Source organism: Electrophorus electricus, chromosome 5 (assembly GCF_013358815.1).
Source record: "Electrophorus electricus isolate fEleEle1 chromosome 5, fEleEle1.pri, whole genome shotgun sequence".
Lineage (NCBI taxonomy): Eukaryota > Metazoa > Chordata > Actinopteri > Gymnotiformes > Gymnotidae > Electrophorus > Electrophorus electricus.
The window spans coordinates 7,590,243-7,700,957 of NC_049539.1; the positions used below are offsets into that span (position 1 = coordinate 7,590,243).

Genomic DNA, 110,715 nt, shown 5'->3' on the forward strand with positions numbered 1-110,715 from the left:
TGTGGGTAATTGACAACATCCGTAAGTAACTCAGAGTGTGCTCCAAGGCAGGTGGCCTGGTTTATTTCATTTAAAATTCTGAAAGTGCCAGTATTATTATTATGATTTTTATTATTACTTATTATTTATTATTATTTATTAAGTGATAGTATTATTATTGTGTTATTTGTCTATTGTCTATCTGGAGCAAAACGTAAGATAAAATTGATAACAATGAAAAGCAATAGCGTAACACATGATGCTCATCATAAAGGGAAAATGTCTCAGTGCTCCATGAGTATTATTATATTATTATGATGTTAAATAACACCCATCCCCCATTAGCCTTTCCCCTAACACTGACTGTCTACAGAGGAAGAGATCCATCAGCTCTCGGCAGGCTCTGACTACTGTGTGAGCGTGGGGGGTTGGGGGTGGGGTATTTCCACTCCTCTCTGTCCATCTGTCCACTCACCTCTTTAGGGGGCGTGCAAGTGCCTTGTTCCTGCTGTTCGACTTCGCAGGTTGGACCCTGGAGGTTAACTGAGGGGCACACGGTGATTTAGGAGGGGAGAGCCCCCTCTCTTTACCCCTCAACTCTGGAGCTCCACATCTCACAAGAGGCCTGCAGAGGGGTGTAGGTTTATTGAGGGTATGGCGAAAGCTTGGCTTCCCTGGTCTTGATTTCGGGGCTTATTTCGAGTCCCAGTCTGAAGCAAGAAGAGACATATGACGATTGAAGGATTTGTGTTATAACTGCCTCATTTGTGTGGATTATAGTTGTGTTAATATGATGAGAAGCATTTTGAGGCCGTGCACGCATGATCCTCTTAGTCCCTTTGTGAGCACTGAGGTTTGATAACTCCATTTGCTAATGTTACATTGCTTTTCATTGTTTTTTCCCAGAACAAACAAGAACAAGTCAGATTTTGAACATCTTAATCCTGTTGAAATGAAAATCAAATTCATCTTAAATCTCAGATGTAAATTTATCTCTTTTAACACCATATTCCTCTTCAAATGTGGGTAAATGAAGCCCCTGAAAATTTGTGGGTTTCCTATTAAACTTTCAAAGCAGCATCACTGTTTCCATGTCCATTTAACTCGTCCATGTCCACATTTATGCCCTATATACCAGCGCAAAATAAATTTATTTCTCCTTCCTGAAGAGTCTGAGAGCCGATCGGTGTGAAATCCACGCCGTGACAGTTGCAGGCCCATCCCCTCAGCATTTCTTTCCCATCTTCCCCATGCTTATCAGAATTAGCCTCGCTGCACCGAGCCCGACGCTTAATCGGGCCTCCGTTACCAGGAAACAATAAATCTCAGCCTAAGTGCTGGCTAAGTGGGAATTAGTCTCTTTTAAGGCTGTCTCACCCTCCGACGTTCCTATTTGCAGTCAGAGCAGCTGGGGAGCATTAAAAAGGAGGGAAGGGGGTCCGAGTTTCCTTCCTTAGGAAGACGCTGTCTGCAGCAAAGCCCCAGGGCACGGCTATTTTGGCTCTCTGGCAGACCACTCACATGTGGTGGTTTACATGTGACTACTGTGGTTCATTAATAATGCACTGCCTCACTGCCAGCTGTTGGTCTACTATGGTGAAGAGGGCTGCACTGAGAAACTTGAACGAGAAGATGTTTGGGTGCGGCAATCAGGAGGAGCTACTGCTCTGCAGCTCACCAGTGTAGAAAATGCAGACTTGAGCCTTTTCAAACAGATTCCACCATTTTTAAGATGAAAATGGCGAGATTAATATGCTGACTGGTATAAGCAAGGATACTTAACTAATAGGCTGCAAAAACAAACTGCCATTTTGTATACGGCATATGCTTCTACAGTATGTGAAGGAAAGCCTTCACTGAGAAATAAAAGATACTTTTGCTGAATATGCAATTCAACATCAAAGTAAAAAAAACAAATGTGGAAGTGTATTGAGCCCTAAAATTATCAAATTACAATTACCTTTCTAAATTTCCCTTGCAGTTTTCAACCATGAAATGTATTTTTGGAAGTGTTTTTGTATGGTAATCTACAAAGCTTTTAATATGTAATATTTCACAAACCCAGCATGCCTGCCTGTTGATATGGTTTTCACATAGAGACGTAGAATCGGTGATTGATCTGCTATTCTCTAACATTTTGTAACTGTTCTGCTGTAAGTAAAAAATTCACTAACACTTGGTAGCAAATGGGCATCTACTATCAGACATTTGAATAGGTAGAAAAACAGACACCCCACAACAACATTCTAAGAAATCTATTTCTAATGTTGTAAACAGCCTTTGCGATCTTGTGGTCATTGCAAGCAGCAGCGACCTTTTAATTTGGCCAGCAGATATAGACCCCATGCAAGCTTTAAACAGTGCATTGGTTTATTGGTCTGGCTGTAATGCAGTTCAGTTAGTGTGCAGTTGACCTTTTATGCATTTCTGAACTGGCGTGGTCTGAGTGGAAAATATATTCTGGTTCTCATGTCTTTATAGTTATGATGTCACATACTGCGCCCCCAGCACTTCACCTCCCACCTCCCAAAGGTTAGGAAGTGTTAGGGACTGGAACAGCTGGAACAACAGTATTACTTTAAGTGTCAGATTCTCATAAATAATTGATAGAAATTGTGGACAACCATGACCAATTTTGTTAGGTTTCTTATGAAAGAAAGTGTAAGAAAGATTGTGACTGCTAAACCTGACTGTAGCTAAAACGTGAAACATTCATCAAAGTTGACTTGAGCAGATTTGTATGAATTTGCACTTGGGAGGCAGTGTTGGTTTGTCAGTCTCTTTATGTGGTTCAAAACATGAAATGCAGGTCAGTTGAACAGTTCATCCTAACTCCCAATGTTTTAGCACCATATTTGGGAACAAATGTGTGTTTTGGAATAGAGAATTACTGACATAATGTGTGAAATGGTCCAAGTCCTTTAAAAAGGAATTTCTGAGAGGAATTATGCTTTTTGGAGACCAAAACGTTATCAACTACCACTGCCCCTGCAAGTCAGCAGATTAGATAATGGAAATGTTTGGTTGTATAAGAGGGACAGAAAGCTGTTCAAACGAAAGTGCTTTTCTAGAGGAAAATGTCATTGATGTGAGATTTCAGATATCGCTTGGCTTCAAGACAGACAGTTTAGGCAGGTTTATCTGTTTTATTATGTCTCCTGTCATAAATCTTTGAGAAAATGAGGCCCAGAATTGAACTTGCAGAATTTAACAGGATTTAACTAATTTTAGGTTATTAGCTATGGAGCTTTTTCATGTAGGTTAGTGTGCTTAGTCTGTGGTAATATGTGATTTGTGTCAAATCACTTTTTTATAATTTGTGCCTTCAAGTGCATGGTCCTTTAAATGACCCACTTAGGTAAAATGCTCTCAAGGTCAGCCAGAATTCATATCCATAAAAAAAGGCTATGGTTCAGGCCAGGTTCTCAACTGTTGTAGGCCTTCTGTGATGTCAGTCTGTTCTCGTCATGGAATTACTTAGGTCTTCTGCCTAAGTACGCTCCACATAAGCACATATCACCTGGTTTCTAGGGCAACAGAACCACGGTGGCTGCTTCCTTCCTGTGTGCGTTTTCATGTTACATGTCACGCGTGTCTCACTGCATTTGCTCCAGAGTGAGCCACTGCAGTTTTGAAAAGTCACGGATTCAAATGCTACAGTTAAAAGGAAAGTTATGATTAAAGATGGAAGTTTGGTATGAATTCATTTATAGAGAGATTCTCATGCTTTTGTTTTACTCGTCATGTGCCACTAACAAAGGCCCTGTGGTCCAGATCCAAACCAGTAGCAGAAATTGGTCCATTTACCAAATATGCCATTGGGTTGAGAAAGACCTGTTACTTCAAGAGGTTATTGCTTGTATCCCTAGAAGAGAAAAATTGAGTAAAAAATATATGACGAAACCTTTGTATTTATTTAAAGAAATATTACTATTATGAGATACCCAGTTGGCAGCATCAGTAATATTCCTCTCTGCTAAATTATATTGTTTATTTAACTGACAATAATAGCTTATGAGAAACATAGAACCCTTTGCTTACATAGAATTTTTGAAGTAATGCTCAATCAGTTCCAGAAATCCTTTAAAACACACACACACACACACACACACACACACACACACATGCACGTGCTCTAAACCACTTGTAAGACTTGGCTGTGATTTTAGAACAGCTGGTTAGGGCCGTTTATGGACTGGCGGCTTGGCTGAGGGTGTAGGTCATCTCTTTCTTACTGAGCCAGTAGTGGAAAAAGCTGAAAAACACACTGCGGTGGGGGCAGTGGCCTTGGCCCCGTGCTCCACCAAACACACACACACCTCTGCTCTCTCCACATATGTACACAAACATGTACACATATACAGACAGACACATGCATATTCAACATGAATGTGAACAGTCACACACCTGTTCTGAAAACAGCAAGAAATCAAATACACACATGTAGAAACACCTGTACCCTGCAACACACTTTCATATATAAAAATCCAAACCAACTGACACTCACTCACACGTTGTCGTGGCGATGTGCCAGACCTTATGCCCAACCAAGCTTGAGTGAGTATCTCCATGGCAACAGAAACGCCGGTGTTGCCAAGGGAGCAGCTGGTGCATGGTGGCAGATTAGCCACCAAACAGATTTACTGGCAGAGAGAAAGAGAGAGAGAGGGGAATAGAGGAATAAAGAATCATTTAACTAAAAACAAAGAATTTTCACTCACAAATAAAAACTTGTATTGTCAGTCCATCTGCTTGTGAAATTGAATTTTGTTCTTGACTGTGTGTACCAAGAATACTTGTAATATTAATAACAGGAAGTTAGAATCTAATAAAAATGTTTTTGCTTGGGGCAGGGGGTGGGGTCTGGGGGGAGCTCAATGAATGAATTATTCTATGAGGCCCTAGTAGGGTATCTTGATCAGGGATGTTCTGTTTGCTATTATGACTCACTGCAAAATGAACTTGAAATGAATTCATACTCAGCCTATTTTCCACTCACGGTGACGTCTCTAGTGCACCCATGACGTCCATGGCCAGATAACAGCATGATCCTGGCTGTCTGCTTTCGTCTTCCCTCACATCAGGGATGCAATGCATCACCAAGGACAAAATCCATGGCCAATGATCGACGCTCCAGGCACATGGGCTAAGAAACTCATCTCCTGCCCTGCATGGGTCTGGTCAGTGAATGTGAAGATGCCATATAACAGGCCCACGTTAATTATTTCATTATGGGTCTTGGAGTTATGTTCACACTAGCGGCATGGCCGGATCGACAAGCGGAGGAGAGGAGTAGCCTACTTTCACTCGTACATCCCTGGCCGTCTATCCACTGGTCGACACAGACAGCAAAAATAATGCAGCACTACTATGAATGTGTGAATAAATCAATTAGATGACACATTGACAATTACATGAAAACCACAAAAATTCTTGCATGTGCAGAACAAGCTGAGCATTTTGTTTTGCATTCAAACTGACTCCTGTCACAAAAAGACTGGAAGGGCATGAAATCCGTCTGTATGTCCCAGCTGAAAGATGAAATTCCCATCCAAAAATATGCTCTTGTTTAAGCTCACGTATGATCACATACTGCATGTTAATGGTAAACCACTTTTGTCACCTGCAGAGGCTTCCTCTCTCATGAAATGTTCTGTCTCTATGAACAATGGGAACGATTTCTGAGATTTACTTGAGTTTTATAGCACACTAAAACAAACAAAGCAAATTATGGATGTGCATTCTTTTCATTGCCAGTAACAGACACACATGCTGCTATAGGAGCTGATGACATCAATGGGTAGGCGTGAAGACAAGGGGTTTGTCTGCACTTTAAAAACCCTCCTTAATTCAGTTTACACAAATGGTTTGCAGCAAATGAGTATTATGGCTTGTTTGAGTTGTCTTATTTAATTGACTATAACCTTATAAGTAACAAATACACAATTAGACAGTGAAGCTGAGCTGAGCACTTGCTGTCTAAATGATTCAATGCGCTTAAAACATTTTAGTAAACACAACAACTGCATAAAACGAATGTTTGTTTTTTTTTCAGCCAAGGAACGTCTTGATCATGTCTGGAATGTCCTCAGACGTATATTTAGCCAGTGCACTTTTGTGTTATGGGCTTTTTAAGTGCCTGCAGTTAAATCACTTTAGTAGTTCACCGCTGGACGGAAAACTGCAGGAACACTCAGATGCTTTTTTCATTGCACTGTTACCTTAGTTAAGAAAGTAATAAAGGCAAGTCAGATTATATTTGGTAAACAGGGAGGTCTATAAAAAGTAAGGATTAGTTTCTTCCATTTTGTCCTAATGCAGGATAGCCATGTTCCTATGCAATCACATTATTCAGATATGCTGCATCTCTGAGACTGAAAAGCATTGTTTTACAGTCATTTTCTCACAGCAGATAAAACTCACGACAAAGCTGAATGTAAAACTGAGCCACACATACTTTTATCTGGAATGCTGCATGTAACCAATCAAGATATGGTTCTTTCAATCATGCTTAGTTGCATGGGCCAAGCCTACACCGAATGCAGATGTCATGAAGACTAGCTGTAGGAAGCACATGGCGGGGCATGGCTAGAGACTGACCTGTGTGAACTCCCACCAAAGGCACACAACCAAGAGAGAGCACAGCTGGGAATCCTGTGTCTGTGCACATGTGCGTGCAAGTGTGTGCACGTGTGCACCATTCATTCATATTCATGAAGCCCATAGATGCTGAGTATAGACAACAAACTGATTTATGTGTCAGGCAGAAGCTTCGTTTTGTGTGATGTTAAGCACTGAGTTAATGAAGCTTCTCAAGCAGTATATATATATATATATATATATATATATATATATATATATATATATGAAAAGCTGCTTTAGAAATGGAAGCTGCAGTAATAAATGTTGTTTGGTGGTACTCTTGCAATGATTTCAGTTAATTTGCTGCAAGCTTTTCATGCTTTTTTTGGACATAAAAACCCCTCCCCCTGCACCTTTAACCTCTCTCTAAACAACTCTGTGACCTGTTTGCCACTAATGACTGTTGCTGGCTTTACATCCTTAATTTCATTGACTACTTCAATCTGTTTCCATGGCCAAAGGCTAACATAATTGCACTTTGATTGCTACATTTATCACCCCTAAGGAATGACTTGCTTCGCCTTTGCATGAAGTAGCCAAAAAAAAAACAAAAACAAAAACCATTTCGCTCTATATGAATAGTTGTATCGTTTGTTATTTTCAATCAAAACCACTAACACAGTCACATAATTGCATGAAAGGCAGTTAAGAAAACAGTGAGGGGCCACACGGATTCTCTTTTAATACAATATACTGCAGCCAGCTACCTAGTAGCTAGCTACCTGCCAATACCATTAGCCATACATGTGTATTCCATACTTGGCATGAGTAATAACCCGTATTTTTACAGTTTTGCATATGCTTATCTCCCCATTTCAGGGGACCATGTGTAATTAGAAAACATGTCGTAGGTTCTTGTCCAGATGTGTCATTGTATCATTCATTCATACCCACCTAAGCTAACAGGGAAGCTGTAGTAGTTATTCTAGAAGTGGCATTGGCACTGCACTTCTCCGTCAATATGAGGAGCAAAGGAGAGTCGGTCCACTAAAGGAGGCTGCATAAGACCAAAAAAATCTGGCTAAATCAAACAAAACATATGCTGAACTTTCAGTGGGTTAGAGTCAGTTGTCTGATAATAAGGACTCAGCTTGCCCAGTGACATGTGATCCCCTGAAGTGGGAGAACTTTGTTTAAAAAGGGCTGTGATTGATGTATGGCTCACCCAGTGGGCTATGATAAATTATAGTTTTATACCAAAATCCCCTACTGTCCTTTTTGCTTACAGGCTGCTATGTAAAACCTAGGCTAGAACTGGGGCAGAGTCTGACATCACAGGATAACCTTTGACCCTATGTCCTGCTATCAGTGTCTCCTCCTTGTCCCCCCTGGGATGGCTCACAGCTGTTGCTGCCATGTTGACTGTAGAGGTGCCATCATCTCGGGTGGAAAGCAATTAACCTGTGCACTAACCTTTCAGTGGCAACCACGTCATATAGCTCTTACCCAGACTCTTGGCTTTTGTTTTACTGGTTCCTTCCTCTGTCTGTGACAAAGATTGCTCTGCCACGTCCACGTCCCTGACATGACTTCTGAGGTCAGACAAAAGCACCGTCCGCCATCTCTGGTGCATGTCCAGGCTTTATGATTGATTAATATTGACCCTGATGGGCAGGAAGCGCATCTGTCAGGTCCGACAGGTTCACGTGAGTTCATGGAGCAGCATTCATGCCGAAATGTCTGGAAGCAATGAGTGGTAATGAGCAGGGCCAGCTTCTTGGATGTCATCGCTGTTATTTTCTAAGTTAGTGCAAAGCCTTAATCAGCTTTACGAAATATCATGTAGACGCCAGCTTAACACAGCATGGCATTTCTGAGCGAAATAAAAGACAAAAAAAAAGTCAATCTCATGTCTGGTGTGCTTGTAAAGATGGCGACTCCGACCCCGACTGGTTGGTGCCCCGCTGCGGCTGCCTCTCCCCTACCATGCAGTGATGGTGGTGATTTAGAGGCCTGCTTAGTGAAAGGAAGCTTTCTTCCCAGCGTGCTGGCCACGCGAGCAGGCTCTTTATCGGTCATATGTGTCAGGCTGAGGGGATAGGAACGCACTGCTGGCATACCACACCTACATTTCCAGGCCACATCTCCCTTCCCTGATGACTGGGCTTTGGCACACTGTGCCATTTATCAACAGCCCTAAAACATTGGAGAGTGAGGACTGCATGTGTCAGAATGGAAGAGACGTGCTCCTGATGCATATCTAGCCATCTGGGTACCAAGACAGGGGGTGTCTTTTGTATGAGGTCAAAAATAGCTTGAGGCTTCCTCAGAGACTATTAAGATTTTATTGTGGTCGCAAGTACGCCGTATTTGTATAACAGCACAAGGTACTTCCTTTTCGTGTGCCACATTAAAATGTATCACAGAAGATGCATCCTCTTTTCAGAATGCTGTCCATATACTCTCCATTTTAAAGCGGCCGTTTCCTTTCCTAAAGGGCACAGTAGTAGGAGTTATGTTCTTTTTAATTTTTTTACAGTTCCTCGGGGTTGTGTGGTTTTTGCCCAAAACAGCGGTGGGATTTCTGGAAGCGCATGGCCTGTGCTGTGCTGAGTGCTGTGGCCTCCTCTGTTCAAGCGGCACCGTGTTATATAATCGCGGTGGGGGCTTCGGCTGCCTCTTGGCACACGGCCCTGGGCAGAGGTGGGTACACCTGGCGCCGCTCCAGGCCAGACTGAAAACCCTCTGTTCTCCAGGCCTACTCTTGGCACCAGCTGTTCGGCCTGACGCCTCAGCAGCTGACACCTTTGTTACGCTAGCGGGTTTTTCCCGCATTTTTCCTTTTCTTGTATTCTTTGCCTTAGGTTCTCATTATGAACTTACAATGACTTAACCAGTTTTTGTTTTTTCTCTTCACTCTGCTTGTTTTGACTTTATTTTCCTTTGTAGTTATCTTAAATTATTATGTAGGTTTTTTTTAAAACAAATTCGTTTTTAATGTTCTTAACTTTCTAGTAATCCACCCCTCACCCCCACCCTGTCGCTCTCTCGCTCCTCTCCCCTCCTCCCTCTCTCTTTCTCTTTGGCGGCTGTTAGGGAAGTTGATCAATGTATTGCAGCTGACATGCACCTGCTCTCTTCAGTTTGTGTGTGTTTGTGTGTGTGTGTCTTACTATAGCCTTTCTACTGATTCACTGAAACTCTCCCACCTGTTCCATCTTGCCAGCACCCGTTATTGAATCCTCTTCTCTCTTTCTCTCTCTCTCTCTCTCTCTCTCTCTCTCTCTCTCTCTCTCTCTCTCTCTCTCTCTCCCCCCCTCCCCTTCTCTCTGACCCTCTCACACGATCTATTTCCCTGTTCTTATGTGGGCCGCTCTCCTTATGTCAACAGATGACGTAAATCCATAAGGGCTGCTGTTCTGGCTTAATGGCCCTCGTGCAAAACCTCTGGTCTTTTGTGAGTTTTGTTTTGAGCGCTATCTTTGTGTTTAACAGGCCTTGCTGTAAGATTTGTAGTAATCAACCAGTTAATAAGGAATTAAGTCATGATTAACTGATTAATGAACAAAATCTGTATACAGTGTTTAAATATCACAAATCCAAAGTCTGAAGGACCTCCGTCATTGTGTGGATAATGAACTATAGATGGTGCCAACAATTTATCACTGGCCAAGTTCATGCTGATTAATGTGTATTACACTGTAATTATAATAAGGTCCTTGTACAAGTGGTGCCATCTGTGGTGTGGAAAAATCTAAACTCAAAATATGCAAAGCCTACACAACTTAACATGGAAACATAAACAGTATAGTCATATGTTGCAAAATAATTGCATATTTGTTTTATAAATTATGCCTTAAATAACATCCCAAATACACTAATAAATTTACACCAATTGTAACAACAAAATAGACATTAAATAGATCAACGGTAAAGTTACAGTAAAAACTTTCATGAACGCAGTGTTAATTCTGCTCCCCAACTCTCTCTCTCTCTCTCTCTCTCTCTCTCTCTCTCTCTCTCTCTCTCGCACACACACACACACACACACACACACACACACAAACATCCATTACACCTTTTCCATGAAGTTCACTACACAGAGGAGACATGCACTCATTCTCTCCACAGCTGACTTTCATGTGCCCATGTCTCACTTTATTTTTCCTTTTTCTTTTTCCGCTCAATTTCTGTTATCTAAATTTTTTTTTTCTTACAGTCTCTACTTCCCTTTTCTCTTTGTCCAGCTTTTAAAAATGGTCTCTACTTTGTCTCTGTGCATCACATCAGGTCAGTTCAATTCAGTTTAGTTCAACTCAACTCATCTGAACTCAGATGAACTTAAATGTAATAATATAGCACTTTTTACAATCACAGCATTACACAAATCCCCATCTAGACCGCTAATGAAAAAAGCTCCCTTGAAGAAGAAACCTTGAGACTCTAAAGGGGAATCAAAACTCTTCAGGGCAGCACTGGATCACCAAGTTGTTATAACAGATGAACTTTACTTAAGCAGGATTAAAGCAAAGGAAAAGAACCTTGAGCTAATCCAGTGTGCACACAGTGAAATCCCCAGTGCTGAATGAAGGCTTACAGTGTTCATTTGTACACAGCAGGACTTAATTGAATGTTTTTATAATGTTTTCTTATTAATTACATCATTCAACACTGTGGGTGTTAATTGAATGCAAGTAATCTTGCTGTTGAAGGGAAATGCCTGCTATGTGTCAGGGACTACAGACTGTGTTGGGTGTATGTACTGAGATGTGAGAACTTGGTAGGTAGGCTATAGTAGACACACACCTTTCCTTTCCCAACCTCATCCTCTCTCTCTGTTTGTGAAGAATAAAGGAAGATGCTTCAGAGAAGCCCCATTATCACAACTGTACAAAACTGTGATAGTCAACGACAACTTTAAACGTTTCCTTTTGTCTTAATATCACATAATCGCTAGATGTGTTTAACTTCCAGAATATAGTGGTAAATTATGGTACAGGCATAGTCCACAGAGTTCATTTAGCAATGCAGGTCGCTTTGTTTATGCCAGCTAGTGTTCACTTTTAGCACCAAGGAAGGAATTAATACATGATGGTTCCTGACATGTTGTCTTGCCCTCAGAAGAAGAGGCTCTGCGCCTCTGCGACTCAGGTGACCTGTGAAGCGAGATGTTCTGCATCTTAAGACTGCTTTCGTGGTGAATCAGGGTGGGGTATAGATCAATATGTCTCTGTTCTACAGGGCTCCCACGAACCATCGTCCGACCCGCAGAACTATCTATCAATAATGCACATGGGCACATTGCCACTAGCTGCTAAGCTTGACCTTGGTGCATAATGTTGATGGGCTAGCACTGCGGCAGGAGAATAAGCCCCGCCCTCTCTGCAGGTGGGGCCCTGCTATTCTTTCTCATCGCATTTATATCACAGTAAAGGAGGGAGAGATATTAATGGGCCTAATTGCCATGGTTACAGTCCAGCCAGACATAGAAGCAGCTTTATGCTCTTGATGTGCAGCAGTGTATTCACTCTGAACTTTTTAATAAGCAGCAGTGTTTGCTGAATCAGGTCCGGGCGCGGGACGGAGCAATGCTAGGAATGAAGCGTGGCGTACCCATCCTGAGCGGAGGGCGGAGCAGGCCATGAGGCTGACCAGCTGGGCTGCAATGACACTTCCAGCCAAGAGATAATTACGGAGTGGCTGAGGGTTTGAAGAATTCAGCTGACATTTGTCACACAAAACTCCAAGCCGGAAACCTAAAAGACTTCAGTTAAGTTCAGTTTTATTTGATATTTTTAATTATAAAAAATGCATACATTCAAAACAATAGAATTCATTTCAGTGCAGTGGAACTCACTTAGAAACTAGAAATTTTTAAGAGAAACAGACAACCACACATACAACAGGACACTAATCTCACACTAGGAAAATAGCTATGTCTGTCTCATTGTTCTTGATGCAACAGACATATATCATCTACCATCTAAGGGTAGAAGATTAAGATTTTCCTTTGCTGGATGGTATCTATCTCCAACAGTGTTTAGCACAAGCAAAAGGATGCAGTCTGTACAGAGATTCTGAATAAGGAAGAGCACCACATATAATCCTCTCCGGTGAGCATACAACCAGAACAATTCAAAAAGCCATACCAAACTGATAGATGTTAAAATATAAGTATTATAAAAGCATGTGTTAAAATACTTTATATAATACAACTGCATTAGTATATGAAATTAAGTATCAATTTAAATTTTGATCAATTTAAATCTCTCTAAAGATTTTTTGGTATGTATTATTTTTCTATTTCTACTTTGTCAGACTCACTTGGACACGAGTCTGAGTGAGTGGTCAGCTGTGCTCCGATCTCTCGCTCTATCTCTCCTTCTCTTTTTTATTTTATTTATTTTTTATTACAAAATGCACCCTTTAATATAAAATGCAACTTTTATTTGAAAAACTTTGTGTGCTGATCAACTGATCAAACACAGAAATAGATGCCCTCCCACACATTTATGTTAACACAAAGCGTTTTTGTGAATCAGAGATTTTATCCTCCTCAGCTTCACAGAATGCCACGTGTGCACCCAACAAATACTCAGAAGCATCTAGCATCCTCCTCTCCTTTCTCAGGAAGAGAGGGTCAGCTCCCTGCCCTGGCGTGAGCAGCACCTGCTTGTTGGCAACGCTTAGTGGACCAGATGACTCATTCTTTCCCTTCCGTACTCCATATCAGTTACCGAGGAAACCAGTACCCATCTACACCCAAAAACAGCTGGCTGACCCAGGCCGAGATGGATGGCGCAGTGACGTGAGGTGACTCAGAACATACCGTGGATGGCGGGCAACGAGCAGAAGATCGGTCAAGCCTCTTGACAACATTAGATCCCTGGACACCTAATCATTTGCCACACATAGTGACCTTTAGTGACATTTTACCCTCCATTGAACGCTATCTAGCCTTTTTGGTTGATGGAAGTGGAGCGTTCATGCCCATGAACACAGGGCTCATGAAGGGTGCTTGTTTAGGCTAAAAGTCACATCAGATTCTGCATGGGGACTCATTTCTGAGAAGGCAGTATCATATCTCCCTGATTTGCATTTATACAACTTTCTGTTATAACGCTTTCCAGTCTTTAGGTACACCTCCTCCAGACAGGAAGTAGCATCTATGCTTCTTAGGCCAGCTTGTCTCAGAACAAATCTGATTCTGGTTTAAACGTCGACTCCATTAATTTAATTCATAAATAACGTGTGAAGTTATATACATTGACTGAGTTCACTGATTTCTTAGAAACACCTTGGAAGCATACAGCATACAGTCCATGTAACACATGTGTTGCCATGCACAATCTGCCTCAAGCTCTTAAACTATTTCATCTATTTCTGACCACAGGACCTCTGCTGGCTGGATATTTTTAGCTGGAGGGCAAAGCTTAATACAACAGTGGTGGTGAACCTTGTAAAAACTGCAGCAACGCTACTATGCCTAATAAAGTTGTCCCAGTTTAACACCCATGACGAGGTCACATGTGGCAGTGTTATTGATAAATTGAGAATGGTTCACCACTCAGTAATATCCAGTGCTTTGCTCAGAAACTGACTAGACATGAACGAAACAGAAGACAGCTGACAAATAGTGCATACCAGCAGCAGTTGGTAATTTTGCAATTATGAAATGCATGTACAAGAGAGGGGCTTCTAGTAGCATAGCTGGTGAGTCTATATTATAAATTATATTTTTTGTGTGTGTGTGTGTGTGTGTGTGTGTGTGTATGTGTGTGTGTGTGTGTGTGTGTGTGTGTGTATGTGTGTGTGTGTGTGTGTGTGCGTATGTGTGCGTGTGTGTGTGTGTATGTGTTTGTGTGTGTGTGTGTGTGTGTGAGTGTGTGAGTGTATGTGTGAGTGTATGTGTGTGTGTGTGTGTGTGTGTGTGTGTGTGTGTGTGTGTGTGTGTGTGTGTATGTATTGGGCAGTCTTTCTCCCTCAAGCCCAGGTCCTCTACTTGAGGCCTGGGAGCTTGAGAGTGCTGTGTAGTATTTTAGCCGTTCCCAGGACTGCACTCTTCTGGACTGAGATCTCGGATGTTGTTCCTGGGATCTGTTGGATCCATTCTGCCAGTTTGGGGGTTACAGCCCCTAGTGCTCCAATTACCATGGGAACCACAGTTGCCTTCACCCTCCACATCTTTTCGAGCTCTTCCTTCAGCTCTTGGTATTTCTCTAATTTTTCATCTTCCTTTTTCCTGATGTTGTTATCATTTGCGATTGCCACATCTATCACACTTCTTCTGCTGTATATCTACCACTACTATGTCCGGTTGGTTAGCTGTTACCATCTTGTTTATCTGTATCGGAAAGTCCCATAGTATCTTAGCACATGTATATAAATGTATATATATTCTGCATTCCATATGCGTGTGTGTGTGTGTGTGTGTGTGTGTGTGTGTGTGTGTGTGTGTGTGTGAGTATACAATATTGTATAGTCTAATAAAAACCCTATTACAGCAGAACATTTGTAGCATCACCCTCTCTAATTTGATGTGCTTTCTTATAAACATATAAACTCATTTTCAGTGGTGTACAGTATTTAACTCCTTTCCAGACAGCTGAATCAGGGTAAGGTGTCTTAAAGTAGCTGAACTGTTTGGCTACTTTTCAAGCCTATGTTTGAACCTGAGCTCTGCTGACATAGTAGGAAACTGTACTGATGTAATCTACTTTAAAAAGCCACTTGCTATCTCAGTGTTTCTGCTTCTCTTGCTTTTCAATGTGGTGTGCATTCACATGAGCTTTACTGTCTGAGCCTTGGCAAATTTCCAGAACACTTACAAGAAACCTCCGCCACTTGATTGTAAAGCTATGCTAGAGTATAGCATATAGAGTACATATATATATATTTCTATTCTAACTTGTCAGATTGTCATTAGTACCCCATTGCAGTTCTGCATTTAACTTCCAAATTGCTGAGGGTGGCAGTGATGTATCTGTACATGTGGTGGGTTGGTTTAGGCTCTATAAACAAAGACAGGTGGTAAATGGTTGCCAGCTGTCACTGAATGTCCACAGATGAAAATTCAAATGGTGTCTCCATTAATAAGAACTGTTCATATTTTCATTAGTGAGATATTTCAACCACACTGAAGCAGAAAAAGGAGAAGACAAACAACGTAACTTGTGACAGAATTAAATAATCCATCATTAAAAAACAATCTTGATAAAGACGGGGCTTCCTGTCCATATGTCTGTGTCACTTCAGATACACTCATGTCACTGCAAATGGTCAGAATCCTTTATGTTCTGACATGCATATATCTAAATCATAAAACTGTGATGGACCCTAGTGTTAACCGCAGGGTTTTGTCATCACACCCTCTCTCTTCTTCCCAGACAGGTTAGCTCTCCCTGACAGATTTTTTAACAGCTGCAATAAAAAGGTTCTGATGCACTGGGGGAGCTTGACTGGCGAGAATGACTTCTTTTATGATTGATTCCAGAGGGCTCCTAGTCTAATGAAGGTGAGAAATAAGGCGAGCATAACGGCTCGGCATGAGACATTCTCTTTTGTGCAGTTGCTGAGGAGGTTTGTCTTTAAGGTAAAAGTAAAACTAAGAGTAGGTCAACAGAGTTGAGATCTGCAGAGAATTGCTTTATGACAGGAAATATATATGTGTGTGTGTCTCTGTCAAAGGAAGTTTAATGTGATAAATAGGGGACATATCTTGGTAAATGGAAACGGGCTAGAAAATCATTAGAAGCTTGTCAGAAGCTTAATCACTGAGCCATGTAGAATTAGTGCTGCTGTCAAGCAAGATCAATGTTCAACAAACAGATAAACAAAATAGTTACATGATATATGTCAGCTAGAATACCTCTGACAAAACCCAAACAACCTGACAACCGCTCAGCACCACTCAGATGCCTGTCTGAGTCTCTAAAGAAACAGCTCCCAGCAAAAATTACTTCCCGATGTCAAGTAAAAAACAATTATGAATAAAGAGGAAGTTGGTGCACAAAGTTCACTGTAAAGTCACACACACAAAAAAAAACCATTCACTATATTCAGAATAGGCAGACACATAACTGAAATACAGAGATGTCAGAATTGGCTGATAATGCCAAGACTGCTCAAAGAAGCTAGGCATTGTTTAGTAGCAGCACATTACCCACAGCAAAACTATCAGAGATGACAAATATGCCATTTATAATGATTGATCATCCTGAATATATCAGGAATACATATAGCGAACAACATATGTAGTTTATATGTGCAGTCATCAACACCATTCCCTGGGCTTTGAGTTCTAGGGAGGTCAGCATTTCTGTCTGGCAACTCAAAGGTGATTGTGCACATTGTGCACGTTTTATTTACTGGTTATACACCGATTTGTCTCAAGGTGTTGCATCTGTGCATTGTGGTATCTGTGTTGTGTTTTTCTATTTGTTCTCGTCTCTGAGGGTGCTTGCTCCAAAGCATGGATATATATATATATATATATATATATATATATATATATATATATATATATATATATACACACACATACACCTCCAGAGATCTGAAAGCAGTCCTACTTACCGGTATTTCCTATTATCCATTTCAGGCCACACTTACACATGGCAAAGTAACCAAACTGTGATCAATATCACATTTCATGTATGGATTTTTAGCTCAAGTTTAATTGAGCAGTGAATGCAGGTACCCAGTGACCAAATTCACTGACCTTCATATGTGACACACCAAGTTTAAGGTTAGTTTTGGCCTTGGTCAAATATTTGCCAACCTTTGACCCCATTTAGTCTGCCTGTTTACAGTGGGCCCCTGGCGCAGGCTGATGACACGTGTGTCCCTGACTAGACGGGCATCTGATAGGCACCTTGTGGAAGAAAGGCCTCATGGGATAAGAGCAAGAGGTGAAGGAGGGGGCAACGGCAACAGATTGAATGTTCTCACACACACACACACACACACACACACACACACACACACACACACACACACACACACACAAACACACACATGCGTGCGCACACACACACACATGCGTGCCTGCACACACACACACACACATGTGCGCGCACACACACACACACACACACACACACACACGTGCGTGCGCGCACACACACACACACACACACACACACACACACACAAACACACACATGCGTGCGCACACACACACATGCGTGCCTGCACACACACACACACACACACACACACACACACACACACACACACACACACACATACACAGAGCTTCCTGCCTGCTGGTTCTGACCTTCAGTCAGGCTGTTATTTCTTCTTTTATCTTTTACAGACTTTGTGATTAAAGCGTGTTCACGGCATGTCATTTAGAAAGTATTATAGAAATGAAAGTGAAATTAAGTGTTACTTTCAGTACTACACACTGTATGTATGGTAGAAAACTCTATTATGTCCTCATCTTTATTTCTACCTTTAGTCCATAATAATCCAACCATAATAATTCATAATTAAACCATAATCCCTAATTGTGTGGTTATTACTGATTATGCTGTGGAATTATTGTGGTATTGTGGTATTATTATTGTATGCTGTAATATTACTTATTACAGCACACAAGCCAGAACAAACTGGCTGATAAACCGTTCATACCCTCTGGCTATGCGGCTCTTAAACAGAATGTGAAGCAGCTACTCCAGTATCAGTTCACTGTGGCACTTTATTACTATTACTATTACTATATTGCAGCAGACCACAACTTGAACATTTTCACTTAGTCACTATTAATAATAATATCCAATATATAGTTTCCTTTTTTTATCCTTGTCTAATGACTACTTACTACTTTACTAGTTACATTTATATAGCGCCTTTCTCGAGCTCAATGACACTTTACGGACAGATATCAGCTTTTACAATCGCTCACACACACCGATGAGAAGCAGCAGCCAATTTGCAGACAGCGTACTCTCAGTTGGAAACCACAGGCCCCTGGGTGAATGCACAGGAAAGGGATGAGGTGAAGACCAGGACAGGGCACTGGACATGCATGCACACACATCTATACATATCTATGTATATTTACACACAGGTTGCATTCAGATATTCAAATAGCAGAAAGCTCTTCCTTAGGACCTTTCTGAAGTCATATGGTTTATTTTGTCTACTTGCTGTTGTATATTATTTATATTCTGTGTATATTTAGTTTATTGTTGTCATCTCATTATTAGTTATGTGTAACAATGCCATTACTGCTGCAGAGGAGTTACCTTTTCAATGTATGAATGTGCTTTTTATTTATGCAAATGACCAATAAACTTGACTTGGCATGATATGAACCGTGAAAATGTGATATCTGAAAGTTTCTATAAGGGAATTTATTTGGGGACATTTAATGCTATTTCCTGGATTTATAAAAATGTAGATGAAATCCCCCAACAGAATTAACTATATTCCTATCTCGATCTAAGAATGAGAAATGAAATATCAGTTTGCCTATTCAGATTAGGAATTGTTGTGCTCCTAGTAACTCATAAACACAAACGTACAAATTTTGATACCAGACAGTTGTACCTCATATTACCAAAACTGACTCATCTTCATCTTCTTATGGCAGTGTGTGTATATTCTCTCGCTTCAAACCATCTTTAAGTCGCTGGCACTCATTGTACACGTGGTACAATATTTCACAGTTCAAAAACACAGACATGTACAGTGGGTGTCTTGAGCCTTCGTTGCATGTTCTGGTGCCCATCCCATATGAGGCCTGTGGTCGGCTTTCCGAGGCAGGAGCCGGGACCGCTGCTCCAAGGTTCACAAGCAGGACCCACTCGGCTCAGAGCAGCGCCCACCACCCGGTGTTCTGAGTGAGCAGGTGCACCATGAGCCTGTTGCTCCTCCTTGGGAAGGCACCACATGTTTCCCATGGAGACTCCTGAGCAGAGTTAACTCTGTAGGCTGTTTCCACCAGGGCTCTGTGCCAATTTCTAATTTGTTGATCTGTAGATTGAGGCAACATCTTTACTCGTACTGGTGATGCCAGTAAAGCCAATGAGTGACTTACAATAACAGAAATGAAGACCCACATTAGTTGTATCATCATATGATCTTTAATGCATCTTAGGGAACTTGACTGTCTCAGTGTATGACTGTGTAAGTGTTAACTCTTTGTATTACATGATATTTAACTATTATTATAATTTGAGGACCACTGCATTTTGTTTTATGCAGTGCAAATAAATATTCTAGGACCTTTGTGTGTCCTCCTTATATGTATTTCCAAATAAATATAGATTGTATATTATTTGTGTGTGAGTGTGTGTGTGTGTGTGTGTGTGTGTGTGTGTGTGTGTATGTGTGTGTGACAGAATGCTCCCCCCCCTACGAGTCACGTGGTATGGCCCACCACATGCAGGGGACTTTATGTTTGTTGCCACGCCCTGCACGGGGTTAACGTTGATTGTATGTCTGTTTATTTAAACCTCCGTCAGTGTGAGCCTCATTGTTGGTCATTGTTAGTGTTAGTGTAATGTTAGTGTCAATGAGTGTGTAGCCACTGTTAATATAACCTGTTTATACTGTTTGTGTGTTCCTGTCTATTAGTGTTATTATGTGTGAGTGCCACGAGTGTCCTTTATGTTTTCTGTCATTAAATGTTTCATATCGTCAAGGGAGTCTGTGTGTCCTGCTCAACGCCCTGCAGCACTCGGGCCGAGACAGTGTGTGTGTGTGTGTGTGTGTGTGTGTGTGTGTGTGTGTGTGTGTGTGTGTGTGTGTGTGTGTGTGTAGTTTTCCAGCCTGACTGAAGGTGGTAGGCATGTGTGGGTTTTCTGGATAAAATTGTTTTGAACACCATGCTCTGGTGTTGGTGCTCTGAGCCTTTGTTGGCATGACCCCAAATGCACTTTTGTGAGAACTGCCTAAAAACAGGCAAGCTCAAACAGCCTGCCAACCGCATGGCTAGTCTCTCTATTCTCTTAAAGGCAGGTAACCAGTGGGAGGTAGAAAGGGCACCTGAGTTCACAAACATAAATAAGAACTCACACAGCAATCTAGATAGCCTCAGAGTCTATGTGCCAACATCACCTGAATAAGGTTTGTTCAGGCCAAAAATGATTTTAGAATAGTTGTTATTAATGATTTTCACCTCCATTGTATCATAGTAGGCCTGTTTTACTGATAAATGCTAAAAGTGATCAGATTTCACATACAGAAAATGTATGTATAAAAAGTACTGACTGTAGCTTTACAAGAGCAGAGGACAGAGAAACAATGAAATATGGGATTTTTCTGCTGTAACCTGAAAAACATCCATCCTGTCCTTCAGGACCCTGTGTTAGTCACTGAAGAAGTCATGCTAAATTAAAGCCAACATGTGCTGCACATTTCAGCTCTAAAGCTCTTCTGTCTTATTCTAATCATAAAAAGGTGATGTAAATGAATTGTGGTGGATGGTTATATTTTTATTTACCTCTGCTTTATGCTAGCATGTGCCATATGGTAGGTGAGCTAGGGGCAAATGCGGAGAAGTCATTTGTCATTGCATTACATGTCTTCTTGCAGATGACAGCAGTAAAAGAGAGATCAAGGCATGGGGTGGTCATAAATGTAACATATCCCAAAGTACAGAGGCACAGTAAAGCCAGTGTAATAATGCTACTGCTGTGGTCGAGAGCAGGCATTCAAGAGGAACGTATGGATGATATATTGCAATGCATCTTCAACATATTGAATTGTCATTGTCTGATTCAGATGTTCATAAAGATCCACCTTCAGCACCAACACATAAAAGAAAGGTTCATCTACATTATACACCAATTTATAAGAGGTTAGTTAATGTATAAAATTATGTTCATGGATATGACATGATGCATGTCTTTTTATATTATCTTATCTCTCTCTGCGTCTCTTTGTTTCTCTTTCTCATAAGCTAATAATCCTTAGCAATTTTAAGATTTGCTAATTTTAAAATTTTAATTACTAGTTAAATTAACTTAACTAACATAAGTTAGTTGACCCACTTGAGCCAGACAGTACGATTAGTTCTGTACTCTATATAGCTGTGTTTTCTCTTAACAAAGGGTTTTTTCTTCAGCTTGTCAGCTCTCCTTCCTCCTTCAGTCATGTTGCTCCTGCAACGGCATGGTAGCAGGTGCACTCTGGGCTGCACGCATGTGAGAGAATTACTGCAGACACTGTGATGGCTTTTGGGGGGGTCATTAAAATATCGAGGAGGTGTTGTAGACACAGGTGTGTTAGATTAGGGTGAGAGCAGTAGACCAGGACGAGGCCTGCGCTCTCCCACATTTAAATAGTGGGCAATGTAATGCTTTACCTTGCATCCAGAAACTGACAGGATCAAGTTTGATTGTATCAGTCATTAAAACGCATCATTCCACAACAGTCAAAATCCAACAGCATATACACTAAACCCCGTTGTATCCAAATATCTGAGGCCGTTGTTCTTCGAAAATGGTCCCAACGGTGATATTCGAGATGGCTCTAGAACACAGGGATGGCCATATGGGCCTGGGTAAGGTGGCACGTGAAGCTGAGATGCCATTTGGGACAGGCGAGAGGCAGATGGCCTGGTCTGCGCCAGGCCGCCGAAAGCGGCCATCTTGAATGACATTCACGCTCACCACGGAAGCCATTGTCACGATCAGATGCTCACTAAAGCAGGACAGCTCAGATGGACACCATAGCCCTAAGAGACTCCAACCAGTTCTCACGGAACTCAGTACCCTTTACACTTTCTGTTAGGGTGTTATTTCTATTTTTTTTTTTTCTATTAACATAACCCTGAATAATGCACAACACTTTGATTTTATGCAGTGTGCCAAAACTCAAGCATTTTACATCTGGGCTTATTTGAACTGTAGTTTTATTTACAACTTTTCTGTTATCAAAAAGTCTTCAAAGGTCCTCAAGTTCAAAATAAGAGATGGTTTAAATACCCAGAATGCAGCTCTCTCAGTTGGGATCTGACACTGGGTATGTGTCAGTCAGCCACCTCCTCACACAAGACTCACACCTGCCATTAATCCCCATTAGTTAATAACCAACCTCTGGTTAAATCTCCTCTAAGCTCTCCAGCCTCCACAGTGGAGGAGGTCCATGCCTCCAGCTATTGCACTCTAGGCTAATGTACAAATCTACTATAGATTCATATAATCTAACTATCTGGGAGCTAATATGCTGGACCCATTGATGGATTTCAGGATCAGTGTGGTCCTATATGCTCCAACATCTGCTGCTGCGCATCATGCCACTGGAGGCTCATGCTAACAGATGGCAGCTATGCTGGCAAATACATTAACACATTGTGCATTGTTTAGGCAATTTCACAGTTAATGGGTGCAGAAGCCCATGCCAGGTTTGTGGGAAAGCAGTTTAAGGGGAACTGAATTTCCTCATTTCATTGAACGATGTGAGCTGAATAAGGAAGAGTTATTCTTCTTCTAACGAAAAGACCAAAAGAAAAAAACAAGAAAAAATAAAATTTGACCTGGACTTGCCCACAGAAACTACATATCTATCTAACTATATATATATATATATATATATATATATATATATATATATATATATATATATATATATATATATATATATAAAATCGATCACCAAATCTATGCTAACTTGGGACTTTATCTAATTTAACCTATCCTAAGTCTATATCAAAGCTCTCAATTGTGGGGCATTGTGACCAAGAACAAACAGCTTTGCTGGAAGCTGAACACAGAATAAACAGAAGAAAGGTCAGAGGTCATTAAGCCTCATTATTCCATTGTCATTTGTATTGATTTCTCATTAGCTAATGTTTACTCTCACATGTTTAAAAAGGAGGGTTAAAGTGAAGTGATGGGATCAGATCCAAGGACACAATGTATCTGAAAAGATGTGAGATATGATGGAAATGTTATATATTTGCCATAAGCAATGATATGTCATTGCAAAGTTCAGTGCTACCGTGTTTGTATAGTCTACCCAGAATTCTCTGGGTATGATTAATAGGATGAGCATTTTTGAAATGTTTTTATTTATGTATTTATATATATGTGTGTGTGTGTGTGTTGGGGTGTGTGTGTGTGATGGGGTGTGTGTGTGTGTGTCTGTGAGTGTGTGTGTGTGTGTGCGTGTGGTCTTTGTACCAGATGTCTTGAGTTCCAATGAATGTTTAGTTACTAGTAACATTTTTCTTTGGAATATAATATGGTGTTATCTGGTTGGTGTTTGATATCTTTGGTCTTTCAGCAGAAAGAGCGGCCTAACTGCCCAGATAACCCACTGACACAACCCCCCTTCCACCCCTGATTTTTACTATCACCCTAACCCCCCCAAAAAATCTTGTTGCAAGCAGTGTTAGCAAATCAGTTATATAGCCAAGCATTTAGCAGTGAATGTGCATTTTAAAGTTGCTAATGGCACTGAACATTAAAGAGTGAATTTAATTTTCTCAATAAAGGACATAAAAGACATATTTAGGATTCCTCACTTCCAAAAGAGACAAATGTTACAACCGACTAGCTGTACAGTGAGTAACCATTTACAAAACACTGAATTCCTGTTTGAATTCCTGTTTGAATCCCCACCTCATTTTCCATTCCTGGAAAATATATGACCAGTGTCACTCAAGAAGGAAGGTCGATTCCACACTGGTACTTCTGTGTATACAGGCTGTAATGTATCACTTGGAATATGAGGCTTGTGTGTGTTGGGAAGTTGAACTATCCTATGGAACTCATGTAAATACATATTTGAAAGGGGTTAACTGCAAATCTCCAGTTACATTTTGCACAAGAAACACTGTAAGATCCTGTGTATGTGTGTTTGTGTGTGTGTGCACAGAGCTGTGTGCTAGCCATACTCAGTAGAACCATTCATGGTGCTTGGCGTCTGGAAACCCCTGTGTGGAATACTTGGAATGTGCCACATTTCTCTCTCTCTCTCCCTTGGCCTCGTGCTACAGTTCCAGACTTCCAAGAGCATAACCTGTCAACTGTAGAGCAGCTGAGGTCACATGCATCACTCCCCAAGTCTTTAAAGCAGCAAGAGGCTATAACCACCTCCCTCATGGCCACACAGACGCGCACACATTCACACACATCAAACAGTATTACAAACCTTTTCAGCAATCTAAGTATGTTTGTTTTACTCTGGCACTCTGGTCTACAATGTATGAATGTAGGCGTGTGTGTGGGTTTGTGTGTGTGTGTGTGTGTGTGTGTGTGTGTGTGTGTGTGTGTGTGTGTGTGTGTGTGTAGTATAGTTTTCCACAATCGCAGAATGTTTCATGGAAATTAAGCTTGTCCATGGAATTTGGCTTTACCCCTGGAATACTGACTTTATTGCTGAACCTCTCTGAATTCTCACAAAGTACAAGCTGTTCCAGTGCCCCACTGTTGCCTCCAGTGCCTAAACTGAAAGCTATTATTGTAACTATTCCCTCTTGTCAAAATGATCAGTAAGCCTGTTTTTAAATGATTTTATTTTAGATTTCAAAATTCAAAATGTTTTTAAACTGTAACAACTATGACCCATAATCACACTGACATTGAATGAGTGGTGTGTTGAGAAAAAAAATGTCAATTTGAAATATGTATACACTCAGCATAGATGCATAAACGATCAATACCAACTTTTGGTGCAGTAACTTGACCACTTTGCCAGCACATGCACAGGGTGTGACCTGTGTTTGTCCAGCTGGATGGCATCTGGGGGTAAGGATCCCAGGCCTTCAGCACGAATGATCTTCGCTGATGCCTTTCACAGTGCGGCATGAAAGCCGAATGCACGTTAAGGTAAAACAAAGATTTAACAATCACGCATGCTGATTCACTGGCTTATCTGCTATAATGCAGGTCGACTTCAGACCGCTGGTTCCCTTTGATCGCCCGCCACTCTCTTATTATCTGCGTGTATTTGTTTATCTGGATTAGGACAAGGTGGGTGGAATGGAGCAGAGGTTGCTACCACTGTCGGGTTTATTGGAAATGGTGCTCTATAAGGAAGAGTAGTTTGTGTGTGTGTGGGTGTGTGAGTAAATCTTCAAATACTGAGTATGCTAACTATGTATTATGGGGCTATAGTGTGTGAGTGTTATTGTATGTGTGTATGTAGGCTAGTGTGTACAAAGTAAGTGTGTGCGTGTAAGTGAGAGGACACTGTGTAGCAGCTGTGTGTATCTGTCTGTGAGCAAAGACAGTTTCCTGCTGAGACACACAGCAAATTTACAGCATCTCAGAGAATCATTCTACAGAACTTGCAGGAAACCTTTGAGCACGCGCTCAAAGTGTGTGTGTGTTTGTGTATGTGCGTGAAGAGGTTTGTATGTTCATCCCATAAATGTGTGTGTGTGTGTGTGTGTGTGTGTGTGTGTGTGTGTGTGTGTGTGTGTGTGTGTGTGGTGTACATGAGTCCCCACATGTGCAAGTTGGCAGCTAAAATCAGTCCAGTGTAATGAGAGGTTCTGCCAGCTGTTTGATTTCCTGTTGAAAAAAAGCAGAGCATCAGCTGTTCCTCTTACTGTACCACATATTCACTGAGGGTTTTGAAATCATCACACAATGCCTCTTACACATCCTGTAATACTGTCAATGAAGAGATGCTGCCACAATGTGAGCACTAATGTGTTTCTGCTCTTGTAAATGTCAGCCTTTTTTGTCTTCTTCTGGGACTAAATTCCCTCTTTGCTTTATAAAAAGTAGAAACCCAGGCTAAGTTTTCTTAGAAATGCAAAAATGGTATATAGTTAAATTGTACTAAAATTGTACTAAAATGAAAGGTTAAGATTACCTTTGAAAGGTCATATTTTAAAAGTGGACTGTTCAACTTCAGAGCTTCAAAAATGGTCACACTGAAACTCATTTATTGTATATTTGACAATCCACAAAGAAGATCACAGGATCAAAAGTCAAGAGGTCCATCACTGGATTTCAGACGTTGTCTATGCTTTTTATAAGATCATTTTGTGTGTACTGTAAATTCACCTTTTTAAACAGTCTTTTTTCATATCATCCCCAAACCTCCCAGTGAGGAGAGATTCATGTTTAGAGGACAGACTCAAGAACATTACAGACCGCTGGTGTTCAAAGCAGCACTGCTATTATGGAGGGAAACACTGTATTTATCAAGGCCATAATTACACTGTCACCCGTCCCTGTCCCCGAGACGCGGGCGTCCAGGCAGAGGAAGGGAGAGGAAGAGAAGGAAAGAGAAAGAAAGAGGGGGAGGAAGAGAGAGAGTGAGACAGAGTGAGTTATTTCAGGGAAGAGTAAGCATTTAAGCGCCCTTTTTGCAGCAGCAGCGAGACGTTTCTCTTGTGTGGTACAGCTGAACCGATCTCTCTCTGCCTTCTGCCCTCACAGAGTGGAGCATTCATGGACAAGAGAAGCAGCCATTCAGCTGGGGCCCGTGCACGTGACAGCACCCACTGCCTTGCTAATGGCTAACACACAGAAACGCACAGACACCAGCTGCTGCCAGAGAAAACCATACACACAATCATTTACTTATGTGATCGAACACTGGCGATTCTTACTATCATTTAGAGGAGGAGGAGAGAATAAAAACGAGCCATTCAGGCATCCTGAGGCAAAAGGAAGTGACTGTGTGTGTGTGTGTGTGTGTGTGTGTGTGTGTGTGTGTGTGTGAGACAGTGAAGTAGATGGACAGAGATAAACTAATTTGAAATTTGAAATTGAGAAATCATTTGAGATTTGATTGACTGATTTCATTCAGGTGTTAAATTCAGACTGCTGAGGGTAGATGAACTCATTGACCTGTTTTGGGTGTGTAAAGTGCATGTGGGTGTGGTGGACATGGTTTCTCATGGCAGCAGCTTGTCATTTGTAAGTTCACATTACTGCCTTCTTTTCATGGCATCTTATGACTAGTTCATGTTCAAAGAGATTGAACGGCCCAGCAGCAGTAGCCAACTAGTGATTACAGTTAGTTTTGGTGAAGAAAAGAATTCTGTGGCATTGCTTATGTCACATGCTTGTCACTGACACTACAGTAATGTTCAATTTTCAAAGAATGTTTGGGAATCCAGTGTGCAACACACCCACCCACACACACAGCTGGCTGCACTGCATAATGTAAAAAAAAAAAAAAAAAGATCAATGCAGCGTAAAGTAAATCGTTTTTTTTTTTCTGTCCTGAATTGCATTTAAAAAAAAAAAAGAAACCTCATATAAATAACATGAAACCCCCTGGAGGAAGGGCTGCCAAGTGAGGACTCCGCTACCACTTGTCCTTAACATGTTTATATGGGCTCCGCAAATAAACGGGAGCATCCCTTGTGTTCTCATTGCTGAAACTTGAATATTCATAGTTTGCTCATGTTGGCATTGGCTCTTTGTTGAGGGGACCTGCCTTTTAAAGGACTGTGCCACCTCTGTCTGGAAGAGCAGGTCCGCTGTGGTGAATAAAGGGAAGGCTCTCAGCACAACCTCCCCCTTTTCGTCTCTGCAATCCAAACGCTCACTTTTGCCGGTGCCCCATAAAAGAGAGAGACATGGGAAGCTGGCTTAGCCGAAACAGTGAAGACCAGCAGAGGTGTGGACACATCCCACCCACAGACACAGACCCGCTCCTTCAGACACACCCTCACAGAAATAAATTATTTCAAATAATCAGGAAAAATGGATGGGTGCCTCACAAAACTTCATAATTCATGCCTAGTCCCAAGCTAATTTTTTGATTTAATAATTTTATGGGAAACTGTACAAAGAATATGATTATAAATGATAAATGTTCATGATCACCCAGTAAAACCACAGCATGGCCAGTGTTATGCTGCACATGAGTTAAATAAACTCTTTGGAATCACTGTTCTCTGTTAGTAAACCTCATGAAGCTCAAGCACTCTTTGTTTCAGTGCCAATAAAGGCACAATATGCAACTTCACTGCTGGATGTATAATAGCCATTTTAAATTCATGTCAATTCTAAAGGAGTTAACTGGAGGTTTTACACTGTGCCCTCATAGTTTGTTGTTAGTCATATGCCGTGTTACAACACCAGCCAGAGAGAACATCAAAGCGCAGGATCCATGAACTATTCATATTGTGTCACCATGCAGTGCATAAAAACCACAGGTTTAACGAGTGTTGGTTTGCAATAAATACCACAACTAGAACCATAAACTACAGTGTGAGAACAGGGGCATAAATCATGAGTCATTAAACTTCATTAAATTACCTTTGTATTGTTTAGCTATTCTTAGTAGCCTCTCTTTAATCCATTTAATCCAAGTCTCTTTTTTATTAGACTTTAAATAACATAATTCTATCAAAAACATTTTGACCTAATTTTCAGTGACTGCTGTACTTAAATCCACATTAGCAAATATTTAGGACTCCAACTGTAGATAAAATGGACTTAATAGAAAATGCAGATTAGTTCATTAAGAATTATAGATTCATAGATTCACATTATGACAGATGGAAAAAAGCAAGGGATTGTTTCAGACAGGACTGATGGCTGGGATGATTGCTGAACTAACTACCAAATGACCACAGGTGGAGCTGTCACACAGAATGTGGGTAAAGAACACTGAACTAGGGGACTAGGTGTTAGAAGGTGTGAATGAGGAAATAGAAATGTCAGAATGGAATGTTCCTTCGTTAAAGTAAAAAACAAAACAAAACTTGCCAGTCTTCATACTGATAAAGAACAACTAGAACAACTAAAACACATAAGGACACACATATCATCAAAAATGTGAGCTTCCTTCGCAAATGAGTTGGTGCATTAGAAGTGAAAAATGATTGATAAAACTTTTAAAGCTGATAAAAATATAATCTATACCATTCAGCAGACTGGAATCAGTAGTCGAAATGTATTTCACTTGCACCTCTAAAACTAGTAACACTGCAGGTAATGTTATCGTTAACATTAATCTCCAGACCTCAAAGGATGGCCTAATGCTTGCTCGTCACCGTTTCCTTTTATGAATAATCTCTGATGATGCTTTACTGTGGAAGAGTTGCACTATTTTAAGAGACACGAGACTCTTCTGAGATACATGGTTGCTCTAGATTCTTAGAAATGGCACTAAAGAACACAAAGTCGCTGCTCTGCAACGTTCTATATTGGGTGCTGTGTGCAGAAATGAGAGGTGCATATATCCAGATGACAGCAGCATGGAGCCAACATTCACTGAAATAGCCGTTTTTAATCTATAATCTCACTTCCCTTGCTTTGTGTGATACTTTCACTCATAGCTAAAAACAACCGCAGGAAGTCTTTGTCACGTTTTTTGTTTATTTATTTATTTTTTCATAGAAGGTTCCCAAGTAGTATGACGGTTATATGGCTAAGCATAAACTAAAAACTTTATTAAATTCATAGCTTGTCTATATTTTTGTTCTGTTGCTGTCTTTTTTAACTTTAAACAACAAAGATATAGCAAAAACCTTGTAATCTCCTCATGGTCAGTGATCATTAAAACTGCTGTATATAAATCCACACTATATTCTTGTAGTGAAAGGAGAGGTATCTTCCCAACTGTTCAAGCGACGACATAATCACCATCACTCATCATTATCATCACCATTTATCTGGCCTTCACCTGTCTGAACAAAAAGGACACATGCGTTAGACTGCTGTTCAATTCAGCATTCAAAATGATCATTCCTCAGGATTTGACTGAAAAGTTGGGACTGCTGGACCTACCTCTGCAACTGTATCCTGGACTTCCTGACTAGGATACCTCTATCAGTCCAGATCGGGAGCAGCACCTCCAACACCAACACACTGCTGTCCCCCACGGCTGTATGTTCAGTCCACTGTTGTTCACTCTGCTGACTCAACTGTACAGCAATACACAGCACCAGCCACATCGTCAAGTTCGCTGATGACATGACTGCTGTGGGTCTGATCAGCAGGGACGATGAGTCAGTGAACAGAGAGGAAACTAAGAGATTGGTACAACATCGACCTGTCTCCGAATGTGGACAAAACAAAAGAGATGGTGGTTGGCTCGTCTGTGGACATCATCAAATGCACCAAAGTTCCGTGGTGTTCACTTAGCAGAGAACCTCACCTGGACCTTCAACACCAGCTCCACAGCCAAGAAAGCCCAGCAGCGACTCTATTTCCTAAGGGGTCTAAGGAAAGCTCATCTCCCGCCCACCATCCTCACCATGTTCTTCAGAGAGGCCATAAAGATCATCCTGCTGGGTTTGGGAATTGCACCATCTCAGACTGCAAGACCCTGCAGCAAATAGTGAGGACAGCTTAGAAGATCATCGGGGTCGCTTTCCCCTATATCACGGACATTCACACCAGATGCCGCATCTGTAAAGCCTCCAGCATCGTGAATGATCCTACACACCTTTCACATGAACTCTTCTCTCTCCTGCCATCTGGGAAAAGGTACTGAAGCATTTGGGCCCTCACTGCTAAAGTGTGCAACAGTTTCTTCCCCCAAGCCATAAGACTGCTATACTCCCAGAGATTGGACTAAAACACACACACACACACACACTCAACTAACACCATCTCACCTTTTCACTCCCTTGCTTTGTCTGCTCATCTCTTAATTAATATCTGTTGTAAAAATTCTAGATATAACAATGCTGAATCTCACATCTCACATTTCTTCATATTTCTTAATATATGCTGCTAGAATATTGTTATATTTGTTATAATTTAACAAATGTTGTATTCTATTTAATAAATATTCTTTTTTTACTGTTGTACTGCTTCATCAGTGACTGCTGTATTCATATATGCCTTAAGCTATCGATTAAATTCTTATGTCATGATATTTTAGGCTTTACTCAGTACTATGTACTGGTCAGTGTTGTGCTGTCTTATTGTGTCTACTGTTCCTGTCTTTCATACTTACTGTATTGTTTGCACTTGTGTTTTGTGTTGCATCATGGTCCTTGAAGAATGTTATTTCACTTTTCTGTATACTTGTATATAGCTGAAATGACAATAAATCCACTTGTTTTATAACACCATTTCTAACTACAGATATTGTCTGTAAATGTCTGGTTGCAGTGATTTAGGTGTTATTCTTGACTGTGAGTTGATGCACCAGCAAATTGATATTGCCTTCTTTTTTCACAGCAGGTCATTCCACGTTATTCCTAATAATAATACAAACAAGAAAGTCCTGGGCTGCAAGCCCCTTTATAATTTGCGTGACTGACGTGTGAATTTCATGTTTTTTAATGTGTACATTAAGCAAAATATACATTTAACTAGCCAAGTTCTAGAATGTTCTCAATGTACCAAGGATGCATACTAGTTCTCTTGGCTTGGTTTTGTTATTGTTTTCTATCTGCTGATGGCGTGTGTGTCTGTCTATCTAAACTAATCTATCTATCTGTATCAGAAGAAACATCAAAACAGCACTTAGATAAAAAAGATAAAAATGAACTGAACTCAATTTAAAATAAAAAAAAATTATAAAAACTATATAATTAACTAAATTTTAAATTAAAAAAAAACTTTGACAGGGAAAAAAATATTTAAATGACAACAGGTACATATTGAGGTAAAAGCAGATTGACAGTAAAAGTTCCAGATTATTGAAAAAGGCTCACACACTTTTCTTTGGTTTTTGCATTGTCTCTTTGAATATTTATCCAGATTCAAAATGTAAAATAACATATCTCAGTTTAATAATAATTTATTTTAGTGCCATTTCCAATGAACACTGCAATTAACTAAATAAGTGAAGGAATCATTCAAATTCTTTTTTATAGGAATAATGGAAACCATGATATTTGAGTTGTGGTTAAAAAAAGTAGTGGGTTAAAAAACACTATTAAAAAACATTTTAAAAAATTCTTAAAACTGTACACTTGCAAATCATATAGTCAAATTTGTATTTTCCAAGAACTTATCCTTTAAAACACACAATCCCAAAACTGTATGATAGCAATACGCTAAGTGCCGAGACAGAACAGTTGTAATTTAATTTTAAATAAAAATTTGGTGGTTACAAATAGTTGACTATTTCCTCTTTTGTCCACTGTGGTGGTGACAGTTGATTATTTCCGCTTATCCAGTATTATGTTAACATGTTTAATATTCATTTAAATGTTAGACCTACTTACTGAAAAACACTAGCATTCAGGATACTCCTGTTGATCTTGTGTACTGGAGGGACTGGTAACCAGCATGCAACACAAACATCCTCTGGGAAGATTTCTAACAGCTGAAGCCGTGTATTTACTCTCTAGATTCGGCTGTTTTTCTCATTTGTTTCCTTTACCACTTAATGAGTCATTCCCCCACCCCCACCTTCCAACCCCCCCCCCCTTTCTTAGTGCCACTGTCAACATCTGTCTAAACAGGTAGCACCCAACCCCCACCTCCAATGATGAGAAACACCTAACATGACCCTTAAAAACAAAATAGGTTGAGCACGAGAGAGATGTGAAACCACTACACCAGGATGTGGGAAGGGCTTTGTCGTTCCTTCCTTTCAATTTGCTTTCTTTTATTTGGGTTTTATCTACTTTCCATTCCTGATCCTCTTTCTTGCTCCCTCATCCATCTAGTCTAGATTCATTTTAGCCATGCCACACTGAATCATATATTTTCAAAATAATTTTTTAAATAGTATTAGTGGAGTAAACACATGGGAATATGGAATCTTTTTCTGGTTTTGATATGCAAATTGGTACAGAAGTAGACATACCAAGTTCGTTAAGAAAAAGTCCAGAAGAACTCCCATCAGCCTACCCACAGCACTGTGATTGGTCAGATTTTGATTAATGCATCGAAGGCTGACGGTAGTTTCCTACTGCTGACACGGTATATACGTAATGTCAACCTCACATCAAAACAAGTTGTTTTTTTTTTATGAGGTTTTAAGCCCTTTGCCATCACCAACCCTCAGCCACTCGATTCAAAGTGTGCGACTTTCTATGCAGCTTTCACTACGCCAGAATTGGCTGGTGAATTTTATATTTGCTTTTCACTGAGGATAAGGTGACAGTAGCAGTCAATTGGTTAAGTGTGAAGTGCAACACCTGCGAGTGTAATATATCTGATACCCAACACATCTTTTAAAGCTACTTGCTAATTCTGAATAATAACAGTGGAATGTGAGCTTTGACCTTATGACGCCAGAATCTATACTGAGAACTCTTTTCTTTCAAGAGCTCTTAAACCAGTCATGAAATGTCTCCTTTTCATACCACGAAAGATGTGTTTTTCCCCCTCCGAATCGTAGATGACCTCCTACACTTAAACTCTGCAGCCTTGGCTACTAATGAACTTTGAGCTGTAGTAAATAACTAAACAGTAGATAACTAAAGCAAACTCAAACTTAAGCAGTTTGTTTCATTCACAGATGACCACAAAAGTCCCATGTACGACCTTCAACTGTAGTACCAGTCCCCATCTTATGCTGGTTCAACCACTAATACATCTGTATTAGCCCAATGCCAGTCCAGTGATTGCTTAGATGTGCAGATGTAGCAAGGCATATTCACACAAATAGCACTTTCTCTGAATATTTTTAGGTACTCAGCAAATGTACAAACATACTCAGCTAGAGTACTACATTTAAAAATCCTAAATTTGCATCAACTCACATTCCAATGTAAAAGCCTGCATGTAAATATCCTATAACAACATGTATTACTTTTCTTACTGCTGTGAGCTACTCAATACGCAAAAAGGATGTGCCCAGAGGATTGGTTTAATTGATTTAATTACCAGTCTCAGACACTGGTAATAAAATTAATGTTTCTTATTCAAAGGAAATACAGGATTTGGAGAATGAGGAAGGGTATGGTAGAGGAAACTAGGTATGACTCCAACAGGAGTTCCCACATACGGGTGGATCCACAGAAACTTCCAGAGCAGGTAGCGGCCTGCCGAGCTGGCAGCGAAGTGGGATTCAGGAATCTTGGAACGTTTTCTGTCCAAGCGGAACACAGCTACACGCTGCAACTGCTGCCCAGACAGAGATCCCTCCAGTAGGTCATGATGAGGTCAGCAAGGTCAAGCCATTACCTGAAGGCAGAGCTCAGAAATCTGTCTGTGACTAATGCATTTCTGTCAGTGTTTGCATTTATCTTTTTCTCACTGCTGCCTTAAGCGTAAAAAAAAAAAAAAAAAATCAAACAGGACGTCAAAATGGCAATGCTTAAGTTTGGAAAGTTTCAACAAGTAGTGCTTACATTTTTGTTTTCCACTTCAAAAGAAACCCAATTCATGACAAAGAGTTTTTGCTTTACATCAGAGAAGGAATGAGAGATTAAGTCGCTCTCTCACTAAACCAGACGCACGCAGCTGGGCTTTGGTCCATCTGATAATGAGATTAAACGACTGATGGTCTGTCCTGCCAGAGTAATTGAGGATGAGCTGATAAAGACATATTAGGGTTTAATGGGCTGGTGCTATTTTTACTGGCCTACTGAGCACAGGGCAAAAGCTACTGTTATGTAGACCAGTCTGAACTCCCTGGGAGGTCAGCCCTGAGGTTACCTCTCAGATGTCCTCTGTGACCTCTGTCACTTGTGCTGTTGTGCACACTGTATTATGCTTTAACATGAATTAGGTGACATGTCCTTCCTTTCTTTCTTTCTTTCTTGCACAAGGACCTAAGTGGTTGGTTTCTCTTTGGTTCCAGGTTCCTGCTTGCTAATTCCAGTGCTGTGTTCTCATTGGCTGCAAAGTGCATTGTTTAGGTTCAAATCTCTCTGAGGCCCACTTGCGTCCTTGGGCTGCTGTTACAGTTTGGTTAACGATGAGTGAAACCGATACTACTAAGATGAGTATTGCGGTATTGTCCTCTTGCTCGTGTGAGTGTGAACCCGCCTACATCCATTCAGAACGAGAGCAGCTGAATGAATCGTACTTGTGTATATATATAGTTTTCCAGCTTTAGACACATTTTGGGGTTTTTTTCATTCAGAACACCAAATATGTAAACTACTGACAGATTTTTTTCTTACTCTGTTTATAAGTTCAGTCTGAACTGGAAAGGATAACAACTGTATGCAGTTTTTAGATGTAACGGTGAAGTACTTGGAAGCAAGCTGTGCATACAAAATTAAAACCATATACAATTATATAGTGACTTTTCAGTTCTTGATCATTTTTCTCCTTTTATCTGAACAAGCTGCTAACAGATGGAACCCACCCTGAATGGTTAACTGAAGGCTGGACAGTCCTGATCCTGAATGTCCTCCAGAAAGGGGCAGTTCCATTCAGCTACTGGCCATAACCTGCCTCTGCAAAATATGGAAACTCCTGTCAGGCATCATTGCAGCTGAGATGAATAGGCACATAGCTCAATATATGAGCGGGACCAGAAGGGTATTGGCAAGAACATCAGAGGAGCCGAGCACTGTCTACTAGTGGATAAAGCAGTTACTTGAAACTGTAAGACCAGACGGACGAAACTGGATTGACTACAAGGACGTCTATGATTCAATGCCCCACACATGGATCCTGGAATGCTTGAGGCTATCATCAACAGGACTTTAAGAGTCTTCCTCAAGAACACAATGGGGCTGTGGAAGACAACCCTAAAGGCCAACTTTAAGGCACTACCATGAGTCACCATCAAGTGCGGGATTTACCAAGGAGATGCCCTGTCCCCGTTGCTGTTCTGCACAGGCCTAAACCCACTTGGTGAGATCATCACCAAGAGTAGCTATGAATATTGGCTATGGAATGGAGCAGCTATCCGCCATCTTCTCTATATGAATGACGTCACGCTGTATGCCAAAACTGAATAAGACATTGACTCATTAATCCATCACACCATTATATATAGCAATGACATCGGAATGTCACTTGGAATGAATAAGTGTGGTCAGATGGTTACAAGGAGCGGAAAGGTAGCCAGAACTGTGAGAATTGTACTACCAGAAGGTAACATAGCAGATGTTGAGGAGGTAGGTACAAGGTACTTGGAACCCCACAAGCAAGTCATGAAGAGGCCACAAGGAATGCAGCTACAGCCAAATACCAAGAAGAGTAAGGCAAGTCTTGAGAAGTCAGCTGAATGAGAAGAATAAGATCTCGGATTTCAACACCCTTCTCTGTCTGTCTATACCCCTCTCTCTGTCTTTATCACTCTTTCTATATATATATATATCTTTCTGTCTTTCTCTCTATTCCTTATTCCTGTGTTTCTCTCTGATTTTTCTCCATTTCCTGTTTGTTGAGAGTATCTTTACCCATGTTGCATCCTATCCCGATCCAGTATCAAATAATTTAGAGGAATTCTAATGTGTGACAGCAGTTTCAGTGGATATCACAACAAATAAGCCATGAGAAATTGCTTCCTAGTTCATTATGCAGCTGTTATGAGTAAATAGCAAACACCTTTATTGTTCAATTAAACAATAATAAATAATAAAAATGATTTAGGTTTGCTAAATAAATAATACCAAAGTTTTAGAAAATCCAGTGCTACAGCCACTGTACTGATGTGCTCACTCTGCTGCGCTGAACCGTTAGGCTTGCTCATTGTAGGTATTTTTGTATCTTCTTTTATTACTATTTCAGGGTTTTTTTCAGGCTTACAATCAGTGAGCTCATTAACTAACTGTTTAAAAGCAACTGAACACTCTAGAAAAGTAAAATTCCCCACTGGTTTCACCTTAGTCAGGTGGCAAAAAAAGAAGATTTGAATCAGAAAGCACTGAACTACTACAGGAATGAATCATAAAGCCTTTCTTAGTGTTAAAGTATAATTTCCACTGTAACACTGTCCAACTGTTTTTTTGTTTGTTTGGTTGTTTTATTTATTTATTTTTTTATTTTTTTATTTTTTTTGCTTATGTACAGTTACTAACTGCTTATGCACAGTTACTAAAAGTGAAGAATCTTCACTTCTGTCTAGACCACACATGCATAACATTTTAAAAGGGCTGAATTTCACTGGAAGTATTTAAGACATGGTTTAATAGACAACACTCAGCACTCGTCTCTAAGCATGGGTCTACTGCTCTGCTCAGTGACCAGATTTATGGTTTCTTTTGGGTGAGTGAAGTAACTTGAAAATGGGTCTTTCCAGCTGAAGGATCAAGTGTAATAAAATTAGGGAATATAATAAGTTGGGTTAAAATGAGTACTTAGCACTACTTTTGCATGTTAGATTTTTTTAATCCAAATGCTTCAGAAACATGTGAAAGATTTGCATAACTCTGTGCAGGACAGTTTTACAATTCACCTCAGTTAACGGAGACCAAATTTACTATAGGCTCTCAGTGAATTTATTAGTGCAGGAAAATAGAAACTATTTTGTATTGTGCAGCACTGACTACATCATTGTTCTTTCATGAACAAAAAGGAAGAAGATTTTTTAATCTACAATAGAATTTCTATTCATTTCTACAGGTGCTTCATAGTCTAATCCAAATGTGTGACATTCAAACATGCGAAGAGGATTTTATTACATATTGTTTGGGGAAACTAAGTTGTGGAATTCTTTGTTCATTCCTGAAACCTCATTATAATGATGTCTTTGCCACTTAGGAAGACAGAAAGAAGCCATTGGCACAGACAAGGCGTCACAGTGCTTTATCAACTTTATCAGTAAAAGCATGGTCACATGGCCTGAAAAAGGCTGGAACACAAAGCATAACAATTTCCTTTCATCACACAGGATCAAAGCTGTTAGCTGATATCCGGTTGTTCTTAATCCAACTGCTTGTTTAAGATATGTTAGCAAACACTGCTTAACCCCTGGCTAAAGCAGGTCGTTGTGTGTATTGTTTTATTGTGCGTATACGGAATCTTACTGTAGGCTCTTGTCCTGGAAATCCGTTATGTTAGGCCATATCTCCAAGTCAATGTAAACTCATGAAATATTTTTGCTTGTCATGCAGTTATACATTCTAACAGGCCTGAATAATGCACCAAGAGTATGACAGCAATAACCTTGACACCGCACTGTTCCCACGGTCAGCTTCACAAAAGCGCAGGGTTGCACCAGTCAGCACCTACAAACAAAGCATTCACCGAAACAATAATGACCAAGTGCTTGGTTAGAGGTGATGGGTTCATTACCTGACAGCTATGTTGGTGCTGGGTTACTTCTTGCAGTGGTCATTCTGAAGGATGGAAGGTGGAAGGTGAACGTGGAAGGATGTAGTCAATGCCCATCTTCTCTGCTAAGCCTGATTTTCACCACTGGTTCCAGACACTGTATTCCTGCAAGGGCTCCTTAATCCTTAAGACATAACAGAGAGAAAGAACGCATCCTGGTATCAAAGTGCATCATGATATCATAGTTCCACATCATGTCAAGTATTATTAAAATGAAAGGTTTATGACATCAAACACACACAAGGCATTTTGAAAGCAACAAATGAAGAGCTCATACTCTGCCCTAAGCATTTTCAATGTCTAGTGCCTTTATTCCACCTGTATGGTTTTGCGCAGACATGTCAGGTAGTGCAGCAGGTTCACTATGAAGGTTAATGAAGAGGGCAGGGAGGCTACTGGACAGATGTACTCTAAAAAGATATGAGTGAAAAAAGAAGAAAAAAATTAATGGAGAGAAAGAGGTACAGCTTGTAAGAATGAAAAATAAAAACATTTTTAGGAAAGTATGTGGTCAGTACCAGTATCACTGTTAATCAGAATTAGAACTATTCTCGGGAGGTATTAGGTATCATTAACCAGAGAGAGAGCGAGAGAGTATGAGAGAGCAAGCGTGAGAGAGAGCAAGAATGAGAGAGAGTATGAGAGAGCAGGTGTGAGAGAGAGCAAGAGAGAGAGGGAGAGAGAGAGAGAAAAGACCAGAGGCACTGGCACGTATTCATCAGAGTTGATCAGTGTGTCATCCACCAGTGAAAAAATGAGCACAGGTTCGAACAGTAAGAATCATGTGCAGTTGCTTCAGTGAATTCTCTCATCCACAAAACTGTCACATGACACCAAAATAATTTCAAACCAATTACTGAATTGGTTTTGAATATGCAGACCCATATTATATCCAGTCTCTTATTTACATATGCATACAATGTGGCACAATTTAGCCCTATATACATATCATTTACATAATCTACACCCTAATTCATGCAGGTGATACAACATTCAGCCAAAAAAAAGGTGGAAGAAGGAAAGGAAGTAGGCCATAAAAGGAATTTAAAAAATGGGTGAAACTGAAATAGAAGTGCTTCTGTCTGAGGTCGATGCAAATGGAGACATGCTCTGGGCAGTTTCTGAACCGGCATTAAAAATGAGACCCTCGTATAAACCATAAATCCCTCATCCTGTCTACTTATGAGTGAACTGAAAGTCTAATTAGCTAAATGTTCAAGCCTGTGAAATTCCAATTAACAATTACCCGTCAATTACCAGCATGCTGATATTCAAACTTCATTGTTTATCAGATACATCTCCAGCTAGTCCAACCACTGATAATACTGAAAATGCTGGGAATAATTGTTATGATTTAACTGTTCATTAGTCAGTTTTCAGGTTGTGAGAACACACAAAGTCTCTGACCAAGTGAGAATTTGATTCTATAAATATATCCAAAAATGACATCCAAATGAATACTGAAATTGTTGGTGAAATTTTCACATGGTCATTGGATGAGAATGAGCAATTTACGAGTACTATAAAATGAAGCACATGCATTGTTTTCATGTACAAAACTCTCACTTAAACAGGTGATTTGAGCTTTTATTTTACCATGCACACACCTTATCCTTTTGTCTTCTGCTTCGAGCTCCTATTTTTTTGCACAAACTCATCAGGTACTTCTAACATATTTTCATGAGTTAAACAGCCATTAGTGAATTCCCCTCATTACAGATTTAAATAGTAGTGTTATTTAACAGTTATAAAGCATTAATAAGATTGATATAACAGCTATTCCTTAAGTTATTACACCCATTTTAATTGATGTTGCATTTATCAGTTCTGGGACTTTGTTGTTGAGAAATCAGCACTTTAGCACTCTCAGTTAAGAGCAGTTCAGCCTCGATCTCTTAGGTCTCAGAAGGCTTCTGGGATTATCCCCACAGTAGCACCACAAAGGAAGATATGATGGTGAGATTTGAATAATCATCAATCAAACAGAGAGAAGGGAAGAGCCCTGCTTGTTTCAGCTTACTAAGAAATGACTCAGTAACTGAAAAAATAAAAAATTTAAAAAAAAAAGCTTGAGAAATGGGGCTCTGTCTGTTTGCACACCCTCCTAATGTGTCTCATGCATGGTACCAGAGTATGACCTAGTAATGAAAAAGTCATGACATGTAATTTCTTTGTCATAGCAGTGGTTATTCAAATGTATATGTGTACAGCAGAGCATGTGAGAGTGGTTATGTATGCTGGACATGTCACCCTGCATCAGTGGGGCAGCCCCACGAGCTTGAGCTGACATGGCCACACTGCAGATGTATAGAGCACTGTATTATTCCATTTTGACATATTTGCTGGGGGAACAGCAGATAAAAAAAAATGCAGGATATAGCATTTTTAAGGAGAGGGAGAAGTTAATTCTGAGAGCAGTTAAAATGTTCGTGTCCCTCCCCTGTAGGTTTTTGTTCAGAAATGAGTCAAGTGACAATTCAGAGTTCACTTTCTCTCTCTGTCCTATGCGGTAGTGTTAGATAACCTCCTGACAGCTGCGGATGTCAGCTGAGCTATGAGAAGCACTTAGGGAAATATGGGCCTCAAGGTGGCTTTCATTTTACTCGAACCCATCTGGGGTTTGGAGAAACAAACCTAAGACATGATTTTCAAACCCAGGTCAGTCAACTTTTGGGTAAACCCCAAGGTTTTGAGCATGACTCAGCCAGCGGATTACTAATTTAGTGCACTCATAAACTGCGAACTTCACAGGAAAACCAGTGTGTTTTCTTCTGGGGGAGCCCGTGTTGTGTTCACACACACATACACACATATGAACTATAAATAATGTCCTGTAAGTTCTCATCATCTCTCGATGCGATATGAGGCATATATGGCCAAACGTTTTATAATCTTTTTTCTAATCTTTGACTATCATGTTAAGTAAAGTATTTGTTGCCATGAATTTGTCGCATGTATCCAGACGGTGTTTTTAGCATGCTAACCAAGACCAATCAGCTGGTAACCATAACTTAGTATATCCCAGTAAAGTACATGCAGGTGAGTGGGAATGTGAACGACAATGGCCTCTTCCTGCATCTGCCTGTCTGACTGGGTCTAGAAGAAGTGATGCAGAAATACATTTGCATGCACTTTTGTTTTGTGCTGTGCTACAGTGTTCTGCATCCTCCTCAAGGTAGGAGGGTTGGCTCGCTCAGTCTAGTGGGAAAGGAGCATCACTTACTTACCCTGATCATTCACTTCCAGATGTTATCACCAGATCATCATACTCACACACTCACACACACTCACACACACACACACAGACACACACAGACACACACACACACACACACACACTTGCTCTCTCTCACAAACTCTTTCTCTCTCTCACTCTCTCACACACACACACACACACACACACACACACACACACTTGCTCTCTCACACACTCTCTCTCTCACTTTCACACACACACACTTGCTCTCTCACACTCTTTCTCTCTCTCACTCACACACACACACACACACACACACACACTCTTATTGTACGTTAGTATGGGAAAGCAGGATAGGACACTCCTACAAAACTGCTGAACTGTGTTTTCACTGGAGAGTTGTGTGGTTTACCTGATCTGGGCTGGGGCGGAGGAAGCAAACATCAGTGGGAGAAGGGGATGTAGCAAAAGAAAGGGGGCAGGACTGATGGAGATGGAGTTGTCATACTTCAAAGACATATTTTTGATTCAGTCTTATTTGCCCACTCATCACATACATAGAATTCACAGAACAGATATAGAAAATAGAACTGTAAATGGACAATAATTTAAAATTTGCAAGGAGGCTACACCTTGTGTAAATATCCCAGAATGCAAAGTAGTATGCCATGTAAATATACAGTAAGGCTTGGGAGTTGAGTTTGCTTACGATTAATTGCATTTCGTAACCATTAAGAGTCTTTACACTCTGCGTTTTGAATCATTATTAGAATGTTGATTCATCCAGATTTAGGGAGATGAACAGATATGAAACTTGCAGAACATTCTGTTCATTTAGAGAGAGGGTGGAGCTTCTGTTCGTATGCAACATGCGCATACCAACCTATTAACATCACCAACTACATCTCTCTGTCTCTCAGACGTTAAGACACAGGAACTTTGTGATTACGCAGTCTTCTGCCTTGTGTTTAACATGCTTGGTTACTACTATGATGAAATCTTGCTTTTTTATTTTTAGGATTAACAGGAAAATAATCTTTTTTTTTTTTTCTCAACCAAGAAAAAGTCCACATTGTTCAAACAAACCATTGTTTGAATATTGAATAGATTAAGTGTACATAAATGAACTATTAATTAGATGATCAATCATGTTTAATGAATAATTTACACACACTGTGCTGTTATCATGCACGATCAACAGAAGCACCCCCACAGCACAGAAAAGTTCTTTCCTTAGTTTTCTTTAAGCAACACTGAGGCCCAAATGATGAACCAAATTGTCGTTCTTCACATTCCAGAGGATACTCTCTCTCACACCTCCTGTCAGTAGACATGGGAAAGCTTCAGATAAAATCTCTGAAGCAGTAAAAATCCTCACAGCTTTGACGCCTCAGAATGTGTTTCATAATCTTGTTCTAGAGGTCTGAAGTGCTTGCATAACACAGCACAGGCAACTGTTGGACAACTTGCCCCTCACCTATAAGTGAGTCAGCCTATTTGTTGTAATACATTAGCTAAGGAACATGCAGCAGCTTGCAAATTACCCATGCCTCAGGAGAGATTTAATCCAAGAGGCGGCAAACACAATCCACTGCTTTTATATATTTACTTTTTTATTTGCATTGCAGATTGCATTTGTGAACCTTTCACAACCTGCTCCATTTACTACAAAGCCAACCAACTGCCACGTGAGCACAGCACAGGGGCACATGCTGCTACGCTGTAGCTACTGCACAGTAGCTCCATTACAGTAGTAGTCCCACTGCCCTGCCCTGCCCTGCCGTCTTTACTTGAACCGCACTGTACCTGTTTTTTCCCCCCTGCTTGCTCTTTGTACCGGGGCCCAGTTTAATGCCTGTTTTGAGTGACCACTGTGTGGAATGCTGGAGTACTGTGGTGTACTGCTACAGAGGAGTTGTGGCATACATGCTTTTGCACTTCGTAACCCTCCGGGAAAAGCTGAGCCATAGCTAACATTTAAAACCCACAATATCAGCTCCACTTCATCTCTACATCGCTAGACCATGATCACCACGCTCTTCCCACGTCAGACCCCTCCAAGTCACCAACGAGGACGTTTTCTTTGGCTGCCATCTCGCTATACTGTCCAGGAAGTGGGATTCTGAGCTCGTCCAAAAGAACAGAAAGACTTTTGAAAGCTGCACTTTTTCCATGGCCTAGTGTTCCTTCCAGCATCATATCATGGCACATGAGATCAACGTGCCATGAAAGTTCTTTCTTTCCCTAGCTCTGGCTTGCTGGTTTTCCCCACTGCATTATAGTAAACATCAAATAAGGCAAGAACATTTTATTGATGAGACTTACTTAGAATTCATGAGTTCATTAATGAGCTTTGCTAGAAAAAAAAAACTTGGAGTTTCACTTCATACTTTTCACTTCCATTATGCTGCATGTATACATTCATGTTGCCTGTATACATGGGACTATCATGAGCATTCTGGCTGACCCTTATCGGAAAGCTTTTGAAACTCTAGGGTTGGAGTTCACAGTGTTCAAGGACTTTGGTGGAACTAAGTCGTCAGCAGTGCAACAGCTGGACAGCCTGGGAAAAAGGGAAATGAGAAGAATGTGAAACTAAAATGCGAACTCCTCATCATACGTGTCCAGTCCAACCCCTATTTGATGTTGTGCAATGTGTCATTTTACAAGGACCTGGTAACTTTTAATAGGTACACTTACATAGATCATAACTAATTATATGTAATGCAATACACCTTACCTACAGTAGTTGAAACAATTTTAAACTGTTTGAAGCTTGAGTTTTCAAGTACTAACTGCCATGTCTGCAACTCCTCAATTATTGCTTGTGAGGGTATTATCTGATATCATTCTGTTTTGATGGAGACTGGTTAGAAGAGCAGGCAGAGGTGCGTGTTATGCTGTAGTGTATAAATCTACAGAGAAAATGAAGAAAATGAAGTCTAACAATATTATATTTTTGTTAACACAGAAAAAAAAAAACACTGAGGCATGGCATATTCTCATTTCTAAGCTATTTTAAATTGCAAGAGGGTTGTCCAGTCAGTATGATGAATGACTAGTGATACTATATTTTTCCTCTCAGGTGTTTCCATTCGTCTCTTACAGAAAATCAGCTGCCACTTTCTTTGAAAAAGCAGCAGCATGTCATTTCCTTTTGATGTCTAATTACAGCAACACAGACTAAGTGAAAGAATGAGAAAGGCAGAGTCAGTCAGTCTAAGGGAAAGTTTGTCTCTGAACAATACCTAGCAAAATGTCTCTTACATGACTTATACATCACATTTACAAGTTTTTAACACAGATCTACCCAAACCTACACATACCTCCAGTTGTGTAAAATAAGTCAAGTAGACCAGTTAAGTCTTTGGTTGCATTCAATCCTCCATGCCATGGGCAATCCATGTAATATCCATGCCATCAAGAACCCATGTAACCTCCATGACATCAATGACCAACCAGCATATAAAACATGGATGCTCTTCTTCTCTGCCTTCCTCTCAGCCCAATGTATATGGAGCAGAGCTGATGGTCAGCTGTTTAGTCTACCTTGTAAACCTCTCAGTCACCACTTCCACCAGAAGCAGTAGCATGGACTCAATCAGCTGACAGCTGTTTAGGGTTACCACACTATTGTTAGCGTTAGTGAGAGCACTCACAGTGGAAAGATCCTCTGCCATAGCCATATGTGGATCATAGAGGAGGATTCTACACAGGCTCAGTCTTAATGCTGCCTGGATCTAGGTCACACCACCCATACTCCACACCACCCATACTGCATGCCACCCATACTGCATCACCAATACTCCACACCACGCATACTGCATGCCACCCATACACCACATCATCCATACTCCACATCACCCATACTCCACACCACCAGTACTCCACACTACGTATACTGCATGCCACCCATACACCACATCACCCATACTGCATCACCAATACTCCACACCACGCATACTGCATGCCACCCATACACCACATCACCCATACTCCGGCACACATACTCCCTGCTACCCATAAACCACATCACCCATACTTCATGCCACCCAACACTTTCCTACCATTTGGCTTTCGAATGTAACCAGTGATTCTCTGAATATACTATTCAAGCTTTACAAGAGACTTGATGTCTTCATGGAACACATGACTTAATATTGATGAACCTAAATTCATTGACATTCCTTAGTGACTTATCAGAAAATGGATCACTTAATACTTTGCTTCAGTCTGATTAAGTCTGATTAAGGCTTCATCTGATTAAGATAATTGCAAAAGTTAGATTATAAGTGTAAGAATGCCGTAAAATTATCTTGAAAACAATGCAGAGTAAGAAGTTTATTTGCATGTAAGACTACCTGCAAATCACAGTCATAATGCATCTCAGTGAAAACTCTGATGACCAGTACAAATGTACACATTCCTTTAAGAGTCATATTTAAGCACTCAGCTGCCACTCAGGCAGTGTGAGTGTGGCTCCTGCTCTCAGTGCATCCACTCAAGCCCTCTAGCAGCACGTTCCATCACTACTGTACAACGCTCGATATGCTTCGTAACGGGAGAGGCAGGAGCCCACGGATCACTTCCAACAGGATATTCTTGGGATGGTGATGAGGTTTTGGCAAGAACGCGTGAGAAGGGGAGAGGCTGTTTAAAAAGGGACCGGCTTGACATGTTCCCACACAAACAGGCACATGGAGACGCACTTCCCCCCCCTCTGGTGCCTGTTCTAGTTATGGTGATCCGGTGCTTAAGGGCAACGTGTCAGACGTCATCTGTGTGGCTCAGAAATGCGGGTTACACCTCAGCACACACACACACATCCCACACACCCACACACACACTCACTCTCACTTTAGAAGACAAAGACCTTGGGCACATTATTTAATAGCATAGCACACTGTCTGAACATTTTCAGAAATCCTTGAATGATGCACGAAGGAGAAATAATGCTCAGATTAAGAAAATTTTGAAAACTCTTAAAGAGACAAGCCAGCTGATATGTGGTACATTTTGGAATTTTCCTGTTCCAGGAATCAGCTGGATTTTAGTACGTATGACTACTACATAAGCTTTTCTTTCTATTTAATCTGGAGGATGGGCAGGTGACTAACTCTGACATGAAGCAGACATTTGGGGAAAAATGCAAGTGTAATTTTAGACAAGCGCTCACACACACACAGACACACAGATAAAGCACCTGTCTCGCTCTCACCGCTATAAAAAGCCAGAGTCACCATTGCTATCATATGCGCACGTTTTATATATCCTCTTTCCTTTCTGGTTTCAATGTTTTCCAGAAATAGAACACAAGTGTTTCCTAGTGGTTACTCTTTTCAGCTTCTAATCAAATCCATTATTTTCCTTTCAGTTTTATATTTTGTAGTTCTATTTTCTGACTTTGATGACAAGAGTGTTTTGGCATTTGCCCTAGATATCTTGCAAACCTTATCTTGGTGTAGATCTACACCTGTCCTTTACAAAAATACAGTTAACAATATTTTCTCAAACTAGGACATATTTAGTAATAACACCCAAATTAGCCAAATATATGAGTTGCACCTTTGTATTCCATGTAAAAGAAAGCTTTCCCATTAAAGAAACCATTTGGTGTTCTTCAGATAGTGGTGTTCTCCTATTTTTGGTGTCAGGTAGAACCATCCCTAAGATGTTCTGTAAGACAACTAATCATAAACACTCTGAAAAATAATACATAGATAAATAAAATAATTTAATCTTTGGCTAAAGAGTCCTACAATGCCTGACCTTATTGTCTTTGTTCAGAGAAAATGAGCTTCATTCATAGACAGGATATGTGAGAGTGGTATGGTGGTGGCAGATAGACCCTTCTCTGTTCAGGAGTACTGTGCAATTAAATTATTCTAATCATGAGATATATATATATATATATATATATATATATATATATATATATATATATATATATATATATATATATATATATATATATATATATATATATATATATATATATATCACAGCATGACAAAGTCTGATTTTTTTTGTCTTGCTAAACAGCCAGGAACCCAGCTGGCCAGCAGACAAGCTGATGTTAAGCGTGGAGACTTGCTTTAAATATTGCCTTTCCGCACCCTCAGGCGAGCCTTCACGCTGGCCACAGGCAACAGACAAGCCTTATCACTTAACACGAGAGGGGCCCTTCCCGTTGAAGGCTAGAGTGCATGGACTTAAGGGTTAGTAAGATGTTCTTTCCGGACAACCCTGGTGTTCGTTAGAGATGACCTGAGCCAATTACAGGCAGAGCAGCAGCTGCCCCAATGGACCTGGAGGAAATGGAAACTCTAGTGAATAATTGGAGATGGAGGAATGCTAAAACAAAAGTTTTGTTTCCGCTTAATCTCAAGATTTGAATTTCTTGAAGTGTCTGGCAACCAAAACATGATAACTGGCATTAAGTCAATATCAGCAGAAAACTGTTTATTTCCACATGCAAATTGTTTTTAAATCCAATTTGATATTTCTATCCAATACTTAATCCAATCCTATTTTTATCCAATACTTTTTCTAACAACACTTAAAGCTTTACAAACCAACACTCTTTACTGTTGCTTGAAACGCAGTCTGAAGTCAAGGCTTTTAATCCCCAAAGGCACGTCTCCCACTGCCTGCAAGTACTCTGCACTGCTGGTCTCCCAGCTCCCAGTGCACTTGACTCATTAGGCATTTAACAGGCTCTTCATTGCAGTGTTAAAACAGGGGAAAACACTAAAAAATGCAGGGCATATTCTAGATATTCTAAAGCCTGGATTGGAAAATTACCAAGATTATTCATTGCAGGTTTAAGTGAGCCTGTGCTCTTGCCTAACCGCACTGGTTCAGTCAAGCAATGTGGAATGATGGGAAGACTCAGGAGTTTTGGCCCCTGACCAATGATTTTTTTTTAGCTGCACAGCAACAATAGGCTTCTTATTCCTTTATGCAAAAGAGAAGACACTCCTAAACCTTGTAAGATACATAAAAAAACAAAGCAGAATATAAGATCATTCTAAGGAAGTAACACAGTATGACTCGATAACACAGTGATGACCAGTTAAGTCAAACTTCAGGAAAGTAAATCTCTAAACTTACAATATGAACTCTTCAGGCTGAGTAAAATAATGTTTTAATTTGTTGTGAGTAACAATGACCTCAGATTGGGATTTTTATTGCAGGTTTAAAAGTGCCTTTGTTGCTGTTAACCCTGTCGCAAGACTGCATGAGAACAGTCATCAAGAAGTAAATTAGAGATTTAGAGAGAGTAAGATGTAAACACTGAACCTCGAACCTCAGTGTCACACACAAGACTAGCCTAACCAACTGAATCATGTCTTTACATAATTCATATATTATGAATGATATATGTGTAGTTCAGAGTGATTGGCCAAAAAGCTTTGTAAAGATCTACATTTTACATTTAAGGTTTCCTGAGGTTGCAAGCTTTATCTACTTATTAGTAACACTGGAAATCATATACACAGCTGCAGCCTGTAAATTGCACACATTAAAGTTGACTGACAGGCACCTCTTGAAACAGGTGCGTGGGACTAAACTAAAGGGGGAGGGTCTAAGATGGTTAGGCTCCTACATATCCAAAAGCATTATTTGGTCTTTAAAGTCCATTATTATTATTTTTTTGTTCCAATAAATAAATAAGTAAATAAATAAATGCATATGTTTGTAGACAGCAATGAGTACTTACAACACAAAAGCCACTGTTAGCATAACTAGCGCAATAAAACACATTTGTGTTAGATTTACAAAATAGGTCTACCTGTTCCATTGTTTTGATTAGCTAATCACAAGCACCTTGGTTGGCTAGCTGTTCTGAAAAGACTGTCGTTCAGTTACATTTTTCTGACATGCAACATGTCTCAGCAAATCAATGCCTCAGACTGAAATTAATCAAAATGTCATTTTATCAAACTATAACAGAACTAGGGGTTATCATAATGGACCAGTGCATGATGACTTAACTAGTCTGTGTCTCTCAATCTGGTGAGTCAGCGGCTGTGTGCGCCCTTTGAGGAAATAAACAGCCATATTCAGAAAGAGGTTTTCTGTAACATTTCTCAAATGTGTTCTGGAAGCGAAGAGGCAGGGGCAAGTGATGTGACCCACAGGGATGATCCCTGTTGTCCAGTCGGAAGTGTCTGAGGGCTGACTCATGGTCATGACCTCTGTCTTCCACACTCATTCATAAGTCCCTTCCTTCATTTCCGATCATTAACCTCACGCGCCATGTAAATCAAATGAGTGAGCAACGATGCTGTTCATGACCATAAGGCAGGCGCGACAGTTTCAGCTCACAGAATGACACTATTGTCTGCTTACAAGCTTTGAATAACACAGCTACGTCATCCGAATGTATACTTCCTCTTCAATTCGTTTGTGAACTTGAGAGGAGAAATCTTACTGAGCTCGAATACGCGCCTCTTAACTCAAACACATATACATTCAACCACAACTTCATACACGCATATCTCACATATGCTCGACTTTTCCCTTCTCTTAGTTCTCTTTTTCTCTTGTTTTTGAGGCCTCTCTTGTTCACTTCATAGATGAAGTCTAAGTATGAGATGTAAATACCACTACATGTTAGAATACGTGGGCGTACATTCACACATTTTCATGTACTATTGTTGTTGTTGCAGTTTGTTTGCTTTGTCTTTATCACAGTTTTGTTGGGGGGGGGGGATCCTGGATTGGATTTGGATAACTGAATTGATGATTTATGCATATCTGTATTTAATGCATATCTTTATGCATATCTGTACAAAATCATAGTAGTTCCCCAGAGCTGGTGGGGTGGGGGGGCAAGTCCTCAAGCCCTGGGAATATTAAGAGAGAGAGAGAGAGAGAGAGAGAGAGATTGAGAGATTGAATTATGACATGACAACAAAAGAACACTGACATCACATCCTGCTTTTAGTATTGTGAAATGAATAACGTACTTGTTCTATTGGTACAGTTAGGCCAAATGCCTCACTTCTGAGTCTTCCTGGGAATCAGCTTATTGAATATTTATGTTGGCTCTTTGCGGGTAAAGGTCGCTGCATCTTCTGGAACCAAGCCAGGTACATGACGAGATAGGGTGATGTGTCCCAGAGTTCCCACAAGAACACTAGTATACAACTTGTGTTGCTAGCAGGATAAAGGTCCTGGTCATTCTTACCTTCATGGAGAGCTAGTTGTTTTTCCAGTGTTAAGCACCAAGGCTCATCTCACTTGCTCTAAATCTCAAATTTTGCTTGTGCAAAGAAATCAACAATTTCTGCTCTCATCTGTCCTGGTTAATTGCATTAGCAAACCACTAGCATGTGCTGGCTCTTTGAAAGTGGTGGCTGTAGACAGAAGGCTCTATTTCAGTGATGCAATTTGAGATGTCTGGATGCTGCCTTCTCGGATTTACTTTCTCCGAGAAATAACCTTTGTTACCGGTGGCATTACTATATCATGATACATGATACACATACATGATGTATGTTTTTTGCAGTTATTAAATATTTTCCATAACAATTCATCCTTTAAAATGTTTTAAGAGAGTGGATAATGTGGCATTTTCCACTCTCCATAAGATCTCTGGAATTATCTGTTACCTTGGAATCATTCAAATAGTTTTTAAGGGCAGAATTCTGATGAAAGGCATTAATATATAGCCTGACAATAGCACCGGTTGATAAAGTGGTGGCATCTGTACTGACAGACTGTGAAGTAAATGGTGGGGGGAAAAAAAAAAACAACCCAGTTATTATTTCCATAAATTTCTTAAAGGGACATGAGCAGCAGAGAGGGAGTGAGCAGGTCTGTGGCAGGCAAGTTTTACCTTAGCACAACTTCATTAGTGCTTCAGATTCAGTGAGTCAGTGCAACTGGTGTGGTGGAAAGTAAGCCCTGTCTGTCAAGATATTTTACTGGGACTGTGTCCTGGCTGGGTATACTCTTTCAGTTGCTTGCACCCATATGCTGGAAAGGCAAGCTCCGCCTCTGCCAAAGGCCACCCTGCAGTGGAGGGAGCAAAGCCTGTGGATGGATATGTTGGGCTAAGGGCAACGGACCAAGTGAATAAGGTTTTTCTCCTACTCGTAACTAAAGGGAGGTCGAGTGAGAAATTATGTGCACAAGTACCGCTAGCCCCACATACGCATCATTTTCCACCAGTGCAATGTTTTCATACACACACACACACACACACACACACACACCCAGGGCCAGGGACGAGGCCACCAAGACAATGACCACAGTTGCTCCATTCTGCTGTAGTCTGGGCTGGGCTGGATTGCAGGGTTCTATTTTTAACATGGACTCAGTACGAATGCATTGGTGGCTTATGTGATTCACTGAGTAGTGAATAACTCATTTAACCTTCTAATCTTTAGTATAATCTGAAATTAGTATGAATCCCTTTATTCTCTAAAATGAAAGAGCCGCTAAAATGAAGCATATTGTCTGAGCTAATGAAAGATTCTTAATAACTTTTCTATGCATGTTGCAGATCATACGGTGTGGGTGTGACTCATTATTTTTGGCCTTCTGTGGCCAATGCACTGATCTCTATAAACTGCCATTGAACAGCTATTGAATTTCCAAGGTGAATGTAAGATGCTGGGTAGACAGTGTCATTCAGAACTTTGATAGTGTGCATTAGCATGAACCGTAATTCATGCACGATTGGTATTTGTATATTTGGACACTGATGAGACAGTGTGAAACATTTGTTTTTGTCACATATTTGTAAATGAGCATTTCACTGCTTCTTTGCTATAAGGGAATAACTGATGGATGTTTGCACCCATTTCCTCCAAAACGGTAGGGTTGCTTCTCACTGAGCTGTGCACTGTGTCAGGTGAGACATGACAACTGAGGGTGTTAGTCCTCCAATGCACAGAGAAAATCAATGTTTTCTAGAAAGCCTCCTCCACAGGTACTTCATTTTCAATCAAGCACTACCTTCCTGTTTTCTTTTGCAGCTATGCATCAAGTTTTGCAAGGCCAGTGTCAGAAGTGGCAATGGTCAGTTTCATTCATACCTAGAGGCTAATGTCCATCGGCTGGGAACAGCATGAACAAGCCCCTAGCAGATTTTTTTTAATAATGATACTTTTTAAAAGATATGTTTTGTCCACAACAGGAAATGTCAGATCCAAAAGATTCACATTTGAACTATTTATGGCAATATTTAATGATAAGAAACTAACTAATCTGCTGCTGCAGAAAATAACCCAATCATTCACATCAAAGAAATGAGGTCCCAGGTCCGCTTTACTCCGGGGTTGTGCCCTTTCACCAAATGCCCACTCAGTCAGGCTCCTTGTCTGCACCTTTGTCTGGCTCCTCCTTTTCGAGGTGAGCATGGAGAAAACTGCTTCATTCATTTCTCCAGGAGCCTTTGAACACTCTAAAAGTGAGTACTAAATATTTACACGAGACGCCAATGTTTGTTTAAAGTTTGGGAGACACTGGAGAGAGAGTGAGAGAAAGGGAGTGAGAGAGAGAGAGAGAGAGAGAGAGAGAGAATGAGAGGAGCGGTGAGTGAGTGACTGTTTAGACAAAACACCTTCAGCGCTGTGACAACTGCCAGACCAGACTGTTTCTGATGAGCACTCTGGCCTTGCTGACTCCTTTTCAGGGCATGGAGATAGAGGCGAGAAGAATCTACAGTGAGGATCCCGCGGACAGGACTTTCACCTGAAAAAAGCCTCACTAACATGTCTCGGTGTTATACTATGTCTCCTGCACACTAACCTGCACACTAACTACTTTGTAAATATTCGGTACTGTTCTGAGTTTTGTAGCAGAACCATGATTTCCAATTGTTAGATGAGATGAAATTATTATTTTATTTTCCTTATTAACTTATTTTCCTCACCCAGTCCCTGAAGGCAACGCAAGTCTTAGGCCCATGTGTCAAGGTCTGTGTACTCACTCTTGTTATCTAGAACATCAGTTACACAAAAGACCAGCGCAGACCGCGGTAAGAGAAACTTGCTTCACCTCTGCTTGGTCCATGGTGAAACTGACAAAGACTCAAACACACTAAATGCAAGGCAACGGGATAGAAATTCTTTCTTTCATGCAGTAGTTACAAGGTTTTCAAGTATATTATGCATGAAGAGCAGTGATGATGATTATGACAAAGACGATCAGGTTACTACTAGAAAGTTCATGTCTGGTGCATGTATGACACACAGAATGGTAAAATGTATTGTTTAGAAACCCATGATGTGTTAATGAATGGAGGTTTTACAGTGTCTGCAGCCATCTAATGGAGCTGCCACTTGATTAGATTTAAGGTGCTATTACTGAGGAATGCACTGACATAGTGAATTGGGTAAAAAAGCCACAAAGGCATTTGTGTAACTGGCTTCAATAGAACTAACTAGGTTAAGCGGCAGACAGTGTTGCAATAGTTGTTTTACTCCTGTAACTGCACTGAACAAAAGTTGGTAAGACAAGCCTAAACAAGGCAAATCCAGTTATGATATACAATACGTTCTCTCTCTCTCTCTCTCTCTTTCTCTCTCTCTCTGTCACACTTTCTTTTTGTCGCCCTCTCTCTCCTTCTGTCTCAGTCTCCCACTCTCCCTGTAACTGGTTCCCCACACCTTCTCACTCTGCCTGCTTTAATGAAAAACTGAGAAACACACAGCTCACTTATTCTTGTCAACGCACCTTTTTCTCGAGTTCTTCTCAAAGTGTCATGCTGAGAAGCCCCAAATGTCCCATTTGCCATCATCACCTCTCTGCCCTGACTGTTGTGGCTCTGTCGGACCCCCACCGAGTGGCTTTTGATCTCTGACCCCTTCTCAGTGGGTAAAGACCGGTAGACAAAAATTCTACCACTGATTTTGGCCCATTTTAAATAATGTAAATTATTTAATTTTAGAATTTAGAATGACTTAATATTGGCTGGTGCATGGTAGAACCAATTGAACAGTTAAACCAAGCTGCTGTGATCTCTCTGTAGCTAATTTTCCATGAATGAGTATGAACCACATTCACACTTCTTGACTGCATACCACCAGTCTGTCTGAACCACAAACACAGAAGTGATTGGCAGTTAGCATAGTCACGCATGTGGATGCCACTGGATCCCTGTGGCATGTTCCTGCATCCTCTGTTTTGTTTCAATTTAAGCACGTAGACCTCAGGTCAAGCATAAAAGAGCAGGCAGACTGATCTGGGTACAGCTCCAATCCTCACCTATGCTGAAATTTTGCAGTTCTAAGTCCTCTCAATTAACATGATGATAACTGACTGGTGAGGCCAGTCAGACCAGGCGTGTTGGAGCAGAGGTAGCAGCAACAGGGCCCTCCCCTGATCAGAGCCTGAGAAACGAGCCCTGCGGCTTGTGTCAATCACCCCGTCGCCATGGAGTGCTGCCAAGAGGTATGGGCGTTATTTCACAACTCATGATGACTAATGGCTTTCCCCCACAGTCCTGATGTATCTGTCATGCGCCCACCCAGCTCATTTTCACAAGTGTCCCCTGTGTGAACCACAGCAAGAGGACACTTTTCCAGATGAGGGCTGGGAGAAAGATTAACACAGGGGCTTTGATGGAACAGCGATGAGTCAATGTTTGTTTGTGGTTTTGTCAGTTAAGAGGCCCCAATGTGTGTTTACCAAGGAGAGGAATGCTATGTCTAGGAGAATGTCCATGAACAGGTATTTTTAGCAAACTCATGCTAAGTATTGGTTTACTGTAGGCCAATGGGAAAAACTGCAGGGGAATGTATTTTCCTGCTGTAAGCCTATGGGAAAGCCTGTAGGGGAATATGTTCTCCTGCTGTAGGCCAATGAGAAAGCCTGTAGGGGAGTATGTTCTCCAGCTATAAGTCAATGGGAAAGCCTGTAGGGGAATACATCCTCGTGCTTTAAGCCAATGAGAAAGCCTGTAGGGGAATATGTTCTCCTGCTGTAAACCAATGGGAAAGCCTGTTGGGGAATATGTTCTCCTGCTGTAAGCCAATGGGAAAGCCTGTAGGGGAGTATGTTCTCCTGCTGTAGGCCAATGGGAGAGCCTGTAGGACAATATGTTGTCCTGCTGTAAACCAATGGGAAAACCTATAGGGGAATATGTTCTCCTCCTGTAGGCCAATGGGAAAGTCTGTAGGGGAATTATTTGCACCTTGTTATTAAAAGTGTGCAGAATTCCATAGTGTGTTGGCATAACACAGGGATGAAGGCGAGGTGGGTATGCATATCTATAGGTCCTTTAATTCTTTTCAGCAATGACAGAGAAAGAATCATAAAAAAAATTTGTAAAATTTGAAACCATAATATTTCATTCTCAAATATCTCCTTTTTGACACTTTACCTACAGAGCAAAGTAATCACTTTATAATGCTGTAAGCCATGTCTTGACAAATAGAGGCGCCGCATTCAGTATACCTTTGCTGGAGTTTATCTCAGCATTTTACAATATCATTCCCGAGCTCCTGCTTACACATGCTGCCGGTTCCTCACCTTAACAGACTTCCAGTTCAGGAGCACCAGGCTGTGTGCTCGTTCAGATGCTCTACTTATTATTTAAAAATGACTATACCGCTCATGCTCCTCCTGTCAAAACTGCATTAACACATGCACTTTCTCCTAGAAAAACTCAGCATCTGAGAACATTCTGGTACGGCTTCGCAAACTGATCTATTATGATCTTATTTGTTATGAAATGCTGCCCAGTGAAGGTGAGTGTTTGTCATCATATTTCTCATGACTTCCCAGCCACTGATGACCTGTATGAATCCAGAACATTGAAATGAGTTTCAAACTTTCATCATAAGCTCCCACAAGATACCACCTGTTCTAGATACTTCCCATGCAAAACCTCTTATATCCATCAGACACCTGAAGGGATTTTTTGATCGGTTCTCTGGTTATTCAGCAGTCAAGCTGAACTTCAGTCCTACTACAGCCCCCAGTTTCACTCACTTAATCTCAGCAACTCACTGTACTTGAACTCTATCATCAGTACTCCTGCACTACGGAGCAGGAATGATACACTGGGCATGTTTATGTACCTGCATTCCTGTCTGTACACTTGCACGCAACTACCACATCTACAACAGTACTGTTGACTGCAAAATGCAAAGTTCCTTTCTTTTTGTAAACTGTCAATGTTGGTACAGTTAAATTGTAAATTGTAAATCTTCACCCAATAAAGGTTGTCCACCAAGGTTAATATATGTTACACAGATTGCACATTATAATGTGAATAATTCCTCTTTATGTATGTTGTGTACCCAAGGTAATCCATTTCTGCATCTTGTAGTATTGTAGTTTTTCTGTGAAGACCAGAAATCATAGATGCCAAGACGGACCTGATGTACAAGACATGCTGGGTTCAGTCTGAGAGCAAAAGCGAGAGAGAGAAAGTGAGATGGAGAGAGGGAGGTACCATGATTCAGCAGAGGCTCACTATCACCCCCTCCATATGGCATGCAATCTTCCTGTTTCTCGACACCGTTGGATGCAAAGGGCAATGAAATCCTGGCGAGCCAGTGCAGGAGGCAGTGGAGTGTAGCTCATCACAACCCACATGACTGCCACATGCCTAAGGCCCTGTCCCCTGTTAAGAAGGCACACGAGATGTACAATATACCATGTAAGATCTGCATGGCCAAGCGTCTGTTCCATCTCTTCCAAGGCGTGGTCTGCTGCAAATCTCACTCTTCAGTGGAAACATTAGTCATCCTTTCAGCAACCACTTTCACACTTCAGATAAAGAATGGGAAAAGTCTGAAAGTGAGTTTCACAGTTAGTGGAATGTTGCCTGCAGACAGCTAACAGGCTAAGACTCCAACGGCCCTGCACGCTTCACCGGGTTGAGGCGGGTGGTGTTTCCCCTGACCCTGTCACCATCACAACTGCAACACCCCGTGTATGTACACACCATGCACACACACACTTTCAATGTTTTTTTTTTACTGGGCTTTTCCTGTTGTCCTTTGCAATATTGTTTCAGAAGCTATATCAACATCTTAATGCAACCACAGCGTTACCTGAAGTAAAACACTTCTGATTTCAAAAGTTCAAGATTAATGTATAATAAGAAGGCATTTGCTCAGTGTGACCAACAAAATATCTGTTTTTCTTTCCTATCATTGCTTTCATGCCATTTCTCTACTATTATTTAGTTACCATAAAGGGAGTAAAACTGAATACTACACACACTCTCTCTCACAAACACATGCATACATGCAGACAGAGATTTGTCTCTTGCTCCACCAACACACTGGATCCCTTTCAGTAACACTATGGAAAAACAGTGTGAGGGATAATGTAAAACAGAGAGATGACAGCTCTGAAGTGTCATAAGAGATAAAGAAACTCCCCTCATTCATGTGGTTTTCTACTAATCGCTCCGACACCTTCATGGCCGTATTCACTTTTAGAGAAATACTCGTTACATAGCCACATTAAATGAGACTGGCCGAATGCACAATTATCCTTAAGCATGTTAAAAAGAGATGACAAGGTGGTTCTTCAAAAGAGCAAGTTGTTACAAGGCAGTGAAGTGAACTTCAAATACAAGAGGCTCTTGCTTCATGAACACATCCACACCCCTGCGAAATGACTGTAGCTGGGAGGCAGTTCCAATAAAATAAATAAATAAAAAAATTAAAAACACAACATGTTTTGTAACACTGCCTCTTTGCTGAACCAGAGCACACACCCTCTTCTTGTGGAAAGCCAGGTCTGCTCTCATGTGCACAGATTCATCAAAAATGAGGTCATAGTACAGGCTGTCAGTCATTTTGATTAACTCAAAGGAAAACAGGGGGAGAGAGTTAGGGAGAGAGACACACACAGACAAATAGAGAGGCAGAGAGAGAGAGAGATAAGGTCAGACAAGGACAGATATCACTCTCACCTTTGACCTTTGCAGGGACTTCTAAAAGTTACTATCTCTGATAAAAATAATAATTAAAAAAACCCAGAACAGTTAATATGATTTATTCCAGGGTTTGTACAGGTTTTATTGCAAACAGGTCCCCACCAGCTGTCTTCCATGCACCACATTGTGACAGATCTTGTTTTTTAAGAAAATTAAATCAGTCCTATTAATTAAAGCCAAAGCAAAGAACTACACATTACCCCAGAGTGGCTGTTTAACCAAATGAATTCACCCCAGCATCCATGACCCAAAACTCATTATACAAAATTCATGAAGCAGCACCTCTGCTCCAGAATGCTTCAGTGCAGCTAGACGCACTTTTTGCTAACCCCCATGCCTGGTAAGTAAAATAAAGCAACACCATGTACAAACTCCTCAAAATAATCATTTCCAAAATGGCCCATCAAGTCAAAGTACGATTAACTCAAACAAAGCAGTTTTTCCCATTGCACTACGTGTCAAAGTGTCAGCATCTTATATGGAGTTTGTGTTCTTTGTGACAAATACAAAGCAATGAGCGTGTTGATGTATGCACTCTCTTAACCCCTAATATTTTCTGTTATATAATGTCTCAGCAGCCTTTATTACTATCCTGGTAAACTATGTAAAATATACATATGCATAAAAATATACATTAAAAAATTCTCAAATATAGCCTCATTCCTAACACATTCCATTGTCAAAATGTTCAGTACGATTTATTCTGACTGTATTAAAATCCTCCTATTCCAGTTTAATTCCCAGTAAACAATACAGACTTCGAGAAGCCTCCAGTGTAATGTCTAATCTGCCTTTAGGACTCTGGCTTTCTGTAAAACAATGAATGCCTCTTATGGCTCATGGACTCCCCCACAACATGTCAGCTGGACAGCATGGCAATGAATCACTACCACTAGCTGTGGGCAGTGGGGTGTACGTGGGTGTGCGCATGTTTTCCTAGCATGTGGTGGGGCTGGCAAGGAAACAGACACACAAGCACGACCATAGTAGCTGTGAATCAGACGATAACGGCAGCTGAAATGGGACAAATGACAGCTCACACTTCCTCTCCCACTTTCTGCACAGCAGTTGCTCCCTTTCGCTTCGCTTGGCTTTCAGTACTGACTGAACCACCCCAAAACATTCGCTACCAATGTTTGGGTCCAGTTTCATAAATCCAATGTGTGTGTACAGCATCAGTGTGCTTGCCTGTGACTTCATCTACTCGGAACCCTGAAACTGTTCCTATCCGAGATTTGTGTGCGTGTGTTTGCGTAAGAGAGCTGGACTCTCACAGTAGGGCATCGAAACTAATCTCATAGACCAGAATTCAAACTTCTTGCCAAGGTATACAACAACAAACCCCACCCCCTACACAAACATCCTCTAGCCAGAGTCCTGTAGCCATCCAGGAGCTGACTCTACCATGCTGGACCCCTCACAGCCATTCAGGGGCTGACTCCGCCACGCTGGAGCCCTCGCAGCCATCCAGGGGATGACTCCACCACGCTGGAGCCCTCGCAGCCATTCAGGGGCTGACTCCACCACGCTGGAACCCTCGCAGCCATCCAGGGGCTGACTCCACCACGCTGGAGCCCTCGCAGCCATCGAGGGGATGACTCCACCACGCTGGAGCCCTCGCAGCCATCGAGGGGATGACTCCACCACGCTGGAGCCCTCGCAGCCATTCAGGGGCTGACTCCACCACACTGGAGCCCTCGCAGCCATCCAGGGGATGACTCCACCACGCTGGAGCCCTCGCAGCCATCCAGGGGCTGACTCCAACACGCTGGAGCCCTCGCAGCCATCTAGGGGCTGACTCCGCCACGCTGGAGCCCTCGCAGCCATTCAGGGGCTGACTCCACCACACTGGAGCCCTCGCAGCCATCCAGGGGATGACTCCACCACGCTGGAGCCCTCACAGCCATTCAGGGGCTGACTCCACCACGCTGGAGCCCTCGCAGCCGTCCAGGGGCTGACTCTGGCCCTCCAGCTCAGCCTGCACATGTGACTGCCTTGTTTACTGCATTACCACCTGCTGGGCTATCATAGGATGAGAATGTTGTATCTATAGTTTGTTCTTTTGCAGGAGACTTGAGGGAGCAGTGAAAGCTTTTGGGAGTGTGATTACATGATTATGTTTATCAACACATCACTGGCATGTGGTGAGATTTCAGCAATTACCCATCACTGGGCAATTCACGTTCCTGGAATCTGTCTGACTAAAACACTTGAAACTTACAGTATTAACTTACAGCAGCAAATGGCCCTAGAGCTTAAGCACATTATGTAATGTCCTTCTCTGTGAATGTGTCTATGTGTCTGTGTCTGCAAGTGTGTTTAGGGAGGCTACGGTAAACATCAGCTAAAGCACTATACTTCAATGCAAATGGCTTGCTAAAATCCAGACTCATGACATACTACATTACGTAAACAGCTCTGTCTGGAAAACATTTTTACTCTAATTTCACCCTATTAAAGCAACTCACCAGCTAGTATATATAGTGCTGCCTTTGGACTTTTATGCACACTGCAAAGAGGACCATACAAAGAAAAGTGAGGGACACACTCTGACCTATGCACACAATTTACACTTTCACCTCTTTGCAGATGAAACAGGACTGAGGAAATCTTCCAGGGGTCTGAATAAATATACTCTGTAAATATACTATAAACATTCAATTGCATTCCAGTGCCCTTGTGAGTGACTTAGGAGTCACTTTCAGGGTAAGGGATGTGATAAAAAGTCACAAAAAGAAGTTCACACATCATAAAAATTTCCAAAGACAGTCCAGGGAACGAGGAGGCTGACATCACAGCCAGGTCCTTCCGCAGTCTTTCCGTGGGATTATGACAGCTGGGAACCCCACTAGCTGATTCAGACATTCGAGCTGTGACACGCTGTTTGCCAAAACTGTAAGCAAGCAGGCTGCCAGGTAGAGCACTGCTCTTTGGTGGTCTCTGTGCATATGTGTGCATGCGTGTGTAAGTGTGTGTGTGTGTGTGTGTGTGTGTAAATGCATAAGTGTGGGAGGCCAAGTTTCCCAGCAGTGCGTTTCCGTGCGCAGGCTGTGCCTGCCCACTCCAGCTCTGCTACTGCGAGACTGAGCGGTCTGGCAGGCAGACGGCGTGAGGTCAACACGGCCGAGCGAAACACAGTCACAGCCGCCAACAACACTGCCTGATGGCAAAGAGTGGGAGATAAAGATATAATGGAGCGTTTTCTCATGTCAAGCCCCTGTGCACTTAATTCTTTAATTATTTTTGCTTGCATATTTGCAGGGAGGAGAGCAGGCAGGAAGATAGAGGGCGTGAGAGACAGTGAATGAAGCTAAGCTTGGGAACAAAGCCCTCAGATCCCAGTCCTCTTGCACATATGGAATTGGGGAGTGTCTGCGGCTTGGATTAAGGAGACAGGGAAATGAAAAACCAGGAGGAGAAAGACAAGAGGGTGTAAAGAAGGCAAAGAATAAAAAAAATTGCAAGTAATAACCATTTAGCAGAGAGACTGCTTGTGTGACATGAAGGCAGGTAGAAGGATGAGATCAACAGGAAGTGATGTTGCGGCTTAAAGAGGCCAGGGGAGTGGAGGAGAGAGAGTAAAGAGTGAGACGCGCCATGCTCTGCAATCTCCATCTGTCTGAGTGTCTGGCTCAGCAGGGACCTCCATTCCAGAACGGAGCGATTACATAACCCAGGGAAACCGGTCCAAAAAAGAGGCCAAACAAGAGTGCTTATGTGCTGGAGAACGGCTGAGTCGCACCCTCCCACTCGGCCTGTAACACAGCTGATAGCTTTCACTTCCTTTAGCTTGGACTAAGAGCTACACGGTGAGGAACTTGGACTGGGGCAAAGCTTGTCCACTCTCCAGCAACTTCTCACTGCACACAATGTTGTGTACTGAGCTCGCATATGTCAGCTATTTCCCATATGATGCAGTATTGAACTCTGAAACCCTGCAAATGTTTCGCAACAGCACTTTGCACATATAAAATAACATCTGATCTGCTTTGCTATAAAACCGACTTGTCCAGCAGGTGTAAGCACACCCAAAATTTCGTCGCCTTAGGTCCACTAACTTACGTGTTACATTTCAATAAATGCAGAATGAACAACTCACAGGTGTCATCCCCATGCAACAGCTACGTAATGTTATGTTTTAGTCATTAATTGTTCATCAAGTTAACACTACGTCAGTTCAAAACTGCAAAAGAAAAATCCTGACAGCTTTAGAAAGACTTCAGTAGATCATGCCTAGTAACTACTGTTGCTGGTGAGTCAACATGGGTATGCCCTTTTGTATGGAAGTAGTAGAAAGTTATATTTCTGCATCCAGTGGTTATAGAGGTACTTTAGCACATTGTTTAAGTGTTCTTCCAGTCATACACTCAGTGTACTGCCTAGTCTACCCAAGTACTGTCCAAACTTCACTCCAGATTAATATTTTCCACTAAAAAGGCATTGTAGCCTAGCAAATACCTTAGTATGAGCCTTGAAAACTTACATGGTTTACACAGTACTCAAAGCTAGACTAAGGCAGGCTGGTTTTTAAATGAGAATAACAGTAAAGGATCCAAAAGTGTCTTAATAGCTCACACTGGGCTCTGTGAGCACATATAGACATAAGCCATCATTAGCAGGACAAAAGACGAAGGAAACTTCTATGCTTAGAACAATGACAATGCTTAAATACCTCGGTATAACAACTCTGTCCCTGCACAGGAGATTATCCAAGGCAACAAAATAAGAGTTCTTTCAAAACACTTGAGCTCATACAGCCTTACATGCTGACTTATCTCAACCCCTGATACAGAGAACCAAAATCAGCAGCACTCACCCCGATAAACTTGAGCTTTAGACAGAGCTGCACAGACCTTTCACTTAACCTGGAGAGTGGCAGTGTAGACTGGCAGTGCAGTGGTAGGGAAAAATGGCAGTGTAGAGTAGCAGTGCAATGACAGTGCAGTAGCAGTGCCTGAGACACTGGCATGCAGACAGGAACCTGAACTTTAAATACTAAAAGAAAGTGATTTTTTAAAGCACTGTCTTCTGTGCTAATGAAAGCCTTGTTGGCTTACTTATGAGAGGACACTGCAGCATCTAAAGATTCATTCATGTAGCTGATACTTTTATCATAAGTGACTTACAATTATGGCTGAAAACAACCTAAGGGTTATGGGCCTTGCTCAGGGACCACAACAGTGGCAACTTGGCAGTGGTGGGGCTTGAACCAGCAACCACCCAATCAGAAGCCAAGCACCTTAACCACTGAGCTACCACTGTCAGCCACCGTTCCATCCATCCATCCTGCCTGCCACCTTTCCATCCATCCAACCTACCAGTGAACATGTGGTCATGTCTGCCAATTCTGAAATTCACGGATTCTTTTAATGCATTTCTCCATTTCCCTGCCCCAATGAACCTTCATAACGTGGAGCATAACTAGCACAAATTACTTTAATGTTAAAACATTTGCAAGCATATACACGTCTAGACTGTATAGATATTCATTCATCACACCAATTACAAAACAAGCCCTTAAACATTCATCCTTTCAGAAGCCATGCAGAATGTTATATATCAGTGTATTTCAAATTAAAACATAACTCTTGTTCCTCTGAGATAAACCTTTTCTGATTATTACAATGCCAAAATGCATTTATCTTTCATCTTTGCTGTGCACAAGCATTGTGAAAATGGATTTAATAAATCAGTACCTGGCTTTTTGCATAAAGCAAACCAGCATGGTGTACTGATACAATATGACTGTTGCCTACCTTTGTGAAATTCTATTAGTAAAACTGTGATTAGACAAACAGACAAAGGACATTTTGCACACATAAAAAGACAACAAACTGGTCTTTCTGAAGCTGTCCTACTTCAAAAGATGTCTTCGGAGACTGAACTCCAAAGAATTTTATTAATTCAGTGATACACACAATAAAGATTTACTAATAACATGACCAGACACAACACAAGCATGGCACTGGATCAGGACTTTCAGAATGAAACAAAGAAAAAGACTACAATATGAATACTGGCTGATCTTAGAGCTTGTTTTAGAGGACAATGTGCTTCAGACGAAATAATGCTGGGATTTTTTCATGAAAATTAACACAGATAGAAATGCTGAAGCAACTTTAATAGCCTTCCTAAGAAAGCACGTCTATTCCAGGAAGAACTAATCAACTTAAATAAACAACTGATTCCTGTTGCTTTACATCGGATGTCATTAAAAATATCAAATATAAATAAAGCGAATGTGTTGTCCAGTTATCACGTTTAAGGTCAGTAGGCTGAATATGCAAAATCAGGTACACAGATATGTTATTAGCAGGCAACAACCACTATACAAGTTGCACTGAAATCGAAAATAACCTACCATCTTTTGCCATGTGATGTAGTTGAATAGTTTTTCATATTCCACTTCCATTGTAGAGTTATTCTTTGTGGTACTGGACACTACGGTTCGCCACTGTGTCGACCTCTTTTCCATGTGCTCAGAGCACGCGCGGAACGTTCTGCATACAGTCAGATACAGTGGGTGACGTCATGGGTTCACCGCCGCGCTATCACGAGGGGTGCTGCTCGAAAATCTCTCGCAGTCTCGGCTAGCATTAACCCTCTTGGAAAAGGTTTTAATAGCTAGGAGGAGATATTTAACAAAGTTCAAGAATAGATTTTTTTTTTTATCCTGGACAAATCATTTTATCAAATGATGGGATGTTACGAAAACTAAAGAAGGGGCATTTAAGAGCATTGCGAAAGCTCTTATTTTGCTTCGCGTAGGTTAAGAAGATTAAAAAAATTACCACCGATTTCTAATGCACCGCTAATCCCTAATACCGCAAGAGTAATAGCTATATATCTGTCTTCCAGACCTGGTAAATCTCGGTGTCATATATATATTCAGATCACTGCACCAGTCTAAGTGGGTGTTGGCACCGGAGAGCAGCTGCGGTAGACTGCGTACACCTGATGAAATGCATATATACGGGCGATCAGCTGTGCTTTCAGGGTTAAAGATGCGTAAGGAAAATATTTACAACACGTAGCCGGATGTGTGCATTTAGGTCTAGCTGGTCGCTGCAATGCCTCTGCAGTTTAAGGTGAAATACTAACCTATTTTTCAGCGTTGCTTTATTGTTCATCTTAAATTTGCAGGCAGATGTTCAATCAGCTTTACCAGATAAAAAAAATGCTTTAGACATGTTAACTTACTGTAGAGGCAACGCTTTGCATTGCTATCTTGTATATGACAAAACACCTCTAATCTGAGGCACTGTATGTTACACATTCACAAATCTCCTGTGGCCAGTGCTTGCAACACTGCAGATGTTGAAATATTACACAGGAGAGCACTTTTAGGTTCGTTTTCACTAGTGGCAAAACAGAAAAGGCTTGTTTTGACTGCAATGCATGTCTAAACAATGCTTTTAACATAGCCCTGGGCTGGGATGTAAAGAAATTACTTAAAACATCAGCTCCCTCCTTGTGATGCTGAACTTCTTTTATGCAGTGTACGTAGTGAAAAGGAAAACACAGACTTTGTTTTCAGAAAGAAATGCATTTATGATTCAGAATCGTTAGAACATATGAATTAACGATACAGTGAAACAAAAAATACTGTCTGAGGAATACTCAGACCATACAGATCCAAAAATACATTTCTTAGTAAATATGAATCATTATATACAAAAACGTACAAATTATTTTGTTAGGGCTTTGTGCCCTGTTTTTTTTTTCTTAATTTTATTAATAAAAATAAATGACTTAAATACAAATTATTCTATTTGACCACCTCTTCAACTTTAAATTGTGGCAGTTTTAAACATGGACCAAGAAAACAACAAAAAAAAGCCAAACAAAAAAACAAAACAAACAAACAAAAAAAACAAATAAACCTGCATTGGGCATGCAACATCACAACAGCAACAGTCTTTAACTTGCATAAAAAGCTGGGTGGGGGGGGGAACAACTTTTAAGATGTCTTTTTTTCTTAAGTCTGTCTCACAGGCTCAAAGCCGGGACCTCCGCAACTGCTGTAGCCTGTGTTTTAACTGTTCACTCTTCCTCCGGAGCTGCTCCTTGACAGTCAGCAGCCTCTGTTCATCTGTCTGCATGCTGCGGATGCACTCAGCCGCCTTCTTCAGGATGACCACCTTGGCTGCTTTCTCATTGTTGGCTACGTCAGGAATCTCGTCACGCAGTGCGAAAAAGCTCAGCTTGAGCTCATTCCGCCTCTGCCGCTCCAGCACGTTGTGAGTCCTCCGCTTGTCATTGTCCTCCGAGTCCGATGTACGGGGACTCGCACACTTCCTCTGCTTGCCAGGCCGAGCGCCGCCCCCTCCCCCGCCCCCCGGGGCGGCCTCCAGACGCAGGCGCTTGATGACAGGCTGCTCGTGCCGGGTGGAGGGGTGGGCAGCATAGTTGTGCTGATGGGTGGAGACGTGGCAGCGCTTGAGGACCAGAGGGCTCGCATGCCGTGTGTCGGACGCCTCAGCCTCGCTCCTCCTCTGCCGTTTCTCCACGGTCACCACGTCGATCTCCTCGTCATCTTCATCTTCATCCTCCTCCTCTTCCTCATCGTCTTCTGCAATGAGAAATGAAATATGGTCATGTGTCAAAGATCAACTCTTTAGTGCTTGTTCCCATAGATCAGAGCTGTGGGAAAATAGTGGAATGTAGCGAGTGGCATTCCACACGCAAAAAAGAAAAAAAAAAAAAGAAAAAATCTCTGCATTCCTGTCCCCACCCACTTTCTTCGTCAGCTGATATTTAAACGCTGCAGCCTTAAAAGCTTTTCTTATGGTTCAGACTTGTCTGGCTGGGCGGGGGGAGGGGGGGGGGAAACGACACTTATGCAACGACCACATGCCCAGATCACCTATTGCAAAATGACTCGCGTACCCTCCGTGACACCACGGAACAATCCCATAACCGCTACACTGCACTTTCTCAACCCTGCGCCTATGACACGAATAGATAGTAGTTCAACTGACATTTGTGGGCGCCTGCCAACCACAAGCTTCTGTTAACCTGATGTTGCCCACAGGACATCAGGGATCACAGTATACGAAGCATGTTAATTAAAAACATTCCGATCAACGGGGAATTGAACGTACCTGAATCACTACTGCTGCCGCTGTTAGGTGGCGTTTCCAGCGGCAGCGTGGGTGGCGTTTTCACCTTGCTGCCTTTGGGAGACTCCGTAAGCGGGTATGGGAAGACAGCGGAGGGATCGATGCACTCCGAAGCCGAGGTACTGAGATCTTGCAGATAGCTGGCATTCAATCGACTGGCGTGGTTTTCCGTACTGTCGCTTGACGACGAGTCTTTCCTTGCAGCTTGAAGTGATGCAAGTCTTTCAGAAACCACTTTCTCCAACTTCGCGGCGGCGGAAAATCCGCTCCACATGCAATCGTGTATTATGATTGACTGGAGAAACGACTGGGAATAGTCCGCATCGCATATGAAACTATGATTAACAACGTCGTCTCCGAGGAACTCTGTCACCATTTCAAGTTGGTCCTCTTTGGAGGGCAACAGCCTGGAAAGCGAGGGTCGGCGGCTTGGGGAGAGAGGCGGTGTTGGCAACAACTCAAATTTCTTCCAAATGTCTTCGCTGGGAGCTGGTGGCTGAAGCTGTCCCTGCTGATGGTGATAGAAGTCCTCATCATCGTTATCGAAGTAGAAATATGGTTGGATGGAGTCGTAGTCGTAATCGTAGTTTTTACTCGCCAGACTCGTACTCATCGGCATGATGTCTCTGGTGAGCAAAGAAATAACGGTTAGATTAGCTAGCTAGCTAAATAGTCATTCAGTACCCAGTTAACACAGCTAGCAAATTACAAACTACCTGTGCAAAGTAAGATAAATCCTAGATTTAATAGTCTGTATTGGTATGCAGTCCTTTGCAGAACTGTTGCATTGACCTGCTTCGTCAAAAATCGTTTACGCAGTACCCAGACGTTCCCAAAACAGAAGACACTGCATGCAAAACCCCAGCTAACCTAGCTACCAACAGAATAGAGACTGCATGTAAAGCCCCACCTAACCTAACAACCAACAGAATAGACACTGCATGTAAAACACCAACTAACCTAACTATCAAACAGACAGGATCAAGCCCAACAGGCAAAACGGTCGGCATGTCGCTACCAGCTAATGTTTGGGTACACATAAAACTATACACCGCATTATACCGGAAAAAAACTAACTTCAGCAACATTCAACTAACCGTAATTTAGCATTTAAAAAATCAACTTGAGAAAATTATCGCATTATGCTCATCCAAAGAGCAACGAAAAACAACACTTAACTCATGTCTAGCAAAGACTCTTACCATGTATTAACAAAACCAGTTTCAGAATTTTTCAGCGTGACAATGGCACGAAATTAAGCAAAAAACCCTGAAGGACTGAAAATAAAATCCAATGTTTTAGAGTGGTCCCTGACAACATGTATAATTGCAATCTTTGCCCGAGATTGTAATTCAAATCCAAAGCAAGTAGCTATCTAGTAAACACTAAACACATGGACACTGTCTACTTCTTCCTCCTGAACTCTGGAAGCCGACTGAGGGGCGTCTGGCATCGCACTACGAATAAGACCGCATCCTGACTGTAAGCCTTCCTCTCAGTATTCATCCGCCTACTTTCCCGCCAAACCAAAATGCAGTCGTAAAAAGGTCACTTTCTGAACTGGCTGCAGAAGCTTCAGTTCTGATAAACCGCATAAAGTCTGTCCTAATGCTTCTGCAATCGTCTGTATTTCACAGAGTTGTTATGTCATTAAATTAAATGACAGAACTATTCCTTGTTGCGGAAGAATATCTGCAATTGCCTGTCAACGAATAAGTGACGAGAAAGTGAATGGGTGGGAGAAGGAACAGCACTTTAGGGGCAGATTGCCGTCGTTGGAAAACCGAATTTTGCTTGCATGATTTCCATACCACAAATTATTGCCCAAATAGTACGTCTTCTCCGGTGGTTAATTTGTTCCATGAACAAATAAAATATATTACCTGATAAATTCACGTGATTGTGCATGAAGGCGTTGCAAAATGTGTTCCACATCCGTGTAAATCCACGGATAAACCCAATGAACCAAAGAAAATGTGGGCTCACTATAACATGCTAAAATAAAGAAATGTGAGCTCACTTTGACATGCTAAACAAAAGAAATACAAAGTTCATATTGGATTTGCTGCTTTGCAGTAGTTAGCCGGCATAGGCTAGATGTCAGTGGCGTTTAAATGACCACAAGAGCATTGCTTGGATGTAAGTGACCGAAGTCCGTGATTCAAGTCGTTTGTCCTTCATTTGTTAGACATTCCGAATAACTGTCAGCACGCTTCAGTTCCTGGAACTCAAGCTCTTTCAGGGCATGTTACTATCACAAACAGATGGACATTTTAGGGTAATATCGCGGGACGTTATAGCTCAAACCGACAACGATGCTCTATTTATTTTTAAATGAACTTAGAACCTTCTAGAAAGCAAATTAAAATAGAAGTATTTATCCACTTTTTTATTTAGTTATGTAGAACAAAGCTGTGCTGTTCAGCTGCATGTCTTATCAAGCTGAAGGCTATTACGTTAACGAGCTCTAACCCCATTAATTAGACTACAATAGCCAGCTTTCACCATAATGTGTAAACGATGAAACAGTAAGTTATCGGGCTTTCCAAGACGCATTTATGTGTAAATTGGCAGTTTTGTTCATTCAATAGCACTTTGTATTGCAGTTTTTTTTTTCTACAAGTATTTATCAGGATACCTGCAAGCATTTAAGTAGGTACTGTTTTACAGATACAGAAAGCCATAATGAGATGCCCTCCATTTTATAACTCATTGTCGAGCATGCAAAATAAAAACATAGATTAATCACAAATTGATATAATCTGCAGTTTTCTTGACCCCAAAATTAGAAGGTTAATTTTGGTCTAATAGATAGGTATTTGCCGCCCCCTACTGTTGAGGACTTAATTGTAGAATACAACGAGGTGCAAGTTACCATGCTCATCAGTTAGATTTCTTCTTTTAGTGCTCTGCAAAAAGGGACACTAAAATTAGACATTTATAAAAATTATAAAATATACAATACTGGTAGGTAAAGTCATGAAAACCACATAAGCCTCTGTATGTATATTCTACCTTGTGCTAGATCAGTGCTCTCACTTAGGAGACTAACAAGACTAACAAGAGCTGGAGATGACTAAATCAGGGGAAAACTGGAATGACCAAAAAGCATTTTAGCATCAGTTCTAACATGTTCAATGTATATTCAATGTAAAAGGTAAAAAAAATTTCTATATTCACATCTGAGCCATTCTACCGTAGCAGTACCCTCCATAAATATCTTTGTAAAAGTGATTTTTAAAAAGGTTAGAAAAATGTGATCATACACTGAAAATCTGAGGAATATAAACTTTTTCTCTGTGGAAAATTGGGAGAAAAATTCTCAAAAACATGTCACAATTACTGAAATAAACAAATACAGAAATTCTTCTTATTTACCTAAAACATCTCTAGTATTAGGGTAATGTTTCATGTACAGTGAGGAGAAAGGACCACTTTAGGACAGTTGCGGGAGTTGTTTGTGTCCTGGAGTCTCCAACACTACAATTGGACACCCAACAAGTCATTCAGAAGGCTAGCAAGAAGACAGCCATTGTTGTTATCAAACCACATACATAGATACGTAGAGTTTGCAAAACAGCACTGAAACTTTGGAATCAGGCTAGAGGAGACAAAAATAGAGATTTGTATATGAGACAGAGATTTTTGGCAGCAAACACCAGAGTGGCTTTGGCACAAGAGTCAAGGCCACGCAGAGAAGAGCCTAATCCCCTCTGTGAGATGTGGTGGTGGATCTGAGATGCTGTGGGCTGTTTTTTTTTTTTCTTCTAGAGACACTTGAGAGCTTGCTAGTAACTATGGCATCAACTGCATCAAATATCAACAGATTATATAACAAAATCTGGCCTCTTGCGCCCAGAGGTTAAGACTGGGTTGTTGTTGTTGTTGTTTTTTGTTTGTTTGTTTTTTTTGCAGCAGGAAAATAATCCAAAGTATGCCTTCCAATCCTCAGAAGAATGACTGACTGACCACAGAACCAGTGGCCACCCCTCTCCCATAACCTAAACCCCACCGAAAGCTTGTATGGTGAGAAACAGGTTCTCAGTATTATCTCACCAAAAGAAAGATGTGCTATCATCATCATTTAAGAACAATCGGCATGATCGGTATGTGTATGCATATGTATGTATGTGTGTGTGTGTGTGTGTGTGTGTGTGTGTGTGTGTGTGTGTTTTCACTAGTCTTTCACTAGTGTTTTTGCTCATATTTATGAAGGGTGATAATAATTCTTCAGAGCACTGCATTTTCTTTTCTCAGTAAACATCTATAGTTCAGGCTCAGTAAACTCGTATTTAATACTGTTTTAAACCTGAAACCTGAGGTTCTTACATATGGCCACAAGAAATGACAAGAAACCCCTTATCAGCCTTATCAGGATCTTTTTTAAATTTCTGAGCATAGTGTTAATGTTAATGTATACTGTTACTACATGATGTTAGATAGTATAGACTGTTGACAATGACATAGTGTATTTTCCACTTGTATCTTTATCCACTGTTTTTTTTTAAAGTTTTTATTCACTAATGATGTATTGACAGATTCAGTCTCTAGTTACTTCAGGCAGTAATTAACCTGGAGTAAAATGCCAAGTGGAATTTCATGAATGAATTGTAGTTTTATGGGTGGACTATGAAACGCCAAACGTATGCAAACGCGCCTTTAAAAGGTACATTGCCCATTACGTACCCTTCTAATATCCACATGATGGCGGCAAATATTTAATATCAACTCCATAAGGCATTGGCAACAGTGGAATTTTAATAAACTCGCGGTCCTTGTTACTGTAACCTAACATTATAATGAATCTGTCTATACAAAAGGGCTGCAGGTAAAACAATTCAAACAATTCTAGATCAATGGGCATAAATATTCCAACGGTTTAACAGCACTTCTTTTACATGGTATAGCCTACATGCTAATATTCCGGGTAAATCTTTTTTTCTTTTCTTTTTTTTTTTAAATAAGATGTGTACGAAGCGTTCGAAAAACCAGCTAACAAAAAAAGCCGGTTATCGCTCGGTTCCTCATTTTAGTTGATCTCAAACTGCGCAGATATCGAGCGGAAGACCGGAGCTGCAGACTCAAACACCCCCCAAATCTTGGGCCGTGACGTAGATGGCGCGAGGCGGGATTGGTGTTGTGCCGCCCCACGTGTGTTCTAAAAAAGGGAAAATGACACTAGAGAGAATTCTGTCGATAAGTGTTGTCCTTGGATTTAAACGCACTATGATTTGAAGCTAACGATGATTTTTTTCCCCCCTCCCTGCTTTTTCGATTTTTGTGTGCAACTGGACATTTATTTGCGGATGGCCTGGGTATAACTGTTTTGCTGGCAATTTCGATGACCTTTTGTTTTCCTCTGGTATAAATTGGTTTGTATGATGGTGACACGAAGAAGGTTGCATAGCCGCTAACTAGTGACCAGTACTGCAGTGAGTTTCAGATATACTGGGTGCCGGCCAGCTACCGCAGGTCTAGGCTTTGGTTGCGAATGTGAAGCGGATCTCTCCTGGTACCATGGTAGAATTAACATCTTTAACTTCTTACTGGCCTCTCGCGCGATTCCTGCTTCCGCTCGCTATAACCAATATAGCCATCGATTTTGGAGAACAGGTAAGAAGACACCAGTCAATAAACGATTTCCTAAGCTCTCAGCCGGGGCCATGTTAAACGCGCTTTGAAGGATGTGGATACCGAGGTGCCGTTATTGCTCCCGGCACGGATTTGTCGATGACGTAGAGCCGTGTGAAGGTTGTCCAGTGCGGCGCACATGATCTGACCACAACAGCAGTGAGACCCCGTTCAGGGGGTGGTCACTCTTCACAGTGCAGTTCGTCTCCCCCGCACTCCTTCAATGTATGGTCTGATTACCAAGCCCTTCAAAACTGCTAGATAGGTACAGATTGTTCGTCAGGGTGAACATGCAGCTGTATAAGGAAAGGTCGGATCTGGGGCCTTCAGAACAGGGACCCCATGCTTTAGAATTTTAAACTTGTCACTCACTTTAATTAGATGTTGCTTCATATCTAACTGAGACGTTAGTGATTTTTTTTTGGAGTATGTTTGCATGTACCGAGGGGCTCATTGATTTCATGTGATTGATATCTGTGGTTCTAAATCTCGATCCGTTTTTCATTTTCTCTCTAATATCTGATGCTGAGTGATGGGGGAAGGGGTTGGCTTCTGATGAGCTAATTGATGTAAATTACAATCTGGATTATGTTTTAACATCTATGGAAAATATTCAAAGTACCACAAAATACTGGAGTCACACAACTTTGTCTATTTCATACATAGATACACATTTCCTGCAGCTTTATATGGGCTTTTGATGGTTTGGTTGCGGTTGTATTTGTATTTTCAAAAGCTGTAAAATTTTCAAAAGTTCACATGTTAGGAATGACCACCAAATGTGTTTAGCTCTCATTCAATATGTGTAAATATTGTAATGTTTAGTAGTGCATAAAAAGTGCTTGGAGTATGGGCGCAATTCAAATTAGGTTTAAACATAAATGATGCCACTCTCCAGTCTACCAGACAGATGTGTTCGTAGCTCGTGTGTGTGTGTTGTAGTATAAAGATTTAAACTTGCATAACATCAGTGTGTAAAGGATTAATAGAAGTGGTCTCTTGCATGGCTGTGTGGAGTTTGACAGAAAAACCTAAAAGAAAAGCGTGACTTGACTGTGGGGGTGTGTGTGCGTGTGCGTGTGTGCGGATGTGTATGGATATGTGTGGATGAGGGTGTGCCAGGGTGCGTGCATGTGCTGGTTTGAGTGGAGGCGATATGCTACCTTATGTCATTGTGTAGACTTGTAAATTATTCCTGTGTAATTAAATTTCTGAGACTGTGGAATTTCGATGGGAGATGCTGAAGTGGAACAAAGCCAGAGGATGTGATCTGAGGCCTCATCAACCGGCAGACTTTATTAGCAAGAGAGAACTCACAACAGCTACTAGCTGTCATGTGTTTTTATGGTCTGAAAATGTATGTATTTTCTTCCAAATGTGCAGAAATGTTGATCCAGTTTGCTGTCCGCTGTGCTAGTTTGTCGAGGCAGGGGCTGTGCTTTTAGGCTTTCCACTGCAGAAAGAGTCTCTTCCTCTTTTACCTCTTTGTCACATTTTCTGCCTGTTTAAGTCCAGGGTAGAGAGTCAGAAGTATTGAAGAGATGACTCTCTTTTTTTAAATTTATTTATTTTTTTTCTCATGCATGTCTTTGGCAGGCCCTGAACAGAGGCATCACCTCAGTAAAGGAGGACCGTGTGCAGATGCTAGCCAGCTATGGGCTGGCCTACTCCCTTATGAAGTTCTTCACTGGACCCATGGGCGACTTTAAGAGTGTTGGCTTGGTGCTTGTACACAGCAAGAGAGACAGGAGCAAGGCTGTTTTCTGCATGGCTGTGGCTGGTACCATAGCCATGATTCTCCATATTCTCATAGGTGTGTTTGTGTGTACTTTGGGGAGACTTATAATTAGGTAAATGCATAAAATATATGTATGTATATTTCAAGTTTAGACAATTAGTTGGACAATTAAAGGAGGACTCTGGAAGTGAAACACTGAATATTATGTTGTACGTAGCTAAGCAGATTGTTGAGCGCAATTTCAGTTTATTGGTTCAGTCATCACTGTTATTTTTGGCTTTCCATGTCTTTTACTTGCAATTCTCAACTAAACTCAAAAAAGTGTTTGGAGGAACAGATTTATATGCTGAGTGAAGCTGGTACTATTCCAAAGTGCGTACATTAAGGTGCTAGTGGGACATTATTGTGCATCCTGTGCAGCATGTGACATGTGATAACTTATCACATGATGCAATAATAATGTACTGCCTCAGTACAATTTGACAAATGTGAGCTTTTATGTTGAAAGGAAATCATATGGCAATTTCAGTTTGCAAAGGCAACTTTACTAGTGACGGGATCCCATTGCTCATTTGAACCTGCTGCTGTCCTGTCCAGCGGTGGTGCAGAAGTCATGTTTGGATAATGTGTCCAGAAGACATGGACATTTATTTTGATACAAACAAAACTGACATTACCAGATAACTTGCACTGATTTTAAGGTCCATAACAAGTTGTGTTATCATAGCTTACACAGACCTGGGATATTATATCATCAACAAGCTCCACCAAGTGGATGAATCCGTTGGCAACAAAACACGAAGAGCCTTCCTGTACCTTGCATTGTTTCCCTTACTGGATGCAATGGTGAGTGTGAATGTGCATGGGGTAGGTGTTCAGAAATGAATTGGGCAGTTTGCAAAGGCATGATGGCTATGAGCTACCATGCAAGGTGAGACAGGAAATAACATGTTCTTCCTGCTTCCGAAGGCCTGGATTCACGCCGGCATCCTGCTGAAGCATAAACACAGCCTTCTGGTGGGCTCTGCCTCCATCTCAGACGTCGTGACGCAGGTACAGGCTAATAGGTCTTCCTCTCAGTGCTTTTGTCAGATGAGAGTTACTACTCTGTTCTCAAACAAACCTTTCTCTATGCATCATGCACACTAGCTGAGGAACCAGTTGGCTTTTCTGCAGCATTAGCAGCGATGAATAGTCAGTGCTGGATCAGCACAAATTCACAGCCTGACGCAAGCCCCTTTTTAGCTCTGCTGCAGTCCGCGATCATTTCAGTTGCCTAGAACTCTGCCCTAATCAAACAGTGCACTGTTGTGTAAAAATGGGTGGCCTGACCTTTTGATGCTGATTTCTTTTATCACTATGAATGCATAATGTGAATAACATTCCCAAAAAGTTCCAGATTCTGTAACTGTCTGTGTTGATGCACGTTTTAAATGTCAGCGTAGAGTGGATTTGAGCCCTGTGTAAAGCTTAATCTCACAGTGTAATCTTCCCTTTCCTTCAGATTGTGTTCGTGGCGGTCCTGCTCCACAGTAAGCTGGAGTGCGTCGAACCCTTGCTCATTCCCATTCTGTCCCTGTACATGGGCGCACTGGTGCGCTTCACCATGGTGGGACTGGGCTACTACTGCAGCGTCCACGACAGTATCCCCGAATCCAGCCACCTGGAGATGGGGGTACACTTGCCAAGGCCCTATCTGTGTGATCAGGCTGTCTAATAGTTGCTACTCAGTGACATTAAACAAATTTACACCTCGATTATTTGCTTAAAATAACTTCCAGAACATGAACCATTGGATTTTGAGAAGTGTTCATGGGAAATCCGTTTTGTCTCTTCATTGAGAAACACCACAGAATAGCCAGTCCACCAAAGTGTTCCTAGCCCTTATACTGTGTTTATCCAGACCTTACTTGTGTTGTGTTCTAGGGGGACACCACCATCAGGAAGATGCTGAGCTTCTGGTGGCCATTGGCGCTCATTCTGGCCACGCAACGCATCAGCAGGCCCATCGTCAACCTGTTCGTGTCCCGAGATCTCAAAGGCAGCACCATGTCCTCAGAGGTCAGTGGTGAGTGACGATGCCTGCCACTGCGACCAGTCAGCAATCTGCTTCAACCCGCCAATGTGTTTGTGTTGGCAGGCTGTGGCGGTGCTCACTGCCACTTACCCTGTGGGCCACATGCCCTATGGCTGGCTGACTGAACTACGGGCCATCTTTCCTGCCTTTGACAAGGTGCGTTTCTGTGTACTCCCTCTTGGCATGGCAGGACCATGCTGCCCTGCGTATTACTTAGGTGACGGATGGTGCGTGGAAAAACAAGTGTGCTAACTGTTTTTCCAGAGAGAAGAGAAATGCTTCGGGGGGGAAATAATTAAGAATTTCAGCAGGGTTGTGTAAGTTGTTCTTGCCAGTTATGTCAGAGGTTTGGCTGCGTTTTCATTTTTTGTTTCCTCATAATTGTCATCAATTTGAAACTGAATCACAACCATGCACTGGCCTGTCCTAAAACAGGAATTTACCAGAATCATCACCCACTGCCTGTCTCGGATGGTGTGTTTTTCATAAAAACTCCTCTTTTAAACATGCCTGTAATTACACAGCATGGGTTTGAGGGTGACAGTTTGACTAACACTCAGCCCCTTGCCTGTGCTGTTAGAAACCTAGCAGAATGGCGATGATTCACTTGTTTGGGTTAGGCCTGCCTGGACAAGGACACAATGTCCTTTTGATTAGAGATGAGAGTCTGTGCCTCTATCTGGCATGTTTTATTTCTTGACCTTTTTCTGGTCTTTTGAATCAGTGCTTGAGCTAAGCACAGATGAGCACATGATCACCAGGTGCATATGTATGTATATAGGAATTCCATTCTTTAAAAAAAAAAAACAAATTCATCATATAAAGAATTGCATTGAGAGCGAAGTTTTATTTTAAACTGAGCACTGTGTACAAGTCAAATATGTTCAGTCCTGGGAGGTGGTTGATGTAACTTGAAATTAAACAAGCCATGAGAACATTCCCAAACCTCACTGGAAGATCAGTGGGTCAGCCCGTTATCCAGCAACAGTTTGATCTTTTATTAAATTATACAGAATGTAATGGATCCCTGATTTAGGCTCTGAACTGTTGAAAGCACTGAGATTGAATGCTTTTCTTCCTATGGTAGACATACGTGGAAGCACCAGGTGGGAGTGGATATCATATCCTGTTTTAAACTGATTGGATTATGGCAAAGTGTAAAAGCACAAAATGCATAATACAGGAGTGAAAAGTATTGAACAGGAATGAACTTCATCTACTTTGATGAAGACGTTTTAATCCATGTTGCCTGAAAACGGTGGTATCAAGTGTCTCCTCCACTCCCAGGTCTTTCAGAGTGCCTAAATGTCTGAATGTGCATTCACTGATAAAAGGTAAAACCGTATGGGCTCTGTATCTAACCACAGATGCCTTTTTGTTTTCCTCTTTTTCTAAAACAGAATAACCCCACCAACAAATTAGCTGGTGGTATTCCAGTTACCAAATCTCATATCAAGAGGTTCACTTTCACCTGCTTTGCCCTCTCCTTAATGGTAAGAATTGCCATCTTTTGGTTTTCAGAACATGTTTTAAATTACATTTTTATAGTCTTTGTTCAATAGACATCTCTTTAACTATTGCACTGAATATGTCACTTGAGAATGAAATCACAGGCCTGTCTGGGTAGTGTTCCATTTCTACACATCAGCGGCGCATTCCCAGCACATTTGTGTTTCCTGCTTAAACACATGGAAGACTGATAACATGCTAAGCAGGAGAACAAGTTATGTGAAATCAGCTTTATGACATGGCCCAAGTCTCTGTATTCCTCCAGGGCTATTTTTGGTGTTTCCCTTGGGTTAAACTGAGTTTGCAGGTGTCTGGTCACGGCTCTGAGACATCAGCTGATGGAAATTGATGAGCGATGCATGTTCTTTTCCACCTGCTAAAGCTGCGAAGCATGAGCTCAGCTCTTCCTGAGGATTAGATGCAACTGTTGTTTCTTATTAATCTGGATTTATAAGGGATGATGGGAGTTGTCACTGTTTGGTTAAAAAAAAACATTAAAAAAAGGAAAGTGTCTGCAGCAGTCTCCAAGCACTTCAGGTCACTTGTTTACCACCTGTGGCTTGCATCTGCATGTTCTGCATGTGAAGGCAGAGGAAAGGAATGACCTAAACGCTGAAGATCAGAGATTGTGAAACACCGTGCTCAAAACTCTGTCAAACATACCGTGCTTGTTTGGCACCTAGGAGAGAGCTGCAATGGTGTCATGAGAGGTCGTAAATCATTGACTTGTGTGGTTACAGGTCAAAGCTTGTATGTGTGTATGTGATCCAGGTCTGCTGATTAGAGGTTTGCTTTACCAGTCTATGCAGTTATACTGGAATGCATAAAACACAGGCGTTAGGGATGGAAATGCTCAAATGGAGAAATAACTCTTTTGCTACTCTGTATATATCTGTTAATATGTGAAACGTTTGCCTGAAATAGCATGACAAAATTATGGTAGATGTTTCAATTCAAAATCTCAAAAAGTCTTTTGGTCTAAAACCTGGAATTCTGGTCTAAAATTCCATGTTTTGTTCCAGTGCAGCGCTTTTCAAATTATACTTGGTAACAAGTCACTAAAAATATTTCTGGTTGCATCATAAGGGGAGACCTTGTAGGGTCATCATAGTCTTATATCAGTAATTTGCTGGCGATTTGGAAGTCTATGTTCAGTTTCAGTCATATCTTTAATCAGGAAGAGGGTGTGATGGCCTTGCTGCCTATTTTAGCCCTTTTATAAATCTGCAGAACAGGAATCTTGTGGTGACCAGTTTTGTTTTGTTTTTTTTTTGTTCTTTTTTTTAATTAACTAATTAATTAATTTATTTATTTTTTAACAGAATGCCCAAAGATCTGTTCGTATCACAGTGTTTTGAACAGCATTTCAAAATGTTTACTTTTATTATGTGCTTCTAAAACAATAATAAAATAAATTAAAATGTACAATGCAACTCAACTGGCACAGACTACTACACGGCATAGGCTGGCGGCTGATTTTGGAGTTAAAACAGCATGTCTGGAAACACGTCTGGGATGCAACCCTAGCTTTCCGTGTGTGTGTGTGCGTACATACAGATGGTCTGGATAAAAGTTGGGTTGAAAAAATTCTGGAGAATTCCTTTAATCCTCCCATTTTCTTAATCCTCGTAACATCCTTGCATTTTATTGTGTTCACCAAAAATATAACAATTAAGTGGCTGTTTAGCAAACTATTAGAATGAGCTAGTGTTCATTATCTGTGTTCCGATGCTTTTCTTACATTGAATTAAAACTTCACAACCTCAGCAGCCATGGAAATGTACGACATATCAGTGCCAAACAGCATTCCACTGAGCATGGTAAAATACCCTAAGGTGAACAACCACGTGAGTGACACACAACTTTTCTATGGGTTGGACCTTTATGGGCATGTCAGTGCCACTAACAGACAGGAGATGTACCTGGGGTGTGTTAAAAGGCCAGGAACCAGGCAGGTGGTGGGCTGAATTTAACGATTCAGTATTGACATCAAAGACGCATAGAGCATTTTAGCCGGGGTCACCAGCTCCTACCGAGTGTAAATGTAATTTTTCTAGTATTTTGTTTCAATATTCATTTGTTTGTTGTTTGTTCTCTTTTGTTGTGATTGTGTTTTAAAATGCACTCTTACATCAGAGAGAACATTTACTTAATACTAGATATAAGTCAACCCACAGTTGCAAAGAAACAACTCTAGTTTTATAGGCCAATAACCGGTGTAATGAAACTTGGGGCGTAGGTCTGGCCTGTTTTCTAAGGCATGTGCTTGCAGTTGAGTCTCAACATGTACTCCAGCATTTGTGCACACTTCCAGTCCTTGAGGGCCAGAGTTCAGATCAGAGTGATTTCATTGCTTTAGCCTACTCCCTAAGGTTCACCGTGCTGAACCTGGTAACTGCCTGACGAGAGAAATCAGAAAGCTTTGCTGGCCTCTGTGCCTCCAGGACTGGAGTTGCTGTTGGATATGAATTTTTCTTTTCACTTGGAGTTGCCATAGCTCTGGCTGTATCTTCTCATGGATTGTCTTTTATTTCTGTTATTTTTAGCATAGTTAGTCATCATACTGAAATGATGAAACTTTTATGAAACTCACCAGAACAATTTTTGTGTTTTGAATCCCTTGCCATAATATTCATTTTTTACTGTTGTCTTTTATTTTTAAAGTTATTTATATGATTTACTTTTAATTCTGCACAGCAGATTCAGTGTAAAATGCAATGTAATCATGTCCATTTCAAACATGTGCTAATAACAGAAAATGGAATGGTATGCCTGTTTTAAGAGTTTATTGTATTTATATCTTTTAAGGCATCCTTGTTTTTCCTCATGATGGTGCCACGCCCTGTGTTTTAAAATGCATAGTTAAGCTGGTATTCCCATAAAGGTTCAAAGTTTCAAAATACACCCTCATAAAGCCTCCCAAACCATAGTTAATCTGAACATCTCCACAAACTGACATGGGCCAAATTATTGCTTTTGTTTGCACGTCTTTTTTGTTAGCCTAATACCCAGAGGTCTAGTTCTTGTAGTCTTCTTAGTAGTTTTGTTTACTGTGCCTCAACCTTTGTCAAACCTTGTGGCAAGAGGACATTACAGGAAAACAATAAAAACCACTGGGCTCAGTGGCGATGAGGCAGCATGTCTTTGTTGGCTGAGTGTTGGGCACCTGCCGCAGATTGAACTGTGACCTTCCCACTTTAATAAAGGGAAGCTTTGTGGTCTGGGCTCAGTTTTGGGGGGCGTGGGCCGGGGACGGATGGGCCAGCCCACCTTCCTGCTGTAAACAAGTAGGTCAAGCTGGCACATGACCCACTACGGGAACACAGGGGCAAAGAGGTTTGTGCATGGGTGCCAGCCAAGGTGCGGGGGTGGGGCAAAAATGTGGCGTGACCTGCTCCTGCCAGGAACGTTTCCTGATTGCATGTCTGTGCTAGGACGATGGTGAGCATGCCAGCTCCTGGATGCACTCAAAACGCCACACGTGACCGAGCCGATACCTACTGCAGAGCAGCACTGGGGGGATGGATGGGGCGTGCGTTTGTGGAACAATCATTTGTTCACATTAGTGTGTTTTTTAGGTTTCTTTTGATCAGATTCGAAGTGCTTTGTAAGATCATTTATCATTTCTTAGGAATGTTTGTTTGTGTGTGTGTGTGTGTGTGTGTGTGTGTGTGTGTGTGTGTGTGTGTGTGTGTGCATGCTCGTTTTCCATCTAGCTGTGCTTCATCATCTTCTGGACTCCTGGAGTGTCCGAGCGTATCCTGGTAGACGTGATCGGGGTGGATGCTCCTTTCGCACAACTATGCATCGCTCCCCTCTGCATCTTCTCCTTCTTCCCTGTGCCAGGTCAGTGCCTACTCTTACTCCTCTCGCTACCTGTGGCTGTATTACTGTGTGATGTGTGTTTGGAGGTTAGCTATTAGTTATGATTGCATTATCTGATAATTTATGACATTTTTTTTTTTTTTTTTATGTTAAGACTTTGGTCAACCATGGCTGTGTTAATAAATTGTGCCTTGCTTGTCCATCTAAACAAAAATACAGCACTGCATGCAGTCACCAGCCACTTCATAAAAAAAAAAAAACCACACCTCTGGTCACTTTGTTAGATATAATTAGGTATTACTATAGGTGTTATTTCGAAATATACAGTTTCAGTCTTTACCCTCTTCATGAGAGAGAGAGAGAGATGGAGAGAGAGAGAGATGGAGAGAGAGAGATCTGCCTCACCTCCGCCTGGCTTTGTGCACTACAGTGACCATCCGTGCCCATCTGACCGGCTGGCTGATGACTCTGAAGAAGACGTTTGTGCTCGCCCCGAGTTCCGTCCTTCGAATCGCCGTCCTCCTCACTAGTCTCATAGTACTTCCCTACTTGGGGTGAGCAGAACCCGTCTCAACGGCACGTGCAACAGCGGACAGGTGCTAGAGCAGCAGCAGAGACTGTCTGGAGTTTGTATGTTTCTCCTTTCCCTGTTGTGTCTTGTTTGTGCTTTATCTGCGTCTTTGAGCTTGTTCTTTTTAAAAAGATGGCATTCCACTGATCTTAGAGTTTAAAGGCTTTGTGTATGTACCTAAGAAGTATAGAGAGAGAAAAAAAAAAATAAAAAAAAAAATAAAATATATATATATATATATATATATATATATATATATATATATATAAACTGTTAGATAACTCCTATAACCATAAGCATGCCTATGTGCTGCGCATGGATACCTAAAGTCCGTGTTTAAATAGTGATTTTCAAAGCTACTTTTTTCCTATCCTTTATTTTTCCTGAATCCATAGGGAATATTAGCAGGAAGATGTTGATAACAAAAACCATCCATCATACCCAGGATCCTCTCTGCTGAGCTAATTCGATCTCATGGTGCCTGTGAATTCCTTTTTAGACAGCCTAAAAATAAGCTGGAAGTTATGACTCTGTTGAATTATTGATGATCACAGACTGCGTGCGAGCACAGGCATTACAGATACACAGCTAGGGTTGGAGCACATCGCGCTCCATACTACGGCAGGCATTCCATAGGTCATCTGAGCATGGAGTAATGCAATGACGTGCTTTGTAATATCCGATTGGTCCGCGTTTCTTTACTGACTTTGTAATTGTTAGATTGTTGTTGGTAATTGTTATATTGATGTTGGGCAGGATGTTTAAGTGGTTCTGGTGATCGATGTGTGTTAGCTGTGTTGAATGTTAAGGCTGTGATGGTGATGAACATGTTTGTGTAGGGTGCATGGTGCTACACTGGGAGTGGGATCCTTATTGGCTGGCTTCTTGGGAGAAGCCATGATGGTAGCGGTGGGTGCCTCCTATGTGTACCGGCAACAGGTGAGAATATGCCATATTGTCTATTTAAGAGCTATGGCTCAGGTACTGCAAAAAGGAAAAATTGGCAAGGCCTCCAATTTCTTGCCATATATGCTATTTTACACAAGACCTTTCCCTTATCATCTAATATTTAAGATGTTCCCACACAGTTGATCACATTGGCGTCTTTGCCATCTCTGCTTTTCTGGCTAAATATGTTGCCATTTAGGTGACCTTCGCAAATAATGTTTTGCAGTTTTAAAAAAGGAATACTTGTTTGAGATTGAAATACCAGTGTAATAAGTGAAGAATTAAAATTATCCAGGCCAGCACTAAACAAAATAAATGTAGTCAGTAACGTGAAATACATGTTAAATTCTATCAGTTATTTACGTTCTAAACACTTATTGGCTCTGTCATGGCGACAATGATCCTTACATCATATTCAGTTTGATTCCACTGTGGAATAAGTTTTCAGTTTTTAATGTGTGAGCAGTAACATGAGTAGCCACTAAAAGGAATAATCATTAAGCAAAAGGCCAAAGGCTGAAGTTATTAGCTCACTCAGCCTTATGTAGGGTGTATGTAGGGTGGCATGGAAAGACACTAGATTGTGATTTTATATAGTTACTTCAGGCCTTGCTGCAAACATTTCCCCTTTCTTGTGTCATCAGTTATTTTGTACAACCATTACATTAAACTTGTATTTAAATGCTAAATATGCTTTATTTAGACTTACTTCATTCATGTGGGCATTTTATACATGCATGTTTTTTTCTTAGCAAGGGCTCGCTTACTGTGATATGCTAAAAATGCAACAGTGAATCCCTGATGTGTCAGATTTAAAAGTTCGCCTGCATTATTTGAATGAAATTTCTTCTTTTGTTGGCTCATCTGAATGCCATGGTTCATCTAAACACACATAGTAGTGACTTCAATTCTCTTCTCTCCTACATGTTAAACACTTCTTCTCTCAGTGGCAAAGTTCAGACACCGAGCCGGTGGTACAGGAAGAGCAGGGCGAAGACACTACCCCAATGAGTGAGGTCACTTCCAGGAGGCAATTAGATGCCATCCAAGAGATCACAGAGGAAGAAGAGGAGGAACAGGGAGAAGATTGAGTGATTCGAAGGATGAAAATGGGGGGGATGAGTAGTGGAACGTTAACCTGGGTTGGAGAGGATGAAGTGGTCAAATTTCTTGTTGGGTTTTTGGACTATTATCTAAAACAGCCATGTTAACATCTGTCTCTTGGAATTTCTCCCACTCTTGAAGCAAAGCTAATAGGCCACTGCAGCTTTGACACACATCTCCAGAGGCACCTGGTCAAAGCCTGAATGCACGTATATGCTACAGCACTTTCTGCACTAATGGAGTCTTTTTGCACTGAGGTTCTGACAAGACTCTAGGCACAGTGGTCAGTGACCAAAGCCATGGCCAAAACAGCAGTGTGGCCAATTTAGAAGTGGCTGGAGGGTGTTCAAGCGCTCTCTCTCTCTCTCCAATACCAATAATTGACAAAAGGTAGCTGCAGAAGGAGATGATGCCCCAAAAAACGTCACCAGCAGATTCAACAAGGAGGGTTTATTTGTGATGGTCACAGAACTGCTGCTGAACTGATTGGCTATTCTTGTTTGGTATTAAATGCACAATGGCTGTTAACGCACAACAGTTAATCGATCTATATCCATGTATATAGTTTATTTGGATTCTAGTTTAAGCAGATTATACATGTATATATTTTAAAAAAAAATTTATTTTATAAATGAGGTAAATTTTGAGCATTTTGTTTTTTCTGGATTTCTATGGTCAACTGAAAATATTAATGTGAAAAAAGTGGTCTGCTACATGCATTATTTATTAAATGACGTTTTTATTGACATATCAAAAATGACACTAGGACATTTGAACAATAAAGGAGTAAACAACAAATAAATAAACTTACAGTTTTGATAATTACAAGATTTTTGTCTGATGAATTTAACCAATTTAAGAAGTATGAACTGAGGTGCAGATGGGGCAGTGTTTTAGCCCCTTGGCCCTCATCAGGGTTCCTTAAATCCTATATGGATATTCTACACAGTTTAGAATAGTCTTGGAGCTTGGTTCATTGTCAATCCCAGTTGACTTCATCTCACCTTCTACTAGATGGGCATATCTTCAGCAGTGATCAGTATTCTTTAGCAAGCACTTTACTGTTCACCTTAAAAGGTATGAAATTACTTAACACACTGAAAACAGCTGAAGTGAAAGTGTATTGTTGCTATGAAGACTGACTTGTGTAGGTGTTACAGGGTTTTAGCAAATCATGCCTGTGACATTTCTTCTGATGAGTGTATTTTGGTAACATGGTCCTTACCACATCTAGAACAGGTACAGAATAGGTTGTTGTGAAATGTCTTAAAATATTAGCAATTATTATGTTTAGAACATGGTGCTGTCACCAGTTTTATATAATAATAAATAATAAATTATTCTATGGAATGCATTGTTAAAAACGGAATGGTTTAGATAAAAATCTAATTTACAAAATCTTCCAACTTGCCTCAGTTATAGCCAAGGCATGTGTAGTGTCCAAATTTTTACACTGGATGTTTGAGATTAACCTAGCTAACAAAGTTTATGCCCACCAATTAGTATCATGCAAACTGCATACCAGAATCGTAAATATGCCTCAAAAGACATCTAATACCTAAAGTAGCTTCATAAAATAGCAGAATAAATCCATATTTAGAGGCCGCTTGTAGAGTATAAGACACCAAATAACTTAACATCTTTGATGGTAGAGTTGCTTTCCAGATGCAAAAGCAAAGCATTTTATGGTTGTTGGTTTGTTTTTTTTGTCTAAATGTTTCCACAGATCTTTCTCCAGGTGTGTAGTGATCACATTTCCTAATACTTATGTACAATCTGCTACTGTTCCATCTACTTTTTTTGTGTGCAATCTTCATTGAATGTGCAGATTTCCTGGAATCCTGAGTCAGATGCTCACGTGTAGTAATACTACATCTATTTGCTAAGAAATAACTAATTCAGGATGTCTGCAAAAAAATTTTTTTTAGCTAAGCAGTGTGTGTGATGATTTCAGCATGTAGTTTAGAAGTTGCTGATTGGTGACTATTAGCTTCCTTTGTTAGCTATGTTAACCCTAGTTCCACTACAAAGCTTTAAAAAAACGCAAACTCTGGACTACTTTATCTTGGCCAATCATTTGGCGTAATTGAGCCATTGTGTAAATTAGATTTTTTGACCAATCCTTTCCAAGTTACAATTAGGCCATGTATATGTAATTAAGTGGTTGTATGTTATATTGCATTTTATAAAAGTAAGAACAGACTTTTAAATTATTGTAAAATATTTTAATGTTTGTGGAATAAATGTTTGGCTAAAGAGCTGTTCTTAATGACTGTCATATTAATATTTCTGATGTGAAGTACACTTTTCATAGAATATTGATTTATATTTCTACAAACAAGCTACTCGGTACATCACAAAAAGACACCCATATTACATTTATTCCTTTTTTTTGACAATACAGAATCTAACCAGTCTGTTAATAACAAAATTTAGCAGATAAAAAAAAAAAAGAAAACCATAAAACCTGACCCTGACACCTGAGGAAACCTCTGATGTCATAACTATGTGTTTTAAATGATGGGGCAATTCATGATCCTTCTGGTACACCGTGGAGCACCAGTTAAATGATTTTTGTTAAATTAGTTATGCTTTAGTACCAACATTAAAATAGAAAGTTACATTTTTGGCAGTGTGTTTTATGTGAGTAACCAAAAGGAAAAACAAAACCTATAATTAAATTATAATTAATACTACATTAAGAATGACAATGTTCAGAGTCCATTCTGTTATGTAATCTTTTATGAAGCTTTCTCTGTACTTCCACCAAAATATCCAGATATCTGCTAGGGCAACATGGAAAAACCTGAGACACACTTCAGCATCTCCTGAGTGATGTTTCTATAAAGGCTGGTTTTTCACATTTTAGTTGTGGCAGCTCAGTTAATAAAGTGTTTCAAAAACACTCAGTTATCCTTAAGTTAAAGTACTTTTCTCAATATTCTGGAATATTTTCAAAGTCTCATTGGTATCTGATCTCTGAATAAAACAAACAATGCCAATAACAACAAACAAACAACAACAAACAACAAACAAACAATGCCAATAACAGTGTTATTTGGTTGTTGCACATGGCCTGTTTTATCTTCACTACTTATGAAATTACCATCGCAGTAAGTTTCCCATTCAGTACTCAAGGACCTTCAGCCAGTTTTTTTGCTCTCTTTTCTAACTCCATTCCCTTTAGCTCAACAAGGTGTTTTGGGAGATTAGACAGAAAGGCTGGCAGACTCTTCGTGGGATCATGGAAGTATCTGGTGTAGCTTAAAAGTGCAAAACAACAATTAAACAACAGTAGTCTGTCCCTTGCGAAAGGCAGTGCGGTCTTTTTTCCCCTCTAAATCACATTTAGCTAGATGAAATTTTTACCTGCCTTAAGTAATGAACAGCTTTACCTACTGTAAGTCACTGCAGCATTAGGACTTTAACAGACTCAATATCACCCGCATTATGATGAAAGGTAAGCTTGCATTCAGAATGTGCACAAGTTCTGCTGGTTTACTATCCATTCATTTCATCATAAGTAGCTGTATTAAATAGTGCAAATTTACACTTTGGGATCTAATTGTAAACTTACATTTTATACAAAACCTAAGCAATGTCTCTAAATGAGGCCCAGAGAAAAAATTACTACATTGCACTCTAAGCACTACTCATTCAATGGAATTCTATCTGTGAACGAGATTTAGCTTGCAAACAAAAAAACAAACAAAAAAACCCCTGAGTACTTCTGTTAGTTCAGTGCATGCTCTAAGCTAAGCACAGGGGTGTTACATGTAAAGATAAACCAGAACCTGGCAGAAAATCAGGAGTCATTTGGCACTCTGTCTGAAACACACAAATAAAAATACAAGTCTGTTCCTCCAATGACCTTCCAGAAATCACTTTTATGGCTAATCAGCTCATGAGAGGCAAGAGCATGGCAATATCATTGTTATTCTGCTGTTGCACTGCCTTCCTGACAGGGACATTGTAATGGCGGTCGTCCTCTGTGACGATGGACACACAGGGCCAGTCCTGCTTGTGGTCATCAGGGTAGTGCGTCACAAATTCCTCTGTATCCATCATGTACAGGCGGAAGGCTTGAATGGTGTGCTGTAAGGCATAACCCAGAAGAAACATCTCCACCTACAGGCAGGAGGTAAAATTACATGTTTCAGGAACTATTTTGTTTAGGTAATGAAAAGATATTTGCAGCCTCACCATAAAGCCCATCAGTTACCTTTTGTATTTTTGCCTTGTTAAACATATTAAAATATGAAAGCTCAGGTAAATATTTTGCTGCATACATCATGCGACCAAATTCAAAGCCGGTACGACGGCATATTCCATAACTACCTATGTACGTGATAAGAGGAAACATGCACGTAGCCGTGTATATACAGCACATGAACAAACACTGCATGTGTGAGAAGTCATCCACCTGTTCTAGTCCTCCACTGAAGCCAACCTGGCTTAGGTGATTGGTGAGGAACGTTCTGGGGTTTCCGGACGTGTCCCGGGCAAACAGCAGCCAGCAGAAGACGGGCACGTCCTGTCCCGCATGCATCTGGCTGTGGAACTCAACTGCCCTGGCCAGCATGAGGAGCTTCAGGGCTTCCAGTAGGCCATACTCTTCCTCTCGGCCCTGAAAAGTGCGCTCGCACGCCAGCTGCTTCTCCTCCGGGCTCTCCGTCTCTGCTGCTGTCTGCCACTGGGAATACACGCGCGCACACAGAAATGCATGTAGAATTAAAAGGTACAAGACTGTATTCATAATTGACTATGGACGACTAAGCCTAACACCTAATCTGTGAAGTCCCAGTGTTGAAGTCCAACTAGTGGTTTTATCCTGTCGACTCTTGTTTAAAGTTAATTGATGACGTTAGTTTTACTACAGTTTCTACAATCAATTATTCAAATACGCTACAATAAACATGCTCATTACAAAAAACATTCTCAAAGCATTATGCCTGGGGCATCATATACATTTTCTACATAGTGAAATTAAAATGAGCTAAAATGTGTAACAGCCTTTTTTTAGCCTTTGCATTCAAGCTAAACATTTTTGTGTTCTTATGTTAACTTTCTCATACTCCTAAATTAAGAACCTACATAAACAGCGCAAGCAGCTCTGTTCTGTGAGAATACATGTGCATCACTAAAACGGGAACGGTTCAAGGTGAAAACAGATGAGAAAATGTGTGTGATAGAACACTTGACAGTGCTACATCACCTAATGGAGAATGTTCCCCAGCAACTGTAAATGTCAACACAAACTGTTAATTAAATTTACATTTAAATTAAAAAATTAAGGCCAATTTATCATTGTCGAGTCATATCAAGTCAATGGTGGTAGTGTGGCCCTGTGCTGTATTATATTGCGTCATCAGATCAGATGAATGACTATTGTTGCAATTTATATTACCATGGAATAAAAAGTCACATACTACTGTCGAACAGAGCAGGATTATTTTAACATGATTACACATTACGTAATATATTTATTAGGGTGGGACTTTAACGCGTTAATTTCGATTAATTAATTACAGGGAAAATAACGAAATAAAAAAATTTAACGCATTTTAATCACACTTTTGCACCGTGGAACGTTTCTCAGTGCACGAGTTCCAGGCATACAGATTATATTGACGCACAATGTGATGAGCATGATGGAGATGACGGAAGAGGCTACGCTGGTGGACGGGAAATTTAAATACAAGAAACTTCCAGATGGAAGCACAAACAAAAATGTTATTTGCACTTTATGCAGGAAGGAGTTTGCTTATCACAGGAGCACTTCCACCTTCGTTACCACCTCAACGCAAAACATGTTGGGGCTAGCGCGCAGGTCAGTAATGTTAACTTAGCTGCTAAATGTGATAGTATTCCTAGTACGAGCAAACAGTGTCGCGAGTCAACACTCGACCACATGTCGGGGTTCACATTCAGAAACAATGTCAAAGTCCACGTAAAACAAATTGACAAATTCACTGGCGAGATGGATTGCTGTGGACTGTAGACTGCTCTCTGCGGTCGAAGATAAAGGGTTACAAGAGACGCTGCAAATTGCGTCAGCTGATGCAAGTTACGAACTGCCGTCCAGAAAGACAATGTCCTGCCCTGGCCCGAAAATATCTGGCCAGTCCTGCCACGTCTGTTCCTTATGAGAGACTTTTCTCACTTGCTGGTAACATAGTTCAGAAGTAGAGGGCAGCATTGACCTCTGAAAATGTCGAAAGGCTAGTTTGTCTCAGTAACTGGCTGAGGAAGCAGTAGATGTTATCATAAGGCAAATGGGTTTGTGTTGCTGACTTAACTAAATGTTGATCAGATTGACATGCTCTATGTTGTTTAATTTTGGGAGTTTTGCTCAGGATTTGGAAGAATAAGAAGAACTGAAGTCAATCAGAGGATGTTTTTAATACCATTTTAGATGATGGTAGACAATATTTTATCTATTTTATTTTATTTATAATGGGAGTAGTTGAAGTCAATCAGTACATTTTTGGTCAGAATTTCCAGTGTTCTGAAAACTGTTTGCTCTGTGTTTTCTGCACTCATCTATTGGTCTGTGTAGTATACTGGTGGGAAAATAAACAAGATTTTGAAGTTTAAGCTTATGTTCATTGATTCATTCTTCATCCAAACTTAAATTAATATTTCTCATGTTAAATACTGAAATGTGATTTAAAATGTGATTAATTTCAATTAATTAATTACAAAGCTTCTAATTAATTAGATTCATTTTTTTTCAAGTCCCACCCCTAATATTTATATATACTTTGGGGAATGTGCTGTGTGTAATATGTCTGGATCAGTTTTGTTTGTGTCTAAGAAAGTCTTACAAATATGAGAAACTGAGCAATTTGCAAATGTGTTTATTCTTGCATGAGGTTGAATGCTCTAAGAGAAAGGAGTTATAAATTATTTACCTTCTTCTGTAGGAGCTCCAAGTAGCATTTAAGTTTTTCCACAGCATTCTCCTTCTCTCCTACTTTGTTACACTCTAAGGGGAACATCCATCCACCAATCAGGTGTTCCTGAGCTTCAAGTTTCTCTGGCAACTAGGGAAATGAACCAATTAGGAACAAATTAATAATTTAGTTCCCTGCATACACAATCTATATTTAGTCAGTATAAACTACCTAATTGCTTTAATTAAACTGTCCAACAGAGTATCCTATTTCAAACATCACTGCTGTAAAGATCTGAAGAGAATTAAATGCTTTCTGCCTTTGCTGTCTGGCTGTCTTTAAATCACATCCACTGAGCAGTTAATGACTACTGTATTGTGTTTTTTTTGGGGGGTGTTTGTTTACATTTTTTTGCTAGACATCAGAAGCTAACAGTCCACATTACCTTGAGCAGTGGTAACTCAGTGGTTAAGGCACTTGACTTGTAATCGGCAGGTGGCTGGTTCAAGCTCCACCACTGCCAAGTTGCCACTGTTGGGCCCCTGAGCAAGGCCCTTAACCCTCAAATGTTCACGTTGTACTCAGTCATAATTGTAAGTCGCTTTGGATAAAAACGTCAGCTAAATACCAAAAATGTAAATGTTTTCCTCTGGTTTAACACCCTGGGCTTGGCTACACATCCTCAAGGCAAGCTGGCCAACCTGAGTGCAATGATCCATCTCATCCACTGTTCATTATCTCAAGTGTGACGCTTTAACAGCAAACACGCTGCGGGTGCATTTTCTGGGTTCTCACCGATGTGAAGTCGTCTTCCAGCAGCCAAGCTGGCGTCTGCGTGGTGGTAGCCAGCACCTGGAAGAGCGTGGCTCTCAGAGCGCAGTAATTATCCCCCCTCACACGCCTCAGGCCACTAAAACTGCAGGACATCTCGGAGTAGCCCTGATGACATTCACACAGCCGAAATCAACCCCCAGGATGCAGTGCAGGGCAGTGCAGAGAATCTAGGTGGCGGTTTAGTTCAGCTCTAGGCTACAATGACTTCAGCCTGTTGTTCTACAGTGGGATGCGTCACTGGCATATGCCAGCTGGAGGCACTTTGAAGGAGGCGGGCCTGAAATTCCTGTCCTATAAGATGATGCTGATGGCTGATGGCTGTTATTGTGAGCCAAACACACAAGCCTCTTTCATTGCCCTCAGTCCTACTGTTTTGTATTTTCTGGAAATTATTTAATTTTCAGCTACACACTTTGTTCGCAGTCATTGTCAAATGGGAAACAACATTCCTGAACCCAGATTCTCTATAGGCATGCGTACAAGAAATTGAACACATTATAAAACAAAATTCTCATAAGTGTGTAAGTCCAAATTTGAAGCTTATACAAAAGCAAACTGTATTACAATAAACACTGTTCACTATATAAGTATGTATTACAGTTGTACTGCAGGTAGGCTCAGCTGACGTGATAGAAGCTCAGCAGCTCATCCAATAGCTGCTGTCTGACTGAGTTTCAGTGCATTATATGAACCAAATGAGACTCACGGGAGCTCACATAAAACTGGATGTCCGTTCATCTCTTCCCGCATCATATTATGTACTGGTGAACACGCAAATAAATTGGGAGTGAGACTCGCATGACAGTTTACGAGCTGTCAAAAGGCCCATGTCTCAGGCAGACTGTTGGACTAGCTGTCTCGCCTCCTCAGCTACTGCTCGGCTCCCTTTAACAGGTTTGTTCCCTTTTTCCTGAAATTCCAAGTGGCCCTGTGAGTGTCCCTCACCTTCCTGATGAGGGCGCTCTTGGCTGTGTTGCCCTTCCACTCACTCTCGCTGTAGGCCAGTATGTCAATAACAGCGGCCAGGCTGCACGACTCGTCCACGCCAGGGACTGGGGGGGGGGGGGGGGGGGACACAGGACAGGTGTTTACTGCTCTTTAGTCCCCCAACACCTCTCGCAGCAGTAAGGAATCACATCTTCATTTACATTCATTAGACAACTCATAACTCATGTCATGGTTCTAATAGTCCTGGCAACACACAAAACTACAATAATAATAAATGTACCCCACAAGCATTTCATTTCTAAGACATTTTAGATGTAAGGAGTGTACTCAAGAGCTAGCTGGTGTGGATCAGTCTGCGATGAGAGTGGAGACTTTAATGTGTGTACGTGGTTAAGTGAATGGAACATCATAGTGGCAGGAGGTAGGATGTTGTGTCGGACTGTTTGAGTAAACAAGAAGCAGTCAAGATCCACTAATTACAGAGCAATATATGTCTCCACAGGTTATGTCATTTTCCAAATCTCCAGACACTGCCAAACTAATTCTACAAAACCATTCTACAAAAATCTGAAGAGATCCTAGAACCACAGAAGGTTCTAGTGAGAGAGATGAGAAGCCATTTTTGAAGTGTCCTGCCACCCTCGTGCCACTCTGAGGAGATGCAGAATCACGTAAAGAAAAAACGGTTCACTTGTGATTTCAAGCAGTGCCTTCAACCGCTTCTCTTTGAGTGACTCTTTTTCAATCTCTTCAGCTCCCTGATAGAGGTCTTCACTTCTGTGACAGAGAGCAAGATGAGGTGCAGTTCACTTTACAAATACAATAGTGAGATGCATGAGTGTACAACTACTAAAAAAAACACCATGTGCAAGAGTGTGCCCAGTTAGTTTCTACAAAAATATAAATGTCAGAAACATACTCATCCTGCTCCTTCTGGTCTGCGAAGCTTTCACTCTCGGTCAGAGGCATCACTGCAACCTCTACAGCATGGCTGCTGGTGAGAATAATCTCTCCTTTTTGGCCCTTGTGGCTTACGCTATTTTCTTTTTCTATCGTTTCCTGGACAACAATGGCCAGTTGCTTTGCCTTCGCACTGCGTTGGGCCTCCGACTCCTCCTCTTCCTGACTGTGCTCATCCAGTGAGAGTGCTTCACTTGGTCCTGTAACCTCACTTTTCCGCTCAGCGTCATCCTCCTCAACAGCATCACTGTAAAAGGGAAAGTTTGGGTGCTGCTACCAGCTAGGCATGCCCTACCCACTACCGAACCTACCGGATGGGAGCCGAGTTTTTGTTTTTTTGTTTTTACTTTTTCAAAGTCAAAACAGAAGATTTATTTGTAAGTATAAGGTGAAATAATTAAGCCTGTCTTTATTGTTGATGGTGATGTTTCATTATCATACAATACGATTATCCCTCACATACTGGAAAACACTGGGTTGCCTTCATGATAAAACAACTGCAGTAAATGCCAACGTAACGTTCTTCACTTCTAATGAGAATTTTGACTACAGCACAGCACCCAGACACACTATAACGTGGCAATGACGACATAGTAACCCTGCCACTTTACTTTCTATAGACTCAAGGTTATTTGTAAACAATGGGAATCAAATGTGGGCACTCAATGATAAATACATTCTGACAGGATTTCATTGCCCATACGTGCTGATACATATACTTCATTTAATCACAAATGTAACAACCAGTAAAACTGAGCTGCTTTCGGCAATTTAGGAATGAAAGTAAGCACTATGACCCCTCTGCGATCCAATAAACATGTGTTGAACATGTGTTGAATATGTGTGCAGAGCCATATGTATGTGCCCATTAAATAATGGTCCTAGGGACAGTCCTTATTTAGTTCATGCTGATAAAAGTCTCTCACATATCCCTTGTGATGTAAGAAGGCTGTTTCTAGGTATCATAAGAGTGATGTGCTTAGTTCCACAACTATGCATCACAATTGTGTTTTTCTGCATTTCAACAGACAGATCGCTCATGGAGTCAGTTTAAATCCATCCAGTAACCTTAAGGTAAAAACATGTTGGTAGTTGTGATATAATTAGCCACGCTTCATATCTGGAAGGTATTCTGGTCTTTGGTTCCACCTGGTGGTGTTATCTGTGAACAGTGGGAGTTACCTAGGAGTTTCTGGGAATTCAGGCTTCTGTACAGGGGCGGAGGAGTCCAGGCTGTTCAGCTGAGACTCTGCCACTTCCTCTTCCTTGTCTATAGATAGAGTGATCTTCTCTTGGTCTGCTGCTGTGTCTCTGGACTCAGGCTTATCCACCTGCTCAGCAATGCTAGTACCAGAAAGAGGAGATGAGATAAAAACAGATGCCATTCTGATCTAGGGCTGCTTGCTCATGTACTATATATAAAACTGGCTATTGCAGAGCACTTCTGCTCTATCCTACATCACAGGCTAATAGTCTAAGAAAGCTGCACACTGCTAAACGAAGCGAAGTGATTCTTGCCAATCACAATTAGCATAAGACTGACGCCAAAATAAAGATTAATTTACTGTATGTAAAGCCTAACCTCATCTAAAAATAAAAGTAGGTAACAATTCTAACACGGCTACTTATCTGACTGTACATAAGTTTTATTTGATAGTGAAATTAATTTATCAAGCAATTAATGAGTTTTTTCCCCAACTTTCAAGCAGCAGTATGGTATGTAGTGCTTAGTGGTTAAGTTACTCGACTGGTACTCAGAAGGCTGTCTGTTCAAGCTCCACCACTGCCAAGTTACCACTGCTGGGCCCCTCAGCAAGGCCCTTAACCCTCAATTGTTTGAACTGTAGTCAGACATAATTTTAAGTTGCTTTGGATAAAAGTGTCAGTTAAATGTAAGAGGTAGAATCAATAGGAAAATAAGTGGACGGTGTGCTGCTAATTGTATTATAAAGAAAAATCTTTCTTGATTTACAAATGTTTTTTTCACATCCCACAAATTCAATTATCTGTATGATGTCCTCACCTGCTAATGTTGCTTGACGGTTCAGGAAGCAGCTGTGCATGACTTCCAATACATAAAGGTTCCTTGCGTGTTGTTGGAGATGTCTCTGTCTCCTGCAATGCCGCTAGCATAAGTGCAGCATCTACATTAGAGGTGTTCTCATCTCTCAGATCACCCAAGTTGTCTGGTTGGCCGTTTTCTATGTCGTGAGGAGTGGGTTCAATGCTTAACTCCATATCTGGAGAGGACACCTGCTTTGAATGTTCCTGAGCATCAGACGGCAAGCTGTCTTCCGTCACTTCAGCCATCTCGGATGACATGTCTTCTTCACATGTGTCTTCCGCGTGGTCTGCAAGCTCTGCTGCATGCTCTGCAGAGATGACCTGGGCACTCACATCTTTCTCTACAACATCCATTTCACTTGCAGGCTCTGATGAAGATACCTGAGGTTTTGCACTTCTGTGTTCTATAGTCCGCATTTCCACCCCAGCAGCATTCTTTACCATGTCATTCAAAGTCAGTAGGTCTTCTGCATCGTGTCTGTCTGTCATGGAGATCTTTGAAGTTGACTCCTTGGTTTGCGTAGTGTCCTCATCAACCCAAACCTCAGCAGGTTCTTTTGACTGCGTCTTCTCGCTGTCGGTCTCGGATACTTCCTGCTCTGTCTCCCCCTGCACCCGAGGCGACTTTTCTGCAGTGGCCTCCTGAGAGCGCGTTTCTTCTAGAGGTGCAACTTGGACTCCTGGCACAGTTATCACTTGTTCATCCATCTTCGCCAGCCCGTTGGCCATCTTAGCTTCCGTTTCCTCTGTCACTTCAGTTGTAGATACCTCTATGGGCACTTCAGTGGAAATCATGGGTGTGTTTGGGACCTCCCCTGTCTCTTCTGTGGTCCCAGTGTTGTTTGTCATGTACACACCTGCAAGTGAGGCACTTTGGTGAGCTTGTTCAGCACGAGAGTTCTCAGTGTGCAGACTCTGTATTACAGAGGAATAGGAACTCTCTGCGTGTGCTTCTGGAGATTTGGCAACAGCATCTGGCAGCACTGTGACCACCTGTGGCCCAGCATCTTCTCCTTCATGTTTGCTTCTGAGGGAAGAAGAATGAATGCTTAATATGAGATCATTCAGAAACAACAATTCTCCTTTAACATCCATGGATTTGCATTAAATGTGCAGCATCAAATAATTAAGGCGCAATTAAAACATACGACATAAAGCTACAACAAGGGATACAACCAATGAAATCTGAAACTTCAGCAAGACTGTTACCTTACCTGTCCTCTGCCACCTGTTTCGGAAGGCTGTCACCTTGTACCTCGGCCCCCTCCACACTGCCTAAGGCCTTGGAGTCTGAGTTCAGCAACCCCCGCGTCTCATCCACCGTGTGGTCACATGAACTAGACTGCGGACAGCAACAGTTCCCCATGTTGGCGCTTTGCAGTTGCTCTCTCCCAGTCCACGATCAATGGAAAAGCAGTTTCAATACACATCCATTTAATCCTGGTTAAATTCCAGGCTGTATGATATCCGGTTACATTGAGATGGACACTTCCTCTCCACTACTCTCCCCAGTTATAGGTGAAGATTTCCCTGGATACAGCACAGCGTGTCTCTGCCCCGTAACAGTACATATGCACAATGTCTGTATATTAAGTACACCTGTAACTCTATAGTCCAGTTACGTTTGTGAATCTGTGACGCTTCAGGACGTTAGGTCATAACTTCAAGCCTGTTAACAAATAACAAAATATAAGTGACTTATCTGTGGCTTCATTAAGAGAACACAAAAATGGTAACAAACAGGTCTGTTCCACCACAATAATGCTGTGTCAACATGCAAGAGATAATATATTTGAATTAGAAAAGCTAATCATTTTCACACAATAAAAACAATAAACGGCCCAAAGCAAAATATACACATTGATAATTTGCAACTTTCCTAAAGTTTTGTTTTCTTCAGACATTATTTTAAACATTATTAACACACACAAAACAGGATACAATATAACTACAGATCAAACGCACATGTAACTGCAGTTCCGGCATTTATATCGACACCTCTGGGGCTTGGTTTCACTCTGGTATTCGCACTATGAACAGCATGTCATTTTGAAACACTTTTCCAGAACTAGATCACTTGATTTCGAGTCCAAAACCAGAGTAGAGGTTCGGCCCGTTTTTACGTGAGCGTACCACTCGGTGCGCAGCGCGGACGGGCGCCGAATCTAGAATGACACGATTGTTTGCAACATACTCTTGTAGCACGAGTAATAAACTCAGTGCAAGTACATTTACGACACAGAACGCTTACACATCCCGATAATTTGTTACTAAATGACGAAGCACAACTTGGGACAGGCTGCCGTCGCACGTACTGAGATCTGCGACAGAAATAATTTGACCGAATAATCTAAAATTACAGTGCCGTGTTGTAATAAAAATTAAAGCATAGATCTCAGTATTAGTGCCGCTGGTGCTTACCTAAATTGATTATTTGCCCGACGAAAGACCACAATTTTCGCTACCAGGAAGTTTAACAGGTTACGGTTGTTATTGCAGTTTCACTTTTCTCCTTAAGACACTCACGCTTTTCTCATTATGAGCGTCTTTCCCTCAAGGGGCGGTAATCCCCTGCATTAATCTGCGTTTACATGGACTACAACGCCACAGACTGGGGTTTTATTATGGCTTCCGTGAACAGCTCCTTGAGTATGGGAGCGGATTTAAGGTCGCCTAGCGAAATACGACTCTGCGCTTCGGCTAACTTAAATGCCGTGCATAACTTTTGGTTTGCGCAATTGTACCTCGTCTAAATAAGAACAGGGTAGATCTAGTTTTGGGCCTGGGTCCCCGAACCTTGAAAAGTTCCATCGTAAGCAGTAAATACATTATTCTTTGGTGCAACACTTCTTGAAACGTTGTGCAATAACATCTAATAAGATTTTTTAAACAAGTATAGATGCAATACTACACACTCACTCGTATTAATGTAAAGCCACGTTGCACGCATCAGTCTTACTAGTTTACAGAGGAACATAAATAACGACAAGAAAAAAATATTTTGAGGAAATCATTTTAATGATCTGCATTTGTAAATATGTAAAAATCCTAAACACAAAAGGTAAAAAGTCAAAGAAGGTGCCACCTTTGTAAAGGAATATTTCCAATACAGTTTGGAGGTTAAGTGGTCTCGAGGCACTAATCACATGCACTATACACAGGGACACAACAGTAGAAAAATAAAAACGCGGGGGGGGGGGGGGATCCACACTGAGCAGGTCCAGGACTCTGTGGTGTGGTTGGACAGTCTTGTGGGTCGATGTCTGGATGTCTGGTCCTTCAACACTTCCAGATGTTCAGCACTTTATTATTAATTTAGTATTAATCACCATGGACAGCCCAAAAATCAGTTCACACATATATGAGCTGCTGGACATGATGCGTCAGCTCTTCAGGAAGCCCCATTTCAGTCAGCAGCACTGTACAGCTGTGGAGTAATTGCTCCAGACTGTCTCTCATTAGGAGCGAACCCTGGGAGTGAATTCCGGGCAAGCCTTCCGCTGCATCCTCAGCCTGCAAGCTGCTCCGGCTCTCTTCATCTCTGCCACAATGGTTGCTACTTGCATGATCTCCCTGGCAGCAGCCAAAGCTTCCACCCTGGTCCCTCCGACCTACAAACAGCTCCTCCAGGTCTCCCACCACCTCCGACATGCTGACGGGAGGCTGTTCCTGAACTCTCCTCATGGCCTCTAGCAGGTCCTCTTCGTGCCGCTCCACCCGCCGGAGCAGCTCTGTGACAGAGGACAGGGCGGCGCTGCCAGACGCCCTGGACTGAGTCCAGCACTGTACAGCACTGTGGAAGGCACAAACGGCTAGAGTTAGGGAACAATGAGAAACGTGTGTGGTATGGGCAGGCACAAGACAGGGCACAGTGAAGTCAAGCAGAACACAAAACTCATGTGACTGACCCACACAACAGCATTTCAGCACAGGACTAAAGGTGTATGGACATCAAAGCACTTTTCTAAGTCGCTCTGGATATGAGCATCTGCTAAATGCCAAAATACTAAATGTAGGCTTTTCTGTTTTGCTTAATCATCATTCAATTTCTAGGCAATTACGTTTACGCTATAACTACCTCTCGTATAATATACCAGGAATAGCCAACTTCTATGTTAGCTAGCCACAAACAGTGATTGTGATGCACAGCGTATGGCTACTGGTGTACAATACGAAATAATACGTAAATCACAGTAAAAGCGAGTGAGAAAATAAAGGGAAGGGCTTGCAAACGCTTACCTAATTATTCCTTTGAGCTGACCGACGGCTTTAATTTTGATAGCGCCTTCTCTGTAGCCCAAGTTGAAGCCGACCTGAAGTGACGCCTCTTTCCCCGCGTCAACTCCATCTCTGAAACCGTCCTGAAAACCACATCGCAGCGTCGATTCTAATCCGCGCCGGTATGGACAGCCACACACATCATTTTACAACCTGGACGGGACTTCCGCTTTATTTCTTGATTTAGGAAACTTAACTTACTGACCAGCAGATGCAAATGTTGGACGCCAATTAGCTAACTTAGCTATGCAGCTAGCTAATATTTTTATTTTTTTTTTTGCTTCCACGGTGAACGAGAGCGTCGCACCCGATAAAGGGAGAAGCCGGTTATGGCGAGTTAGTTTAATTTACCTTGGTGCGCTTTTCCATATTGGAGCTCCATTCTTTGTTTTGAAGACTGATGTCATCCATATCCTCGTCGAAGACATCGTCGCTAGACATTACTGCTTTTACCCAGGACATCGTGCGGACCACCTATAGTTTAGCTGGCTCATGAGTGTCAGTTCACCTATTGCAAATGCTGCTCTTCGGCGACTACGGCCTTTTCCGAGCCTGTTTACCGAAGCTTCTCCGTAGAAGCACAGCGCTATACACATGGTAATGTGATCGACGTCATCTAAACCCGTGATGTTTCTTCTTCGTGAGTGACCATAAGCGCGCTCTCTCGCCACTGTAAAATACAGCGCCACCCACGTCATGCGCCGGTAGTGTCGGACTTTTGTGCGAAAAGTCTTCACCGAAATCATGTGGTTCCTCCATGATTAACAGAATCACATTATAAGAAAAATAATACCTAAACGGAATCACAAATCAAACTGATCATTACAGCAATAACTTCAATTTTGTTTTACTAAATTGAATCAATGTACCTTACAACGGGTGAGCTGGAAGTGCTTGGATGAAACTCGTTTGAATGATACATTACACTTGTAAATAAGGTGTAAGAAGCTTTTTAACAGTAGATGGCGCTGTAATCACATTGAAATTCGCTCGTCCCATTTCTCAAACAAATGTGTTATCCCGCGTAAGTGCTGGCTATTTTACGTTTCTACGATACTCCTCATCGAAAGGCCAGGTGAGGTTTCATTTTATCGGCAGGCCGAAATTGGCTTCCAAATATATTTCAATTAAGAAATCAAGAAAAATTAAAGGGATAAATCGCGTGATTGTCTGATCAAAATAAACAAAGCAATTACTTGACCCACTTTCTAGTATAGGTCCACACGCATCTAACAGAACTGTCTAGAAGACATTGATTTGTCTTTTGCCTCTCGGAATTATGGAGCAGTCAGTTTTAAATATGCTAAATAATATGGAGATTAATTCACCTTTAATGGTGGCTACTCAAATCAAATAAATGTTAAATAACTTGGATAATATAACACACTTTCATCCTATAACGAGACCATGTTTCACTGATTTATATTCATGTTGCATGATTTATTAGACTCCCCTAACAGGCTGTTACACGCTTAGCGTAAAGGACTAAATTGTCACAGTTCGTGCATCGCGATTGCACGTTGAAATAGATATCTGACCAGATATGCGATCACAGCGGCCACTCATAATCGCGAATTACTACTGTTAAGGGGCCCAGTGGGACGACCTCGTGTGGCAGTACAGCCAACAGGTAAGAGGGATTACGAGAAGGACGTCCTTCTCTATCTCCGACTGGGGGGAACGTGTCCATTTAGGTGTTCCGCAGCAGGGCTCCAGACTTCTCCACGAGTCCACAGAGTTGTCAGTGGGAGCCAGTAATATTTAATCCACAAACCGCCGTGACTTTGCTAGGTCAATTGAAAAGCAAAGTTGAAGAGGAAAGCCCAGTTTGGGACATATTAGATTTTGCAAGTAAAAATACACTTACTACCTTAATAATATACAAATTAATAACATTTCCTTTTGCTTCCAAACATATAAATTGGCTAAATAATAAAAGGTTATATTCAGATCTGATTTGTATGGGTACCGTTACAGCCTATGTATAGCCAGAGACATTGCATATGATGGATTCGATTGATCGTGTGTGTTATTTACAGCCTGTCCGATATAACAAGTTTTATTTAAAGAATTGGAAAAATATGGTTTATGAACCTAACAGGCAGGCCTGGAGTTTGGAATTCACTTTTTTGACACTTTTTTGAACTCAGGTGGTGGGGGTATGTTATTAGTGATGACAAACACATTATTCCTCTTATCAATATTGCATTTTCCTTTTCTTTCTACTGCACCGCGGAGACAAACAAAAGGAGTGCCAGCTTTGTTTTCAGACGGGCTATTCTTCATCCCGCGCTTTAAGAGAACACACAGGAGAGATGCGGGCGACGGACAAATGCATTTCAGCCACCGCCGAGTGCATTTGCAGAAGCCGGACAACAATAGAGCGGAGAATACTCGGGAGGATGGCGGCTGGGCGCAGAAAATGGAGTCGGAGGGGCTGGCCAGTCCAAGGCTTTCGTCCGCCAACTGTTTGCTCTAGTGACGCTCTCTTCGCCTCTCCCGCTCTCCCTCGCGCCCTCTCCGCGAGAGCAAAACAAGCAGCCGGGGCAATCACCTGACACATTTCCATCCAATTTCCACTGTCGAATGTGTTCATTTTCGGCCCTAATGGCATGTCATTTCGCCGGAGCCTTTGGTCAAGAATTAATCCTGGAATCAAAACAGATTTTCCGGGGAGCAATCTTCCATCAAGTATTGATTTTTTTACACTCACGGAGCCTGTACTCCCTAATTTAACCTGACAGCACACTGCACAATGGACTAGAGAGCACCTTGGCGACTCACAGAAAGAACTCTCTCCCCCTCTCTCTTTTCTGTCCACCTTAAAAAGTAGAAGAAAAAGAGTTTTGAAAAAAAAAGGTATATATAAAACAAAGCGCTTCACCACTAAGGTTGGTGTGCGTGTGCGCGCGTTTCTCGATGATGCACCTTCTTCTCTGTTTTAGCCTACCTCTAATTATCTTTTCAAGTGCATTGCAACTCAGGCAGGTTAGAGTGAGAGGGGGCAAAAGGAGGAGAAAGAGAAAGAGAAGGAGGGAAAGAGAGTGAAGAGTATTTTCCAGGGGCCATCAGGTATCATTATGGGCCTGTTGACACCCAGCCTCTCCATGCGATTTCTGTCTTTGATTTCACCCTCCCTTGGCAGCCATTTTCTTTCTCTTCTCAGAGTGGATGAGCCGGGGCTGGCCTGGAGAGGAAGAGAGGAGCAAGAGACGAAGGAGAAAAGGGGAAGCCAGAAGGGAACGGATGGATGAGGCTGAGCTCCTAATGAGCAGGGCCTGCGGTATGGACAACCCGTTCTTCTGCCCCAAGTTCATTCCTCTCTGTGGTCTTTTTTTCCTTCTTTTTTTTTTTTTGGAGACAAATGAAATACATTGCTAGCTAAAGGTTCCTATAAAACCCTTATCCTGGAACATCTAGACAGGCTTAACCTATGAAATATGTGTTCCAGGTACTAAATGCAACAGGAAATTCACTTTGGCTTCTGGAAGGTTCTGAAAGAAGTTAAGTTCAAGAGTCAGGCCTGCATTTTCTATACATCATACAGGAGAACCATGGATTTAATGTCACTGTAATAATTGCATACTTGTCTATGAGAGTGTGTTCTGCTTGCAGTGTTACAGGGACTGGAGAAAGCATTCGTGTCTTGCAGAATGAACTTGTGTTAACAAACAAACATTCCATATATTGTTTAGAAGTTGCCTTGTGCCCGAGTCATAGCAGTCTCTCCCTGACAAACGTGTGCAGTCCATCTCGGCGTTCTGCCCCGGCACAAGGCTCCTAAAGCTAAATGGAGCGGAGGGCTATGGACCCTGTTGTCCCAGTCATGGCTCCGTTAGTGCCAGGCAAGGGGGCATTATTTTGCCCTGTAATGACAGGGAGCAGAGATGGACAGGGGGGCCAGAGGGGCCCCACATGTGAGCGTATGCACAGCTGTCTTGGACAGGCTGTGAGCATCGGTAATTGCCCCTCTGGAGGCAGTAAGGTGTGTGCAAACAGCAAAGGCGGCACGGTGGCTATATGATTGCACTTATGCATGCGCGCCTGTGACAGAAAACTGAGAATGTTTGCGAATGTGACAGTGAGAGAGTGAGTTTGTAGGTGTGAAATTAGAGCGAGAGTGTTTATGTGAAGGTGTGGATTTGCACACACACATGAGAATGTATTTTTGTGTGTGTGTGTGTGTGTGTGTGTGTGGCGTGGTAGGCGCAGAGGAGGTGGTACAGCAGCGGTGTTTGAGCGATGGCGCGACAGTTCATTTTCAGAGAACATCGGCCCGCCGTACATCCAAGCGGCAGGGAGATAAGGCATGAGGGCACCTCTCCACGGATGGAAAAACAAAGGGGGGCAATTTAAAACCATCCGCATCGCACACGCACACGCGCCCGCGTACAAACATGCTCCCGCTCTCATTTTCCCTTCGCATCGTCCTGACTGATATTGAAACATAATCCATTTGAGCTGCTGACAAGTCATAATGTCGCCCTGCCTAACCACACCCCATCTGCCTCTCTCTCTGTTTCCTTCACTTTCAGGACAATTTCCTTGGTTTTAAAGTTGGGTTTTATTAGAACACGACACAGGATAAAGGCTTTTGTGTAAGGTTGTCATGGAGGTCATTTCTATTTATATTGTAATTACAGGGTTTTTGGTTTTTTGTACTGTTCTTATTCTGTTAAGCTTGATATGCTTCATTACAAAAAAAGATAGATAGATAGATAGATAGATAGATAGATAGATAGATAGATAGATAGATAGATAGATAGATAGATAGATAGATAGATAGATAGATAGATAGATAGATAGATAGATAGATAGATAGATAGATAGATAGATATTTGATGTTCCTATGTGTTGCCTAAATCAGGTTGTGATTTGCGGTTCTATTTTGATTGCACTGGTTAATAAAGATTTTGTCCAATACATGTTTCTAATGTATTAATGAATGCCGTATCCAAATATTTCCAGAATTTCTCTGTCATCTTTAGGTTCCAGGATACTATGGAAAAGTGGTGATTAGGGGAGTAGATACCCTCTGTGTTGAAACTACTGCTACACAGTGAAGAGGGGTATTCCTGGGGCCAAATATAAGTGAAAATCATACACCATACGCATATACAATTTAAACTATGTTTGTACTTACTTCAAGAGTAACAACAGGCTTATTTATGAATAAGTAATATAGCTCATTGCTCTGCAACTTAAAAGCCTTGCCTGATAGAAACGTCCTAGACGTTAAATGTTGTAGAAATAGATTTGAATTTAGTGTAAAACATAACTAAACTAAAGACCACCTATTTTAGTTTGTGGGACAACATTTTTTAAAATTTGTTTCCCAGTGTTAATGAATGAGATCTGATGAAATAACTCACTACTTGAATATTCTATTTACTACATATTTTCTGACTTAAGTAATAATTTAAATATTTCAGTACTTTGGTGTACAGTTTTTGGCTACTCTACACATCTGTATACCTGGCCCAACCACATCAGAAAAGTGGAAAACTTCATACTAAGGGTTTGCTTTTATCAAGCAGAACAATATGAGGGTTTGGTAAACTGACGTCTAGTAATGGCTAAGCAGAATTTAGGACATTCAGCTCAATGTCCTGTCTATGCATGCACATGTATGTACATTACTGTTTCTGTCTGCAGGAGGGATACATGTATGTATGTGACACACACACACACACACACACACACACACACACACACACACACACACACACACACACAAATCAGTAGTTAATTATAAGATACTTTTTTTTACTCTGTGCAGATTAATTAAATTCCTATAGTGTGAATCTGCTATATTGCAACTTACTGACAATAAAGACTGAAAACCGAGTTGGCAAAAACCCCAAACCCCGGCTTTCCATCTAGGCCAGACCTGTCTAAGCACTGATAAACAGTAGTAAGAGGAATGGCACGTCTTCACAATTACAGCTTTAAAAGTCAAGAAGTGGTATGAATGTAAAAACAAGGACACAAAACCAGAATATATCAAATAGTCCAGCTTTTACCCCACCACTTAAAAAAAAACCCTAGAAGAGCAGGGGAAAAAGGACGATGCAAACATCTTTGACATCAGTTCTCAGCCTAATATTAATAATTTATGTTGTATGTGTGTTTTTTTATGATTATTATTTATTTATTTACTACTATTCCGTTTGGCAGCCAGTCAGCTTTCAAAGGCTTTGTGATCAAGTAAGCTGCCTCAAATTCCGGAGTTTAGTTTCTAGAGACTTTCAGATGAGAACGTTTTTCTTTCTATCGCTCGCTTTCTCTCTCAGACTTGTCTCATTATTGTTATCTGTTTCGGCGAACAGATAAAATATTGATGTGAAAGAGCTCCGGCGCAGATTCCTTTCTGTTGACCTTATGGGAATCTAAATGAATTGCCCCTAACCCTGGAGCAGCGCGTACTGTCCGTTTGCTTTTAGGCGCAAGCTACGCGTTGAAAAGTGGGTTTGGGGCGTGAAAAGGCCTTTGTGCGTTTCACTTCCAAATACCAATAGGATGGAAGAACGGCGCATTGAAAAGATGAGGAGAAAGAGGTTGCTATTGGTCAGGGAAAAGACAGTGCCGGGTTTTATGACTCCCGGGCGGGTCTGACTAAGTTAAAACATTTTTTAGTCACACACCTATCAGTTTCACAGACGAGGACACTGAGGGCGAGACGAGAGCGCAATCGTTTTTTTTCCCCAGCCGAATAATATGCGAAGGAGGAAGCGATGATGGCCTTATCTATGAGCACTTTATGTACCATGCTTCTCAGTAATTATTTTATAACATTCTTACTGAGTTTAGCTCTGCAGTAATGTGCAGGTGTTAGAATAGTAATCCTAACGATGCAATGTAGTCCAGCTCCATTAGTTTTATCGGACAGTACTACATTGGATTCCTCTGGTAGACCGCGACACTCTTTAGCAAGAACGTCAAAAAGCAGATGTCATGTCAAACAATTGTTTATTATTAATTATTATGGTACAAATAAATGTAACAGAATCGAAGCTGTTAAGGAATACACAAAGTGCAGCTTAACTGACCAAACATATATTGCTCTATATATTACGTACAGTTTTCAGTCTATAAAATTTAAAGCAACCTTAGCAGGTTTATCAGCTTTGGTTTCGAGGTGTGGAGAGTTACAACGATGTTAACTTTTAGACTTGCCTTCCGTAAATCCGTAGGTTTTTTGATTGGGTTTGTGTGTGTGTGTGTGTGTGTGTGTGTGTGTGTGTGTGTGTGTGTGTGTGTGTGTGTGTGTGTGTTAGCTGTAACTGTGTAACTTATTTAAGGAAATCTTTTTATTTCACTACAATTGAGTCCGGTCGCAAAGCTCTCTTTGTTCCCTATTATATAGGGCAGTTTCAGGCAATACAACTTATCAATGTACCTCACACAGCAAAAGGAGAGGACAAACAAACAAGCAAACAAACAAAAAACATGTTACAACAATGTCTAAAATGTTCTATACATGTGACCCTGGAGACCACAGCATGTAACTGAAATATCACCAGTAGAATCACTCTCTCTTGAGAATTGGTGAAAACTACTTACGTACATATACACAAATTCACAACGCTGTTGTCTTTCCTCCTCTTGAAATTCAGTGTATTATGACATTGCTCTCAACATCCCAGGACAGTCATGAGGTAATCTTTATGATATACTTCATTTAATCCATTTTGTCAAACAGTTAAATATTTCAAGATTGTCAGCAATATTTAGCCATTTCTCTGTACAATGTGCATATTACTTTTGAGCTTTGGTCCAGCATTGAAAAGATGAGCAAAGGCAGAACTAATTTCTTTGTCCGGTTTGTCTTTCCTTTTTAAAGATTTCTTTTCTTTTCTTTTTGGTTACAGCTTCATTTTTAAGCATCTATAAGATATACTCTGCAACCAACCATAAAACCAAAGCTTCTCAGATCATAAAAATGTAGAGCGCGGGAAGGGTAGGTGGGAGTTATTCCAGCTGTACTGCAATTGGAAGATTCTGTTGTACACCAAACAACATCTACTGTGGTTCACGATAATGAAGGGCAAAGAAACAAGTTTTATGAATTTTGTCAGCTGTTTAGGTCTCCAAAAGGAAACTGAATTCAAAAGTCAAAGTAAGCAAATACCATTCAAATTCTCCTGGTTGACTTTTTATATAAAAACTGAGATATTTCTAAAACAATAACTCTTGCAGGAATCATATTTAATATTTCCCTAAACCTTTCTATAATAAAATCTGTTCCAATAATTGTTTACTATAAAAACAGACCTGAAATGTCCTTGATAATTAACACTGGAAAAGCAAAACCTTAAAACATGAAAACCAAAACCTTACTACATGAAAGCTTATGATAAAAGAAAATCTCATCTTTCATTATTTTCAATGTAGTGTCTGCGACTCATTATCAGTAATCACTATATATATTGTACTACATATTTTGCATCACAGAAAACATCATTTTGCTTTTGATATTAATTTAATTTTCAATTACCTACCTACTTTTGTGTAAATGAACTAAAATGTAATGGGAAAAAACTATAAAGCAGCATAATTAAGAAATTGTAATGTCAGCAAAATTAAAGATTTTTATGACATAAGCTAATTTAGAAAAAAAACAACAAAAACACACTAAGTTTGTGATATTTAATAAACAGTAGTATTATAATACCTTGTCACTGTTCTCCTCTTGAATATAAATGAGTTTGCACAAGCCAACATCAATTATATCTACTTCTTGTTTGAAAGCCCTCTCATAATGAATGGTGTGGGTTTTGTTACTATAAATGAATTTGCTAATGTCATTAAATCACTGACACCACTGTCCAGGCTGCCCAAGGTTGGATATTTCACCAGTATATAACTCAACAGTAAATGAACAAAATGAAACAAAATACACACTTCAGGTAATCAGAATGCTCTGACTGGTTAGTCAGAGCACAGTATTTTGTAAGAGGCATTTTGTATCTGTAACTGTTTTAAATCTCTGTCAGTGGTTACCACAGTACATTACACTGTTTAACATAATTATATTCTTTCGGTTGCTTTAATGAAATTTAATATCTGCCATAAACAAAGTAAACTGGCTTACTGCACCTCCCAAATAATATTCAATTCCAGAAAAATGTATACAAGTGGAGAAAATTTTTAAATCTTAGAAATCTGTTGTGTTCTGCAAATCATGTAGGTCTGAAGCAATAGTTGGAATGAAAAGCTGAAAACAGTTTCATTACAGAAAAAAGAAGAACTAAAATGCTTTGAGTCATGCTGGCCCAGGTAGAGAATTTTCCTTATGTTGAGGAATTATGTTCTTTGGCTAGAAGGCTTTGGTAATAATTAACGGCTGCAACAGTATGGGTGTACCGAAAGCTCTTTGTTCACTGAGAATCCCTCCGCAACATGGGCTGTCTTTGACATATAACCTAGACTACCAGAGATTAAAGTTTCTTGAAAATAATAGTTGTACAAATACGTGTGAGGTGACTGACAAACAGACAATATGATG

General features: G+C 41.0%; 4 protein-coding genes and 2 long non-coding RNA genes across 11 annotated transcripts in view; 1 reads left to right on the forward strand and 5 right to left on the reverse strand.

The window, feature by feature from the left end:
- Positions 1 to 1,458, reverse strand: part of LOC113573802 — a 3,358-nt gene extending 1,900 nt beyond the window's left edge. Inside the window, exons 1-2 of the long non-coding RNA XR_003410243.2 lie at positions 1,357 to 1,458; positions 455 to 689 (exon numbers count right to left, since the gene is read on the reverse strand). This is a non-coding gene — a long non-coding RNA (uncharacterized LOC113573802). The remainder of the gene's footprint in view (positions 1 to 454; positions 690 to 1,356) is intronic.
- A 28,348-nt stretch (positions 1,459 to 29,806) lies between these two features.
- On the reverse strand, positions 29,807 to 65,181 carry LOC113573800. Of its 4 annotated transcripts, none has more exons than XR_003410241.2 (6): positions 65,064 to 65,181; positions 38,550 to 38,712; positions 31,402 to 31,482; positions 30,595 to 30,765; positions 30,225 to 30,489; positions 29,807 to 30,124 (listed from the first exon to the last, which is right to left on the reverse strand). It is a non-coding gene; the product is annotated as an uncharacterized LOC113573800 (long non-coding RNA). The 4 variants fall into 4 exon arrangements; XR_003410240.2 differs by lacking the exon at positions 31,402 to 31,482 and adding an exon at positions 35,668 to 35,758; XR_003410242.2 differs by lacking the exon at positions 31,402 to 31,482 and adding an exon at positions 38,907 to 38,998.
- Positions 65,182 to 66,427: 1,246 nt separating this feature from the next.
- Positions 66,428 to 69,267, reverse strand: myca (MYC proto-oncogene, bHLH transcription factor a). Its single transcript, XM_027004387.2, has 3 exons — positions 69,027 to 69,267; positions 67,807 to 68,450; positions 66,428 to 67,274 (listed from the first exon to the last, which is right to left on the reverse strand). Exons 2-3 carry the CDS (start codon positions 68,441 to 68,443, stop codon positions 66,700 to 66,702), a joined length of 1,212 nt encoding a protein of 403 aa, XP_026860188.2. The 5' UTR covers positions 68,444 to 68,450; positions 69,027 to 69,267; the 3' UTR covers positions 66,428 to 66,699.
- A 3,714-nt stretch (positions 69,268 to 72,981) lies between these two features.
- ankha (ANKH inorganic pyrophosphate transport regulator a) lies at positions 72,982 to 85,892 on the forward strand. The gene is made up of 12 exons (XM_027004365.2): positions 72,982 to 73,437; positions 75,052 to 75,268; positions 75,921 to 76,039; positions 76,163 to 76,246; positions 76,698 to 76,868; positions 77,120 to 77,254; positions 77,334 to 77,426; positions 78,671 to 78,763; positions 82,496 to 82,625; positions 83,035 to 83,158; positions 84,015 to 84,114; positions 85,071 to 85,892. Exons 1-12 carry the CDS (start codon positions 73,342 to 73,344, stop codon positions 85,212 to 85,214), a joined length of 1,506 nt encoding a protein of 501 aa, XP_026860166.1. The 5' UTR covers positions 72,982 to 73,341; the 3' UTR covers positions 85,215 to 85,892.
- Positions 85,893 to 87,586: 1,694 nt separating this feature from the next.
- Positions 87,587 to 101,647, reverse strand: LOC113573826. 3 transcript variants are annotated; one of them, XM_027004363.2, is made up of 11 exons: positions 101,559 to 101,647; positions 98,144 to 98,598; positions 96,889 to 97,956; positions 96,048 to 96,209; positions 94,825 to 95,112; positions 94,597 to 94,682; positions 93,903 to 94,009; positions 92,919 to 93,062; positions 92,142 to 92,273; positions 89,651 to 89,920; positions 87,587 to 89,355 (listed from the first exon to the last, which is right to left on the reverse strand). In XM_027004363.2, the coding sequence occupies exons 2-11, from the start codon at positions 98,293 to 98,295 to the stop codon at positions 89,125 to 89,127; spliced, it is 2,640 nt and encodes an 879-aa protein (XP_026860164.2). In that variant the 5' UTR covers positions 98,296 to 98,598; positions 101,559 to 101,647; the 3' UTR covers positions 87,587 to 89,124. The 3 variants fall into 3 exon arrangements, with proteins under 3 accessions (XP_026860164.2, XP_026860165.2, XP_026860163.2); XM_027004364.2 differs by lacking the exon at positions 101,559 to 101,647 and adding an exon at positions 99,351 to 99,571 and having other exon boundaries at positions 94,597 to 94,679; XM_027004362.2 differs by lacking the exon at positions 101,559 to 101,647 and adding an exon at positions 99,351 to 99,571.
- Positions 100,281 to 101,648, reverse strand: otulina (OTU deubiquitinase with linear linkage specificity a). The gene is made up of 3 exons (XM_027004372.2): positions 101,559 to 101,648; positions 101,169 to 101,290; positions 100,281 to 100,722 (listed from the first exon to the last, which is right to left on the reverse strand). Exons 1-3 carry the CDS (start codon positions 101,646 to 101,648, stop codon positions 100,281 to 100,283), a joined length of 654 nt encoding a protein of 217 aa, XP_026860173.2.
- Between the last annotated feature and the right edge of the window lie 9,067 nt (positions 101,649 to 110,715).

Excerpts from the sequence above, each read along its gene's own strand:
- LOC113573826 (XM_027004363.2), bottom strand. The coding sequence starts at position 98,295 with ATGGGGAACTGTTGCTGTCCGCAGTCTAGTTCATGTGACCACACGGTG. Across the intron at positions 95,113-96,047 it reads GAATTCCCAGAAACTCCTAG|TGATGCTGTTGAGGAGGATG; the intron begins GTAACTCCCACT and ends TCCCTTTTACAG. Across the intron at positions 93,063-93,902 it reads AGAGCGCCCTCATCAGGAAG|GGCTACTCCGAGATGTCCTG; the intron begins GTGAGGGACACT and ends GAATGTCATCAG.
- otulina (XM_027004372.2), bottom strand. The coding sequence starts at position 101,648 with ATGTCTAGCGACGATGTCTTCGACGAGGATATGGATGACATCAGTCTT. Across the intron at positions 101,291-101,558 it reads ATATGGAAAAGCGCACCAAG|GACGGTTTCAGAGATGGAGT; the intron begins GTAAATTAAACT and ends TGTGGTTTTCAG. Across the intron at positions 100,723-101,168 it reads CAGCTCAAAGGAATAATTAG|TGCTGTACAGTGCTGGACTC; the intron begins GTAAGCGTTTGC and ends TGCCTTCCACAG.
- myca (XM_027004387.2), bottom strand. The coding sequence starts at position 68,443 with ATGCCGATGAGTACGAGTCTGGCGAGTAAAAACTACGATTACGACTAC. Across the intron at positions 67,275-67,806 it reads CGGCAGCAGTAGTGATTCAG|AAGACGATGAGGAAGAGGAG; the intron begins GTACGTTCAATT and ends TTCTCATTGCAG.
- ankha (XM_027004365.2), top strand. The coding sequence starts at position 73,342 with ATGGTAGAATTAACATCTTTAACTTCTTACTGGCCTCTCGCGCGATTC. Across the intron at positions 76,247-76,697 it reads TCTCAGACGTCGTGACGCAG|ATTGTGTTCGTGGCGGTCCT; the intron begins GTACAGGCTAAT and ends CCTTTCCTTCAG. Across the intron at positions 76,869-77,119 it reads CCAGCCACCTGGAGATGGGG|GGGGACACCACCATCAGGAA; the intron begins GTACACTTGCCA and ends GTTGTGTTCTAG.